Source organism: Acomys russatus, chromosome 14 (assembly GCF_903995435.1).
Source record: "Acomys russatus chromosome 14, mAcoRus1.1, whole genome shotgun sequence".
NCBI lineage: Eukaryota > Metazoa > Chordata > Mammalia > Rodentia > Muridae > Acomys > Acomys russatus.
The window spans coordinates 53,651,494-53,794,699 of NC_067150.1; the positions used below are offsets into that span (position 1 = coordinate 53,651,494).

A 143,206-nucleotide genomic window follows, 5' to 3' on the forward strand; every position below is an offset into this window, starting at 1 on the left:
GTGAACCCCTTTACTGCTTCCTTTTTTCACCGGGGAGCTTGTTTGTATCGCTTGTGCCAGGCAATGGGTGGTTTTGGGAATTTGTTCACCCTCTCCAGCAACTGGCATCATGGAAACCTCAGGTGTCTGACCAGGAAGGGACCCTAGGTGCTGTTCCCACCACTTATTGTACAGATAGGGGAAATATGCCTGGTGCAGAAAAGTGATGTGCAGGACTTCCCACCTTGGGGCCAGAACGGGATCCGAACCCTCACCATTCCCCGATGCTCCTCACCTAAGCCTGTGCTAATTCATCTGACTCCCTTAAGTAACCTGTGGCTTCCCCTTGGCACACTGACAACCCTCTTCTCAGACAGGCCTGGCTTGGTGAGGGAGTACTGGTGTCTACCATCTATGGTCTCATAATGGACTCCCAGCGTCCTCTGGGAGCAGGCTCCCCTCAGATCCTCTGTCCTTAGACCCAGAAACTCCTCATCACACTGGCTCAGTGACCTTGGGCCCATCACTGTCCACCAGCACAGTGCTATAACCTAGGGAGTCAGCTACACGGACCGGAACCTTGCAGACTGTGAAGTGCCATTCCAACATAAGATGCTAGTCTTCCCAGACCCTAACACAGGATTGGATCCGGAACAGACATGGTCTTATACAGCCTGGGCTGGCCTTGAATTCCCTATGTAGGCAAGGTTAAATTTGAACTTGTGATCTTCCTGTCCCCACTTCCGAAGTGCTAGGATTGCAAATATACGCTACATCCCTGGATCTGTCATGCTTGAGATCAGATTCGGAGTTTCTGTTCTAGGTAAGCACCCTGCCAGCTGAGGTATTCCCTTAGTGTGCCTCTCCTCCTTTTGAGACAGGGTTTTGCTGGGTATCCCAGGCCGGGCTGGAACTCTTGATAATCCTCCTGCTTCAGCATCTGAGCAATGGAATTATAAGTATGAGCCACTATACTTGGCCATAGCAAATATATATTTTTTTGTTTTTGTTTGTTTGTTTGTTTCTCTGTGTAGCCTTGGCTGTCCTAGACTCGCTTTGTAGACCAGGCTGGCCTCGAACTCACAGCGATCCACCAGCCTCTGCCTCCTGAGTGCTGGAATTAAAGGCATGTGTCACCATGCCCGGCACAAATATATCTTTTTAAAGAAATAATTTATTTATTTTATTTGCATTGATGTTTGGCCTGGAGGTATGTCTGTGAGAGGGTGTCAAATCCTCTGGAACTGGACTTTTAGACAGTTGTGAGCTGCCATGTGGTTGCCAGGAATTGAACTCAGGACCTCTGGAAGAGCAGTCAGTGCTCTTAACCACTGAGCCATCAAATATATCTTAAATACCTGTAAGAAGTAGTTCACTTTAAAAAATAAATGTAATATGGTGTTGGAGAGGCAGTTCAGCGGCTAGAGCACTGCCTGCTCTTGCAGAGGACCCAGTTTGGTTCCCAGCACCCACGTGGTGGCTCACAACCATCTGTAACTCCAGCACCAGGAGACCTGATGTCCCCTTCTGGCCACTCTTGGTACTGCACACACATAATAAAAAATTTTGTAATATTTGTGTGTGTGCATGCGCACGCGTGCGTGTGTGTGTAGGCCCTTGTACAACTGCACAAGAGTGCCATGTCAAATGTGTCAGTTCTCCCCTCCTATGCTCAGGTTGTCAAGTTTGGTGCTGGGGTGGGGAGTGGTGGTGTCACTGTTCCTGCTGAGCCATCTCACCAGCCCCAGAACACTAGTTCTAAATTGGGGATGACTCTGCTACCCCTAGAGACGTTGAGCAATATACGGACGCGTTTTTGCCTGTCAAAACTAGGTGGAGGTTGCTGTGACATCTGATACATTAGGCCAGGGACACTGACAAGTATACAGGGTGCAGGACAACTCCCACAGCAAAGCACTGTTAGCCTCATCATACCAAATGTGTCCGATGAGCCGAACATGGCAGGAGAGCTGTACAGAGGTGGCTGTCATTCCAGAAAGACAAAGGAGCTGTTGAGGGTGCAGTTGACAGCTGGGGCTCAATGACATGGCCGCGCCTTGGCCTGATAAGTTGAAAACATTTTATTTCAATTCTATCCTTGGGAGGCAGCATAAATAATCACAGAAGACCACAATGGTCAATGGAGAGAAAGAAAGCTCTAGAAGTGTGGAGGAGGAGATGAGAGCTGACAGTCTAGCTGTGGTGGTGCAGGAGGAGTGGCTTCAGCACGCTGGGAGCAGGGGGCCATCACTGGTTGGAGAGGAGACGCCCTGGGTCTGGGGAATCTCACCTCCCAGCCCACCCACCGCCCCCCAGGAGGGCCTCTGCACTTGGGAAGTTTTGTGGGGTGGGTCACAGGAAAGGCAGGCAAGAAGTGTCCTACACGCAGCAGATCCCAGCCAACGACAGAGATTCCCCCACGGCGGCTCTGCCCAAATGCCAGTGACACCAGTGCTTTTGAGCTCCATGTGGTAGGTGGGGAATGGAAAGAGGCAGAGAAGAGGGAATAAAGCAAGCGGTGTAGAAGACCAAAGGACATGTGGCATCTCAGAGCTCTGTGCCCGAGGGCCACTCCCCCGTTTCCTTCACTGTAGAGTAGGGCAGATGCAGGAGTGAGATCTGTGTGTGTGTGTGTGGGGGGGGGAACCGGGTAGACTTTAAAGTGTTGTGTGGATGGAGTGGCTGTGGTCATCCTGCGGTGTGTAAGGCTGACAGTGGCTGAGATAGCAGGGTTGGAAGTGGGAAGGGGAGAGTGGAAGGACACAGGCAGAACCTCCCTGGGAGCCATCAGATCCTTTGCTCTGACTGCCCTAGGGCGAAAAGCTCTACTCTTTCTCAGGAAGAGGTCTCATCTCAGATGGAGCCCCCCCTCCCACCCCCCGCAGTGGGAAGTGAGAGCAAGGACTGCAGGCCAGGAGGGTCCAGGGGCACGCTGAGTGTGAGAGCCTCACCCAGGCAGTATAACCTGTTGGCACTACTGGTGTTGGGCAGACAGTAGAAGTGGCTTCTGGGTCTCATTCTGAGGAAGTCCGCAGACCATTGGCATCTCACCACAGCCACAGCGGGAAAGGCGTTGGCTGTGGGGTCTGGATGCCAAGGGACGTGGGTGCTTGGTCTGCTGCTGACCCTCCGGGGGACTTTGTAAGTTGCTTCCTGATTGCAATCCTTTGACAAGTGGGGACACTAATCTCTACCCTGCCTGCTTCACAAATTAAACGGAAGGGGGTTGTAAAAGAGCTTTGAAGAGAACTGTGGGGAAGGCAAGGGGTAGTTATGGCCTTGGAGAGTGTCCTCTTCATTCCCTGAAGACAAGGGGGGGGGGTGTGGGGAGAGGTCAGAAGGAAAAGGGCGGGCTGCCAGGTGCTCCCTGTTGGGTGAGATGAGCTACGTTTGCAGGGCAGCTGGGAGCAGAAGGAGGCAAGAGGCGGGCAGGGCGCTCTAGCCTCAATCCAGCCCTCACTGTGCTTCAGAAGTGATGCTGGCACTGGGAGACAGGTCCTGGCAGTGCCTCTGCAAGGGACAAATTCAAGTTCTGAGCCAGGCTGTAATCCTGCTTTCCCTGTCCCTTGGAAGACACCTGCAAGGAGCCAAGGGGAACACTGGCTCCTGTGGCTGCGGGTGTGTATGTTGGGGAGGTGGGGGGGGGGGGGGGGGGGGGGAAGGGCTGCCAGTCAGGGGGGGGGTTCTCCAGGAGAGGCTGGGGGACTGACATTAGCGGGAAGTCAGGAGGTCAAAGGTCAGCTTCCAGTTCTTGAGGTGGTAGGTAAGGTCTACCAGCTGGTCCCCAACTCCAGTCCAGGCCCTGTCTCTGGGCTCAACAGATAAGGGGCAGTTTAGGGACCAGTAGAAACAACGGAGAGATTGGCTTGGAAAATAGCCCCCTCCCCCCCTCCCACCGGAAGGGGCTAACAGTTCTTGGGGTTGTTGCGCAGGTTTTTCAGTTCCAGCTGCAGCTGACGGAGTCGGATGTCCTTCTGTGCCAGCTCCTCCTTCAACCTGCGGATCTCATCCTGCTGCCTGAAGAACATCCTGAGGAGCTGGGGAGCAGTAAGGGGTGCAGGGGAGAGAGCAGTGAGGAGGATTTAGGAGGGGACCGGGTTCTCAGACACCCTACCCCACCCCACCCAGACCTGCCCTGCCTGATCACCTTTCCCAGGCCTCCAGTGCTCCCGGCACTGCCCTCCAGGCCGCCTACCTAGCTCTGAAGGGAGACTGGGAAGCCTGGGTGGCCCGGCTGACCTGCCGGAGGGAGGCCAGGTTCCAGTGTCCCAAGCTGGCCCCTTTATGGGGTTAAACTTAAAGGTAGGGTCTCACTCTGGCCTCAAATTCTGTTGTATAGCTGACACTAGCTTTGAACCCCTCTTTTCTGTCTTCTTTTTCCTCCCTCCTCTTCTACCATTCCTTTTCTTTTTGCCTGTAGCTCATGTTGGCTACCTTCATGCCAAGCTTGAAATCCAACACTCCTGCCTCTGCCTCTAGAGTGCTGGGATTATAGAGGTATGCCACCCAGCTCCTCATGACTTTTTTTTTTTTTTTTTAAACCATCCTATATAGAATTCTAAGACTTTTCTTTCTTTCTTTCTTTCTTTCTTTCTTTCTTTCTTTCTTTTTTCTTTTTTTTGGTTTTTCTTTAAAGATTTATTTATTTATTATTATGTATACAGTGCTCTGCCTTCATGTACACCTGCACACCAGAAGAGGGCACCAGATCACACTACAGATGGTTGTGAACCTTTTTTTTTTTTTTTGGTTTTTCGAGACAGGTTTTCTCTGTGTAGCTTTGGCTGTCCTGGACTCACTCTGTAGACTAGACTGGCCTTGAACTCACAGCGATCCACCTGCCTCTGCACCTGAGTAAGCCAGTAGGCCACATTCTTCCAGGGTCTCTGCTTCCGTTCCTGCCTCCAGGTTCCTGCCGTGAGTTTCTGCCCTGACTTCCCTCAGTGGTGGACTGTGATGTGGGAGAGTAAGTCAGAGAAACTCATTCATCTTCAACTTGCTTTTGCACACAGTAGCTTACCACAGCAATAGAAAGCCATCCGGGACACCCGCCATCACTGTGTTGTCAGGTCCCGGCACGATTACATTTGATATTGTACGTACGTTTATAACTTAATTACGGATAATATTCATTGATGAGAAGGGTACATAGAATTGGCCATTTTCATTTTTAAAAATGTAAGCAGAGATTGTTGCTAAAGGTGGTGCTTAAAACAGTTGTGGCAGAATCCCTTACGGGCAGTGTAACCATGGAGACTGGTTACAGTGGCCTTCCAACCACATGCACTTGTCAAAAGTCACAGGCCTGGGGCTGTGATACAGCTTACTTGCAGCCACCAAAGTCTGCTGAATGAACTGGGTCCAGGGCACAGGCCTGTAATCCAGTGCTGGCTGAGGCAGGAGGATGGAGGGTTTGAAGCTGACCTGACTTGTACAGGGAGATCCAGTTTCAACTCTCTTCTCTGAAGTACTGAATGAAGGCATGCATTTTAGGTTTCAAGCAAAAGTCAGTGGTTTAAAGAATGCCTCGTTTTTATGATTCCCTCCTTTCATTTTCTTTGTTCTAAAACTAATTAATTAATTAATTAGTGTTATTATTAGGGGTGTGTGTGTGCTGAGACCGGGTTCCATTATCTATAGCCGGGGATTTGAGCTGCTCCTGCCTAAACCTCTTGAGTGCTAGGGTTACAGGCTTGTAACCCAGGCAAGCTTTGAGTTCCTGGTGGTCCGACTGCCTCTGCTTCCCAGCTGCTGGTGTTACGTGCTTGCACCATTATGCCCACTTCAAAACATGGCTCTTTGAGGTCTAATCCACAGACCGTAGTATTCACACACTTTAAATGTATAATTCAGTGATTTTTTCAGTAAAGTTACTGAGATGTCCAACCATATAACTTCCCTCCCTTCCCCTCACTCCCTCCCCCTTCCTCCTCCCCCCTCTCTGTTTTTGTTGTTATTGTTTGGGTTTTGAGATACAGTCTTATTCTGTAGTCTACTCTGGCCTGAACTCACTATGTAACCCATAATGGCCTTAAACTTATGTCAATCCTCCTGCCTCAGCTTCTTGAGTGCTGCTGACTTGGGCAATCTCAGCAACCATATTTCTACCTCCAAAAGGACAGGGTACTTAAAAAGACATTTTACAAATGGAAAATGATAAATATAAACAAAAGTAGGAAAAATAGCACTGGGAGCTCCCTAGTGCCTGTCACCCAGCCTCACTCTGGTTCCAACTCTGTTGCCCCTGCCAGTGCTGCCCTCCTCCTGCGGTTATTTCTAAAAGAACCCTGTATATCACAAGATTCCATCCATTCTAGAAATGCAAACATCTTTATACAGTGGCACATAGCCCCACATCCCTTCCTCTCCCTCTCCCAGGTCTCTAGCTCAAGCTGGACTGACCTCAGGAGTGCGGAGATGGTGTCTACCACCATGCCCAGTTTATGTGGTACTGCCTATCCAACCCAGGTCCTTCAGTGGGTTAGACAAGTGTTTTGCCCACCGAACCACATCCCCTACCCACATAAACACATTTCATGCCAGTGACTAAGCTGCCTATCAAGTTCTCTTTTATGGCAGACCCCTGAGGTCAAGTGCAGTGAGTTTTACTAATGATGGTGACATTTGTGGACCAACAGCCTAGTCGAAGAAGATGGTACTTGCCATTCTCGCCCTAGGAGATGGGCCTGAACCTAACAGCTTGTGTCAAGCCCAGCAGGGGCGAGGATGCATCTTCAGCAGATTAGATTACAGAACTACGTTGGCTTCCATCTTGGACTGCTCTCTTGCTCTGTGGGAAGCCGGCTGCTGTGGTGACAGCTGCCATTTGGTGAAATCCATATGGCAAGGACAGTGAGGAATTGAGGCCTTTAGTCTGACAGCCACCATGTGAATGAATATCCAAGTGGGTCCTTCCTTCCTGAGGACCTGGGCTGTGACTGCGGCCCCAGCTGATATAACTGCAGCTTCATGAGTGACTTGAACCACAGGCACCCATAGATGCTGCAAGCTGATAAGCCTTTCTGAGGTGTTGTGCTTTGAGGGTAGGATGCCTTCCCAGAGGCTCATGTGTTTGAACACTTGGTTCCCAACTGGTGGTGCTGTATTGGAAGGCTGCGGAACCTTTAGGAAGCAATGCCCCCTAGACGATGTTTAGATATTTTGTAGCTCTGCCTCACCCCACTTCCTGTTCACTTTCTGCTTCCTGACTGTGGAGGCAATGCAACCAGACAAATGCCTCCCACTAATGCTGCCATGATTTTCCTACCATAAAGGACTGTATCCTTTCCAACTGTAAGCCCAACTAAATAAACCCTCTCTGCTTGCTCCTTCAGGTATTTTAGTCACAACAATGTGAAAATAATTAATATTTGGGGCAAAGTTAATATGCCCTGGGGAAAACACAGGAATAGAGATCTAACACCAACAACCTCTTGGAGCCTTTAGCATGAGCTGTGAAAGACTACTTGCACACCATCTCTTTAGTGTCATAGCAGTTGGAAAAGTCAGGAAACTCACTCAGTCCCAGCCAGGATAGCATAGACAATATTTGTACACAGATGAGCTCTTACAACCAATCATTCTTCCAGCTGCCTCAGGGCAAGGGCCTGGCACAGAGTAGGCATCCTGTGAAGGCCAGCTGAGCTGAGCTGTGTTGGCATGTGGGGTTGGGGGTACAGGCTGAAAGGAGATAATTTCAGAGGGAACGAACAAGAGCAGCTCAGCTCTGGTTGTCCCAGCACGAGCTTTCACTCCTTCTAGGTGGCACAAAGAACCTTTCATAGGCAGCCAGCCTCTTCCACTGAGGCCTTCAGGAAACATGGCAGACCATCAAGCAGGAAGGCAAGGTGGGCTGTGACAATGAGGCCAGACTGGATCCTGCTGGTAACTTACAATCTCTGTAACAGCACCAGACAGTAATACTCTGTGGTGGATTCATGAGGAGGTGCTCAACGCCTGTGTCAGTGAATCTGAGGTTGGAGTCAGGGCAGATCTCTCTGACATCCCAGCCTCCAGATTCATTGAGGTCAGAGGCAAAGGGAGACAACCATGAGCTACTTACACAATTTGTCTCTGAAAGAAAAATGTCCGAGAGGCTGGGCGTGGTGGCACACGCCATTAATCCCAGCACTCAGGAGGTAGAGGCAGGCAGATTGCTGTGAGTTGGAGGCCGGCCTGTTCTACAAAGTAACAGCCAAGGCTACACCAAGAAACCCTGGCTGGGGGGTGGGAGGGGGGAACCAAAAGAAAGAAAGAAAAGAAAAAGAAAAATGTCCCAAAATAGAGCTGACCTCCAAACCTGGAGCTCACAGTGTCATTATAAGAGGCTGGCCCTTCCTAACCTGTGGGAGAGACCCTGCAGCCTTACCTCGTTCTCTGTCCTGGGTGGGACATTTTCTAATAAGTCTATGCCGTTCACGACAACGCTCTTCTTTTCTCTGATGGGGGCCTTGAATACCACTTTTGAGGACTTTTTATAGCCTTCCTTCAAGGACACCAGCACAGGATCTAGGAAGGCAAAGGAGATAGTGTCATATAACAGGCTGGATTGCAGAGCGAGGCTGTCATTTTGCTGAGCTTGCTGGCTGTGTGGAAGGGAGGGGACATCTGGACCAGGGGATCGTGTGGAGGGAGCCAGCTGAACTACGGACTGGCAAAGCTTGCGGGCTCTTGAGCTCTTCTGCAGTGGCCTCATTCTGAAGTACCTCGGTTGATGCCTCCCAGCCATTCATCTGGGGTCAGTGCTGGCTCCGTGCCTGGTGTCATGGGGTAAATGTCTTCCTGGTAGGAATCTGACTGCATGGAGGAGGAAGAAGAGAAAAGGACATCTGGGAACCTCTGCGAAAGCCCTGGACATCTAGCCGAGCACACTTCTGCACCCCCACCTTTAAGTCATTGCCCTCCTGAGCCCCGCATCTAGAACTACCCCTTCCGACCATCCCCACCGAGTGTCCTCCACCTACCCCAGTGAAGCCCATGACACCTCCTTTATCTGAGTCCCTTTGGGTTTCTCTGGTTGGTAAGATTTACCATGGGGCCCTTTGCAGCCCAGCCTAACCCCCACTCACCCTCCGGGGCACAATCATGGAGATAGGTTCAATCAGGCCCTTGAGTGTCACCAGCTTGTAGAAGCGGAAGACCTCGCAGGCAGACACATCCAACCCATGCTTGGGCATGACACCTGTGAGAGACGTATGGCTTTATGGGGGATCTTTGGGGCCTTGCTCACTGCCTGATGTTCTCAGACAGAAGGCAGGCTGCAGTTTGGATGCAACGACCCACCCAGAGGACAGAGGGTAGCCATGATGTCTTGGCTCTAGACAGTCACTTTGGGGCGGGGCACGAGGAGGTCAAGGTCAAGGTCATGTATGCCAGGCTGGCCTCAAACTCAAGATACAGAGTTCTAGAAGGCTGCGGGGCTCAGCACATTCTGGCATGTGCCATCTTTCCTAAGCCTCTGTGTCTCCGTCTTCAGAGAACAAAGAGAAGGGCAAAGCCATTCCCCACTCACCCAGGGGTTTCAGTGCAGCCCAAGAGAAGGAGGGCTTCTGTTGTTTATCTTCTAGGACCAACAGTCCTTGCGTGTGTTGTCTGTGGTTCACTAGCCATAGTGCGCCTAGCAGCTTTGTCTCCTGAACAGAACAGTTACTCCAAGGCGGGACAGCATAGTGCTAAGGGCTTAGCCGAGAGCTCCATAACCTTAATCGCCACCAACTCTGAGCTTTTGATTCTTTGGGCAGAAATTGGCCCCATATGAGGCCACGGGAGAGTGGAGAACATACGGGAGTGGCACCTGCGTGGCACTGTGCCACGCACCGACAGAACAAGTGTCTTTCCTGTAGTGTGAGTGTGAGTGGGGGTTCTAGATCTCTCCCACTGGGATGGAAGCTGCTCTTCCAAACAGAATTCTAGAATGCTCTCCTTTCCACCTCTCTCTCCTCTCTCTCTCTTTCTCTATTGAGACAGGCTCTCACTGCATAGCCCCTGGGCTACACTCAAACTCACAGGCCTCTGCTTCCCTCTCTGAGTGCTGGGATCCGTGGACAATGGTGGAGCTTCTGCCTGCTCTCCTGGGCCAGGCCAGGCCAGCTCTGGGGACTGGAGTCCTGGCTTCAGAGCCATGGAACCACCACCTACCACGTGAGCCACACCATGGAGTGAGTCTCTCCGTCCACAGCTGAGGAAGAAGGCACAGCCTGTATCCTGCAGGCTGCTGCTAGGCAGAGATGGCCAAGCTAGTGCCATGAGTGGCAGGCTGGCTGCAGGGGCAGCTGACCTGCCAAAGGTAGCACCCGGGGGATCTGATGCCCATGTGCCCACTGACTGTGGCTTTGGAGTCTGACTACTGTGTAAAAGGGACTGATGTGCAAGCCAACACTGTCTCCTGTCTTGCACAGAGCAGCCCTGCAGCCTCTGGGTCCTTACCTAGGCCTTTCTGTGGGGCTGGGGAGCGGAACTCCATGAGGTAGCTCAGGTAGGGCTTCTCCGTGCTGATCTCATAGTAGCGGATGTTTCCGTCCCCCTGAGGATAGCAGAGAGGCAATGAGGATGGAGGGCAGAGTCCAGCAGACCCGGGCCCAGGGCACAGTAGAAAAGAGATGTTCTTGTGCCTCAGAGGTGGCCAGGAGACCAAGGAGACCTGTACTTTGGGCCTCGGTAGCTCTATCTATGAGGGGAGAGAATGGAGATGGTGTTTATGTGATATGTGTGTATGTGTGCTCGCGGTGTGTGTCTGTATGGTGTGTGAGACTTGTGTGATGTCTGTGCAGTGTGTCTGTGTGTGGCACGTATGCAGTGTGGTATGACTGAACAGTGTGTGTGTTCTGTGATGTATAATGTGTGATGTGTGGTGTGTGTGTGGTATATATGTGTGTGGTGTGTATTTTCTATGCATTGTGGGATACATGTTTAGTCTGTGATATGTATGTATGTATGTATGTATGTGTGCAATGTGGGATGTATGTACAGTTTGTGTGACATATATGCATAAAGTGGGATGTGGCATATACGTGTGGTGTCGTGTGTGGTATATATGCAATGTGGTATGTATGTATGGTCTATGTGTTGTGTATGTATGATCCACTCAGTATGTATGGCATGCACATATGTACATTATATGTGCAGTGGAGTGTTTGGTGTGATGTGTGGTGTGGTGGAGCTCTTAGTCACTGACACGTCAGTGAGAACGAGAGGTGTGGGTGGAAGTGGTGAGAGCCAGGGGCTGGGCTGGTTTGTGGGAAGCCACAGAGATTCGGTTGGCTTTCTTAGAATAAAGTTCTAATGGGAGCTGGGACCTCCCGGTAGCTGACAGTCCCTCCCTCACCCCACTACCTTTCCAGCCAGGTAGAGCATGTGGGTGTCGGCATCATAGAACGGGAACAGGAGGCCTGAGAGTCCATCGATTTCTTCCTCGATCATGGGCATGGACAGATCCTCCTGTGGGGAGGACGGTTGCGTCAGTCTGCAGCTAAGAGGAAGGCATGTCTCCCTCCTTCTCAAATCCGGCAGAGCCACCAGAGCTGTAACCCCCCCGCTTTCTGAAGAGTGCCCAGGATGTCGAAAAAGACACGGACTGGGGGGAAAGACTGACAGCATCTTGCAGATGGGCCAGACACTGTCTGGAAGATTTTCTGGTCCCAGGTTTCATCTCCTGAGGTCCCTGTTCGATCCTCACTGGTGATGCCATTAGAAGCTGGCTGTGCCAACAGGGACCTGGCTTTCTGAGGAAGTGCCTTCTTTAGCTCAACCCCAGCTGGCTGCTCCTGCTCCCCACCTTATAGCCTTCTGTCTGAGCCATCAGCAGCTCTCCTCAGAACACAGCCAGTATGCGGCTAGAAGGACCCAGCGAATGGTTTTCTGTCCTTTGTGTAGCTAAGGACAGAAACTAGGTTTGTCCTCAAGCCACATAAAGAAAGGGCTTGGCATTCACTTCAGCACTGGCAGATGACCTTGAGGGCCTGGCCTCTGGCCCACGCTGCTGCTCTGGCGGAGGAGGAGGAGGTGGGTGAGAGGACAGGGAAGGCGATTACCCCAGGGTGCCCACCACCCCACAGACCCATCAGGAGACCAGCCAGGCCTGCTGGAGGATGCAGCTGGAGTACAGGCATAGATACAAGCCAATGGGCAGGAGCTCGGGCAGTGGAGCCAAGCTGAGCTCCTGTTTGTAATGTGAAAATGAGACTCAGTTGCATGGGGGCCTTGGGAACCCTCCAGAGCTGGTACAAATTTAAATGTATGCCTATGTCCATGTGGGTTTGTGAGCACCACCTGAGGTGGCCCTGTCTGGTCCACTGTCCACACAAGATAAGACAGGCCTAGGGACCTTTGAAGGCATCACTTCTTGTCCCTCCCTCCAATATTACATGGGTCTTATTCCAGCACTTTCCTTTTCTAGTGTGTTCTCTCTCCCACTTGTGTGGAAGCCCCAGGCACCCAGACCACGGACCTCACTCTTCTCTTGCCTTATCTGTGAACCTCAGACCCCAGGAGCTCAGATCTAGGCAGCCTGCTCCTCCCTGCCCCGCTGTGGGCATCCCAGCGGCTGACCTGGTCCCAGAGGGCGATCTGTCTCGTGTTCCACCTGGAGACCCCTGTGGTGAGAAGCCGCTTCATGTTGCCCAGGAATACCACCCGGTTCACTCTGTGGTTTTTGCAGTTTGCCTCCTGGAGGGGACAGAAACCGTAGGTGAGCCAGGGCCCTCAACATGTGGTTCTGTAGAGAGTTGAATGAGACAGGGGTTCCCCAAGAAACCCATGTCCTAAGTAGAGGATGTTGTGAATGCCCCGATTTAGATTAAAAAAAAAAAAATCCTTGCATATGTAATTTGGCCAAGAATCCTGAGACAGAGAAACTACCATGATTTTCACAGGTGGACTCTAAAGGCCATCACCAGCGTCCTTGTAAGGGAGAGGCCAGGATATACACTGTGTGTAGGAGAAGTGTGACACAACCATGGAGGCAGAGACTGGAGTGGGGACAGCCACAGGCCAGGCAGCCAGCAGCCCCCAGCAGCTAGAAGAGGCAAGAACAAGCCTGGAATCTAGCATGTGGTGAGTTGTGGCAGGAGGATCCAGGCTAGCATAGACAATAGAGCTCCACAGTGAGACCCTCCTTCAAGAAAACAACGCAAGGATGGTTCTACTGATAAAGTGCTTGCTGTATAATCTTTGCAAAAGTATGTTTTTTGTTTGTTTGTTTGTCTATTTTCCTTTGTTTTTGTATTTATTTATTTAATGTATATGAGTGCTCTTTTTGCATGTACACCTATATGCCAGAAGAAGGCATCAGATCACATTATAGATGGCTGTGAGCCACCATATGGGTGCCAGGAATTGAACTCAGGACCTCTGGAAGAGCAACCAGTGCTCTTAACTGCTGAGCCATCACTCCAGGCCCTGCTTTGTTTTGTTTTTTAATGGCTCAGCTTGTAAAGGCACTTGTCTCAGAGCCTGAGTCAGATCTCGGGAACCTACATGGTAGGAGAAGAGAACCAATGTCCTTAAATTGTCCCCGAGCCTCCCCCAACACAGACACAATTGATAAGCGTAAAGTACTTCCAAAGGATAAGAAGGTGAATTGCAGGGCCTGTAATTCCAGCACTGGGAGACAGACACAAGGGAATCCTGGGGCTTGCCGGCCAGCTTTCTTAGGTGAGCCATAGAGGACCAGTTCAGTGAGAGACCCTGCCTCAGAAAATAAGGTGGAAAGCTGGGCGTGGTGGTGCACGGCTTTAATCCCAGGCAGAGGCAGGGGGAATCTCTGTGAATTTGAGGCCAGCCTAGTCTAAAAACAGAGTCCCAGGACAGCCAGAGCTATTACCCAGAGAAACTATGTCTCAAAAAGAAACAAACAAACAAAAACAAAACAAAAAACCACACACAATAAATAAATAATAAATAAATAAGGTGGAGAACAATTGAAGAAGTCAGCCTCTGGTATTCACAGGTACATGTACATGTAAATGCATGTGTGTGCACAAGTGTACACACACACACCAACAAGACTTGAATCTCCCTTAAAATCTCTGGACAGAGAGCAGCAGCCTGCAGACACATGCACTCAGGACAGATAGATCCTCCTGACCTAGAGGAACAAGTTTCCGTTGCTTACAGCCACTTAGCTTGTGGCCATTTGTTACAATAGCTGCCACTAACAGTTTGGGAATCAGGAAGCAAGGGCCCTGCACCCAGAGCAGCAGAAATAGCAAAGGGCTATGCTAACCTTCACTAACACCCTCTGGGGCCTGTGTCCAGGCCTGTCCTTGTGACATTTCTTTTAATCCACAAAGTATCTCCTGGAAAGAACCATCCTCCTTTTCCTGCCTCTATCCTCAAGTTCTGGGATTCCAGGCATGTGCCACCAGGCAGGGTTTCAGACAGTGCTGAGGATCAAATGCAAGGCTCTGTGGGTGGAAGGCGAGCTCTCCATTACCTGCTTCTTCTTAATTAAGTACCTCTCGGTCCCCTACCCTGCCCGTCCATATCTCCCATTCTCCCGAGCCTTATGGTTGCCTTGTAGTAAGAACTCAGGAACCATCGTTGGTTATTGGTTATTAATCCCTTTAATCTGAGACTCAGGGAGCAACCTCCCCAGTGTCCTACCCACATGGGGCCATCTGTGGACCTGGAGTCTGTGCCATTTGCCCCAGGCTCATCCTGTGCAGGTGGCTGGGCAGTGAGTCCAAAGTCTCCTCCCCCTGTACCCGTGATGGGACATGCTTAACACCACGGACTGTGAGGGACTGAAGGTTCATTGCAGCCAGTAAAAGAATCCCTTTAGAGGAGATGTCACTGTGGTAGGAAAGAGTCCTCTGGTCCCCTGGTTCCTTCCTGCCCATAGCAAGTCAGAGTTTCTACAGGCTGAGAGAGGCGCTGAGCGGACAGGCTGATCTGCAGGTGTGTGGCAGAGCCCCAGGACAGCCCTTTCCTCCAGGGGCCCCAGCACAACCCGTTTCCTCTACAGACTCCAACACCACCTCCCCCTCAACAAAACGTAGGGCTCCTCCACCTGTAGGACGCGGCCGGAGCGGGGTTCAATCACACGTAGCTTCTTGTCCTTGCAAGTGGTGGTGAGCAGGCTGCCGTCTGTATTGAAGGACATGCAGAGGATCACATCCGTGTGACAGTCAATCATTTTCACTGGCTCGCCTATGTCCAGGTTCCAGATGAGGACCTGTGAAGGCAGATGTGCAGGAGCTAAGGTGAGCGGCTGCTGCCGTCCTGGGTGTCTGTCCTCTGTCCACACCGACAGACCCTGGGCTGCAGGCACACAGCCCAGGGTTCTGCACAGAATGGCGGCTGGTGTTCCTGTTGACTATCGCCTTGACAGGAGCTAAAGTCACTTAGAAGGCAATGGTCTGGGCACGTCTGTGATGGAGGTTTTAGACTCTGATAAGTGAGGTGGGGAGACCCACCCCCTAAACGTGGGTGGCGACGCTCCGTGGGGTGTGGTTGGATTAAAAAGGAGAGAGCTGGCTGAGCACCAGTATTATTCTCTCTTCTTCCTGACCACAGATGCAGTGTGACCTGCTGTCCCAGGATCCTGCCATCATGGCAGACTATACCTTCCAACTGTGAGCCCCTCCCCCTCCAAAAAATAAAATCCCTTCTTTAAATGGCTTCTTGTCAGGTGTTTGGTCACCACAGCCAGGAAAGTAGCCAATACCCACATCCTTGGATAGCCTCTGACAGGGCCCAGCACCAGTCTTGACTTGGTTTCATCAAGAAATAAGGAGAAGCCCGGTGCGGTGGCGCACATCTTTAACCCCAGCACTCGGGAGGCAGGGGCAGCTGGATCAGTGTGAGTTCAAGGCCAGCCTGGTCTACAAAGTGAGTCCAGGACAACCAAAGCTACACAGAGAGACCCTGTCTCCAAAAAAGAAAAGAAAAGAAAAGAAAAGAAAAGAAAAGAAAAGAAAAAAAACCAAACCCCACCCCCTGTAAAAAATAAAAATATCCTATAACTAGTCCCAGATGGCTGGCATGATAGGTTTTGGGGGTGTAATTTCCCCTGTATCCCTGATACAGGCACTGTCTTCTGGTCCACAAAACCTCAGAGAAGACAGGAAAGATGCCTTAAGCCCCCCGGACCTCCAGGAAAAATCTGTGCTCAGGAGATGCTCAGTCTTATATAGAAAGCGAGTGAGTGACCCAATGAATGAAAGAGCCCGTGTCAGTCAACATGCTTAGACCACGCCCCGGTCTCCCTGATCCCGCCCCACCACCCCACACCTGGGCCTCACACCTTGTAGTCATAGCCCGCACTGAACAGAATGTTGTTGGTCGTGGGATGCCACTCAACGAGTCCCACGCGCCGGCTGTGTCCGTGGAGCTCCAGGAGAGCCTCCGTCATGTTCCGCTTCAGCCCGCCCTCCGGGATCTCCCAGATGCGCACCTGCGGAGGGAAGAGTCCGGACTTTTAGCTGGACAGGCACGGGGAGGGAGTGCCACAGATGGCCCTGTTCCTAGGCTGCATTGAGGGAGCTACTTTGCTGGTTCAGGACAACCGTCAGAGATCTGGGGGAGGCCTTTCTGTTAGAGAGCTTCTGCCTTTGGCCTCAGGTGTTCTCTGTCATGTATCCTGACCAAGAACATTGTTTTCAGTTCTTTGTTTTGTCTTGTATTTTCGCTTATTTGTTTTGCATAGGAACTACGGACCTCAGGTTGGTCTCACTGTGTATCTCAAGATAACCTGAAACTTCTGATCCTGCCTCTGCCTCGAGAGTGTTGAGTTTATAGGAGAGTCCCACCATATATAGTTTTAGTGCATCTGTCTTACGGGGTGGGTGCTGGGGACTGAACTCAGGCTTTTATGCATGCCAGATGACTCTACCAACTGAGTCACACCCCCTCAGCTCCCCAGCATGCTGTTCTCCCGCCAAGCTCATACTGTCATAGTGGCTTTTAGCAAGCACCAAATTAAAAATCTACCTTTCAGCTGGGTGGTGGAGGCACACGCCTTTAATCTCAGGCCTCAGGAGGCAGAGGCAGGCAGATCTCCATGAGTTCAAGGCCAGCCTGGTCTACAAAGTGAGCCCAGGAAAAGGCTACACAGAGAGACCCTGTCTCAAAACACACACACACACACACACACACACACACACACACACAGAGCTACCTTTGCTTTCTCCAAAAAACCTCCTAAGAAAATCTGTCCTTCATGGTGGGTCTCTTGGCTGTCCCTAATCTGGATGGAGCTCTGGGCAGAGGGAGGCTCTGATCTGTGCTAGAAGATAGTGGACTCAAGGGCAGAGCACTAGTCTAGAGGTCAGGCCTGAGCTGAGAGCCCACACAGAGCCTGGATGATGGTGCCGCTGTTTGCAGACTTGTAGATGCAAAGAAGCAGAAAAGGATGGTCTATGGAGAGAAGGACGGGCCAAGAATGGTCCAGGTGGAGAACTTCAGAGAAGAGCACAGCTCCAGAGAGAGGCTTTGAGCCCCAGAGAGACCTTGGTTACTCATTCTTGCCCTGCTGGGCCTGCATGGCTCCATCCAAGCTATGCCATTTGTAAGATAGTGTGTGTATGTGTCATGGGGGAGGTTGTTCTAACCCTACTGGGGTGGAGAATGAGATAGTGGTGACAACAGCCTATCAGCTATAAGGTGCTGTGTAGAGTTTCAGAATTATGATGAGATGTGGGACTCCCCCCGCCCCATGTGTGTGTGTGTGCGTGCGCGCGTCTCGAGGATATATTGAGGCCAAAGCTGAGGCATGGCCTCTGCCCAGTGCCCAACTCCACTCACTAGCTGAGTGACACTGCCCTCTGAGGTTCTGGCTCTTGGTCTAGAAAATAAAGTGACCCATGAGCCTGGCAGAGGCTTGTGGGTTAAATCCAGCTGGGCATAGAATCATGTGAATTGATTGTGAGAGCTGAGCTGGGCAGGGGACACAGGGAAGTGGGATCCCAGCTCTAGCCCCTGAGAAGGAACTAAGCTTGGGGCAGGGGTGGGGGACTGGGGGGGGGGAGAAGAGGAGAGAGAAACAGAGAGACAGAAACAAACACAGAGACAGAGAGAGAGAGAAAGAGACACAGAGAGAAAAAGAGAGACAGACAAACACAGAGACACAGACAGAGAAACAGAGACACAAGGAGAGAGAGACACACACACAGAGAGAAACAGACAGACAGACACACACATACACACACACACAGGGGGAGAGAGAGAGAGAGAGAGAGAGAGAGAGAGAGAGAGAGAGAGAGAGAGAGAGAGAAGTACAGGCAGATGCTAGTGATTGTTAGACGTAGGATCCCAAGCAGGGGTTTGAGGAACCTGGGAGAATAAATACCCTAAGGAGAGGTATCTCTTATTTGATACCTGGCAGTCCCCTCATGGGCCCAGCTTTCTCATCTATATCTTGAGGTAAATTAATCAGTCTCCTAAGCTTCTCTGGCATTGCTGAGTGGGAAGACACCACTCCCAGCTTGACCCACAGCAAAAAGGTGGCACCAGATTTTTAAAAGGGCTCCGAAGAGGAGCTGCAGTTCACAGTGGGCTTAAAACACCCAGGAGAGAACTCTGGTCCCTTAGAATGCATGGAATTTGCTGGAAACAAAGTGTATCTGGGATGTGGGAGGAGCACTGTGGTTCTGCACAGAGCGTGTGCTGGGAGCTTACTTCAATAACACAGGAAACCCAAGAATCTGCCAAGTAGGATTTGGGGAAGGAAGGGGTGGGGACCAGTGTGGAGAGTGCTTCTCCAGCAAGCCAGCTGTGCCCAGACAGGTCCTCTTCCAGCCTGGAGCCAGGGTTCTGTCACACTCAGTCACATTTAATCCGTTAGAAAAGGGGAAAGGGGGTGGGGTCCTGGCTTCCTGGAGCTCAGAGAGACATGCGCAGACAAATGAGGGCAAAATCATCGCATTAAGGATAGTATATAGAACCTCCAAGCCAGTGTCTGCATGGGTGGGGACAGGGCAGCTAGCCAACAAAGCTGAGTCTTGAGCTCTTACAAGCTCCCTGCAAACCCAGGCTCTGACCTCAGTCACTGTGAGCCTGTGGCCAAGTCTCTTAGATTTTCTGAACACATTTTCTCAGCTGAGGGGTAACTCTACCCATGTCACACAATTGCCACGAAGATTAAAGAAAAACTGAGTAAGTACCCTTCCAGGAAGATGACTGCTGGCTAGTTTTATGTCAGCCTGACACAGCTAGACTCATTCTGGAAGAGGGAACCACAGTTGAGAAAATGCCTCCACTAGATTGGCCCGTGGTACCTTTTCCTTGATTGATGATTGATGTGGGAGAGCACAACCCACTGTGGGTGGAGCCACTCCTGGGCTGCTGGTCCTGGGTGCTATAAGAAAGCAGGCTGAGCAAGCCATAGCGAGCAAGCCAGTAAGCAGCACCCCTCCATGGCCTCTGCCTCAGCTCCCACCTCTAGGTTCCTGCCCTGTTTGAGTTCCTGTCCTGACAGCCTTGAATGATGGACTATGATATGGAAGTATATTAGAAATAAACCCTTTCCTCCCCAAGTTTTTGTTTTTGTTTTTGTTTTTGTTTGTTTGTTTGTTTTTTGTCATGGTGATTCATCACAGCAATAGAAACCGTAAGTAAGATAATGACCTTGGAGTTACAATGCCTATTTGAGTAATGCTTATGTAAAGTTAAGGAGCACAGACAACTTTTCTATAGGCCAAACTTTAGATGTGACTCTTCCCCCACCCCCACCCCTCCACCCCAGACCTGGTTTCTCTGTGTAGCCTTGGCTGTCCTGGACTCACTTTGTAGACCAAGCTGGCCTCGAACTCACAGCGATTCACCTGCCTCTGACTACCTCCCTTCCTCCTTCCTCCCTTCCTTCCTTCCTTGTATTGGGGATTGAACCCCAAGACTTGAGTCTGTAAATTCTCTCCCCCTGTGCTCCCCAAGTGGGGTGTAATCTGTGGGTTGTAGAGAGCAGATGCAGTGGTGGAGCTTGACAGGAAGGTAAGAGAAAGATGCTGAGCTCGGCTCACCAGGCAGAGGGACTACCCTCCTGTCACCCTTCCTTTCTCCTAGGAATCTTCTCTCCTTTCCTTAAACATTGTCTGTCTGTCTGTCTGTCTGTCTGTCTGCCTGCCTGCCTGTCCCTGTCTCTGTGTCTCTGTCTGTCTGTCTCTCTTTCTCCCTCCCTCCTTTCCTCCCCCCTCTCATGTGCTCTCTCGCTCTCTCTCTCTCTCTCTCTCTCTCTCATCTCCCTGTGAATAAGGGGTGTACCCAGCAAAGGGCCAGGCACTCCAGCCTTGTAAAGAAGCCACACTGCCCTTCCCGCTGCCTGCCAGCCAGCTGCCCTCCCTAGCTGCAGCAGAAGCTATAAAAAGCACAGCCCTTCAACAATAGGTGACATCACCCAGCAGGCTGGCGGAAAGAACTGGATTCTGCCAGATGCCAGGCAGAGTTATGGTCCCTTCCCTCCCCCAGGATGAGGCCTCAGGGGGAGAGCTTGGGCAGGCTCCCTGAATCCTGCAGGCATGTAGGGGATAGGCTACAAAAGACTCTCTCATACCTCGAAGGCAAGGCAGGGGAATTGAGCTCATGGGACACAGCATCTTGACTGTGCTAAAGACTTCCCTGGGGCGAGGGATGGGGAGGAAATGCTGGAGTCTCCCTGTATCCCTTTAGCATCCTCTGGATATTTTGGGACCAGAGAACAATGGGGTTAGGAAGGGATGAGCACATACTTTCAGGAGAAAGGACCAGACCTGCAGCAAAGGCTTCTTTCTGCGGTCCTTCAGGATGGCGTTTCTAGCCCTGGCAGGGACCACTGTGTCTGGCAGACCTGTGGACCTCTTAGACCTGCCTCTGCATATATGATGCATGGTAAGTTGCCTCTGCATGGGTTGGCAGAGGAAGTCCAGGAGAACTCGGGGCAGGAAGGCCAGCCAGAGGAGCCTTACACACTGGCATCCAGGCCCAGGCGGGGAGGACTCTCTTGAGTGACTGAGTGTTCCATGCCCAGCACAGGACACACAGAGAGGACACAGATACAGAGTATGCAATGGGTCCAGACTGTCAGCCACAGTTCTGAGCCTCTGCTTTCTCCCCTGTAGAAAGAGCCTTGGTGAGGTAGCAGGACTGAAGTCTGTGGAGCTGCTTGGTATGAACTCCTGATAGAACCTCGCTTTCAGGTTCCGGTTCTCTAGGAGCGGCTGAGTGTCACCCTGGGGCCAGTGGGCACCAAGGCTAAGCACTGGATAGGTGTGGGCAGGAACCTGGGGGCTAAGGTGGGGCTCTGAGTCCAGCTTCTGGAGCAGCTGGCCTGGCAGCTGCTGGAAAGCTTAGGTTTACCCTGATCTCAGACTCAACCACCTGTCTAGATCAGCAGCTTGGGGGCAGGGGGTGGTTCTATTCTCTGCTGTGCCCAGCCTTTCCCCTCTCCTCCTTCCTCTTTAGGGCTGAAGTGCTCATGCGCACCCCCCCCTCTCCCTACCCCTCCCCTATGTGTTTGTGTGTGTGTGTGTGTGTGTGTGCCTTCTCCCTGCTCATCCACACAGTGTGCAGCCTTTATCCAGCTGGCTGGAGCCTCCTGTCCTCCAAAAAGCTGGCTGTGACCCCTTCAGGCTCCCCACCCCCCTTCCCCAGAGCCCAGAGGATACTCAGCTGGCTTGAGAAGCTCAGGCGGCAGAGCTAAGCTTCTCACCTTGCCTTTCATGCCTTATCCGGTGTCACAACCTCTCTTCACAGCCTTCTCACCTGCTCACTCCCCTAGTGACATTGCCCACAGCTCCAACCAGGCTTAGAGGCACCCTCCTTTGCTTAGGTGCCCTGTATGCTCCCACCAGGCCTTGGGTCTGAGCCAGGGCTCTTCTTGGGTTCCCTTTAACCCTTTCTCTCCTGGTCAAAGTGTAATCATATTGGCAAGAGTGAAGATATCTCAAAGAACTTGTGCCTTCCTTCTGGTTATTAGACTATTAGACGGCTGAGACAATGCCCCCAGTAAATGTAAGCTCCCGTAGGACTCTCATGCTGGGAGGAGCAAGAGGCTGAATCCTGGTACCAGCCAGATCAGGAAGCTTATCTCAAAGAAAGAGATTTTATATAATAATCTCGACAGCTTGTTTGACCACCTTGAAGAAGAGGCTGGAGACTCTCATTGATGAACAGGGCCATATGTCACCAGGAGTGCCTTCTGAATAAACAATTTACCAAATAAATCTCCTTTCTCTGCATTTCACTATTACATTGTCTGTTTAATTGGCCTATCAAAGATGGGTGGCCCAGGCTCTCACCCTAACAAACAAATCCCAAGTCTTCCAGCTCCAGCCCTCCCAAGTCCCCTCTTGCTGTATCTGGGTCATCATTAGCTCTTCTCTCTTGTCTGTGCCCACACATCTGTGGAACTTCAGTGTAGCCTGACTCATCCGCATTGTGCCTGCTTTTTTTCTAGCTGGTGGGCCCTGCCTCCCTGCTGGGGCTGTTGGCAGAGCAGAACTGAGACATCTGAGGCATCTGCGAGGCGCCAGGCACAGGGTTAGGCATGGAGCTTCTTCATAGCCTCATTGCTGTGCTGAGGAGTGTCCTGTCATTGCTACCTCTGACATGAGCAGAGCCATGGCCCAGAGAGGTGAAGCCATATGCCCTTGGCACCCAGCTAAGCAGTGGCACCGAGGTCTCATCCCAAGGCCACCACATTCCACGGTCGAATTCTCTTTGGACCTCAGCCATCAGGCCCAGCTTGTCAATCTGTGGGTACCAATCATTGATTTGGCTGAGCCTTGAGCTTGGCTACATCCAGGAATATGAAGCAGCAGCAGATGGAAGGAGATGCCGAGCTAGCACAGGCAGGTCCATCGGTGATGAAGGAAGTTGAGACCTGAGGGAGGCAGTAGTCCCAAAAGCTGGGGCCAGATCTGCTCCCCTCATACCAAGATAGGCTTGATTTTCCTTCCCGTGGCCTTTCCTGGCTCCACCACCTCCTGTCCACATGTCTGCACGGCTCTAGTCTTCCTGTGTCCTGGCCCCTGATAGCTGTCCCCTGGTCACTTGAGCCCTGAAGCTGCTAAAGAAAGTAACAAAACCGACAGATTTCCTTTGCTGCCTCCATTCATGGACCCCACAGGCACTTTATTCACAATCGCTATCCTCAGGGGTCTCTGCAGCCAGCCAAGCCCTTTCTGCGTCCTTACCCCTCTACCTCTCTACTCTGTGAATTCTGAGCCTGCTGATCTCACCCTCTACTCAATGAATTCATAGAGATGCTACTGTCATTATCTCCTTTTCCATCTTATTTTTCACTCATTTATTATCTATCTATCTATCTATCTATCTATCTATCTATCTATCTATCTATCATCATCATCCAAACATATATCCATCCACTCAACCATCTCTCTGTCAGTCCATGAATCATTCATCCAAGCATCCATCTACATGTTTGTTTTGGTTTTTTGATTTTTTTTTTTTTTTTTTTTTTTTAAAGGTACAAGGTCCTGTGTTTCATGCCGGGGATTCAGAGCCACATAGGCCACATTCCCTTTCCTCTGGGGCTCCCAGTCTAGCCGAGGAAAACAGGGACACAGCTCTGAAGTTGTTTCCAGGTCTAATACCCTGGGCTCATGGCCTGTCCTCAGACTATGCCAGTGAGCACTAGGTAGCCACAGCGGCCTGGCTGAAAAGCAGAGCCACCTTTGCTTGGGAACAGAGGGACTGCCATATCAGTTTGGCTGACACTTTGGATCCTACTCTGTCCTACTGCCCCTCTGAGGAAGCCACACTGAGGAAGAAGTGGACAGATACAAAGCTGTGTTGATGTCAGTGTCCCTGGATCTTTCCTCCCTTTTTACTTCTGTCTCTGGGGATTGAACTCAGGTCTTCATGCTTGTGCAGTGAGCGCTTTACCAACATGAGCTGCATTACCAGTTCTGTCTCTTCCCTTCTGTCATCTCTACCTGCTCTCCGCCCATCCCGTCTCCTCTCTCTCTCTCTCTCTCTCTCTTTCTTGTATTTATTCTCTCTTCCCACAAGGGCTAGGATGTAGAAAGTTGGAAGTCTATGCCCCCAGGGTGATTTTTGTCACCACTGTTCTTGAAGCCACAGCTCCCAGAGGAAAAACTACAGGATATTTACCACATGAGCCTGCAAGGCCCAGGAGCCCTCTTCCCCTTGCCTCTCCCCTTGCTTCCTTCTCCTCCCCACTTTCCTTCCCCTTCTGCCCAGCAGCATCACAGAGCACAGGTCCAGGCTGAATCACACTCTAAATCTTTTGGTTCCAGTTCTCACCTACAATTCAACACTTCCAATGTAGTCAAGCACTGAAGCACAGGATGTGTGTAGCAAAGGTTCTCTCCCTCAGTCCCTTCCCCACCCCTGTCCTCTCTCTTCCTGGACAGGCTGGAGAAAGAGGGAGAAGATGCGGAGAGGAGAGAGAGGGTAGTGTGTGGACAGAGGCTCTTTAGGGGACGTGGGAGGTGTATGCTCAGGGTCATCCCTGGGGAGCACCCGCTGCTCAGCTCACCGACGTGTCCTCGGAGCATGAGGCGATGATGTTCTCAATGAAGGGGCTCCATTTGATGTCCAGCACATTGCCTTGATGACCGCATACCTTGGGGTAGTTTGGCTCGATTCGGCCTGTCTGCAAGGAAGAGAAAAAAGCATTAGCTTGGTGTTCCCACTTAGAGCGGCTCTGAAAAAGGTGTCAAGGCTATTACCCAAAAGAGGGGAGTAAGAAACCCTACCTCCTCCAGCCCTGAGCCCAAACTCCTTAAACCCTCACACAGGCTTCACCCAACCCCCTCACTCAGGGGAGGTGGGCACTTCAAGGCCAGTTATAGTCCTCAGTAAGTCAACATGATCAATGTTTGAACCATGTCACTTGCAGTCTATTTTTTCTTAGAATCCTAGGTATCTGGGGGATATTTTGGGGGTGCTTTCTGGTGGGAATTATGCTATTTTTAAGCGTGTGTGTGTGTGTGGTCTCTCACTGTGACATGGGGCTCACCAACTGAGCTAGATCTGCAGGCTGACTACCTCCAGGGACCCTCTGATATCTTTTCCTAGCCTCTGAGGTCGTGAGCATGTGCTACTGTGCTACTGTCTTTCACGTGGGCTCTGGGGATTAAACTCAGGCTCTCAGGCTTGAGTCATCTCAATAGCCCCGTTAATGTCATCTTTTGTTTTAGCTTATTTTTATTTTATATGTGTGTCTGTATGCCACGTGTGTGCCCTGGGAAGCCGGAGGAGTGTGTCAGATCCCCCTGGAACTGGGGTTAGAGGCAATTGTGAACCACCACATAGGTGCTGGGAGTCGAACATGGGTCCTTTGGAAGAGCAGCCTGTGCTACTAACCATTGAGACATCTCTCCAGCACCTTTTGCTTTATCAAGGCATGCTCTCACTTTTTAACTCAAAAGAACTTATTCTGTAGCCCCAGATGGCCTAGAATTCCTGGAGCTCCTTCTAACAGTCTTCCAAGGGCTGGGATTATATCCAGTTTGTTTGGTACTAGGTGGGACCCAGTGCTTTGTGGCATTCATGCACTCTTCCAACTAATCTATGTGCCCCGCCCTTGTCTATAATTTTTAAGCTGAGCTATGTATAACCCCGGGATCTACTAAGGCTAGGCATTTCATCATTAGCTCTCACAACAAACTGTGAATTAAACACGAGGAAACCAAGGCCCGGAAAGGCTAATTAGTGACCCTCAAACCACGCAGCTGAAAGTGAGGCTGGGATTTCCCAGCAGTGTGATTCCTCAAGGCAAGCCCTTTGAACTTTGTTGCTTTCAGCTGGTGCCCCTTAACTTGGCAGCAGGATCTTGCGCCCTCAGCGTCCTCACTCTTTCTCCCATAGGCCCTCCTCACAGCTCATCTCAAAGCTAGAGTATTTGCTGAGCAAAGCTGTCTGCATTAAGTTTCTGGCACCCAGCCCAGCCCACTCTGAGAAGCACCAAGGCAGTTAGTCAGTAGCTGGCCAGTTAGTCAGTAGCTGGCCACCGGGAACGCAGAGTTAGGAGCCCGTGGGGGTGTGCTGGTCCTGGATGGAGAGGTATGCCACATCTCTGGGCCCTGTGTGGAATGAGAAGAGATGGGAGCCATGCTCTGGGGATGAAACAAGACTTTTACTTATTTTTTAAATGTGTGTGTGTGTGTGTGTGTGTGTGTGTGTGTGTGTGTGATTTTGGGTGTGCATCCCACAGTAGGCATATGGAGGTCAGGTCAGAGGACAATTATGTGGAGTTTTACTTCTATATGAATTCTGGGTCTAGACCTCAAATCATCAGGCTTCTGGTATGTGGCAAGCACCTTTACCTGCTGAGCCATTTTACTGATTTTTAAAAAGACTCGGTTGTCCTAAAGTCAGAATCTCACATAGCTCAGGCTGGCATCAAACTTGATACCTACGGCTAACCTTGAACTTCTGCTCTTTGTGCTTCCAGCTCCTGAGTCCTGGGATTACAGGTGTGCGCCACCACACATGGGTTTATACGGTGTGGTGGATGGGAACTAGGGCTGCGTGCATACCAGAAGAACACCCTACCGACTGAGCCACATCCTCAGGCCCAAAAGACTCATAGTAGGACACAGTTGGGCAGCTGTAAAGACACAAATGGCTTTGTATACATGGTGAAACAGTTAAGGTGTGATGAATTTTTAATACTCTGTACCTTGGCTTTTTTTTAAATAGTTTATTTAATTGTAAGTTAATGCGATTTAATTTTTAATAAAGGCTGCACTTAACAATTGGCTTTAAAAATTCCTAGAAACTTAGCCGTGGGCTCTTGTAGATGGCACACATCGACACAACACACCACCCCTGCTCATTTGCATCTTTGACATAAAGATGAAAAAACAAGTCAAATACCTTGACAGACATTCGGAAATCACACACACACACACACACACACACACACACACACACACACACACACACACACCCCACCTGGAAGACAGAGGCAGGAGGATCTAAGTTTGAGGCCAACCTGGGGATCTATAGATAGAATCTGCCCTATAAATAAATAAATGAATAAACAAACAAAGCCATCCATTCCCCAGAGGAGCTGTGAATACGGAGTAGACCCTCATCTGTCTGTCTCTGAGCCTGGCGACAGGCTGCAATCTGATTCCTTCTTCCAGTACTTAAGCCCGCAGCTCTCACAGTGCTCATCCTGACAGGAGTTTGGACGGATAGCACTAATATGCATTAATATAACCAAAGTTGGGTCTGGAAAGATGGCTTAACTGGCACAGTACTTTCAGACTGGAGGGCTTGAGCTTGGATCTGTGACACCCCCACCCCCACCCCAGGAAAAGCCGGGTACTGTGACATTCATCCGTAACCTCGGAAGTATAGAGACTGGTGATTCCTGGGGGTTGATGGCCAGCTAGTCTAGCTGAGGTTGGAAATCTCCAGGTTCAGTGAGAGATCTTCTCTCAAAAGCTCAAGGCCTACAAAGCGAGTCCAGGACAGCCAAGGTGACACAGAGAAACCTTGTATCTCGAAAAACCAAAAAAAGAAAAAAGAAAAACAACAACAACAACCACAACAAAACCCTCAAGGTGTAGCGTGGCTAAGGAAGACAATGCCAACCTCTGGCCTCTATCTGTACACTTGTAAGTGTGCGTGTGAGGGCACACACACACACACACACACACACACACACACACACACACACACTGAAAGGAAAAAGTGGCCAAGCTACTCTCTGTAGGGGCTATGAATAGAGCATCTCCTCAGCTGACTGTCTTCAATGCCACCTTCTCATACTTAATACAAGTCCCTCACCAATATTGCTCCTGACTCTCACCCAGGCTGCTACTATTAATATATCTTACACAAATATGATCAGGTTTAAACCTCACAACAGTTCTAATTTACAGCCGAGGAAACAAGTTTGGATTGCTCCTCAGTGTGGTCAGGGTTTTCCAGTGTGACACATCAGAGTGACTTGCAGGCTTGTATTTCCTGTGGCCTGTGAGCATCCCAGGAGAGTCATGAATGCATCTCAATGTATCTGTAGATATGATATTATATTGTAGTGTCAAAAGGTTGGACAGCCATAATAGACGGTCAGTGCACAGAACTGTCCCTATGGTAGGTTCCCTTGGGGGATGGAATGTAAGACGTCATCTGGTCCCCGAAAATCTGAGGGCTTTAGTCTCCGCAGAGCCAGGCAGGGACTTAGTGTAGGATGGATGGGAAGGGATTGTGGGGAGGGAAGGCGATAGACCAGGATTAGTTTGCGAGGCAATCCATTCTACCTGTCGCTATTTCAAGTCGGGGAGTGTCTTTCCTGGAGCTCCCCTGGGCAAGATCATTTCAATACTTGATATTCTTTTAAAAATTTAAGTTTGTTTGTTTGTTTGTTTACTGTGAGGAAGGGCATTCATATGCACACATGTGCATGTATGAGAGAGTAATCGTGCTGTGGTGTCCATGGGAAGGTCAGGGGAAAACTTGCAGGACTCAGTTCTAGCCTTCTATTACCTGGGTCCTGGGGTCAAACTCGGGTCAACAGGCTTGGCAGCAGGTGACTTTACCCTCTGAGCCATCTTACTGGCCCTGTATTTTATTTTCCAGACAGGGGCTCACGTAGTCTACTAGAACAGTCCCAAACTCGTTAAGTAGCTAACCTTGATTTCATCTTCCTGCCTGTGCCGCCTCCAGAGTTCTCGGTTTGCAGGCATGCGCCACCGTGCCTGACTCCTATGGTCCTGGGCTTGGAGCCTGGGGCTTTGTGCTTGTGGAGACAGCATGTGCACCCACTACTCTACCCAGTCTCCCTCACCACACTTTTAACAGGTTCACGGTCGTCGGTTAACAGTCCCACTCTGAGAATTTACTCCAGGGTAACCCACGTGAGGCATACCAAGCCATTACTGCTGAGTTATTTCTTCCCTGCAAAAGCCCTACATAGAGGGATCACAGCTTGTCAGTTTAACAGCAGCATACGCGAGAAACGCTTATCGGCATGAAGGTTGCAAAAGACTTAACCTTTAGCAAATCAGAGCTGTGTTCTACCACACAAGTGATCATTACTAGACACCATGCAATCTGTAAGGAAACACACTGTAATGTTTGTCATGAATATTCCTTCCTAGCCAGTTGAGTATTAGCAGTGACTTCTGGTTCTTTTTTAAATTGTGTTGGCTAGTTTTATTTATTTATTTATTTTTGTCTTTGTCAACTTGACACAAGCCAGAGTCATCAGAGAAGAGGGAATCTCAACAGAGAAAATGCCTCTACAAGATGGGGCTGTAAGCAACCCAGTAAGCCATTTTCTTAATTAGTGATTGACGTGGCTGGGGCCACCCCTGGGCTGGTAGTCCTGGGTTCTATAAGAAAACAGGCTGAGCAAAGTCATGGGAGCAGCCAGTAAGCAGCACCCCTCCATGGCCTCTGCATCTGCTCCTGCCTCCAGGTTCCTGCCCTCACTGCTTTTGATGATGAACTGTTATATGGAACCGTGAGTGAAACAGGCCCTCTTCCTGCCCCAAGTTGTTTTGGTCAGATGCTTCGCCACAGCAAGTAACCCTAACTAAGACAATAATAAACATTAAATTTAAAATCTTTTTAAAAAGGAGGGACCGGGGCTGGAGAGATGGCTCAGTAGTTAAGAGCGCCGCCTGCTCTTCCAGAGGTCCTGAGTTCAATTCCCAGCAACCACATGGTGGCTCACAACCATCTATAATGAGATCTAATGCCCTCTTCTGGCACGCAGGTGTACATGCAGGCAGAATACTGTATACATAATGAATAAATAAATCTTTTTTTGAAGGTGTATTTTTATGTATGTGGCTGTGTGAGTGTCTGACACATGTGTCAGAAGAAGGTCTCAGATCCCCGGGGAATGGGAGTAATAGATTGTGAAACATCCAGCTGAGCTCTGGGAATTAAACTGGAGGGACCAGTAAGAGCAGTAAGCTCTGGTAGCCACTGAGCCATCTTTCTATCCCTTACTTTAAAATTTTTTAAAAAACACTAAAAGTTAAAAAAAAAAAATGTTTTTAGTTTTAATGATAGACTCAAGGATGTGGCCATGTTGAGATAAGCTATACTCTTGACCCCAATATTTAACATTTTAATGTAAACGATACACCTGTTGTGTGTGTGTGTGTGTGTGTGTGTGTGTGTGTGTGTTTTCAGTTTTAAAATGTATTTTGATATGGTGCTGGAGATTGAACCCAGGACCTGGTGTATGTCAAGCAAGCTGAGCTACACCTCTAGCTCCATGGATATTGTTATTAAAAAAAACAAACAAACCAAACAAAACAAAACACCAAGGGCTGAAGAGAAGACGGCTCAGTAGTTATTTCAGAAAACCCGGGTTTGATTCCCAGCACCCACGTGGCAACACACAACAGTCTGTGACTTTTCATCAGATGCCCTCCTCTGGCCTCCTTGGGCACCAAACACACACGGTGCCCACACATAAATGCAGGCAAAACACCCACCCACATTTAAAAAGAAGGGGGAGGGGGTAACAAACAAACAAGCAAACACCACTGGGGGCTGGCATGTAACGAAGAGAGGATAACATTTGTTCAATCCTGACCTGACCTTGGGCTAAAACTGGGATCAGTCTGACCCTTGGGCGCGTGAACTACTTACAGAATTTGCTAATCTGCTTTGTTCTGCTTCTGCAACTGCAAGGCTTTCTGCTCCCCCATCAAACAGAAGTACCATGGTTACACACTGTGCCCTGCTCTTATTGAAAGTTCATATTATGTCTTGAATATGCTAACAGCCATCACAGCTACGTCAACAGGATGTTGTGGGCTTTGCCTTTGTAAACCCCCTGCTCACTCAGCTCAGGGCCACCTCTAGGCTTGTAGTCACAGGAGTATGTGCCCTGGCCAGGTCTATGTGGCTCAGTAAAAGCTTCAAATTCATAAAGAGCTCCTCCTGGTCTCCTTCTCTTGGGTGAGAACAGCCTGCGAGAAAGCCTAGCAGGCACAAGGTCCTGTGTTCCTCCACAGCACCACATAAACTGGGCATGGTTACATATACCTGTAATCCTAGCACTCAGAAGGTGGAGGCAGGAGGAATCAGAAGTTCAAAGTCATCCTTGGTATATAATGAATTTGAGGCCAAACTGGGCTACATGACACCCTGTGTAAAAAAAAGAAAGAAAGAAAGAAAGAAAGAAAGAACTAAAGCGGGGAAAGAGAAAAAGCAGAAAGAAAGAAAAGAAAGAAAGAAAGGCCCAAAGATTGACCGGTTTCATGCAAACAAGTCCTATGGAAATTGGGTAAAGTCTGGTATCACCTGATTTACATGTTTTTGGAGCACTGGTGTATTTGCTCACTTCCTTTTAATTCATTGGAAGAAAGGAAGAGCCTGTGAGTTGAATAAAATTGTGTAATTGACTGAAAATGGTGTGTGTGTGTCCATGTGTGCTTGTGTGCGTCTATGTATATGTCCATGTGTGTGCCCAAGTATGAGTGTGAATGTGTGTGTAGCGTGCACTGGCTGTCACAGCCAGGCTCTGGAAAGGTCTGAAACGCAGTGACTCTGGGGTGCAGTCATTCCACAAGCTGCAGGAAGTAAGGTGAGTGCCCTGGGCTGTGTCCAGAATTCCACTGAAGTGAATGAACAGACTTGGGGTGGGGTTGAAGGGGGTGTGGGGTGAAGTTCTTTCAAAACACCCTGCACCTCAGCCCTGGCGTCCTGGAACCCTCCATACTGCAGAGCTGAAGTTGGTCCAAAGAGCCAAAAATGCCTTCCTACCCAGAGAATCAGTTCATCCAGGCAAAAGTCCTGCGCTGAGCAGGCGGAGGTGGGGCTTCCCCGCAGGCTGCAGCCTTTATTGGCCAGGTGGCCTAGAACACAGCCCTCCCTCTGGGCTTACCAGACTGCTTAGCCCCAGGCTCCGGTCCTTTCTCATCTTCCTTGTGGCTATCCTTTCTACCAACAGGGAACAGGGTGCACTGACATCCCACGTCACCGCTTCCAGTGTTTGGGGACAGAACAACGTAGGCATCTCAAGTCTGATGTCGAAAAGACGATGGTAGAGCAGTCGTGTGCAGGCAAAAGAGGACAGGAATTGGGGCAAAGTGATTTATAGACATTATTTTATGTGGTCCTTGTAATAACCCTATGAGGGCCTTCTAGCCCTCCTGTAAGGACCTGCCTTAACATACATTTATTTATTTATTCATGGATACTTGTGTCTCATGGTGGACGTGTAGAGGTCGGAGGACAACTTGTGGGAGAAGTCAGTTGTGTCCTCCCACCATGTGGGTCCTGGGCATGGAACTTAGGTCACTAGGCTTGGTGGCAAGCACCTTTACCTGTTGAACCATTTCGCCAGAACCCTGGTTTAATTGTTTACTATGTTATTGTCGTTGTTGTTAGTAGTAGTATATCACACGCATGTGTGGCGGTCAGAGGACAAAAGCTGGCTCTCTCCTTCCACCTCTCTGCGGGTCCAAGGGATTGAACTCAAGTCGAAGTTAATCAGGCTTGCACAGAAAGTGTTTTAAGTGCTGAGCCATCTCCCCAACCCCACAGCCTGCTTTATGGATGAGAAACTGAACCCTAGAGGGACACTTGCCCCAGGTGAGGCAAACGGGAGGCTCTGTCACCTCACAGGCTCCTCTGCTGCACTGAATGCTGTTTATGCTGGCAGCAAGGAGGCATGGGGTGGGGACGGTGTCAAGCACCAGTACAACTCCCATTCTCTTCCTCCCTCACCTTGCATCCCCTCTTGCTTGTGCTTCTGAGCCCTTGCTACACTTTGGGATCCCCTGGGAAGTTTCCAGAAGCCCCATACTTAGCTACAGAGCATAATAATGCTATCACCACGTCTAAGAGAGAGACTGGACTTCTGTGTGCTTGAAAATTTTCCACTATTCCCATGGGCCGCCATGTTTGGCAAGCACCGCTGTGATACCCTGTGTCCTCTTGGGGCTCGGATTCCCCGTATAGGAAGGCATCTGAGACTTCCCTACAGAGAGACAGGGCTAATGCCACAGTCAGCCTTATCCATGAAGGTGGGGCGGGATGGGGATGGGCTAAGAGGTGGGGGTATGCAACCCCAAAGCATGGTGGAACATGAGCCTGTCTGAAATTCAATACCACACATGGGAAGACCAAACCCATGTCGGTGATGGGCCACATGAGGGTTGTCCCCTATGAGCTCTAAGCCTCGATTTGAGTGACAACTGTAGGCGCTGCCTTTTCCCCATCACCTCCCTCTTCTGTGTGTTGTCCCTTAGTCTCAAGGCACTGGATGGACTGTTTGTACTCTTTGCTCTCTCTCTCTCTCTCTCTCTCTCTCTCTCTCTCTCTCTCTCTCTCTCTCTCTCTCTCTTTCTCTCTCTCTCTCTCTTTCTCTCTCTCTCTCTCTCTGTGTGTGTGTGTGTATGTGTGTGTATGGGCTAGTATTAATGAGGTCATTATCACCTGGGGCCTGTCTTTCATCTCCCTAAAGCCTTCAGTGGAAGTCAGGTGCCCTGTGCAGTGAGAAAACTGGTTCCTAGCCCACCTGACAGTGACAGAGCTGGGATGAGTTGTGCAGGTTGAGAGCAGTAAGCACCACTGTGAAATGGGAGGCATCTCCACCTCATGCTCCTGTGCACAGGAGTCCTGCATCCCTGATGCCAGTTATAGCTCCTCCCCAGTTGGTCCAGTGTTAGCTGCAGAGGACACACACACACACACACACTTCTCCTGGCTCCTGGAAGGGGAGGTACTGGGGTCACCTCTGTCCTTGGTTCCTCGAAGTGTCTGTTCAGAGTCCTCAAAACAGACAAGAGGTTCCTGAGACAGGAAGTAGCAGACAGTGTGTGTGTGTGAGTATGTGTTGGGAGGAGGCTGTTGGCTCTCTGGGCCCAGGGATTCTGGCCGCTGCAAGTTTCAGACCACAAGCTTGCCTTTGCTCTGTGCTGGTTGCCCACCCTTTCCATGAAGCCCTGTGTTACAACCCAAAGACAACAGAAACTCTCCACACTGCACAAGCCTGACAGACCTGTGGACAAGGGGGCAACATGTTTTTTTTTGGGGGGGGGTAGAAAACCTGGCAGGAGGTCTGAGTGCCTTTACAAGCATTGGGAGCCTTGGATTGTCCTATGCAGGGGGAAACACCATGCTGGAGCACCCAGAAGTATAACATGATGCTACCCGTACTCTTGGGGAGCCCAGGGGTCTAAGGGAGGGCAGGGGGCAATGGCCCCAGGAGCAGGCCTTGCATAACACCAACACCTTCACATCCTGTGCTATCCAGCACTGTTGGGGCTCCCTCTCCCATCCCTTTAGGTAGTCATTTCGGCTGTTTCTTCTGCAGGAGTGGGCAGGTAGGTAGGTGAGCTCTTCAACAGGCCACGGACAACTTCTGTACACATCTTCCCAAGTCCCCCTTTTTCCCTGGAGAAATGAAGTCCCAGAAAAACTCTGAGGTGCATTTGATGTCGCCAAGCCAGCTCACCTGAAAGACCATCTCCCAATCTTTTTCTCTTCCTGCCCAACTGGGCAGAGCTGAGCTAGCCTTCAGGAAGGGTGCTCTGTCACCTGTTCTCCAGCAGGCCAGGTAGGAGGTTAATGCCTCCTCCCCCGTGTGACAGATGAGAGAAACCTGAGACTCAGGGCCAACAACTAACCACCTTGTTCGAGGCCATACAACACCACAGAGCAGCTGGCTCGGCTACTAGGCCCCGCCTTGGACTTGGTCTCTGGAGAATAAGCTGCACATGAAAAACCCATGCTCTGAGCTGACACAACCTTTCTTTTCTGGTATCCAAGGGCTTAAGTGTGATGATGGGGTGGGGAGATAGAGGAGGAAGGCAAGTTTCCAATGTTCTACCCTGGCACTGACTCTACACAGAGCAGACTGTGGTACACGGCACACTGCAGTGCTGGGAGTGTGTGAGAAGTGGCCGCAAACATCTGGATGCTACAGGCCTGGTGGCGAAGCCTTTGTATTATGTGATTTGCAGTGAGGAGAAAGGAGCTTCCTGGCTCAGGCAAGAGAAAGAGAAGGAATATGGGGCCCCAGCCCCGGGCTGTCATCACCAGCCACAGAGCTCGGCTTGACAGGAAAACACGGAGTGCTGGAGACGTGGCCCAGACCACCGTGGAGTGAGCCCCAGAGACCTCAGGGCCTTTTTGTTTCTTGCTCTGAACATCTGTCATCTGGCAAGAGGGAACTTCAGCTGAGAAAATGCCTCCACCAGTCTGATGTGGGAGGGCCCTGTCCTGTGGGAGAGCGCCAGGCCAGGCCATCATTGGGCAGGTGGTCCTGGGGTGCAGAAGAATGCAGGCTGAGCTGGGCGTGGTGGTGCATGTCTTTAATCCCAGCAGTCGGGAGGCAGAGGCTGGTGGATCAATGTGAGTTCAAGGCCAGCCTGATCTACATGAAAAACAAAAACAGAAACAAAAAACAAAACAACAACAACAACAAAAAAGAACGCAGGCTGAGCAAGCTAGGAGAAGTAATCACACCTCCATGGCTTCTTCTTCAGTTCCTGCCTTGTCTTCCCTCAGCGACAGAGTGTGACCTGAAAATTGTAAGATAAAATAAATCCTTTCCTTTCCAAGTTGTTCTTGGTCATGTTTTTGTTGTTGTTGTTGTTATTTTGTTGTTTTGTTTTAAAGATTTTTTAATTTATGTATGTGCTCTGCCTGCATTACCCCTGCAGGCCAGAAGAGGACATGATATCACATTGTGGATGGTTGTAAGCCACCGTTTGGTTGCTGGGAATTGAACTCAGGACCTCTGGAAGAGCAGACAGTGCTCTTAACCGCTGAGCCATCTCTCCAGGCCATGTTTTTGGGTTTGTTTTGTTTGTTTGTTTGTTTGCTTGCTTGCTTTTAATCACATCAATAGAAACCCTACATAAAGCACAGACCTCAGTCATTCTGGCTTTCCTCTGGACACTGTGCCTGCTCCAGAGGAAATCTTCCAGTAAGACAGAGCTAGACAGAGATGCAGTGCGATGACCCCAGGCAGGAGAACCAGAGAGCAACCCCCTAGGTCAGTCATGAGCGAGGCCTGGCATCTGTGGGACAGAGGCATCTCAGGGGGCCTGCTAGGTCTTCTGTGCCAACGTCAGTCTATAGGTCCCATCTTCCACAACCCATGGGAGCCAGGAAAAGGAGAGGAGAGGAGCTGGTGGCCAGAAGCCGCTCCTGTCACATGCCCCAGACTCGGGCCCTGAGGCGTGGTCAATGGCTAGCCCACTTGACGCTCAGGAGCATCACCAAAGCCACTGTCACAGCTCAGACAACAGCAGCAGCCGACAAGGATCTCGGCTTTCACCTCACTCCTGTGCCTCCATGGCTGTGTATCCCTGCCTGAATTTTTGCCTTTTTGGTCTCAGAGTGAAGAGTAAAGGGGGTTTAAAGAAAAGGCAGCCAGCCTGGGTGAAATTGCCAGCCTGGGCCCTCTGCCTCCCCAGGAGGCGTTCCTATTCGTTCATGGGCTCTTGACCAAGCCTAATGTCCAGAGAGCTGTGGGCGCAGGACCTACATGGGTGAATGAGACGGAGTCTCAGTATCAATCTGGTGGCATGGGGTCCAGACAGCGCTGAGAGCTGTTAGCTTCTAAGCCCCTCACTAAGCCCCACAGAGGCCTAACCACGCCCCCACCAGTGCCTTGCTGAGTTTATCCCCACCAAAGCTGAACACGCTCAAAAGAACTCCAGCTGGTGTGTGTATATAAATTACACACATATATATGCATATACATATGCATATAAACATTATAGTTAGTGAGCATAGGGTGTACATGTAGACATAAGGGAACAACTTTAAGGTGTCAGTTTTCTCCTTCCACCAAGCTGGTTCTGGGGATTGAACTCAGGTCTTCAGATTTGGCGGCAAGCACTCACTGAACCCGCCTCTTCAGTACTCCAACTGGCTTCTAAGCTGTCGGCATGGACCCCTTGTGGGACAGACCTTCTGTAATTGTGGCTTTCACCACGCACTACACCCAGCATCTTTTGTGCAATAAACAACCATCTTTATGATATGTGGGGATTCGGGAATCCCCTACTTCCAGATTAAGAGGATACTTTGACTCTTTAGCTGCCTTAACCCATGCCCCATGGCTCTGTGGCCACCTGGGGGTTCTATTACAGGTGTGTACCACACATCACGCTACGTGGTGCTAGGGAAGGTCCCAGGGCTTTGTGCCTATGAAGCAAGTCTTCTACCAACTGAAATGTTTCCATTCCCAAATAAGCTTCATCTCTTGAGGCAAATTCCTGGAGCCTTGGGATCAGGCTTCTGCATCTTTCTGGGAAGCCCCAGGGCCTTTGCTCCTGCTGAGGCCTAACTGCCTCTGCACTCTCTGTAGAATGAATGGCCGTGGGCTGGGTAACTTCTGAGGTTTGACATTCTCAGCTGGGAATCTCTGTTCATGGGGTGCAGGGCACCTCTGAGGGGCTCCTGGGGGTGAGAGGTGCTGTGCCTTCTGGAAAGGTAAGGGACATAAGGTAAACAACATCCATCCAGGGAGAGAGGATGCTATGGTAAAGATGTCATGGTTCTGCAGGTACAGATGTTTAACATCTGGAGCCACCTCCATGCCTACTGCCTGTGGGTCTCAGGGCAGGAGCATCTGAGGCCATCTCCAGGGTTCCTGTGGACTGACCTGCTCAGAGGCAGTCACAGGCATTGGGGTGTGCGATCCCAGTCCTGCCTCTGATGGGTGTGGTACAGGCAGTAAGAGAAGACTCAGCCGGAAGCTGGGTGCTGACTGAGGGTGTCCAGCCTGCAAGGCTCGTGCATGGCGCCTATCCCCGCTACTGGAGCGAATCCTTAGCCTCCTTCTTCAGAACTGCTTTCATCTGGTGTCCCTGGACTCAAGATGAAGGTGGAAAGGGAGTCGAGGAAAGGAAGGAGGAAGAGGAAGGAGGTCGGAGGGAAGTGGAGGACTGGTTCAGCTCTAACTTGGTTCCTCACTCTAGATGCTGAGACTATAGGAACATAGCAGCTGTGCTCCACTTGTAAGTCTGGGCCACTGTCAGCACACACGCACACGAGACTGGGTCAGAATGAGCGTCTAATTACAACTGCGCCAATCCTATTTCTTGAGCTCTAGGCTCCCACCCTCTCACACGTACCCACAGCTGACTGGCTGAGGATGAATATTTAACTCAAACTGAGCCAGTCAGGTTCCCGTCACCCTTTTCAAAATTTTAATTCCCTCCCCCACCCTGTACTTGTCCCTAATTTATTTCTCTCCTTGGCCTTATTTTCCTTCTCTCAGGCTCTGTGAGCGCCTTACTTCATTATCTGCTTCTCCTGTACAAATGTGGAACCCAGGAAGGCTGAGCCTTTTTTTTTTTTCTCAGTATTTTCGTTACTGCAGGCTTCAGTGGTGCCTTGGACATAGTAGTTGCTCATGGAGCATAGTGGAGAATTTTCTCTCTTCTGGGATATGCCATACCAGCTGGTATTCACGGAGCATGTAATGTGTGTTAGGATTTTCTGAGGGCTTCAAACTCCTAATCCGTTACTATCTATATTTTATTTATTTAACATACATATACATACATATATACACATCGTATAAATTATAAATATATATGTAATATAAATATATATAAAGTGTATGTGTGTGCGCATGTGCACACGTATGTGAGTGACGATGCCTACAGAGGCCAGAAAAGGGCATCAGATTCCCAAAGCTGGAATCACATGCATTTGTGAGTTGATGTGAGTGCTGAAAAGCAAACTCTATCCTTTACAAGAGCTTCACATGCTGTGAAGTGCTGAACTTTCTTTCTAGCTTCTTCTCTGTTTTATACACGACTTGCCCAAGGTCACAGGAGAGAACGCAGAATTCAAAGCCAAGGTGTTTGGGGGAGCAGGCCTATGCCTTACCTCACTAGCCATCTTGCACTTAAGGTGTGCAAACAAGGTTATACCCATTTTATTTCGGTCTCACCATTCCCTCCAGGAAGGTGTCATTTCCCTAACTTTAGGGATAGAGAAGTGGAAGCTCCAAAGGGTGAGGAGACCTGCTCAAGGTCCCACTGGAAGGAAATGATTGAGCTAAAACTAGATCAGGTGACTTCACTTCCTCCAAGTCCCCAGGTCCTTTCCAGATCCCGGGAAATCTTGCTAGGTCAGGAAGAAGCTTGAGGAAGTAAAAGGAGATCTAGTGACCTCCCCCAGGAAAGGCGAGGGGCTTGTTCAAGTCACCGAGGTCCAATCTAGAAACAATGCCGAGAGAAGAAAGTCAGTGCTTGCTGCAGGGGGAGGGAATCACACTCCCCAGGCCCCGGCAGACTAGCCTGAATGCCTGCCTTCTCCACATCACCTTCTGCTCTATTTCCCAATTACAGCACGGCTCAGGGAGCTGAGAGCAACCCAGCACTTCAGCCTGGGGTAGACCAGAATGAATGGGGGGGGGGGGAGTGGCTGGAAGGGGAGTGGGGGAGGGAATTGGCGGAGTGGCAGGATCGCCTCCTCTTGTAACCTTGTGCCTTGTAAAAAAGGACTCTAGTCAGCTGGCATGACCACTGAGATCCATTCCTTAAGCGCTTTGCCTTGCTGCTAAGGCGGGCACAGTAGGAGACTCGAGCTTGAGTGACCGTCTATACATGTCACAGTGGACACATGTCACAGTGGACGTGTGGAGGTCAGCGGTTTTTACCTTCCAGGTTGTTTGGGACAGGGACTCTTCTTTTTGTTGCTTTGCTTGTTGTTGTTTTGAGACAAAGTCTTACTATGTGTATCGGTTTCTATTGCGGTGATAAAACACCCTGGCCATGCAACTTATAAAAGAAAGCATTTAATTCCGCTTGCAGCTTTAGAAGGTTGGGGTCCATGAAGGTGGAGCAAAGGCACGGTGCCAGCCGCAGCTGAGAGCTCACATCTTCTGAGAGGCAAAGAGAGCTAACTCAAAATCACAGAAGTCAAGAGTCTTTTGAAACCTCCAAGGCAGCCGGGCATGGTAGCACAAGCTTTTAATCCCAGCACTAGGGAGGCAGAGGCAGGTAGATCTCTGTGAGTTCAAGGACAACCTGGTCTATAAAGAAACAGCTCTGGACAGCCAGGGCTATTATACAGAGAAATTCTGTCTTGAAAAACCAAAAAAGAAACCTCCAAGCCTGCCCCCAGTGACATACTCCCTCTAGCTATCTTTCTCAAACAGCCACCAACTGGAGACCAAATAATTTAAGTGCTTATTTTAAGTGGACTTTAAAATTTTTATTTTATTTTATTTTTTACACTTATTAGGGTCATGTCATTCAAACCAGCACACCACATACCTCTGGCTAGCCTGGAACTCACAGAGGTGCAGTTTCTTTAAGAGCATGTGCCACAATACCTGTGCTTTTTTGTTTGTTTTTAAGATTAATTTTTACTTGTGTGTCTGCGTGTACCTATCAGATGCCCTGGAGTTGGAGATATATTGGTTTTGAGTTGCCTGACGAGGGTGTTAGGAACCAAAATCAGATCCTTTGCAAAAGCAGAAAACACTCTTTTTTGTTTTGTTTTGAGACAGGGTTACTCTGTGTAGCCTTGGCTGTCCTGGACTCACATTGTAGACCAGGCTGGTCTCGAACTCACAGAGATCCACCTGCCTCTGCCTCCCGAGTGCTGGGATTACAGACATGTGCCAGCAGCAAGTACTCTTAACCATTGAGCTATCTCTCTAGTGTAGCCATTGAGGCATCTCTCCGGCCCCTTCAGTGTGAAAGCCAGGCTAGCCCATCTGCAAACTTCCAGGATTCTCCTGCCTGATGTAGCAGTGGTCCTGGGGCTATAGACACGTGCTGACCCCTCTAGTTTTACATGGATGCTGAGGAGCCAAACTTGGGGTCCTCATAGTTGCACAACAAGCACTGTACCCCCTGGGCCATCTCCATAGCCCTTCTCTCCCAGGCTGTCCTTGAACATGAGATTCTCTTGTTTCTGTCTCCTAAGTGCTGTTACAACTTCCCAGGTGGGGTACTAGCAGGTCTGATAGTCTACCCGAGGGGCAGGGCAGTGCCCTGATAGACAGACATTCAATACCTAGAGACAAGTGAATAGTGATGCCATTCCCCTTTCACAAGCCCAGGGGTCATTACCAGGAAGGGCCACAGCTGCGCTGTACTACTGCGATTTCACCAGCAGAGGGCAGTGGCTGCACTGTTCTAGGCTGCAGATGGGCTGGAAAGACAAACTCTCAGGCTTCTGCCTCAGTTCATAGCTCTCTTCCTAAGACTTTCTTGCTCCTACTGTTGCCTGCCTGGCACCTCTGTGTCAGAAGTTCCTGGAGGCCCCCCTCACCCACTCACCTCACACTTCCCCCCAGTTTCTACTATGTCATTGTGGTTATAGCAGATGTTTTCTTTCTTGTTTGTCTTTTGACTGGCTTGCTGAGATCCAGAAGGTCCTCTTGCTCTCTTGGAGTTCTCTGGCCTCTCCTCCCTGTCAGGCCCGTGTCTGCAGATGGACACTTGGAGTGGCAGATGGCCCAGACCCTTTCTCAGATGGGCCCTCATTGAGTGCCAGGATCTATGCTAGCTAGCTGGCTTGCGTCCACCTGTTCTATTTTGGCCTTGTCACTTTCCGGCTGGGTGACTTTGGTTAAGTGGCCCGCGTTGGCTGTGCCTCAGTTTTTTTACCTGTGACATAGGGTGGCTCTTGTTAGGGTTGTTGAGACTGTCTTGTGAGAGCTGTCTGGATTCCTACAGTCCTGGGCCCATGAGAATCCTCAACAGGTCACAGTGATCACCCTACTCCCCACCCCCACCCCCAAGCCCTTCGAGGTAGCAGGTTGGTTTTTTGGGTTTTTTTTTTGGTGTGTTTTTTTTTGGGGGGGGGGCTTCTGGTTTTGTAGACACAAGACAAACTAGCTGCATGCACTGGCTCGTGTCTGTAGCCCTGGCACTGAGGAGGCAGGGGCAGGAGAGTCAGAGCAAGCAAGGCTACAGAGTGACACTCAGTCTCAGACAGATGGGAGAGAAGAGACAGGGTGAGCGAGAGAAAGAGAGAGAGAGAGAGAGAGAGAGAGAAAGAGAGAGAGAGAGAGAGAGAGAGAGAGAGGTGGGGTGGGGGAAGGGAGTGGGGCTCGTCAGTGAAGTGCTTGCTGGCACTTGCAAGCATTATGATCTGAGTTCGATCCCCCTAGAACCAACATACAAGCCAAGCAGTCCTGACCTGTAAACCCCAGCTCTGAGGAGGTTGAGACAGGGATCCCTGGGACCTAATGGCCAGCCAGCCTCCCTGGACTGGGGAGCCTTACATTCACTAAATAAGGGGGACACACTAGACAGAGAGATGCCCATGTTTATGCAAGGACCGTTCAAGCCTCGCCCGACCCCAACATTTTGGCCCATTTAAAACATCCATTGTATATCATGGATTCTAGTCACTTTTGGATTTGGGGGATACGATATCAGCCCTGTATGCAGTTTGCCTTCTTGTTTACTTAATAAACCCTGGCCTTGCACTCCCAGATGACCTTGAACTTCTGATCCTCCTGCCTCACACTGAACTTGTATCTAGGTTGGCAGCCATCAAACCTTAGCAATCCCATCTCCAACCTCCAACGTGCTAGGGAAATATGTAGCCATGGCCATACTTGGTGTTTTATGTGGCTGCCGGGCATTCAAACTCAGGCCTTAATGCTTGCACAACAAGCTGTTTACCCAGAGTCATCTCCCCAGCATTATACTTTTTTAAGATAACTTTTTTGAATAATTTTACTGAAGGTAAATTGCAGTAGTGTATCAAGTGTGCCCAAACTAGACTCCCATGCAGCCAAGAATGACTCTGAATGCAGACATAAACCATAGACTTGCTTAAAACATTTTGAAAGTATCTTTTGTGATTATTTATTTATTTATTTATTTATTTATTTATTTATTTATTGAGACAAGGTTTAACTGTGTAGCCCTGTCTGTCCTGGAACTCCCTCTGTAGACCAGGTTGGCCTCAAATTCAAGTATCTGCCTGCTGCCTCTGCCTCCTGAGTGCTGGGATTAAAGGTGTGCATCACCACCACCCAGTGTGATTTTATTATTTTTTATGCAACTCAGCTGGGCAGCTGTTGAGTGTGTACTTTTTATATGACAACATGGTGTCTCAGTGTCAAGAGGTTAGAACAACTGTGAGGCCCCTTGTCCATCACAGGGGCTGGGAGAGGCACAACGCTTGTCTGTGTCTTCCTTGTCCACCAACACCCACACCCTTCACAAGCCTGCACCCCCTCACACAAGCCGTCCGGGAGGTCACTCAGGGAGGCTGGAAGGACCTTCTCAGGGCACTTCCCTGTCTTTGGGATTCTGCCAAGAGAATCAGCTGGGGAGGAGCAGGGGAAGGGGAGCAAGTGAAGGAAGGAAGTTCCCACCAGCTGCCAGGATTCCCCACCCCCACCCCACCAGCTGTGTAGATGCTCAGGACACTTCAAGGAGGGCGAAGGTTCCTTTTTCTCCCGCCCATTAAATAGTAATTCATTTCATCTTGTCCTAAATCCAGGCACCTCTCTACTTCTGACACGGCATGCTCTCCATCTTTGAAGCAAAGCACTGAGCTCCCCACAGTCTCACTTGATACCCACACATCTGAGTGTAGCCTGATGAGTTACTGTGTGCCAGGTCTTGTGTCCACCACAGGAAATATCCCCAAGAGAACTTTCTGTCTTTAAGACCCTACCTCTGGGAAGCTGAGATGACCTTCATCCATGGTGGTGGTGGTGATGCACACCTTTAATCCCAGCACTCAGGAGGCAGAGGCAGCAGGCAGATACTTGAATTTGAGGCCAACCTGGAGTCCTCTGACCTCCTCATGTGTACAGCAACACACCCATAAGCCCATGCAAGTAAATACATAAATGAAATAATAATAATAACAACTGAAAAAGACTCTACCTCACTCTGAACGCATCAACACCTAATGGTGTCACATATAGAAAGTTGTTTAAGTCAGAATTTAGATGGTGCTCGCTATAAAATCACTCAGACATTGCAGTATGCTTGAAACGTCGATGATAAAATGTTGGGTACAAATCTATCTTTCTCGCCCAGACTGCCTTACTCCATGCCTGCATCCCATTGTTCACCAGTGGGTAAATTATTACCGAAGGGTAAATAGTGTACTGTGATGAAAGTTAAGAACTGCCTATCGCCGTACTGCAAGACTTTGCTGGAGGTGCAATTAGAAAAGATGACAAAAAGTTAGAGAAGAGAAAAAAGGAGAAGTTGATACTTGCAGGTGCCAGTGTCCCTAGAAAACTCAAAGGAACCACAGAAAATTACTGTAAACAACTAGTAAATCCAGCAACATAATAACATTAATGTATTTCTACCCATGGCTTTTAAAGATGAAATCATACGTGAACAAATATAGTAGCGAAAGACAACAAAGTAGCCAATGCACATAACAAGGAATGGATACAACTTATAGAGAGTAGGGGAGATGGCTCAGTGGGCAATAAAATTTGCCAGATATAAAAAGTCAGATGTGGCCACACACTGGCCTGTAACTCCAGTTGGTGTGGGTGTACATGGAGACAAGAGGATGATGGGAAATTGCTAGCTACCAGTCTAGCTCCAAATTCAGGGAGAGATCCTGTCTCAAGAGACTAGCAGGAAGACTGGAAAAGCAGGGCACCCACATCCTCTTCTGGCTTCTATACTTGTATGGGGTGTGCACCCCCCCCCATGCATATACACACATACTAAATAAAAACTAATTTTCAAAAGAGATCTGTGGAGATATACTCCAAAAGGAAAAGAAATCAGCACGCCAAGTTGTTTCTAGAGACGTCATCGTATGGTAATCTTTCTCCTCCACGTAAATTCTGGAGCTCCCATAACCTCACAGTACCGTTACCCAGAGAACCAAGCACAGTGGGACACATCTGAGATCCCAGCAGAAGAAAGAGGCAAGAGGATCAAGATGTTCAAGGGTAGCCTCAGCTACACAGAGTGTGAGGCCAGCCTGGGCTGCCTGAGATCCTGTCTTAGAATAAAACAAGATAAAACCTCCAAACAAACAGATAAAGAAAAAAATTATTTTTTCAGAATGCTGGTGTGCAGCAGGAACTTGGGACCTTGATTTGCATTTTCCTGGTGAACAAGCATTGTCACAGCGCATAGATGGGTCACACATGGGAGAAACGAGCGGAGTTGAAACACACAGGAAGAGCTGTCCATCTCACACAGTATCAGCCCTGCGTGCAGCTCGCCTCCTTGCTTACCTATTAAACCCTGGCCTTGCACCCCTAGAAGATCTTGAAATTCTGATCCTCCTGCTTCCACCTTCCAAGTGCTTTGATTACAGGCAAAGGCACCACTCCCAGGGCTAGGATAGAAGCCAGGGCTTCCTGCATGCTGCACACAAACTGAGCCACGTCCCAACTCACCGCCTCTGTAGCTCTTCTGAGATGCAAACGGTTTACATTTTGATAAAGTTTCAACATGCCACTTGTTTTCGTGGTTACTGCTTTCTGTGGCTTGTTATGAAATCTTTCTTTGGCCAGGCGTGGTGGCACACATCTTTAATCCCAGCACATGGGAGGCAGAGGCAGGAGGATCGTTGTGAGTTCCAGGCCAACCTGGTCTATATAGTGAGCTCCAGGACAGCCAGGACTACACAGAGAAACCCTGTCTTGAAAAAAGAAAAAGAAATCTTTCTTTGTTTATGAGAGCACTAAAAATACATTGTTCTGTGTGTGTTTCCCAGGAGAAAGCACATATTCATGGCAATATCAACACAACCTACAAGATTTGGTCTCAGGTTGGAGAGACGGCTCGGCACTTCCAGAGGACCTAGGTTCGATTCCCAGCACCCACAAGGCAGCTCACAACTGTTTATAACTCAAGTTCCAGAGTACCCAACACCTTCTTCTGCCCTCAGCAAACACCAGGCATGACTCTGGTGCACAGACATCTGTGTAGAACATCTGAACATCTGTATGCCTAGTAAAAGGGGCATGTCCGCATTCTTCTCTGCCACACCATGATGGCGGAGGCTCAGAAATAATATGACCACCCATCGGTATGCAAATGTGGCTGCCACAGGGTACACTGTAGAAGAGGGCATCTCGAACTCACGTAAAACCGAAGGGGAAACTATTGATATTTAATGATGTATCATAGTTTAGAACAGAGAGACGCAGAGATAGCAAGGTGTCAGTGTAAAAAGGGCACACGTTCAAAATTCCAAACATGAGGAGAGATTCCACTGAGGGTATGAAGTAAAAAAAGAATTTTACTCCCCGCCCCCCACAATTTATTTGTTTGTTTACTTTGTGTGATGTGGGCATCCATGCCACAATGTGAGATCAGAGGACAGCTTTCAGGAAGCAGCTCTCTCTCCTCTCACTTTCAGGGGTCTCAGGGATTGAACTCAGGTTTGGGGGGCAAACTCCTTTACCTGCTGAGCCATCCTGCCAGCCCCCTCCTCTCTCTCTGTGGCTGTGTATATGTGTGTGTGTGTGAGTGTATGTATGTTTGCGTGCATGTGTGTGTGTGTGAGTGTGTGCGTGTGTGTGTGAATGTGTGTGTGTGAGTGTGTGTAAATCTTGGGGAAAATACTGGTCGTGCCGGTTGCCTCCCCATGGAGGCTCTGAAGAGCTCAGCTTTTGAGGTTTAAGGTGCATGAAGGTTCTGATGTCTGGAAACCAGGGCTTGCGGTGAATAGGCGGGTCCCAGGTGGAGCTGTTATAGTGTAGATCCCAGTGGGAAAGGGCAGTGCAAAGGCCCGCAAGATCCAGAAAGGGTAAAGGCACTCACAGCCGAGCCTGATGACATTAGTTAGATCCCTACACCCACAGAGTGGAGGGAAAGAATCAAATGCCACCAACTGCCCTCTGACCAAGTGACCTAACTGGACCTGGGATTGTGGGTCCTTTCCTCTCCAGAATTGTATGAGACCTTGGTAAGAAAGGGGAGGGGGACAGAGTAGGCATCCAAGAGCCAACAGACTGGCACTCCTGTCCTCCAGGCTGCAGTCTGGCCCCTGGCCTGGTCCACACCCCCACCGCCCTGCAGGGAAGCCAGGAAGGAGGCCCAGATGGCAGGCGTGGCCCAGGCCCCCAGCCAGGCTCACCCAGCTGTCGCTTTGGAGAGGCCTTTCTCTAGCCCTCCTCCACTCCCGTGAACAATGGGGAGGCAGCCAGCCTGGCCCCAGCTGTTCTTACCCAGCGGTCCAGGGTGCCTGCACATCCACGCTTCTGGGCTTTGTCTCTCAGAAGGAGAAATGCAGATTCCAGAATGTGAGAGATGACAAGACCTGGAGGACACCACAGCTCACATCCAGAAGGGATAAAGGACTCACCCAAGCCTTCAAAGAACCTGCCGGAAACGTCAGGCTTTCTGACCCCTAGTCAAGTTCTGCATCTTGGGACACTTGTCCCTAGGGTATGGGGGCACTCAGACCATTCATGCTGCCCTCCCTCCCACAATCTTATCTAGGGCAGCTCCGTCCGTCTTTGTGTCATCGAGTGATGTCCTATCTGAGATTCTGTTTTGGGACCTTTAACTGAGGTGGGTCAATAGACGCCTCATTGAGTCCCGTGAGTTTTTTGAGGAAAATCGAAGTTATGTTTTCTTAAGTATGGTCCTAAAGTCTCATGCAGTCTTTGTTTATAAATATAAGGAGCAAATCTTTGGGGATTAGTCTGTAACATTTTCATTAGTAGGCAGCATAAAAAATTCAGGACATATTCTGCTATGGCCTCAAAATACTGTTTATGCTACCTGCTAGTCTCTCTGTGTTTCTCTCTCTCTCTCTCTGTCTCTGTCTCTCTCTGTCTTTCTGTCTCTCTGTCTCTGTCTCTGTCTCTCTCTGTGTCTCTGTCTCTCTCTGTCTCTCTGCGTCTCTGTGTCTCTGTCTCTGTCTCTCTCTCTCCTCCCCTCCTCCCTCTCTCGTTGGCAATGTTAGAGACTGGACCCGATATCTCACAAACATCAGCCAAGCACTTTACCACCAAGCTATGCCCCTGCCTCTCACCGACAGTTTGAAATACTTTAGTGTACTATATAGTCACAGCCCTACCTTGCATCCTCACAGGGCTGGCACACATATAACGGCTGCTTTAATGGAGCCCGTTCCTTTCCTTCTGTTATTTTGGTTGATGCTCTTATCAACTTTGTTCTATGGGGAGATCTGTAACTCCTTCAGAATGCCAAAGGGTCTATGTCTGAGTCCCAGTGGACATGCCTCTTTCCTGTTGAGGTGGATGGCACTTTACGAGAAAGGTCCCTGGAATGCTGGTAACACCTGGGTGCCTCTTTTAGTAAAGGCCAGGGGCTGAGTTCATAAAACATAAGGACTCGAGTTCGAGACCCATTGCCCACGTGAGCACTAGAAGTGGTGGTGTGCACCTGTTACCCCAGAGCTGGAGAGCAGAAACAGGAGACTTCTGTGGCTTGCTAGATAGCCTGTCTAGCCTGAGCTGCAGGTTCAGTCAGAGACTGTCTCAAAAAAAAAAAGAAAGAAAGAAAAAAAAATTGAAGAAGATATCTGGTATCAACCTCTGGCCTTCACATACACACATAAACACACCCCTGCCCCCACATACACTTTAACTAGCTATGCCACCTTGACCAAATCTTGTGCCCTCTCAGGGTCTTGGTGTCTCCACACATACATAAATCCCAGCGTTTTAAACACTGCTTCCCCCTGTCTTCCTCCTCCTGTGTTCACCTGAAGACCCACTTGGAAATTTAGGCACATGTTGCTTAGCAACTAAAATCAAGGTCTTTGATGAGCACAACTGGGAGGGGGGCTGAGGAGAAGCAGGAGCTCACAGATCGGATGCTGCAGAGACAGGCGTTTATTTTGAGAGGCTGCGGATGCCTCGACCCGACTCCTCTCCCCCACAAGATGACTTTAAAAGCCTCTAGAAGGAAGTGGGGGCAGGGGCCTCCAGAGGGACATACAGAAATGGAAAGTGCCCAAGGGCTAGCCCAGGCCCAGGGGTTCTCAGGAGAGGCACACAGGCAGCCATTGTTTACTGACAGAGAAGGAACAGGGTACGAGTCTAGCTGAGGCCCTGGGATGATGCTCTGTCAGCCCCCTCCCGACTCTTGCACAGCCCATGTCACTTTTGCTCCCTGAAGCTCTGGGAGGTGGATGTGAATACGGTGACGGTGACGCTAGATGGAGTGGGTGGTGAGTGCGTGCGCATGCATCTCCCAGGGGCTTGGGGATGACTGCCCCACGTGACACATTTCACTGCATCTGGAATTTCATCAGCAACTCTTTTGGGGCTCCTTACCTTAACCTGGGGGAAGAAGCTGCTGTCATCTCTATCACCTTTGTGGAGGGACTTGGGACTCTGAGAAGTGACCAGGGGCAGAATTCCTGGAAAGGGGCCACAGCGTACCGAGGTATGCTGTGCATGCTTGGACACAATACATCTCTTGGGCATCAGAATTGGTCCCAGCTGTGGTGTCCTTAGGTAGGTGACCATAAGGTCCCCTCTGACTTTTATATCTGTCTCCACCTAGGACCGGGACTTTGTGAGGTGTACGAGGAGAACCCTGTGGTGTCAGGCCAGCTCAGAAGACAGGCTCTCCAACTCAGGTCAGATTCGGGAAGGGTTGGCCTCCATCTGGCACTAGCCAGGTTCAGAAAGGCCCTCCGCGCACCGCTTTTTTCTCACACCAACCTGGAGTTTATTTTACAGTGCAATGGAGCCTCTGGCCTGAGGACTGCACTTCCAGAGGCCGTGACAAAGCCGTGCTGTACCTTATCCCACATAAGCCAGGCAGCCAGACAGAGCCTCCTCAGAGAGGCCAGCAGGCTGACGCCGTAGGAACAGCATCAAGGTTCCTCACACCTTCGGTTTCCAGTACCCAGCCACCATCACAGCTGGACTCTGGAGCCCTCAACACTCTCCCTACAACTCCCCTTCAGACAAACACGTGGTCATGCTCATAGGCAGAGGTCCTAGGGGACTGTTCCAGGCAGGCCTCCCCCTTCGCTGGCTGCATGCTTCAAAGCTTAGTGGCATTGCTGGGAGACGGGGATGAGCAGCCCTATGCATCCCTGTAGCTCCTGGTTACTGAGCACACCCTTAGTGGCAAACTGTGTGTCAGGCATCTTATGTAACACCTTACTTCATCATCATAGCACCCCAAGAAACAAGGACCATCGGGGTTTTACACACAGGGAAACTGAGGCGAGTGGCTAGGGTTGTACAGCTACGGGTTGGGGCTACGATTCACAAATGGCTCAGAAAATGAGAAACAGCTCAGTTTAGCAAAGGGCTTCACAGTCCAGGCCTGATCCCTGGGCAGAGCGGGCATGCGCAGTCCGGATTCAGCTCTGCGGGTTCACAGTTCCTGGGACTAGGTGCTATTTCTTCTAGACTTAGTGGGGATTGGGAAGGCCCTTTTAGTGCAGAGGCTGGCTCAGCAGACGGATTCTCAGACCACCCCAGTACCCACCAGCCATGCGGCATCCCTGGCTTAGGGGCCCCTAGATCCAGAGAGCACCTCATTGCATGATTTTGAAATAAAATGAATGTGAGACACTTCCATCTCTGAGGAAAGGCTTGCCTTCACTCCTCTACCCCACCCCCCAAAAATAAGCAGCTATATTTCCAAAAAAGGGAAAAACACAAAGCAAGGCTGTCAATCTCAGGCCTCAGACAAATGGAGTGAAGTTGGGTCTCTCTCTCTCTCTCTCTCTCTCTCTCTCTCTCTCTCTCTCTCTCTCTCTCTCTCAGCCCTAGTCCCACCCCCCTTTCCCAAAGTCACCTACTGTACTCAACTGTACTCAGCCTGTCACAAGCTTTGAGATGCAAATTGCACCAAGCGGAAGGAAGGCAGCTTGAAGAACAAAGGACGACTGAGGAAAGATGGGGAAAAAAATGGATTTGGAGAGGCTCTCTGAATTCCCTGGGAGAAGCAGGGAGGGTGGGGTGGGTGGGTGGGCTGTCTAAATGGGACGTAGTTCAGAGCTGATTTTAGGGGATAGTGGGGGAGGCTACCAAGACCTAGAATAGAGAGAAGCCTTTGGGGCAGCATGAAGGCTGATCTCACTGCAGTCCTCGGCAGCAGGCTGGGGCATCTCAGCATGCTATGAGCCTTGGAGCCACCCAGCTCAATGCTATTTAGACTTGTCTCCCTAGTGAAGCCGACTGCTTGGTCAGCAGGCAGTCTGTAAGGGAAGGTGGGGACTTGTGCCTCTGGGACTGGCCTCAGGTCAGTCCAAGGTGCCAGGTGTGAACCCATGTGCAGCTGGTCTTTTGCCACTGCACAAACTAGGCAGGTCTTCACCACCAAGGCAGCTAGACTGTAAACTCCAGGTGGATAAGGACTTGGCCTTATTTACTCTCGTCCCTGGTATAAGAACTGGTTTTTTGTTTGTCTTTGTCAATGTCTTAATAATATGGAGTTGGCTGGCCGGAGCTCACTTTGAAGACCAGGCTGGCCTCAGACTCACAGAAATCTGCCTTCCTTCCTTCTGAATGCTGGAATTAAAGGCAGGTGCCACCATGCTTGGGCAGAAGCTGTGACTGAAATACAGTGGGTGCTAAGTAAGCATCTGTTTGAATGGATCTTAGATGAAGGGGTGGATGGGTGGGTGGGTGGATGAATGGATGGGTGGATGGATGGATGGATGGGTGGATGGATGGATGAGTGTGTGTGTGGGTGGGTGGATGGATAGATGGGTGGGTGAATGGATGGATGGATGGATGGATGGGTGGATGGACGGGTGGATGGATGGATGGATGAGTGGGTGGATGGATGGATAGGTGGGTAGATGGATGGGTGGGTGGATGGGTGGATGGATGGATGGATGGGTGGGTGGATGGATGGATGGATGGGTGGGTGAATGGATGGATGGATAGATGGGTGGATGGACGGGTGGATGGATGGATGGATGAGTGGGTGGATGGATGGATAGGTGGGTAGATGGATGGGTGGGTGGACGGGTGGATGGATGGATGGATAGATGGGTGGGTGGATGGATGGATGGATGGACGGGTGGATGGATGGGTGGATGGATGGACGGGTGGATGGATGGGTGGATGGATGGATGGATGAGTGGGTGGATGGATGGATAGGTGGGTAGATGGATGGGTGGATGGATGGATGGATAGATGGGTGGGTGGATGGATGGATGGATGGGTGGGTGGGTGGATAGGTGAATAAGTGGATGGTGGGTGAATAGGTGGGTGGGTGCTTTGGTGGATGAGTGCATAGGTAGATGGTATAACCATATGGTGAATGCCCTAGCTGGGGAGACATAGATTGCCCATACTGGGCATTGGGCTGACAAAGGTCTCACAGGGCTGGCATTTGAGATGAGTCTTAAGAGGGAGAAGCTGCCATCGTCTACTGTACAGCACCTACTTGCAACACTGGTGAGCACATGTTTGAGTAAGATGGGGTTAGCGAGTACCAGTGTAAGGGCTGCAATGCATTCTATAGCTCACGTGTCCAATGTTATAATTTTGTGGATAGGAAAACCAGGGCACAGGGAGCTTAAGTGATGCTGGAGGTCACATAGCACCTGAGTGGCATGAACTGCTCCCCGGCTCCAGAGCTCTGCTCTTCTCAGCCTGCCTGATGGACTGTGCTTCCTCTGGAGATCAAAGAAAAGGCAAGAGGCGGCCATGGAGCCAGGCTCAGTGTGCTATGTCTATAATCTCAGCACTTGGGAGATAGAGGCAGGAGCATCAGTTTACATAGTCTAAGCTGGCTTAGGCTAGTGAGACCCAGGCCATAGGTTATGGGGTGTATTTCCATGATACCCAACTTCTCAGCAGGTGGAGCCATGGCATGATGGACAGGAGGCAGTGAGGCTGTGGGGCTGGCCCCACCCAGAGATGAATAAGAGCTGAGAATATGTCAGCCAGAAGCTTCAGTGTATGGAGGGTGCTCATCCCACAGGATAGAGAGTGATACCTGGGGTCAGATGCATGACCCGTGCTAATGCCCACCCACCAGATCCACCTATGGGACACCTACAGGGCCTTTGGAAGACCAGACCTGGTGGCACGTTGATCCAAGATTCCAAGAATGGTGCTGAGGACCTAGTCCTTGCTCTGTGGCTGAGGGAATGAAGTCAACGTGTCTGGTTTCCTTTCCAGGACTCCTTCTCTGTCTCTCCTTGCCACTGATGCTTCATTCCCTGGCCTGGTCCCCTGGCCTCTGGTGGGCGCTGCCTAGAGTAACAGTGACATTTATAGTCTATAAGGCACATCTGAACCTCATAGTGCAGGGAGGAACCCACACACATGCACTATAAACAGCTCAGGAGGAATGCGAGACTCAGTGGCCTTGCATATTTGGAAATCCCTGATTTACAGAGAGACAATAATGAGGGAACTGAAGGAGAGAGACTTCCCCCATCCCCTAGACAGGGTTTCTCTGTGTAGCCTTGGGTGTCTTGGAATTCACTCTGTTGACTAGGCTGACCTCGAACTCACAGAGATCTGGCTGCCTCTGCCTCCCAGAGTGCTGGGATTCACCAGGCAGGACAGAGACTTAGAAGCAAGACAAACACCTGAAGAAAGAGGTTAGGAGAAAGACGCAGAGACAAGAATGAGGACCTGCCTAGAGGGACAGAAGTAAATTTTGGAATGGGTGACCGACCGCCTCTGTTCTGGTATAGACTATGCAAACTGGAGATGTAATGAAAAAGTGCATCCAGATGTCAGGGCCAGGGTCTTCTGGCTTTCCCAGCTGCTGGCTCTCGGGATAGATGGGGCAGTTTAAAGACTCAATTCTTGTTCCCGCTCAGTGGCTCTGTAGAGCCAGGCAGCATGGGCCTGCAAAAGTGCTCCTTTCTAACCCTCTGCGAGGTGACCGGGAGAGCTGGGGGTTTGAATTTGGGCTGTGCTATTTGTGTTCTGTGCAGCCTGGAGGAGTCGATTTCTTTGTGCCTCTGTCTCTCTCTTCCTCTGTAAAATGGGGAAACAACTGCATTTTCACAGCCTGTCACAACCTCAAAAAGTGCAGGTGACTACTGTACAATTCCTGCTTGGCTCTGGGAGGAAGCTAGGCACTTGGCATCTAGGCTTGGGTCCTTCCTTCCTGCCAGCTGCCACTTGGTGGCTGGAAGGGACCTGTGCTTTCATTCCTGATCTTCTTGGGGTTTGTTTCAGTCCTGGGGAGTGCAGCAAGAGATGGGTGGGGCACTGGGTGCCTGGTTAATGAGAAGCTGGGCACAGTGCCTGGGTTCTGCACTATTCATAAGGCCCCACCAGCTGTGCCAGGCAATCAGGGTGCTGACGGCCTGCCCATCTGCAGCTTCACTTTTCTGCTCCTGAGAGGTGGGAGCTGGGAGCTGCATGTTAACTAGGAAAGCATCAGGCACTGGCCACCACAGCAGAGGCTGAGCGAGAGCCCAGGAAGACTGGGCCCTCCCCCAGGCCCATCCAGAGCCAAAAGGACCCGCCCATCAGCACGACAGTCCTGCCAGGCATGGATGCAGGGCTGGTTTTGGTCAGTGCCTGCCCTGGCCCAGAAAAGCTGACCTCAGATCCAGCTCCTGTTGTCTCTGTAGCCTCAGTTCTCCCACATGGAAGATGAGAATGACCTCCCTGAGTTCTGAGAGGATGAACTAAGACTGGGTTTGTGCCTGTCTTTACAGCTCTCTGCAGTTTCTGTAGACAGGGCCTACCTTCCCTGGAGAACAGTACTTTGAGAGGGTCTCCTGTAGCCCAGGCTGGTCTCAAAGTTGCTGTACAGCAAAAGATGACCTTGAACTTCTCCATCTCCCAAGTGCTAGAATTAGAGACATGCAGCCGGGCATGGTGGCGCATGCCTTTAATCCCAGCACTCGAAAGGCAGAGGTAGGCGGATCTCTGTGAGTTTGAGGCCAGCCTGGTCTACAAAGCAAGTCCAGAACAGCCAAGGCTACACAGAGAAACCCTGTGTCAAAAAACAAAAACAAAAAATAAAACAATTTAGAGACCTACACTACCAGGGATGGACCAAGGCTTCTTGCATGCTAGGCAAACACTTCCCCAGCTGAGTTGTATTCTTTGCTTTTCATTTTTCTCCCCCATACAATGCTTTTTTTCTACCCAGAATACTTTGAATGTTCATTATAAAACAACAATGGAGAAAAAAAATTTCAAAAGGCAGAGCCAACCACCACTAATGTCCTTTTGTTTTGTTTTGTTTTTTTCTAGATACATAAGTGATTTTGTTTTTTGTTTTTGTGCTTTGTTTGTTTTTATTTTTGTTTTTCTGACACAGTTTTCTCTGTATAGCCCTAGCTGTCCTGGAACTCACTCTGTAGACCAGGCTGGCCTTGAACTCATAAGAGATCTGCTTACCTCTGTCTCCCAAGTTCTGGGATTAAGGTGTGCGCCACAATCACAAGGACATTGGTGTTTTTTGTTTGTTTGTTTGTTTGTTTGTTTTTCAAGACAGGGTTTCTCTGTGTACCCTTGGCTGTCTTGGACTCCCTTTGTAGACCAGGCTGGCCTCGAACTCACAGCAATCCACCAGCCTATGCCTCCTGGGTGCTGGGATTAAAGGCGTGCACCACCATGCCTGGCTGTTTGGTTGGTTTTTTAAAGACAGGCTTTCTCTGTGTAACACAGCCCTGGCTGTCCTGGACTTATTTTTAGACCAGGCTCACCTAGAACTCACAGAGATCCACCTACTTTTGCTTCCTGAGTGATGAGATTAAAGGCATATGCCACCATGCCTGGCCTTGGTGTTTGTTTTGTTTTTGTTTTTTTTCGAGACAGGGTTTCTCTGTGTAGCTCTGGCTGTCCTAGACTAATTTTGTAGACCAGGTTGGCCTCAAACTCACAGCAACCTGCCTGCCTCTGCCTCCCAAAGCTGGGATTAAAGGCATTCGCCACCACCACCTGGTGGTCTTGGTGTTTTTAATAGCACTAAGCATGCATTTTTTTCTTTCAAAATAGCACAGATAGTTTTCTTTCACTAGTGTCCTTCTGCACGGGTGATTTCCAAAATGAGATCTGAGGTCTTTTGGGGTCTTCAAGACCTTTCCAGGGACCAACTGGATATCTTAGTGGTCAGTGCATTTGCTACCAAACCTGAGTTTGATTTCTGGGCCCACATGTGTCAGGAGAGAACCAAGTGTAGGTTGTCCTTTGACCCTCACATGTGTGCGATGGCACTGGCAGGCCCCTCCCACATGTAAACAAAGTGGAAATAAAAACCAAGAACTTCTCAGCGAGTTTATGAGAGCAAAACTACTCAAACACCACACCCCTGTTTGTCCGATCTCTCGCGAGTCTGTGGTTCTGTTGCTGCAACTTCTCATGCAATACTGCCACAGGCTGAATGCAGCAGCAGATGCGAGGGCCCAGCTGTCTTCTGTCAAGCCAGAGGAATAGTAAAAGGGACTTTGAAACGTAGAAAACAACGCCATTCTTCCCATTCACTTTTTCTCCCAATGCTGGGAACCTACCAGGAGCCTTCTACACGCTAGGCACCCCAAGCCCTCATTAACTTTTTTGGCTTTAGAAAATACTAGATCTCATTAAAATATTATTTTTCATAAAAATATGGTTTTAGGAGTATTATTTTAGTCAACTGGCACATATCTTAAAGATTTTATTTTATTTTTATTTATTTTATCTTATTTTTTAAAATATTTTTATTTAATTTTAATTTATGTGCATTGGTGTGAGGGTGTCAGATCTTGGAGTTACAGACAGTTGTGAGCTGCCATGTGAGTGCTGGGAATTGAACCAGGGACCTTTGAAAGAGCAGACAGTGCTTTTAACCACTGAGCCAACTCTCCGGCCTAAAGATTTTATTTTATTTTATTTTATTTTTTAAATTAATTTTATTAATTTATTCATATTACATCTCGATTGTTAGCCCTTCCCCTGTTTCCTCCCATTCTTCCCTCCCTCCCACTTCTCCCCTTCTCCCCTCCCCTATGTCTGTGATTGAGGGAGACCTCCTCCCCCTATATATGCTCTTAGAATATCAAGTCTCTTTTTGGTAACTTGCTATCCTTCCTCTGAGTGCCACCAGGTCTCCCCATCCAGGAGACGTGGTCAGAAAAGGGGCACCAGAGTTCGTGTGAGAGTCAGATCTCACTCTCCACTCAATGGTGGAGAATATCCTGTTCGTCGGCTAGGTCTTGGTAGGGGTTCAAAGCTTACTGCCTATATTCTCCTTGGCTGGTGCCTTAGTTTGAGGAGGACCCCAGGATCCAGATCTGTCTGTCGGTGAGAGTAGCATGGAAGAATGGGGAAATAGTAGGACCCACAGGGTCCTGGAAACCTACAAGAAGAACTTAAAGATTTTATTTTTAAAGACAGGGTTTCATCTAGCCCAGGATAACCTCAAACTCAGGATGTAGCAGGGAATAACCTTGAACTTCTGATTCCCCAGCCTCCTGAGAACTGGGATTCCAAGCCTGCACCATGAGCCACCACACTTGGTCTATGCAGCACTGGGTACTGAACGAGACCAAGGCCTCATGCACGTTAGGCAAGCGCCCTACCAACTGAGCTACATCTCCAGTCCAAGATGATTTCATGTCTGTGATGAACACGCTAAGTGATGGTAGATATAGTCCATGCAAAGGAAAGCCCTTTACAATTCCTCATTGTCCAGAAGTGCGGAAAGTGATCTGGAGAGGATGCTGAACAGGGCCATGTCTGGAAGAGCACAGAACCCAGGAGAAGGGAGCAGTGCTCCCTCCATGATAGGCCTGCAGGGTACATGCAGATTTTCACTGTTACGTCATGCCTATGTTTCAGGGTACCCACCCCATGTGAGTGGGACTCCAGGAATGTGATCAGAGGAAGTTGAGTGTGTGAGTGTATGTGTGTGTGTGTGTGTGTGTGTGTGTGTGTGTGTACATGCACGCATGTGTATGTGTCTGTGCATATGTATCACTGTTTCCAGGGAGGGCAGAGTACAGAATTTAGAAGCGGTTAAGCAACTTGTGTGATTTGAATAAGAATGGCGCCCGAAGGCTCATATATTTGAATGCTTAATCCTCAGGGACTGGGACTCTTTGATAGGATTAGGAGGATTAGAAAGCGTGGCCTCGTTAAAGTAGGTGTGGCCTCATTAAAGCGGGCGTGGCCTTATTGGAGGAAGAATGAGGAAGGGTTTTGAGGGTTCAAAAGCCAAAGCCAGGTCCACTTCTCTCTCTCTCTCTCTCTCTCTCTCTCTCTCTCTCTCTCTCTCTCTCTCTCTCTCTCTCTCTCTCTCTCTCTGCTGGTGGATCAGGATGTAGCTCTCAGCCACTTCTCCAGCACCAGCCTGCCTGCTAACCATGCTCCCGGGCTGCCACGCTCTCTGTCCTCATGGTAATGGACTAAATCTCTGAAACTGTAAGCCAGCCCCAATGAAATGCTTTCTTTTATAAGAGCTGCCTTGATCCTCACGTCTCTTCCTAGCAATAGAACGGTGACTAAGACACAACTTGGCAGAGAAGATTTGTTTTTAAAACTTATGAAAATAACAACAACAACCATAATAATAAACCTGGAGGTTAAAAATGATGTAAACAAGCTGGGCATGGTGGCACACACCTTTAATTCTTGTACTCAGGAGGCAGAACAATGTGAGTTCAAGGTCTGCCTGGTCCACATAAAGAATTCTAGTCCAGCCAGAGCTATACATAATGAGACCCTGTTGCCAAAAAAAAAAAAAAAAAAAAAGTTTTTTAAAGCTGCAAACCATTTGAGTGTGTGTATCTTTTAGGGATGGGGCCCCTCTGTGTAGCTCAGGCAGGCCACAGATGTGATCTTCCTGCCTCAGACTCCTGAGCACTGGGATTCTACATGTGTGTTACCATGTCTGACATCTAATTGATTGATTGATCGATCGATCGATTGATGGATTGATTGAAGACAGGGCCTTGCTATGGTCCTGCTGGCCTGGAACTTGGTACGTAGCCCAAAGGCTACTGGGGACAATTCTGCTTTCTCAGTCGGGGATCATGGGCTTGTGCCCCCATACCCATGCTAATACTGTAAATATACCCGAGGCCCAGTTCAACAGATCCCGAGATGGAAAGCTGGCTATAGACTGTGTGAACAGGCGTCTCCTGGTTGCCTCACTCACGTTATCTCACCAAAGGACTTGCACGCCTGCTCTCACGTATCCCACAAGCCTCTGCGTTCTCTGTTAAATATTGTGTCCTCTGTAAATTCCTTAGGCAGGCCTTTTGTCCACTTTCCTTTTGTATTGATTTTTTTCTGTAACTTTCTATGTTCCAAAACACAACCTTCCATTTGTTCTGTACTGAAAATATTCTGCTCCAGCATGCGGTTTTTCTTTTAACTTTCTTTAGGTGCCTCATTGTAGTGGGGGAACTTAGCTGTTTAAAAATACATTCTATTGTAGCAGTCGTTTCCCTGATGGTTTGGGGAGATGCTTTGACGTATCAAGCCTTTCCACATGGCAGGCTTTTAAAAAGTTCTCCTGGTGCCGGTGAAATGGCTCAGCGGCTAAAGGTGCGTGCTGTTAACCTTTGGTGACATGATTCAATACCTGGGACCCATAGGGTAGAGGGAAGGAACTGGATTCTCAAAGCTGTCTTTCGACCCACACATGCACCATGGCACAAACTCTGCCACACACACATACCAATAACACACCACACATACATACACATATAAACGCCACACATGCACACACACACATACACACCACACACACACACACACATATACACACTGCACACACCACACACCACACACATACACACACTCTCACACATACACACACACATACATACACACAAAGTAGTAAATATAAATTTAAAATTAATATAAAAAAAGCTTTTAAAATGTTTTCCTTTCCCTGCCTGACATACTCGCACTTTTCTTTTTCTGGTCCCTCCTATCCTTTCTTTGATAAAAATCTCAGGTATGCACCTGCTTCAACTCCCAAGTTCTGGGATTATAGAAGTCTCTCGCCTGCTAGTCTCTCCCTCCTCCCCATTTCCCCAGCCCCGTCCTGATTTAAACATTTATATCTTGATTCCATCTAGAACTCAGGCTGCGCAGGAAGGCACCAAGTGTTGACTCTTGTGAGTTACGAACTAGAATATGGCACGGTGCAGGCAATGGGCATGTCTCACCCACCCCAGGAGTCCACAGACCTGCACAGCTGCCTGGGGCTGAGCTAGCCCCCATGGCAGAGACCTGAGGCGATCTGGTTTGGAAAGGGAAGTCAGCTGCATTTCAGAGGCCCATAAACAAAGCTGACAGCTTAGCCAAGGAACTAGCAATCCATCTCCACTGTGTGGCTCTCGGGAGCGGCACCTCTGCAGGGCTGCTCCTGGGCCATGTTCATGTCTGTTCCTACGTGAGGCCCAGGTGGCTAATGCAGGATGAGGAGGTAGGGGTCTGCTTTATCAATACAGGGAAACAAAGAGCAGAGCTGTAGACAAACACACACACACACACACACACACACACACACACACACTCACATACACGTAAGGTGATCTGGCTAGCAAGAGGGGAAGTCTGTACCAGCAGCCTCTAAGTCGCCACTCCCTCCTTAGACCTTTCTGAAATCTAGCTCTGTCCTCAGGGCCACTGTGGCTGGCCCTATGGTGAGAAAGAGGATCTGTCTTATGCAGTCCCTAAAGCTGTGCTCCCTCAGTGGGAGGAAAGCCTGGAGATTGCCCCCTCCGTCAGCTGACTGCATTTCTAACACTACGGATTCTTTCTTTCAGCACCTCCTCCCTGGAGCTGGGATGAGTCAGGCCAGGATTAACCCAGGCATAAACAAGTGAAACCGACAGAAAGCACTTTGCCCGAGGCGCGTGACCTCCCATGGGCCTCCAGGGACTCTGCCTGAATGGCCACAGCGACCAAATCGACAAAATCACAGCAGTAAGCTTTGTGGGTTTAACCTGCGGCAAAGCCTGCAGTCAGGAAGTGGGCACCAGGGCCTGGCAGATGGTGGGCAGCATCCCAGCAGAGGGCGGATCCCTAAGTGCACAGATCTCAAAGCACTACTCATAGCCGCCTCTCTCTGCTTTCCGCCAGCTCTATACTACAGTTGTTTATGGACTCTCAGATAGAATGCAGAGCCCAAGCTGACCCTGAGACAGGTGTGATCTGGTTCTCCCTGCAGGGACCCACCTAGGTGCACAGAAAAGAGATCCCCGGCCTCCCAGGTTTCCAGCCTTGTTCTCTGTCAGAGTCTCAGGGAAACCGGGGGCCACCTACCTGCTCCAGGGGGATGACGAGGAAGGAGCCACCTCCTGCGCTCTCAGTGACTATGGCCAGGAAGCGGGCGTTGACTGCGCAGAAGTGGTTGTCATGTACGTTCTTGGTGATGGGGATCCCGTCAAAGCAGTGCTCCCGGTTGGCCACCTTCCCGTACACGTTCCGAAACTTGGAACTGCGGTACTGCGGTCGCCAGGACATCTGTAAGGGACCAGCAGAAGAGAGCAGGGTTAGGCTGATCACTACTTCATGAAGGAGCTGACCAGGACGCACTGGGGAGTCAGTGATGCAGGGAGCAAGCGATCCCTCGGGCCCAGCCACCTTCATGCAGGGATGAGAAGTGATGGAGCCACCAAGAAAATGGAGCCCATAATGTGCTGGCTGCCTGCCTAGATAGGGGGGCTCTCTGACACAGAGCCTGGCATGAGGAAGTTCACAACAATTCCTGTGTATGGCCCATGTGCCCCACAATCTTCTAGAAAGAGCGTAGGGTCCCCTCACCGCCGGTGATAATGACACGTGATACAGCAAGCCAGCCACGCACGTGGTGGTGTCCTGACTGTCCAAACTCACTTCACTCAGCCCTGGAGGTTAAGGACGCCGGTGTCTACAATGACTGAGACCAATGCCAGTGGCACGGGCCAGGGCGTCGCCTCATGCTCAAGGAAGTAAGCCAGCACATTTCATCATCTCTTCCTCTGATTCTTTCTAGACTTTCTCCCCCGTGAGCAAGCCCTCAACAACCCCTTGCTTCTACAGCCCATCATTGCTACCATCACCACCATCATGTCCTCCTCGGGCACAGAAAGGTTAAACAACTGGTACAAGGCCACATGACTCATGATGCTCTAGGGGAAGGCACTGAGTGTTGGTCCTTTTGAGTCTGGGATGAAGTCCTCAAGTATGACCCAAAATCACCTATATCAGAATCACTGATGGTGGGGAGGTCTCTGAGTTCCTGTGTCATCTCTTGAAGATACGGTTCCTGGGCCCCAGTCCGGCCTTAGGGAATCCAGTGTAGTATTTTAGGAGTGTGCTCCAACACTCAGCAAGCTAAACCAGTTTTCTTACCTGCCCCTAAATGACACAGAAGCACCCTGAAGTTTGAGAGTCCCCATTCTAGAGAGTAGGGTAGGCTCTCCTCAGCCAACCTGCCCTCCGTCCACAGTCTAGGCTCCGACCCGTCAGCAGGTTCTACATTCGATGCTTATGGAGGATGAGTGGGGGACCCATGGTATCCTTCTGTGGGATGATGTCTCTTTCAGGGAAGCCTTACCACTACAGTAGCGAGCCCAGCCAGGGCCATGCATAGTAGGCACTCTGTAATGGCTCAGTGCAAGGACTACATGCCTGGCTCACAGCGTCTGCACTTGAGCTTAGCCAAAATGTTAAGAGAAATATTTTTTTTTCTTTTCTTTTCTTTTTTTTTTTTTTTTTTTTTTTGAGACAGGGTCTCAATGTGCAGTTTTGGCTGGCCTGGAAGTCACTATGTAGAATAGGCTAGCCTTGAATTTACAGATGTCTGCCAGCCTCTGCCTCCTGTGTGCTGGGATTAAAAGTGTGTGCCATGGCGCCTGACTAGAAGATGAAAATTTTAATTTCAGCACTGGTATGTTTATTTTAATTTACATTAGAAAAATAACACATATTCCAGACCCTTGATGTCTAAGATACAATTGCGAATGAGTAGTAATTAAAAAAAAAAAAAAAAATATATATATATATATATATATATATATATATATATATATATAGCACGGGTCTGTCACCTGCTTAGAGAGTCATCTGAGTGGGCAATTATAAAGGTCATGTGTCCCTGCCGGGTAGAACATTCTAGATCCCACAGTTCCATAGCGAAGGTGCTGTGCTTGCTCATTCCAGCTTCTGCTGATGCCATTCTGGTTGGCCATGATCTTTTTTTTTTTTTTTCTTCCCCTGCCCAGCCACTGCTCAACCTTAGGGCCAGCCTCAGAGGCGACCTCAGACCTCTTCCTGTTCCTGGTGTATCCTTTAGCCCATTAGGGCTGAGCTCCAGCCAGTTCCTGACCTCCCCTGCAGTCAGGAAGCCTCTTCAAGTCCCTGGCCTGATGGTGGTGGCGCAACCCCTCCCACATCCTCAAGGGAGCCCAACCCAGTAGAAGGCAGATAGCTTAGACAACCTCCCAGCACCAGTACCTCCAGTGGCTGGGTCCTGGGACTCGCTCAATTCCAGTGAAGACCACACTGTGAGGCCTCCTGGGGGTATCAGGGGAAGGGTGGCAAGCCTGGACTGGAATCTACACAGACCTGCATTCAAGTCCTATCCTTCTGGGGAGTGGCTGTGTGACTTGGGGCAAACATCTGGATGTCTCTTTGGCCCCTCAATCTGCTCTTATGGAAGGGAGGCTGGTCTCTCCCCCGACCTCCAAGGACATAGGCAGAGTGAGCCACAAGCTGCCCAGCTCATGCCCAGCACAAGGCATGCTGACCTCAGGCTCTCCTGAGCCTCCCATACCTACATTTACCCCAGATACTCCTGGGGAGCCCTCAGATACACTCTCAGCTGACATCACCACCACCGCTTACGCCTCCCCACTTCCCCTTTCTTTTTTCCTCTACTCTCTCCCACTCTCCCTTTCCTCTCTCTATTGCCCCAGCTCCCAGCTCTCAGGTACAGTGATAGATAAAGAAGCCCATGTGCCTGATGACTCTTGATCGCATTCTAGAACATGTAGCCCAGGTTGGTCTCAAATTTGATATGTAGCTCAGGTAACCTTGAACTCTTTGTCCTCCTGCCTATGACTCCCGGGTGCTGGGAGAGCATCCAGGGTAAGGGGTCCTTCCTCTCAAAGGATCAGAATCTCTCGGAGTCTCCAGGCCAAGATACAGCAAGGCTTCATGGTTTTGGTCATGCAGACTTAGGCAGGGGAACCTTCCAAATGATGGACGAGGGGTATGTGCATGCTAGGCAGGGGACATCTGTGCTTCCCAGGGGATAGAGGGGATGATGTCATCTCTCTATGGCCCTATGGTGCTACATTGGACCATACACTTTGGTCCCTGTAGCCAATTGGCCTTCAGACTGCTGCCACAAAGACCAAAGGCTTGGCTCCTTGTCACTTGGCAGTGGAAAAAAAAAGGGGGCCTTATAAGGTGTCTCTGGGGAACTTGGTGACAGGACTTGGCTGCTCCTTCTCCTCCTCAGGAGATGACCTCTCTGGATTACCACTAAGTTGGGGAAGAAGACTTGCTGGTGGGAGCTGTGATGTCTCTGTTGGAGAGAGGAAGCATACCTCAGCACCTCAAATAATTCCAACTCCTTAGCACTGTCAATCACAGGTAGGGAAGTAGGCGGGGTGTGTGTGTGTGTGTGTGTGTGTGTGTGTGTGTGTGTGTGTGTGTGTGTGTGTTGAGTCACAGTTCCTCCTAAGCCTTAGAAACCCTTCAAGGGGCCTCACCAGCTGAAGGCTTTGAAATTGGAGCAGCAACTTTCTGATTGAATTTCGTGTTGCTGAGAAAATAAAAGGGGCTTTGTGTGGTAACGCTGCGGTAACGCTTGGTGCCCTCTGCTTGGGCACTCACTGCCTTGCGGAAAGCATCTGAGTGGGTAAGGAAGGGGGGCATCCTCACGATCCTTGGCCAACAGTTCCTGGACCAGAGCCACAGCTCTCTCAACTCACAATGGACACAAACTTGTCCTAGGTGACTGTGTTGTGTTCTACATGGTCTTTCGGCTCACAGTGCTACTCAGAGAGAGAGTGACTCTGGGTATGGCGGGCTAGCCTGCTGCTCCTCTTGAAGGACAGAAGTGAAGGCACATTGATCCCGGGGCTGGCAGCAGAGAGAGAAGATGCAGCTAACGGAAGAGGGTGGAGGATAGAGGGGAGAGGAATGCAAAGAGGAACTGACTTTGCATCTTTGTGCTTGCATCTTTGTATGAGTGCTTTATGGATGTGTGGAGGCCGGAGGTAAACCTCTGGTATCATTCCTCAGGAGCCACCCAACGTTGCCTTTTAATGTGTGTGTGTATACATATATTCCATTTTTGTGTGTATATGTGTGCGTGTATATGCACGTGTGAGTGCATGTCTCGGTGTGTGCAAGTGTATAGGTGTGCGTGTCTGTGTGTGATTTTACCATGGAGGCCCAAGGTAAAATCATCCTCCACAGTCTTTCACCTTATTCGATGAAGCAGGGTCTCTAAAGCAAACAGAGAGGTCACCAATTTGCCTAGCCAGTTGCTCTGAGGATTCCCTGTTTCTGCCTTTCAAGTCTGGAATTATAGGAGGTAAGCCCCAAATCCACCTGGTATTAATATGGGTACTGGGAGCCTAAACTCTGGTCCTCACACATCCCCACTGATGGCGGCACCATCCCCTAAGCAGGTGGTCCCGAGCTGTGTAAGAAAACTAGCTAAACGAGAGCCTGAGTGAGCCAGAGAGGCGCGTCTTCCTTCTGCTGTACTCTGGTGGGAAGTGAATTCCTCTGTCGGAGGTAATGCTGGGTGGAATAGCAAGCAGGCCGGGCTTCGAGCTCCTCCTGCCCTTTCTTCCTCAGGGATGGACTGTAACCCATTCGCTGAAGCAAGCCCTTTTCTCTTCTAAGCTGCTTTTGGTCACAGTGTTTTTCCCAGGAAGAGAATGAAAGGAGAGCACTGCTTTCCCAAGAAACTGGTGTTCACTTATGCAGAGCAGGGTGGGACTGTTAGAGCAGTTCACTCCCAGCTCTGACAGGCAGCTGGGAGCCTGCAGCAATGCAACAGCTCCCAGAGCCGGGTTTACTGCAGGAAGTCTTGGCTACCTTGGCCTCTGCAAGGGGGCAACAGAGAAGCCATCCTAGTTCAGAGACGCCCTGATCACACCCAGAGGAGTGAAAAGCCACCTCTGGCTGACTGCGATTGCCAGGCAAGAAGAAAAAGAGGCTGGAAGCAGGTGCCTTGATTTCTAGCACTTTGGACCAGCGTCTCACAGTTTAGCATGCTGTGTGAGTTGGAGGAGGTGTGAGGGCACAGGAGACTCTGGGACTTCCTGGTTGGGGTCTGGAGGGAAAGACGACACTTTGGAGCAGCTGGCAGAGGCTTACGTCCGTGGTTCTCAACCTTCCCAATGCTGTGACCCTTTAATACAAATTCTCATGGCAACCCCACCCAACCATAAGATTATTTTCATTGCTACTTCATAATTGTATTTTTTCTATGCTTATGAACTGTAATGTAAATATCTGTGTTTTTTGATGGTCCCAAAGGGGTCGAGACCCACTGGTTGAGAACTACTTGGCTTAGGTAAACCAAGATGGCTAGGGGGTACAGCCAGGGAAGCCTAGCACACACCCTTTGGCATATACCTCTGATGAAGGTAGAGGTCTAAGAGCCACAGGCCACTAGGAAGATGTTATGTGAGGGGACAGGGCAGTGACATTAGAGGCCATGAGGAACTCACCTGGATCTGGGCAAGGTGGTCATTGAGATTAGGACCCATTGAGGCTAGCAAAGCCCCTGCTGAGAAAGATATCTTGCTAACAGAACCAGGAGGAAAATGAAACCGGACTTAGTCAACGGCAGATGCCAAAAGAATGCTCAAGATAGGACAAACTGGTTACATTACTGGTCTCCTGCCAGGACATGTTAAGGGTGGTACAGAGCCGGAGACTGTCTCCGCCCTGCCCTTTGCAGACATCCAAGCAGAAGCCACATCACCCCCAAAAGGCTGGACCCTTCATAAGGCAATGTGGACTCAGGCTGGCTCCACTCATGGCGTGTGTATTGATCCCGGTCACAGAGTTGGGAGGGATCGATCATATGGGGCATGAAAACTGCACACTACTTAAAGGGACAGTGTGAATGGTATCCCTGGAGTCGTGAAGAAGGGGCCCCAGAGGCGGGAGGGCAGGGCACAGCAATCATTGTTACCTCAGAGGTTCAGCTGAGCCAACAAGATTACCAGGAAGTTCTATGTACTTGCTGGCTTTGCATCAGAGGCCCCGCTCAGAGGCATAAGGGCTGGCCAGCAGCCACTCCAACTACTCCTGACTGGAGGTGGGCACAGTGTGTTTCTAGCAAACTTCAGGGGTACTGAGGGATGACCACTGCAACACCAGCCATTCCCAGCCACTCCAGCAGCCTGCCCACATTGGACTAGCAGAGGCAGCTTATTCCTGGAAACTCCGGTGAGGCCTCTGCCTCCCAAGGGTGCTGGAACCTTGTCTGGTTGGTGGTTCGTAAACTGGCCTCACTTGGGCTGTGCATCCAGTCCCCGCAATGCATGTGGCCTGCAACCTGTCTGGCACACCGTATGCGCCATGAGGTCTGGCTAAGCTCTGGGGTTGATAGAACTTAACTTCTTTATAGAACCATCCATTGGCACCTGTCAGCATCCAGGCTGTGCAGAGATGTTAAAGTCAGGCATAGTTGCTCCAAACCCCAGAACTGCCTTACAGACCTTGTACTCTTTCATTAACTTTTGGGGCTATGGTCTCATCTGTGAAAATGGGGTACATGGGGCCCAAGAAGATGATTTAGTCAGTACAGTGCTGGCCAGACAAGCATGAGGATCTATGCTCAATCTTTAGAACCAATGTAAAAAAACATCTGGGTATGGTGGTGTGTGCTTCTAATTCTAGTGCTAGGGAGGTGGAGACAGGTGGGTTTATGGGGTATAGAGGCCAGTCTAGTTGGTGAACTCCAAGTTCTAGTGAGAAAGCTTGTCTCAAATAACAAGGCAGACAGCTCCTGAGGAGTAATTCCTGAGTACACCTGCATACACATGCAAGCATACACTTATGCACACATGCAGGTATACACATATACACCTGTACACACACACCTGCACACACACACTTGCACACACACACATATACCTGCCCACACACCTACATACCCACACATGCACACACACGCACACACATCTGTATACCTACAGTTGCACACCTCTGCACATATACCTACATACACACAACTGAACACATACATGCACATATACACACAAACACCTGAATAGACATGCAGGTGCACATGCGCATGAACACGTACCTGCATACACACATATTTGCACACACATGTGTACACACCTGCATACACATGCACACACATGTACATGCATACACACACGCACATCTGCATACACATGAACACACACACACAGAGGAAATCTGTTGGGGTGGGGGTGCTTCTGGGAAAGATCTTCTTTTATTAACAAAAGAAAAGAGGCAGACAAGAAAAGTCTTTTCTGAGTACCCTATCTAAGGCACTGCTTCCTGTCTTTGTTTGCATTTGACTGGAGCTGGGGCAGCCATGGGGAGAGCAAGAGGTAACAACTATGGACCAAAAAGCAAGCACAAGGATAAGGCAGACCAAAGGAATTTAAAACAAAAAGAAAAGAAAAATAAAAAGCCAAGCAGGTGTTTCCCCTGCTGGTGGCACAGGAAACCCAGGGCCTCTCCGGGACCACGTTCCTCCCACCCCTCTGAAGAGGCCCTTGGAGTGGTGACGCAACAGCTTGTGCCTGGCACACACATTACATAGCACAGAGGTCAGAACCATGGTGGTTGAGGAAAAACAATAGGTGACCTTCCCCTTGCTACTCCTTTCCCCACAGGGCCTTCCCATGGAACCCTGTCCACACCAACCCTTAGGAAGCCGTTCCTCTCTCCTCTTCACCCTGCCGGTGCTCTCTAACTACGGAAGCCTGGAGGAGGAAAGGCAAGGTTGAACACAGCCTGGTGACTGACATGCCTGCCTATGGGTACCTCTAACCCTCATGGGGCTGCGGCTCTGGCAGTGGCTCCTCCAGGCTCTTTGGGTTCTGGTCCTTTTCCTTACGGATATGTCTGACCTTCTGACATTGCTATGAGAGGCTGCCACTTACAAAGTTACAAAAAGAAAAATAAAATCATAAAACATCTCGTGACATTTCAGGCAACTCTGGGGTTTGTGTTGGGTTGCATTCACAGCTGCTCTGGGCCTCAGGAGATCCGTGAGCTGCAGGTTAGGCACTCCCTCAAGATGCAAGGCCACCACAGATGTGTGCGTCCGTCTTTCCTCAGTGCCACTTCTGCTGTGCCCTTTCTGCAGTTCTGTCTCCACATTCCACAGGAAAACAGGGTCTCCTTGGATGCAACAACCTCCAGATAAGACTGGGGAACAATGGAGAGATGGGGTTCCCAAGAGTGGAGAAGTGTAACCCTTGGCAGTGGACACAGAGGCCAGGAGAGACACCCTTGTGTGCCACTCGCCACTGTTGGCATAGAAGCACTTGCTTTGCTGTTCTTGGTGGGTGCTTGGCAGGGAGGGCCCTGGGTGTGTGATTCTCATGCTAGTAGTTGTTATTACAAACCGTCATAGAACACTAAAACACTTCGCAGAAAATGAAACCTGCCTCTCTATTTCTCCCTCCTCTAGCTTTGACCATACAGGTTGTCTGTGGGAGTGAGAAAGCCTTCACCCTCCTTAGAAGCTTCTTCCAGGGCAGGTGAGATGACTCAACAGGCAAGAGCCTGCTGCCAAGCATGATGACCCAAGCTCAACCTCTGGTTTGGGGTTTTTGTATTGTATTGTCTCGTTTTTATTTATTTATTTTGCTTCTTAAAAGTGTTGGAAGATTGAGCCTTTTGGCGTCTGACCTAGCCAACATGGAACAATCTAATCTATGTGTGAGTCAGACAAACCACATTTCTGGCTAGATGGTGTTGTTCAGGTGAAAGCTGGCTTTGAGAAGATAAGTTATGGCTTATCCATGTTCCAACATGGCTGAGCAATGCAGACCCAAGTTGCCGATCCCCACCAGCTCCGGGATAAGCCCCAGGCACACTCCACTGAGCTAGGTGAGCAGAGCCACGAACCGCAAGCCGAACAATTTCATTACTGGGTTACCCTGGTGAAGCCCGAACTATGAAGACAGCACAGGTGAGCCTTGGCAGGTGTGGGAGGTAGGAGAGCTGACCACAGGGTGGAGGGCATCCCCAAGGGTGGGGCGGGGGGAGACATTTTCTATCCTAAGAATGATGGTTTCATAGCTTTGTGCACTTGTGACAAGCGTAGCATGGGGTCCTGATGGGGTGGGGAACCCTTAATGGAATGGCTCTGACTTTATGTAAATCACATCTTAATAAACCTGACTTAAAAAACTACCTGGGGGCCAGCCGGTGGTAGCACACGCCTATAATCCCAGCACTTGGGGAGGCAGAGGCAGGAGGATTCCTGTGAGTTCGAAGCCAGCCTGGTCTACCAAGTGAGTCCAGGACAGTCAAGACTATACAGAGAAACCCTGTCTCGAAAAAAACAAACTAAAAACCAAACCAAACCAAACCAAACCAACCAACCAACAAACAACAACAAAAAAACTACCTGGGGCACACCTTTAATCCCAGTACTTGGAAGGCAAAGGTAGGCAGATCTCTGAGTTTAAGGCCAGCCTGCTCTACAGAGTGAGTTCCTGGAGAGCCAAGGCTACGCAGAGAAACCCTGTCTTGAAAAAAAAAGAAATGAAATGAAACAAAATTTAAAAAACCTATTTGGTTCTGCATGTAGATAGTGGAAAAGGACTGGCCTAGCATGTGCAAAGCCCTGGGTTTAAGGCTTGGAACTGCATGGGCTCACCCATGCCCACTTCCCATGTGGCACTCATCTTGAAAAGTGCCACAAGGCAGCAGAAGCCTGAGGCAGCTGGTGAGGCATGCTGCAGCCACACCCAGGACGTAGAGAGACATGAGTGCTGGTGCTCAGCTTCATTTCTCCTTCTTATGTAGTCCAGGATCCTACCGCATCCGTGTGGCACACATAGTTAGGGTGGGTCTTCCCACCTCAGTTAGCCTAGAACCCCCTCACAGGTGTGCCCAGAGGCTTTTCTCCTTGGTGTTTCTGGACCCTCATAAGTTGACAATAGTAACTATGGCACGGGGTCTTCTGGGACCTGGGATTCAGCATGCAGTGCCCTCTAGTTAGCCTGCCCACTGCCATTCCCAGGAGACCAGGCTGGACATGGCGATGAAGCTCCCAGCAGGGTTTCCAGACAGACTGGAAGGGTTCCCTGGGCTTTTTCTTAGAACCTACCCCACTGGCCCGAGCTGCCTCCTGGTCCTCTTGACTGGCCTCAGTTCACATGGTGGGTGGGTGGGAGAGCTGATCTCATCCGTTGCTGTCCCCTAGGATGGGTTGGGTGGGGTGAGGAGTGGATAGAGCATAGCCGTGGGTAGGGTGAACTAGAGGTCACACATGTCAAGTTTTCTCACACGTGCCCACTGCCAGGATTCCTGTATGGCCTCTGGGTGGGGGGAGGGGTGGTGAGAAATACACAAAACCCAGGGCTGGTAGCAGGCCTGACTTCTACTTAGCTGACCTAGCAAGTCTAGATGTCCTGAACACAGGGAGGGGAGTAAGAGAGCAGGTCTCACGGTGGTGTCCTAAGCAAGCACCCATCCAAGCTTCCTTCTCTATCTGAAAATCAGAGAGTGAAAGCCAGATGTGGTGGCACATTCCTACAGTCCCAGATGTGGGGAAGATAAGGAAGGAGAACCATGAGTGTGAGGTCAGCCTACCTACCCAGTAAGACTCTACAAACTAGATTAATAACTTAAAGTAAAGTAGAGGAGCCGAGAAGATGTTGGTGGTACAGCTGGTAAGGTACTTGCCGTGTTCAAATACATGAGTTGGGATACCCAGTGCCTGTGTGCAAACCAGGTCTGGCAGCATGCCGATGAAACTCCTCTAGGCAGAGCGTAGGCCTGCCTTTCCCTCTGCGGTACCCTGGAATTTGGACAGGCGCTGCCCACGGAGATGCTTCCAACACGTCCGTGAGTGAGTGGTGTAGGCTGTCTCTCCTGACACTCCCTGGGCTGAGCTCTGCTAGTCTCTGATGGAGTTGATGGTGTCCAGTGGTGGGAAGGGCTGAGTTGGGAAAGGTGAATGCCTCATCATTGAGGACATTAAAGAAATGGGGGGGGGGCGGGCAGAGCTGAGGAGAAGGCTTAGGGAGGAAAGTGTGTGGCATGCAAGCACGAGGAACTGATTCCCAGCACCGGAGTAAAAATCTAGGTGTGGTGGTACATGCTGTAATCCCTGTGCTGGGGAGTGGAGACAGGGGGATGTGTGGAGCTCACTGGCCAGTCAGCCCAGACCTGGTAAGTTTCAGGTTCCACAGGAAACCTAGCTTCAAGAAATGGGTGGAGGTCCACTGAGGAAGGCACCCAACATGAAGATGTATAAAATACACACACACACACACACACACACACACACATACACACACATACACACACATACACACACACATACACTCACATACACACACGTACACACACACACGAAGGTGTGTAACACACAGACACATGGAAACGTATAGCACACACACATGAAAATGTATAACACAAGCCTAAAGATGTATAAACATGCTGGGCAGTGGTGGTGCACGCCTTTAATCTCAGCACTTGGGAGGCAGAGGCAGGTGGATACCCATGAGTTTGAGGCCAGCCTGGCCTACAGAGCAAGTTGCAGGACAGCCAGAGCAGTTACACTACACAGAGAAATCCTGTCTCGAAAACAAACAAACAAACAAACAAAGAGAAACAAGCACACGTGATGTGTAACACACATAAGAAAAAGAAAAAAAGAGACACTGAGACACCCTTGTTGAAGGTGTTAGGGCTGGAACTCTTTTTAAAAAGTAATTTATTTATTTTTATTTTATGTGCATTGGTGTTTTGCCTGCATGTTTGTCTGTGTGAGAGTGGCAGAGCTCAGAGTTGTAGCTCTAAGACAGCTGTAAGCTGCCATGTGGGTGCTGAGAATTGAACCTGGGTCCTCTGGAAGAGCAGTCAGTGCTCTTAACCGCTGAGCCACCTCTCCAGCCCCAGAGTTGAGGACTTTTTACAACAGGTTCTTGTTGAAGTGGCGGGATAGCAAGAGACCTTTCTGACTCACAGTGAATCACAGGCTCAACCCACTTTACGTCCCAGCCATTGGCACACCAGGCCTTCTCAGACACACCTGGCGCCCAGCAGTTCACACTCAAGTGAAGGTCACCTTTCTGCATCCTGTGTCCCGTACCCTATCCAGAAAGAACAGCATCTGAGTACATCTCCATACACACTCCATACTGTCCCCACAGCCACCCAGTGGCCATCATTGTCATCATTAATCTCCTGAGCACTTGAGGTCAGCCAGGCTTTGGGTTTTGTCCTCTGCCATCTCTTGTCATTCTTGCTCGTAAGAGGACAGGACCACTGTCCCCATGTAAAGATTCAAGCCGGGAGATCTCTAAACTCAGGTTGTAGAGTGAGGTTGGAGGGGAAGCCCTGCTTCACCCTTATGGCTTAAAGCAACCGGCAAGACTCACAAACATGTGATCTGTCCTTTACCCCTAACAGACAGTTGGTCATCCATCCAACAAGGGATAGAATGGAGTTAGAATTTCTCAAATGCCATTGTGTAAATGGAATAGCTATCAACCCTCGCCATTCCTATCAACCATTCAAATAACATTTTGTTTGGACACTGGTGTGTGTGTGTGTGTGTGTGTGTGTGTGTGTGTGTCTGTCTGTCTGTCTGTCTGTCTTTGTGTATATAGGCCAGAGGCCAACTTCCAATATCTTTCTCAGTTGCTATTCACCTTGAGATAAGGTCTCTCACCGGAGCTCACTGTGTGCCTGGGCTGCCTGGCCATTGAGCCCTAGAGATTCTCTTGTCTCCATCTCCCCAATGCTGGGTTCACAAAGGAATGCCACCACATCCAGATTTTCCCCTTGGGATCTGGGTCTTGAATCGCACTTGCGTGGTAAACACTTTGCTCTCTGAGCTATCTTCCCAGCCCCCACGTGCCCAAGTCATGTTTATTTCAGCATCTTTGTTTGTTTTTATGCAAATGGTTGGATGTGTTGGGAAAGTGCTCTGCACTGTAGCTCCAGCTCTTGGATCTTTCTTTAAATTGTCTTGCTCTGAACCTCAAGCATCTGCCTGAGCCTCCTTTTACGCAAGTTTAGACTTGATATCACTGATAGAGATTAAATAAATACAGGGTAGTTAAATCAGAGCATATTCATGGGCCTCTGAATCCATCTCTCTGGGCATCAGTGGTCTCTGGTAATTCCTCAAGAAACAAGGAAAACGAGGACCCTTCAAGAGAAACACCACAGATGGGCGGTGGTGGCGCACGCCTTTAATCCCAGCACTCGGGAGGCAAGTGGATAGCTGTGAGTTTGAGGCCAGCCTGGTCTACAAAGTTAGTCCAGGACAGGCAAGGATACACAGAGAAACCCTATCTTGGAAAAAAAAAAAAAAAAAAAAAACCAAAAAACCCACAACAAAACAAAACAAACTTCTCCCCCCCCCCAAAAAAAAAGAAAAAGAAAAAGAAAAAAAGAAGGACTACATCTGTTTAATCCCCAGAAGTTGACCCTCCTTCCAGGCATTTCTCTGGAGGTGTGGGTGTGGGTGTGGGATTTCTGTTACTTTCATGCGGTTTAGAAAAAGCCTACTCCCCATTTTTGTTGTTGTTGCAGGGTTGTAGTTGAGACAGGGTTTCTCTGTGTAGCCCTGGCTGTCCTGGAACTCACTCTGTAGGCCTTGAACTCAGAGACCCACCTGCCTCCGCCTCCCAGGTGCCAGGCTTATATAAAGTCGCCTTGTAAGGCACTGTGCTGAAATGACATATTACAGCAGCGTGAAAAGGGAAATGATTAAATCAAGGCCCCAGGATGGTGAGGGCAGAGAACTGAGGCAAAGCAGAATGAGCCCATAAAGGGATTAAAGCTCTCAGCTGCTCCCTGGAACAGCATCACAGATCGGGCTCTGAGCTTCTCAGCAGTCAAAGCGAAAAGGGAAACATGAATTGCTTTCCTTTTATTCCCATCAGCATGTGACATAGGAACAATGCCCCCACTTATGCCCTAAAACAATGGTTCTCAACCGGTAGGTTGTGATCCCCTTCTGGGGAGGTCACATATAAGACACCCTGCATTTCAGATACTTACATTATGATTCATAACAGTAGTAAAATTACAGTTACGAAATAGAAATGAAATAATTTATGGTTGGGGTCACCACAACATGAGGAGCTGTATTAATGGGTCACGGCATGGGGAAAGTTGAGAACACTGCAAAGTAAAGATGGCTGACGGTCTCTGAGGCCGTTGCCCTGGTAGCAAGATGATAAGAGGCCCTGATCCCCAGACAGGGACCCTCCCTTCGCTGACCCCATCTTCTGTATATATCTGATGTCCCCTCAAAGAAAACTTTAATCAAGCTATTTCTCTTTCTCAAAAAAACCAAAACCAAAACCAAACAATGTCCTCCTCCTACCAAGAGAGTGACACTGAAAATCCACAGCATGTATTCCAACTTTTCTTTGAACTAACCCCAAAATGCCTGGATTCAAATTCCGCTCTACCGCTATGCCCCTGGGCAGGACACACAACTCTTCTGAGTCTTCATATCTTTATTCCCTATCACAAAGATGCAAAGAGGCCTCATGGCCAGGGCTGACCGAGCCTCAGTCCGTGTGTGTGTGCGCTAGGAGTGTCCATGTGCACCTCCACCAATCCCTGCGCATCCAGCTCCTCCTCGCCGGCTTCTGCAGCCTATGTTCCTGTTCCTGTCTGGCCGCAGCCTCCCTCTCTGCTTACTGAATTCCCAGCACACTTCTGGACCAGGTTCAAGTGCCACTTGAACTGGGATCGCCTCTGATTTCTCAATCAAAACAGCCCATTCCTTGCTCCCTTTTCCCAGAGTATAGAATTAAACGTAAGGCAGTCCACCAGTGCAGGAAATACTGGCTGTTCTCTCATACTGGAGGCCCGCCCCCTGCTAGCAGCTTGTCAAACCAGAAACGTGCCTTTTGGACAGTTTTGTTTTTTTTTTTTTAAAGCGCATTTAAAAAATTTTAATTACAATTTATTTTATGTGAACACACATACCAAACCCGGGTAGTCAGGCTTAGCAGCCAGTGCCTTTATCTGATGAGCCATCTTGACAGGCCAGTAGGGTTATTTTGCTTTTCATTTTAATTTTTGTGTTTTTGTTTTAGTGATGCAGAGTAGAAGCATAGCAAATACTAGTGTGCACAACACAGCTTTTGGTTTATTTTTTGTATATATAACATACATTACTTCTTCCCTTCTTCCTTCCTATTATTTTATTTTATTTTATTCTGTGTGTATGTGATGCTATGGTTGAGCTCACAGCCAGGACCGTGTTAGTAACTGCTGTACCAACTGAACTCCACTCCCGGTCCACAAAGTAATTTTCTTACTGGGACAGTTTACAAGTCTGAACGGTACAACACTCATCCTGGGCTCCTGGAGGGTGAGGACTCGCAGAGACACATGTCGGCTGTTCAGTCAATACTTCTCTAAGTGAGCTGGAGACTTCGGTAATCCTGAGGAAGCCATTTGAGAGCGCAGGGCAGGCGTGCCTGCCATGGGATCAACCCTGCGTTCTGTCACAGCTGCTCAGGGCCCCTCCAGACACAGTTGGGGTGGCAAGCCTTCCATGGGGACTTGAGATTGAGGCTACTGGACGTGAGTAAGGCAATGTGCCTTAGTCCCTGCTTGCCTAAGACAGAACGTGAGGAACCCACTTTCATCGCTTAGAAAGCGGGAGTCACCAGGACAGCACAGTGGGGGAACACAGCAAGCAAAAGGCCTGTTGTTAGTCTGGCACAGCTCTCCTTGCTGAGCTGCTAACGTAAATCCGCACTCACACGTTCTCCTGATGGACACTTGTGCTCACGTCACTCTTCATATCATAGATGGGAATACAGAGGCCCAACGTGGAACTGAGGCCCAGGACAGACTGAGCAGTGAGCTGAAGCAGCCGTAAGTCTCTCGAGGGACTAGAGAGCAAATTAGATCGTAAATGGAGGAGGGCCAGGAAAGCAGGTCAGGTCCCTCTGAGAAGGAGTCGGGAGTCAGCGGCTAGCTCCAGGGTCTGCCCGTATGAAGGGAAGGACAGTGGCTGGCATATCCATGCCCCTCCATTTGTCTCTGGGCTCCAGGGTCCCCTAGCGGCAACGCTCCAGTGCCGCCATACCAAATTGGCTCTCCGTGGGACTGCAGAGCCATGCAATGAAAGGTGAGGGCTGAGAGCCAGATGGGCCTCAGGGTGCAACTGTGCCCTGACAATCCCTCAACCATTTTGTAGGTCTCAGAGCCTGGTGGCCCTTCTGGCAGTTAGATTGCGACTTGCCTCCTCTTGGCTTTGACTAGGAGGATTGAATGAGGCAAGTTAAACACCTAGGGAGCACTCATAATGTGAGCCCTTACTGCCTCCCCCACCCCCTTGCCCTTCAAAAATCCTTTCCTTCCACCTCAGAGATTTCTCAGAGATAAATGTATATATAACGCCTCCGACTGCTTGCGGACATCTGCAATGTCCAAACTCCCCCCAATCTTTTGTAAGGTGGGTGTCATAATTTCATTTCAGCAAGCTTCTTGTCCAGCCAAGTCCCTTGTCACTTCAGATTGGGGCTGGCTGAGAACACGTGCACGTGGACACACATGGACACTCATGCCCTCTCTTCAGCCATGGCTCCCACACATCATTCTCGCTCCAAATCCCTTCTCGGCTTTGCACAGTTGGGAGGGTCTGGCTGTGTGCGTTATGCACAGAGTGTACCAATTCTTGTCTGTCTCCCAGTGGGGCTGTCTGCCTCCCGCATATGATGATGAAATGAGTGCTCCACAGGCAAGAGCCAGCTCCCTGCTCTCGGTGGGCCGGGCCTTAGGTACACACATGCTGTGGACAGCTATGGCCAGAATCAGCAGAGCATGCTGTGTTCCACAGGCTGGCACAGCATACTCGTGGCCTGTCACATGAGTGGACCTTACCCACAAGACTCTGATGATGGCTCACAGCATCCAGGAGGATCTTTAAATCTGGGTCCCTTAGACAGCTTCCTGGTTGGGGGAGTGCTACGAGACAAAGACAGCTAGGCCAGGCAACGAGGGACCAGGGGCTGGATGACCTTGAGTGAGGCCTTTCTCTTCAGCGGGAGGCACGGTAAAAATCTGAAGTCTATAAATATGGCTTTAAAAAAGCTAACTATCTGTCTGAAAAGAAAACTAGGACAAGAGGAGCTTTTTCAAGCGATGTACATCCTGCTTCAGATTTTTCTTCCTTTTTTCTTTCTCTTCTTCTTCTTCTTCTTTTTTTTTTTTCTTTCTAACAATTGAACCCAGGGACCCACCACTTGCTAGGTATCTACTATACTGCAGTGAAACCCAGCCCCTGAGAGATTTATTTCTCCCTGCCCCCATTACTACACACAGTAAGCCTGGAGGCAGAGAAGGGGCAAAGGTCATGGTTTACACAGGAACCTGAGGTCATTGTGATTAGAGGCCCCAGCAGTGACCCACTTACGCCTCTCATTATGCTGTCTATAGCATAGCTATAGACCAGGCCATGGAAAGTCATCTCGCCAACCTCAGCAAGGATGGTCAGTCAGGACAGGAGATGTCAAGTGGACAGGGCCACTTGAAGAGGGCACAAACCTCACACTTAAACTGCCCTGCATCGCATGGCCCATGCCAGTTCCCTCATGACAACTTCCTCCACTCTCTCTGGGGAAGAGTACATCTTCCATCCAGCAGTTGGCACGTAGCAGTGGGGCTCCAGAGTCTCTCAGAGCTGATTCTGGTTGTTCTAGATAGGGTAGCTTATATATACGTAATGGGGGGCAGGTCTAAGGTCAAGGTGCCAACAGTCTTGGTATCTGGGGAGGGCCCACTCTCTGGTGCGTAGATGGAAACTTCTAGCTGTATTCTCACATGGTGGAAAGGGTTTATTTATTTAATTACATTTTTGAGACAGGCTCTCATATGTTCCCAGCTGCCCTTAAACTCTATGCATGGCCAAGGATGATGACCTTGAACTTCTGATCCTCCTGCCTCCACTTCCTAAGTGCCGAGATTGCATGTGTGCACCATCATGACCCATTTATGCCAGGCTGGGTATGGAAACCAGGGCCCCACACATGCTAGGCAGGCACTCTACCAACCAACCATTCACACAAGGGCTCTGCCCCTGTGATGTAAAAACCACCACCTAAAGGCCCTGCCTCCTAATATCACGACTTGGGGAAAGAAAATTTCAACATAAGACATTTAGGAGAGGCAGGCATGGCAGGATAAGCCTGTCATCATAGATACTTAAGCAACTGAGAGAGGAAGATTGCAAGTTCTGAGTCCAACCTGGGCTATCTAGTATATTTAGGGGCAGCCTAGGCAACTTGAGAAATAGCTCAGTTGACAGAGCATTTTCTTTTTAAAAATTTATTTATTTATTTATACAATGTCCTGCCTGCATGTAACACCTGCAGGCCAGAAGAGGGTACCAGATCTCATTATAGATGGTTGTGAGCCATCATGTGGTTGCTGGGAATTGAACTCATGACCTTTGAAAGAGCAGACAGTGCTCTTAACCTTTGAGCCATCTCTCCAGCCCGATAGAGCATTTTCTTAGCATACGCAAGGGCCCAAGTTCAGTTCCTGGTACCACACGGCGACAACGACAACAGCAATAGTAATGTTCAGGGGAGAATGCAAACGCCCACAATACAGCACACCTGCCTTCCGAAGCCGTGGACACACAGCTGCTGGACAGAAACTTCTACACAGGCCACACTCACTCTGGGGACACCCTGTGGCAGGCTCTGATTAGGTGCTGAGAGAGCAGCAAGCCCTGGCTAACCACTCAAGAGGCTCCTTGACCGGGGAATGGTGAGGCTTGTTCTGATGGAGGGACCTCCCTGGGTCTTCTCTCTTGGGTGCCCAAGGCCCTCGGGACACACTGTAGGCATTTCGGGGAATGGACAGATGACGGAGGTTAACGACCAAGAAAGCCTGGGTGTCCTAGGAAGCAGAGGGACACCTTCTCTGACAACTCTTTTGTCAACCAGCAAGTTCTACAGCCATGCTGAGACTCTGCTTGCCTCTCTCCTCTCAGGGACCCCACTGAGAAGCCTGTTTTTAACACTCAGTACTCCATGCTGCCCTCTCTCCTCCCAGTGCCTGGTAAACAGGGCTGTGGGGCAGGGAGGGGGTGTGGAGGAGTGGGGAGGCTGCCTTCACCACCGCCAGCTCCCACACACTGCAACTTTGTTTCAGCCATTACTGCATAATACATGGGCACAGGCCTGGACCAGCCTCAGGCGCATCTTGGACAACGGGCCTGTCACTAAGAGGCTGTGAGGGGCATAGTCAGGCCACAATGATTTCTAGTCACAGCTGAAAACCGGACAAAGGGCCCCTCCCCCAGAGCACAGAGTGGAGATGGAGAAAACAGCCAGTCTCCCAAGGACCCTGCAGAGTCCTGAAATCCTTCCAGCGACCCACCAGTCACATCCCTGACCTCAAGGACCAACTGCTCTTCCCTGTAGCTGGGGGGGAGGGTGAAGAGGGGAGTGATAGGCACTCCTTCTGCCCCCCCCCCACGTATGCTCCTTCTTTGGGGTGTTTTTAAAAAAGCAGGTGTTACTGCCTCATCAGGAACTGGGGTGCTCCTTACAGTCTTAGGATGCAGTTTCTCATTTTGTTTGGCGCACAGTTTCTTCAGGCTTCTCTCCTCCACCCGCGCCCACACATACGTGGGAAAACCACACAGGGACAAAGAACAAGAGCGATGTCACGCATCAGCCACTACGTGCTTCCTAAAAAAAAAATTTTTTTTAAGAAGCCGTGCACATTTTTGCATGATGACAGCCTTTCTGTCGGTGGATATTTAAGTAGAATGAAATCACAGGCGGCCTGTCGCTCTGTGAGGGGAGTGGGTGTCGCACACTCAGTTGCTGTAGCAGGAGGGGTCTGCCGCACTTGCTTTTGAACCATTCTGCCAGTATGATTTCAGGGGTTCTCCCAAGCACAAAGACACTTATTCCTGGCCCAACCGGCTGGAGTTTGTGACTCAGGAGGTCAGGATGGGAGCTTGAGAGTCCACACTTTAATCAGCACCCCAGAGAACCCAATGTAGGCAGTCACTGACCACACATTTAGCACACGGAGGTTAGTGAGGAAGTGATACAGGCTCCAAACGGGCCATACTCTGGAGAGTAACTAGACAGACTACAGGAACTAAATCTGTAAACTTGAAGCTGAACACACAGCACCCTGTGATTGACCAGGAGGAATGGGGGTGACTGGACTCTCGAGCCACCTCAAGATGGCATGGGGGCAAAGGGTCCTCGCCGAGAACCTCGGCAGCTGTAGTCATCAACACAAGTACATACAGAGAAGCTTTGCCCAGGGGCCAGGACAGAGGCAGATATCTTAGTAGATTCCAGGTCCCAGACCCCAAAACCTCTAGGGTTGTTCTAATCAAAGGTATAAATGCCATGGTCTGAGAACCCGTGTTAAGCGAGGAGGGTGGTTTCGTTGTATAATAAGAACAGAAATGTATGGAATTGTGTGTGTCGGTCTTAAGGGTGGGACGCAGCTCGGTCTGTAGAGCTCTTGTTCAGCATGCACAAGCTCTTGGGTTCCCAGCACCACACAAACCAGGCACGACAGCACCTGTCTGCAGTCAAATCTCTCCAGGGAGGTGGAGGGAGGAGGGGCAGAAGGCCAAGGTCATCTTCAGCTTCCCAGAGAGTTTGAGACCATACTGCTTGACAGTTGAACCTGCCTCAAAAAGGAAAACAAATAAATAAAAGGCCTTGCTACCTGCCAGTGAATGGAAGATTGGTCCTTCAAGGTTCGCCTCACAAACATGAAAAGAGGTTGAGCTGTCTAAAATGGGGAAGGATCTATTCTGACACACATGTCGGTTGGCTAAGCCATGTTAATGAACGGCTGCAATCACCACACAGATGTTTGAAGTCCCAAAGCACTGAGCTTGCAGATTTGGTTTTTTTGCTGAGATGGCTCATTTCCCTCCAATATCTGTCCTGGTCTCTCCTAATTATAGTCTTAGGTTTTAGCTGGGCATGAAAGGACATTTCCCAAGAACCTTTGCAATTTAGCACGTGGTCACATGATAAAGCTCTGGCCAATCAGATACTTGCCACTAGCAGCCCCTGTTAATCTGAGGAGGAGGGAGAGCCAGTTGTTTCTATTGCCTACCCACAAAGTGTGGCCATGCTGGGAGCCATTTTAGATGACAGAGCAATGAGAGAGAGGGAACCTGGGCTCCTACAACTTTGAAAAGCAGAGTCACCTGCATGCCCCACACACTCCTAGATTGTGATATGACAGAGAAACCGACTTGTGTTTTGGTCATGCTACTTTGAGTCTATTTGAGCGTCTGGAATTATGTCTTTGCCCCAAGCACCGTGTTTAGCCCCTCTAAGCCTTCACCACACTGCATGGGTGCTGGGCATGGACCAACCGGTTTTGAGAATGCCAGCTAAGGTAGAAAGGATACAGCTGCAACTCCAGGCCTGCAGCCCAATTCACTCAAACCTAGCAACCTAGCAGCTGGAGTCTCTCAAGACCTAGCAGTAGCCACTCTCTCTGCTTTCCTCTGCAGCCCATCCAATGGCCCTGGTGTAAGGGGTTCGCAGAAGCTGTTTCAGGCCGACAGTGGCAAATGAGCCATAGAGAAGCAGTGCAGCAGGGAGCAGCTAAGAGTCAAGGTAGGAGCCAAACACCATCCAATCCCACTTTCTGGTTTACAGAGGGTAAAATGAAGGTGTGAAGACCTGGAGTCACATTCAAAGCTGTTGGGAGAGCAAGCAATCAGCCGACCTGGGCTTGAACCCAGATGGCTCCATCCTGCCTAGTTCGGGATATTTTCTAGACTCTCTCAACTGCTGGAATAATAGGCCAGCCCAGAGGGTCTTGGGAGTATGCAAATCTTTTTTGTTTGTTTGTTTCTCTGTGTAGCCTTGGCTATCCTAGACTTGCTTTATAGACTAGGCTGGCCTCGAACTCACAGCGATCTGCCTGCCTCTGCCTCCTGAGTGCTGGGATTAAAGGCATGTGCCACCACGCAAATTTTACCAAACACCCGTTTTCACCCCAACAGCTCTTGACTCTCCAGCTCCACCCCAGACCCCAGGGCCCTCTGAGCTTATTACCCATCATAATAGTGTAGGGGCAAATTTAATGCCATATTCTATGTTTAATTTAGATTCTACAATTAATGCCATGGTCTGTGAGAAAGTTGTCCTCCGGGTGATTCCACCACTTCCTGCATTCTGGAAAAGACCATGCACTGCCATAAACTAAGCCTGCCAGCACTCTCCAGAAGATACAATTAACACCCAATGATGCCTGGAGATTCAGCCTCCTGGACCCAACCTGCTGGAAGGTCTGCATTCCTAAGACTCACAACTTTCCTTGGAGACCAGGTCCCCACCCAGCCTGCCTAAAGGACTGCATTCCTGAGACTCACGACCCCCCCGCCACGCCACCCCCACCCCCCCGCTTATGGTTTTTGTCCTTGCTTTCCTGTGATTCCCCACCCGTAATTGGAGTTTTTCCTTATAAAACTATTGCCCTTGAAGCTCTGGTATCACTCTCCTATCCTGCTGCGTCAGGAAGGATTGTGATCCGAAGCTCTGAGGCCATAATACAGGACCCTGTGTTTGTTGCATCGGTATCGAGTCCTGGTGGTCTTTTTTGGGGGTCTCGAGATCTGGGTGATCTTGGCATAACATCAGGAGTGTGTCTATATCGAGAGCTGTTCCCACGAGCCGTGCTCAGCATCAGGACCCAGTGCCTGTGCGGCCGAGTCATCCAGAGCATGGACCATTTCCCAGTCGCTTGTGAAGACAATTACAGCATTGTCCAAAGCCCTTCTTTTCTTCCCACTCTCCTCAGCTGCTTCTATGGTGTGAAAGGGAAGGTGCCACCTGTGCCTGTTGGCTGTTAGCTAATGTGTCTTTACTCTAGGGTCAAGGGCAGGGTGGAGTAGCAGGTCCATTTCTGCTCTGACATGGCCCTGATGCTGTACTGTCCTCTTCCCCAAAACCTACACTTCATGGAATCTGAATTTCTTCAGCGGGACCTCAGAGAATTTTATTCTGCAGGGTGACAAGCCAGTTTGATAAACAGGTTAACTCCTTGGGGGACCAGCCTCACTACATAGCCTTGCCTAGGATGAATCATAACAAAGACCAATAGACCAGGCAGGCCTCAATGTCACAGAGACCCACCTGCCTCTGCCCCGTGGGTGCTGGAATCAAAGGTGTGCAACACCACGCCGTGCAGCTTCTTGCAGATATTTTGGACCTAACGTCCTGAATCTGAACTGTGGACCCCTCAATCTACTCGGCCTGTCGTTGAGACTGCAGGTACATGGGAGAGTCACCACCCCACCCCCACCCCCACACCCCCACCTATCAGGAGATGCAGTCCACTTTCCTTTTGCATCCCAGTCTCAGAGCGTCTCTAACCCCTGATGGACTTCTGCACAGCTGTCATCATGACCCACATAAAACCTCATATCCCACCGTTTCCACTTAAGATTTAGATTTGAAAATTGTTTATGATCGTGTGCATCTATGGCATAGGTGTGGGCACGCTGGCCACAGCACACATGTGGAGATCAGCAGAGAACAGAGGTGATCCCCTCCTTTCAATGTCACATGGGTTGCAGAGGTTGCACTCAGGTGCCCTTACCCACGGACCACCTCACTGGTCCCTACCATTGCTTCCGCTTAGCACGAACATTTCCCATACTGTTGTAACAGTATTTCAATGTTATCGTTGTGTGTGTGTGCAAGTACATTCACAGGTGTGCACGTACATACATGTGTGAGTGTGTGTGCCATGTGTATGTGGAGGCCAGAGCTGTCATTTCTCAGACACCATCTACCTTGTTTTTTGAGATAGCGCCTCTCACTGTTCTGGAACATGCCAAGTAGGCTGTGCTGGCCACAGAACCCCAGAGATCCTCCTGTTTCTTCCTTCGCAGGCCTTAGAGTACAAAGCGCCATCAAGCCTGGTGTGTGTGTGTGTGTGTGTATGTTAGTGAGGTCTGAGGTTTGGTCCTCATCCCTGATGCTTGTGCAGCACACACTTTACCAACTAAGCTACATCTCCAGCCCCTGGTATTATAATTTTTAGCAGCTGCAGACTGTTCCATCAGATGTCTGCTACTGAATGCACTTAGCCAGTCTCCTGTTGTCAGGCCCTTTTTTCCACTTTAGAGCTGTATAAACAGTCCTGTGATGAGCATCTTGATGCTCCGAGCCTTTCTCTGTGTTGGATTACTTCCTCTGGACACAGTCCCAGGAGTGGGATTACTGGGTCACAGGATGTGGACATTTTTATGGCTTGTGGGACATGTTGCCAAATGGCTCTCCAAAAGGCAGACACCTCTTTATTTTGTGTGCCTTTAGTAATGGTTTCTACAGTTTTGGACCACATCGCCCCAGGATCCAGGATGAAGCTGGGCAGCTGGGAGTTTGGACTTTTTCTCTCTTTTGAGACCATCTTCAAAGTTGTGCCCTACTCCCCTGACTATCAAGATAATAAATGCATGGTATAGAATGCAGTCAGAAAGGCAGTAGCCAGACAGAACAAAAGCACCGTGGGCCCTCCTTTCTCTCTTTGGATTCTCAGAAGGTGGGAATTTCCGGTATTGGAATCCTAGGCTGAAAATTTGGGCTGAATTCACCAGGAAGTGAGGAGGTCGTTGTTAATCACGGTTTATGAATAGGAAGGGCCTGGTCCTGCCAGAGTTCCCAGCTAGACGTGTACAGTGTAGCCACATAGACATATCATCGCCTTTCTTTCACAGTGTGAAATCTCACGAAGAACAGGCAAGGCTCCCTCGGGGGGATGTCATCTGAGCAGGCCTCTTTGCCTTCCCCAGCCTGGTTCCTCTTCTTGGGCATGATGTAGACTCACTCAGACACAAGCTTGATCCATTCATAGTAGGGAGATGCTTTGAGGCTGGGCAGGCCACAAAGAGCCACACCTAGGTCCTAATCTTAGAGGCTAATGTTGAACAGAGAACACAAGACATTCCAAGTGATGCTGGGGCCCCTGTCACGGGTGCTCGGGAGTGGCGAGCTTGAGCAGACATAGTAAGGGTAGGAAGAGATAGCTCATGTGTGCAGAGTGCTCACCAAGGACCGGGCTCCGGGTCAGGTGCTTTGAACATGTAAAACGCACACTCATAGCACTTCTGCCTATGAGAGGCCACTATTGCTCTCCCCACTTGCTGATGAGGAAACTGAGGGTTTAAAAGCTTGTCCAGGACCTCAGAGCAGAAGGGTAGAGAGGGACACAATTGGAACCTGAACCTCTCACCCTACAGCCTGGCTCTCCCTCTGAAGCTAGGATGAGGCCAGCTATCCCGAATTCTGGGACATCATGTCCGCTGCCCCCCTATTCTGGCCACCTTGACCGCCCATTCTAGGCCGGTATCCTCACACCGCGAAGTCCAAGATCAAGGCCCCGTGTTACATCCTCAAGTGACCTTTCCTCTCCTCTGTGCCTCCTCTCTGATGACACCAGTCCTGCCGAAGGCCTTAGCTCCCTGGATGTTCTCAACTTTATCTGCTCTCAGAAGCTAAGCAGTGTCAGGCCTGGTTAGTGCTTGGATGGGAGGACACCAGACCCCCTGGGTTAGGTCTCCAGCTTGTCCCATCACTCAGCCCTAATTACCTCATCAAATGCACCATCTCCAAGTGCAATGGGAGTTAGGCCCTCAATATGTGGACCAACCAGCTCATTCTGTCCAGTTCAGCCAACAGTACCTTAACTCTGTCCCCAGCAACCCTACACTCCCAGACATCTGCGCATGACCTTGTGCTGAGACAAAGGCGGTGAGAATGGCTCAGTCAGCAGAGTGCTCGACCAGATCTGCATCTCCAGAACGCAACATTAAAGCTGCCAGGCATGACTACACGATTACACGAGCTTGTAAGGCCAGCAGTAGGGAGCCAGAGATGGTACATACTCCTGGAGCTTGCTGGACAGCACCCTGGCCTAACTGAGGAGCTCCAGACCAGTGAGAAAACCTGTCTCAAAGGAGGCTGACTGTGTTCCCCTGAGATTGGCCTCTGGCCTCCACATGCACACGCGCACACACAGGTGCATGTATGGCACCCCACATGCACACCCATTCACACACAAACAAAGACACCACATTTAAAAAAAAAAAAAAAAAGAAAAGGCTGCCTGTCCTACCATGGTGCCTCACATCAGCGCTGTCCACAAGCATGCCTCTTTCATTCTCACTAGATGGTGGTTATTCGGAGGTTGCAAGCCACTTTCACTCACCTGCTTACACTAAGTTTCCTCTTTACCCATTCGCTTCACTTGCTCATTCATTTGCTCAGACTTTCAGCCTAGCAACTGTTTCCTGAGCGTCTTCTGTCCCAGCCTCGCAGGTAAACAAGACATAGCATTCTAATGAAGCCCTGCCCACCGCGGTTACTCTCGGACCTCCCAGGGGCCTCCCCAGTGCACAGAGGGCTCTCAGACACTTTCTTGCTTCAAGTGGGGCAGGCCTGTTGACTCAAGGTGGTTCCCCATTTCTAGACAAAGGATTGCAAATCACCCAGAAGATAAAAGGACACAGGTGCTGCGAAGATACAGGCTTAGTGTGTGCTAGGGACACTCAGTACAGAGAGCCCTCAGGGCCTGAGAAATAGGTGTGCTTCTGTGAAATGTGGCCACTAGGATACTGACAAACACAGTGACTCTTGGTGATCTCTCACGGGGGACCTATGGTATGAGCTTTGTTCTGCTCATGGTTACTCCTACCCTGCCTGTCATCCCTGTACCTGCCATGCCTACCTACCTCAGGGGAGCCAGAAAAGAAGGGGAGATCCTCACAGTAGGCAAAGCCAACCGGGGCTCCCACCAGCCAAGCTAAGAGCCCTGGGAACACCTCGTCATAAGTCTCCTTTTCTTCCACAGCACTGACCAGACAGTGCTTGGGGCCAGCCTAGAACTTGAGCCCTTCCTGCCTCAGACACTCAATGCTGGGATTACAGGCCTGTGGCACCATGTTAGGTTGGTTCTGTGTTTTCATCGTTAACACATTTATACTTTAGGCAGAATCTTTCTAAATATAAACCTGGAGTCAGCCACGGCACACATACCTGTCTTTGTATCATCTGGCAGGGCAGGCTGAGGTAGGAGGATTACACGTTCCGAGTCAGTTGCGCTACGTTAGTGAGACTCTGTCTTAGAAAAACAAAACGAAACCAACCCCCAAAGTCAGGTGTGACTCCCTGTGGAGGGCCACTAAGCAGTTCCCCAAGGTTCCTACAAGTAGGACTGTAAGGGTTCTCACAGGCCTGAGCCTTGACAAAACACAGCACGGCGCTGGCGGCGCTCAGTTTTTCTGCTTCAGAGCCCTTTTCTTCTCCTCAGGACCTTTGCACATGAGGCTATTTCCTCGGCCTCTGTCAACTGGTCACTGCCTTCTTTCTTCTCTTTGGAAAGCTTTCCATCAGTGTCACTACATGAAGCAAACTTCCTTTCCTCTGCTGCCCCGCCCCACCCTATCCACCTCCCCCTTTCTTCCCAGCATTCCTCACTGCAGCATGTGGTGGCTGCCTGGTTGTCCCAGCAGCCTCACTCCCACACAGCCTTTGACTGTAACTTTGCTGCTCCCCCCACCTCGCATTTATGCTTTATCTCCAGCTATTTACAAAAGGCAACCCTTAGGTGATGCTGATGGATGGGGTCCAGGGCAGGTTCCCAATCTGTTGAGTTCCCACCACATGCCAACCCACTTGCCAACAGCCCTGAGGCCAGGGCAGCAGCCTTGCTTTCAATGCAGCCAGGGCTGATGCAGGCTTGGCAAAGGTGCTGAGTGGATGCTGAGGAGTGGTGGAGCCCTAAGGTGGTGAGAGTGCAGATCCGAAGACACCTCGCTTCTCCCCAAAGACTTTCTGACTGTTCTGCTGCCTAGCCGCCCCCACACCTGCATGCCACTTTGCTCTTCCTCATGGAGGCACAACCCCCAGGAATGTCACTGCCCCAAAGGGTAGCTGGGGGGTGTCCAGTCTCTTTTAATTAAAAACCCAGCCAGCTAGCTTCCTCCCTATTTATTGCTCTCCCTCTCTTTCTAGAAACCCACACTCAGCAGGGCAGTGAGAGGGGTGGGGGGAGTGGTGGCAACTGAGAAATTGCTGGCTCTGCATCTGTCCTTCCTCCCTCACAGCTTACACCGTGCTGCCACCAGACCGAGGAGCTCAAGGGCTATGGGTCTGGGAGCCCCGCAGGATAGAGGTCACTGGGGCTTCCTTTAGTCTTCCTTCCTTCTCCAAAGTCCTAGTTTTAGGCCATCTTTTCCTCTGGGGACTGTCATGACTGCCATGAGAGGCAGCAGGGTCTGTGGCGTCCCCAGGAACCACATCAACAGACATGGCTGCAGGCTTAGGGAAAGGGGTTCCTGATAAGGCCTTTCCCCAGCTGAACGAACCCTCAGAGGGAGAGAGACCCTCATGGAAGGACCTGTCACCCTATGGCAAAGAAGTAATGTGTCCTTTGTGAGGTGCAAGCCTGGGACTGGGCTGCAAGAAGACCCTGGGGTGCGAATTAGCCAAGTATTATCCTAGAAGTAGGAGAGGCAGCCACTCCAAAGGGCCTTCCTGGGGAGGTGCCCAAGAGCCAAAGAACTACACTTGTGTTAGGAAAAAAGCTGCTAAAAAAAAAAAAAAAATAGTACTTAAGCCCTTAGAATTTAGAGTGGTATATGTGCCTATGTGTGCAGACACACGCATATGTGTGTGCATGCCTGCATATGTGTGTGAACACGTGTATTATATATGTAAGTGCAAATATGTATGTGCATGCATGCACACATGTATGTATGTGTGTCTTGAGGTGAAGCCCTGGGACTGAGCTGCAAGAAGGCCCTATCCTGGAAGTAGGAGAGGCAGCCACCCCAAGGGGGATTTATAGGCATGTGTATTTGTGCATTTTAGATGAAGAGGTGTTTGTTTGTTTGTTTGCTTGCTTGTTTGTAGATTGAAGAAATCCTTGGGAGTAGCTATCAGATTCTTCCTTCTCGGCAGCACAAAGATGTACCATGGGCCACTTGCAGTTTCTCTTTGCGTCCTATACCCAGCTTTGTGTCTCTTCTCGAGGAGCCCTATCTCAGAAGCAGGGATAGCAAAAGCAGTTCACACAAAGAGACAGGCAAGGGACCCTCACCCTCCCCAGGCAGTCTCCAAGGACATAGTTCAGTGGGATGCATCCTCTGTTGCCATGGAGACCTGCCCCCCCCCCCCAGCCTGGCTAATAGTCTATGAATTCACTCAGGCCTGGAGCACAATTAGACAAGATGGATTTTTGAATTGTGGCATAATGAGACCCGGATGTCCGGAAGGCATATGGCAGTCTCCCAGGGGAGGGCTGGGCCTAAGAGGGCATACTGTTGTCACCAGTCACACAGGGTCACCAGGGCCCGCCTCTCTAGGATGGGAGAACTGACTTGTCCTGGGAAGCACTTCGCCTTTAGAATTGCTCCAGGGTAGCCATGCCTCAGTCTGGGCAAGAAGGGAGTGAAGAATAAGACCCCTTTTATTCTAGATACTTCTCTTCCTGGGATAGGGTAGAGGCTGGAGTCTGTACCCTCTAGAAAATGTGCCAGTCAAAGTGTCCCAAGCGACTGAAGCTTTGCTGCACACAGAGCACATGATCTTACTTTCATGAGGAAATACAAGTGTATCAGGCAATAGTCTCAAATTTAGTGGTTCTCATCTGCTGGGTCAAGAAGACCACTTTAGGAGTCTTTTTCACAGGGTTGCCTGAGACCACCAGAAAACACAGATATTTACATTACGGTTCACAACAGTAGCCAAATTAGTTATGAAGAAGAAGCAAGGAAAATAATTTCATGGTTGGGGGCAGGCACCACGGCATGAGGAACTGTACCGAAGGGTCACAGCATTCGGAAGGCCGAGAACCACTGCTCCAGTTGACTGTGTACAGTGCCGGGGCTAGCGGGCACATGCCCGTGGCATCCTTCACTCCCTGCCTCAGGCCTCTGGCCTCAGGGCTTACTCTGTGGCAGCCAAGGTGAGACGCCTTATGATACAATCACCTCATCCTGCCAGGGGCGTGAGGCCAGAGCTCAAAGAAGAAGCAATCAGAGGGCTCTTCTGGGAGGCAGAGGCAGGAGGATCAATGTGAGTTCGAGGCCAGCCTGGTCTACAGAGTGAGTCTGGGACAGCTAAGGCTACACAGAGAAACCCTATCTTGGAGGGGGTAGGGGGAACGAGATTGTAGAAAGAGAGCAGAGATGGTCAGGCTGAGCTTGGGGCTGGCAAGCAGAGCAGTGACTGATCTAAATAGAAGTTAAGGAGGTGTGCAATGGCCAGACGTGGAAGGTATCCAGTGTCCCCATGAGCAGTTTGGGCAGAAAGATGCTGGCAGGCAGGTTCCTTCTCTGCTTCCTTCTCTCTTCCAGCCAGGCCCTTCCTGGTGAACCTACGACATGGCTACCCTGACTTACTTCAGCTCACTCCAGCTTCTCTGGTCCCAGCGAACCCCCACAGGAAGATGATTCCCTCTCTATAAATGCTCCTCTTGGGTCTCACTCATCTCCACACAGACCTGTTTGCTTCCCCTGGGAGCACCCAGCAATGAGCCCAGCAGAGAGAGAAGAGAAAGGGAGAAACGTCAGCTCGGGTCACATGTGAAGACTGGGCACAGGGATGGGGACAGACCCACAGCTGGACTTTTGCCTGAGCCCTCTTCTTTCTGTCCCTGGTTTACCACAGTCACTCTGGTGACACCTCTGAGCTCCGTAGCATCAGGAGGGTTTCTTAGAGTTTTCTCCTTTGTTTCCTTTTGTGATGGGAGGACAGCGTGTGACAGAATCCCAAGCTACCTCAGTCGGCTCTGTGACCTTGGCTGTGGCACCTACCCTCTATGAGCCTCAGTGTGCCCTCTCTCTAAGAGAGGTACAGTGTTCACAGGCTGTGTGGACAGGATGCTGGGAGACCCGGGTAGAAGGCTCCATGTAGGCCGGGTTAGAAAATGAAACCCCAGGACTCTCACTCCACCCCTGGCTCTCCAGACAGATTTAAATCTCACAGAATCTCCATCATCTGGGTCCCCAAACCAGGTCAGCCCAGAAAAGCTGTGCCCCAAAGCCAGGCAAGCAGCAACCCATTTCCTCCTGTCACTCCTCCTTGACCGAGAAGTCTGTGACTTAATTGCTCTTTGCTATTGCTCAATTTGAACCAACCAGAGCTCTAATTCCCCATAGGGAGAGAGGACGAGAGAGGGAAGGGAGAGGGAGGGAGAGAGAGAGGAAGAGGGAGAGAGGAAGAAAGAACTTCAGCTTAAAAATATGAGTGAGTAAAGGTTACCCTAAGGTGTCTTTCCTGAGCCAACCTGAGCGCAAGTGGCTGAGCAGGAACTTATGGCCCAGGCTGAAGAATCCTTAGGAGAGAAGTGACAGGAGAAGCTACTGACTGGCTCCACTGGGCTACAGGTCAGCAAATCTGGGCCCAAATGTTTGGGAGATACCCTGCATGTCACTTGGTAGCGTTCTTAGTCCCACGCAGCCCCCAACGTCCTTGCATCTCTTGATAGCATCCCTTTCCACAGCTCTCTGGCCAGGCTTGGATGCTCGAAGCTTGCCATGGGTGCTGAGCTCAGGCCTCCAGCCTTATCTTCTTCCCCACAGCTCTCAGTCAGTCAGAAACTAGAGGCAGGGAGCTTGTCCTCCTAGGCTTCCCTTTCTGGCCCATGCTTCTGGTACTGCCCCCCCCGGGGGGGGGACAGTGCTGTGTCTACGGCAAGCAGGCTCTTCCCAGCCTTTCCAGCTGGCCACATTCAGCCCAACTCTTCAGAATTCCCATGGTCCCACCCTTCTTCTCATTCCACTCCTACCAAGAAGGCTGCCCCATCATCACTCTGGCCACTGCCCGCCTGTGTATTTCTTAATGTCATTTCCTTCCAACCGATGGGATGTTTATTTGTGCTCTGTACAGCCTCCCCACCCTCCTGGGCCTGTCCTAAGGGCAGGGACCTTTTCTGTTTTGATCACAGGGTAGATGGGTCCCATTTTTTCTAGAGCATTTGCCGATCCAACACACCCTCAGTGAGAAATGCACTGTGAGACTCCACTGGACTGCTTGATTGCATCTTTTTTTTTTTTTTTTTTTTTTTCCTTTCCTACTGTGGACCGGCGCACAGCTGGATGGGCCACTACCTCCGACCTGGTCTCTTCCAGCCTTCCATCTTCCCAGCCACAGGGTTCCCCCCACAGGTATTCTGGCTCAGGACCGTGCCTGCCCCTCCCCCAGGGCCTGAGCAGGCTTGGGGGTGGGGGGGTGCCTAGTGATCAGGATTCTCCATCCGGTCCTCATTCACACACCTCCCGAGTCCGTCTGCCTGCCCACTGCCCAGAGTTCTGCTTCCTTAAAAGCCGGACAACTCTGTTCCCTCCCTGTCCTCTGAGCCAGAGCGATGCCTGGCATACAGCAGGTGCTTGCTGGGTGCAGATTTGGTGTATAGCCTTGATCGCTCTAAGGCTGTATGCCAGGTTCACTGTACCAGGTACAAATCCACCCCGGGACCAGGGGAAGTAGGCCAGTCATTGGAATGAGAATAGAACCTCAGCCCATGAGGGTCCCAGAGACGCCTCATGCAGCCCCAGGACAGACAGAGGCAGCCCTGGGCCCCTCTTGTGAGCTGACTCTGCTGTATAACCTGGCATGGAGCCCCAGGCTTCCACCTCTGAAGACTCGCCCACCCCTCTCTGTTGGAAGGCATTGCTACCTTGCTCCTTGGTGCCTGCAACTCCCTCCCGGGAGATGTAAACCGGACACTGAATCTCCTTCCTGGGAGGAAATCCTGCCAGCGTTCTCAGAGACAAGAGACATTGAGGCCCAGCTAAAGAAGGAAGGGGCCCTTTGTCCCAGCCACTGAGGAACAGAAGCACTTGGATCAAGTGGGCACACCCTCTGCCCTGACGCCACAGGCTCACCTGGGCTGTGGACTTCCCGTTTGGCAATTTCTCTGGCTTCAAACCTTACACGTGGTACCTTGGCACAGGGCAACAATTCTTCCATGTACTTGGCCACACCAGAATCCTCTGACCCTCTGAACACTCTCAAGGAGCAGGCAGGACTGGACTGATGACTCCTTCCTTTTTAGAAATTGGAAATAAAGGCTCAGAGAGGTTAAGTAAGTTGCCCATGGCCACACAGCATAATAGAGGCCGAGCTCAGAATAGAAGGCAGGCTGAGAGTCCAGTTACTGTTTGAAGTTACCAGGAAGGGCTTTCTGGAGCCTGAATGGAGTTCACGAAGGAGGAGAGGACACGCTGGTCTTAGAATTCTCACTCCTCTTCCTTCCAAATGCTCTGGCTTTGCCTGGCTTAAAACCCAGACCAATCCCACTATTGCTCACTGAGACACCGGAAGCCGCCGTTCCCTGTGGCTTCTGCCCTGGAGGATATGTTCAGTAAACACAGTTACTTTCTCATCTTCCGGCAGGCAAACATTTCAGGCAACACAAACAAACAGACCTGCTTTTGATCTGCCACTGCTAACTCAGAATCAGGGTGTCTCTCCCACGCAGAACTCCCCACCCCCAGCACTGCAGAGACCCCAGAGCAGTGGGGGTGGGGGGGGGAACAAGGGACGGCAGGAAACCGCTCTTCCTGCCAAGGATGCTCAAAGGGGTATAACCTAGTGAACCAGAGTCCAGAGTTCTGTCCCTGTCAGAAGCCTTCCTCCCCATCGCGCCCACCCAGGAGGACGTAGTCTGTGTCTGCTGTTCTTGGGAGCATTTCAGTCACTGCTGCCCAAGACCACCCTGCAGGGATGCCAGGCTCCCCCACAGAAAAGTACCACCCACAGGAGAGTCTCAGAGCCTGCAGGAGCAGGCCCTATCTGGAACCCTGAGCTATGTGGAAAGCCAAACTCCCCAAGAATGCACCCACCCCCACCAGCCCCCTTTTTTGTTTATTCCAATGTTTGTGGAATGCATTATTCTTGGACCTGGAGTAGTCGGCCGGCTCCTGTTGCCAATGGGGTTCCGATTTTCAGATGGTTATTTCCGGTGCTGCTGTCCAGCCCCACCCTGCATCCCAACCACAGGGCTGGCTCTCCTCTCCACACTCCCCAGGAAGCCTTAGATGCCCCCTTTTCTCCTTGCCCACCAGTTCAGAAGTGCCACTGTCACCCCCAGCAAGCCTTCCTTGATCTCCATCCTGTAGTGCCTTGCCCCTCTCCCCTCCTTCCCGTGTCTCTTGGCCACCCCCCTCTGGGAACCACTCCTATGGCCTTCCTCTACATCTCATAGTCCCTAGAGAGCCAACTGCAGCGCCTGTGTTACCAGCTGTCTAAGTGCCAGCGCTAGACCTAGCTGTTCCGGAAAGGATCTCTAAGAAACACACTGCCACCCTAATCCCCCCACCCCCCCCGCCCCAGCTCCCTGAGATCCTCAGCTCTCCCTATTAATGACAAGAGACAGGGAGGGACCAACTACTGAACAGTTTGCGAAGCTCGGAACAACTTCGAGACTGTCACGTCATGGAAGAACAGAGAATGAAGGCGCACGCAGGGTGCAGGTCCACAAGCCGGCACCAGAGACAAGAGGTCACACCCTGCCAGGGGAGCCCCAGCTGGGGTTGTACTTCCAAGGTCCCAGGTCTGCCCCCCGACTCCCATATCTGGGCTGCCTGGAACACAAAGCAACATCCTAGAGTGGGTAAGTTTATGAAAGCCAGAGAGTATCTTTTCTTCTGTCTATGCCTTTACATATATGTAAAATATATGTAGCATGCCCTAGTGCCCAAAGCAAGGGTGTGCAGAGCAGTGGAATGGTAAATGTTTTTGCACATGTTCACTCATGTAACCACTGTCACTCCAGAGGGCTCTTATTATGACCTCCAACTCCAACTTGGGAGGCAGAGGCAGGTGGATCGCTGTGAGTTCGAGGCCAATCTGGTCTCCAAAGCGAGTCCAGGACAGCCAAGGCTACACAGAGAAACCCTGTCTCGAAAAAACAAAAACAAAAAACCACCTCCCACTCCGGGGTATCACTGAAAACGGGATAGACTCCCACCAGAGAAGAGCTCTGTTGCTGAAGGAAGGAGGCAGAAGAAAGCAGCCAGGCAAGTCCCTGTCTGGAAAGTTTCCCCTCCCCATGTGTCATGGGCACCAGGGCACCTAAAATGCAGCAATAAGCCCGGTGCCCAAGACAAACGGGTGGATGACAGGACTTGAACCCTGCCCCTGAAATCTCCTGACATCCTCCCAAATGAGGAAGGATGAGGGGTGTGCATGTTAGAGGTCATGCTCAGGGGTTAGGAACTCCAGGAGGGTAAGCAAAGGCCACAGTGGGACAGCAGCAGGGCTCAAGTCACTCCGGAACCCAGCCGCACCAGGGGATATTATCCTGAGACTTTGAGGAAACTGAGTCTTGGCAGGAGGGACCAACCCAAGGTCACATAGGAAGGGAGTGAGGGCAGCATTCATGCAGGAGCCTCTGGGGTCCCATGTGGCCTTGTCTCTGTGCTCTAGTGATGTCTTCCTGGAAGGAGACGCACCTCACCCAGCTTCCCCTGCATTCAACATCCTAAAGTCCGGGACAAAGGGCAGGGTAGTGTCATGGAGTGGCAGGTGCTGGGAATGTCTGCTTATTTTCTGTCTCCAGGGCAACACAGGTGGAGGCAGGCCCTCCAAAATGCAAACAGGGTCATGGCTTACGACACTGAAACTGTCTGTATGGCTCAGTATGCAGAGTCCCATGGCCCCTCCCTGCCTCTCTGCCATGGCTCAACCCCCTTGCACATCTCCCCCCAGTCTAGTAGCTCCCAGCTCTTGTCTGGCCCACAGTGGACTAAATCTGTACCCTTCCCACACTGTAGCTCACATCCCTCCATCTGGAACGGCTTTCTTGCCCCTCACCTGTCCTCACCTGAGCATCCTTGAAGACAGAGCCAGGTTTCCTGCTCCGGATTCCATCCCAACTCCTTAGCCCACTCCTACGAGAACCATAATTCTGAGCAGGTCCTTCTGTCACTGTCCTCTGAGCCCTGCCTGGCACCACCCTCTTCCCCAGTACCCCTGCATCCATGTTCTTCTGAGTGGCCTGGTCTCTCTGCAGAGACGCAAACCTGTATGTATCTCCAGGGCAACCAGGGGTTGGGGGTGGGGTGGGGTGGGGAGCTAGCTCACAAATCTCTGCAATTGTGTTCTGAGTGACTCCGAGGCCTCCCTGTGTTTGCCCAGGGGCAGGGGTAGGAAGGTGCTTAGTGTAGAGCTGGTTGTGTCCCTTCTCTTCAGAACTGCTTAAACATGGACACTAGAGCTCATCCTGCCTAACTTTCCCTTCAAGACCCCTCTCCTGACTTTTCAGTACTCTGGGGCCCTCGTTCTGAAGGCCAGGCCCAGAAAATGACAACTTTTAAAAGGTTACCCACCCCTCCAAGGGACTTACAACATCTAATGGCTCAAAGGGGCCTGGGGCTGTAGTTCAGTTGATAGAGTGCCTTGCCCAGCATGACCAAGGCTCTGGGGTTGAGCCTGGCACTGCACTTACACAATACCGACAACATAAAAACAGCATGGTGGTGCATACCTACAGTCCCAGGGCAGGGGATGGGAACTCAGAAGGATTAGGAGTTCAAGTTTACCCTAGGGATATATAGTAGATTCAAGGCTAGCCTGGGCTACATGAAACTCTGCCTTAAAACAAGAACAAAAACTAAATGTCTGAAAGAGGCTGAAGAGACATATCAAGGAAAAAAAAGGGGGGGGGCAGGGTACCATTCACTATCTACCATCCCCAGCTAGGCCATGGTCCTCAAAGCTTCCGCAGATACCTGAGACCAGGCAACAGCATCCCAGAGCCAGGGCTTCTCTGCTTTGAGAGCCAGAGTATTCACAGTTTTGGGAATTTTCCTAAAGACTCAGTTTCCCCAACTGAAAAATGTGGGTCACAAAAGAGTTTTGAGGTGCATGAGATAGGTGCATGTCGTGCACAGCAAAGGGACAGGCCTTTGAGAACCTTCCTTCCCACTCTTTCACCTTAAGCCAAGGCCCACACAATCCCAGGTCCAGGCTGCTCCAGGACGATGCTCCTCCCTGGCCCCACAGGGGTAGCTTTGTTTACTGCTCTTGAGTACCAGTTCCTCCCCCACCCCCCATGGCTCTTTCTCTCCCTCAAGCCAGAGCCTCAGCTATAACTTGGCTGAGAACCTCAGCCTGGTGACAGGGGCTGGCCAGAGGAAAGCTCTTAGCAACCCAGCCTCCCAACCCAGGGCCTCAATGATAAAAGGAGAGAGGGCTGGCCAAAGCTCAGCGTGCCAGGAAGAGGCATCCAGCAGGGTCTGCAGAGGCCACAGTGGCAGCCTGGCAGACCTCTGTAATCCCAAGCTGCTGGTGGAGAAGAGCTCAGGGGATGCTCTCCCTCTCTCTGCCACCACCAGAAGAAAGAGGCCTCAAAACAGGGCACTCTTGCACTCTTGGCTGGTCCCCCTGGGGAACCAACCCTCTCCATTCAGGGGCCCCTCCGTCTAATTCAGGCTGAGTTCTCAAAGTCTTTTCAAGATTCTGAAACTTTCCACCCTCAACCATTAGGTCAATCCTTGAACAGTTAGTATCAGGCAAGTACAAGAAGCTGAGAAAGCCCCTTTCAAAGGCAACTCACTAACTTGGGGGACAGGGACCCTCCCCAGGCCCTCTCAGCCCCAGTCTGGCAAACAGGGGCTATGGGGGTGGAGTACATCCCTATACCTCTCTGGCTCCTGCAGGCCCTGGGACCTGAGCCCCAGCAGCAGCAGCTTGGGTATCTTGGGCTCCAGAGGTCTGCATATGCCCTTGCTAAAGTGCATGGGCCCTTGAACAGATGTGGGAGGGAAAAGCCTAGAGCCCCAGCAGGCTCACTGTTAAGTCAAGGAGCCAGAGAGCATCCTCAGAAACCATCAGGATGCAGCTAGGGATGCAGGCCAGTGGGTAGAGTACCTGCCTAGCAACCATGAAGATTTGGGTTCAGTTCTCAGCACTGTGTAAACCAGGAGTGGGAGGGGATGCCCATAGTCCTGACACTCAAAAGGTAGAGGCAGAAGAGGCAAGAGTCCAAAGTCATCCCTAGCTACATACTGGGTTTGAGGATAACCTTGAAACCATGTCTTAAAAAAAAAAAAAATCAGTAGCACACACAACACCTGTGTTGGGCTCTACCTGCTGATGGGATGCTGGCGTCTGGGTATCTCAGAGCTCCAAGGACTGAGAAACTAATGCACCCCAGGGTCCTGAAAGAAAGGGCCAGCTCAGGCCTCAAAGTAACCTCAACCCATAATAACCTGTTCCCAGAGACCATTATGGCAGGAAGGTAGACACAGGATCTTTAGAAGACAGATGGATGACAACAAAGTTATCAGATGACCCCCTCAAGTGGGATCTCTGCAAAGGGTGGTCAGCACAGCAACATGAACAGAGCACTCAGGAGTGTCAGTGCGTGCGTGCGTGCGTGCGTGCGTGTGTGTGTGTGTGTGTGTATGTGTGTGTGTATGTGTGTATGTGTGTGGTATGTGGTGTGTGTGTATGAGTGTGTATGTGTGTGTGAGTGTGTGTGTGTGAGTGTGTATGTGTGGTGTGTGTGTGAGTGTGTGGTGTGTGTATGAGTGTGTATGTGTGTGTGTGAGTGTGTATGTGTGGTGTGGTATGTGAATGAATGTGTATGAGTGTGTGGTGTATGAGTGTGTGAGTGTGTGTGTGTGTGTGTGTGTATGAGTGCGTATGTGTGGTGTGAGTGTGTATGTGTGGTGTGTGTGTGAGTGTGTGGTGTGTGTGTATGTGTGTGTGTGAGTGTGTATGTGTGGTGTGGTATGTGAATGAATGTGTATGAGTGTGTGAGTGTGTGTGTGTGTGTGTGTGTGTGTGTGTGTGTGTGTGTGTGTCCTTCTGTCCCTTTCTTTCCCAAAAGCTATCCATGTCCTGGAAATTTCACCGGCTTCCAGATCCCAAAGCCATGAGTTCAGAAAGTCAAGGCATTTAAGTGGCTCGTTGCTGAGGCTTCAAGTTAGCAAGGGTATTCCTTCTCAGGAACCCCAAGGCAAGGCAGGCCAATGCCCCTCCCTGGGGTGGGGGGTGGGGGTGGGGGACAGTGTCAGGGTGTAGCCACAGCCAGGGTCCTGCTCATCTGATGTTGACCTGCGGTGATGGGCAGGAACAGGCTGTGGGACCTTCTGGAACCTTCTGTGGGGTACTCAGCTGCCTGGAAGTAAGATGCCACAGCAGGAGTTCGGGGGCTTTACCTGGTTAATTTTTAAAAATTAAAAATTAAAAAAATGAATGAGTGTGTGTGTGTGCGCGCGCACGTGTGCGTGCGCGTCAAGAGTCTTCCTCAGTCACTCTCTACGTTCGGTTTTGAGATAGCCTCTCCCCAAACCTGAAACTCACCAATTAGGCTGGACTGGCTGGCTGGCAAGCTCCAGGTGCCCCTGGCCCCATCTGTCCAGCCCTGGGATCACAGCACACGTAGCCACATCTGACTTATCTGCGTGCTGGGGGGGGGGGGGTGTCCCAACTCAGGTTCTCCCGCTTATGCAACCACTTTACCGACGGAGCCATCTCTCCACAGGCCCAGAACGCAGGGGGTTTTGCAGGCATATTGTGTGTCCCAAGCATATTGCAACAGCACGAATCGACCAAACCAGGAGAAAGAACATCAACTTCTCATCTATCTGGGACAGGAACACGGCCTGCTTGGAAGAGCTTCCTCCCCGCCCACAGATTATGAATCAGTTTTGGTCAGGACTGCAGTAGGGGAGCAGTGAGCTAACCACTGAGAGACACTGCCTAGCTCTACAGACAGTGAGATGCTGGCATGGGGGTGGGGGACACACAAAGGAAACAGTGCCATAGATCATCTCCTCCTATGGCATCTGCAGAGCACCCAACCTGTATGTGACTTACACGCTAAGCGGGAGTGGACACTGTAAGGGAACAGGTTCTCAGAACGCTGGGGCCCCGCCCGACACCGCACGGTGAAACTCAGAACGCTGGGGCCCCGCCCAACACCACACGGTGAAGAACAAAAGCAAAGGCAAGGCCTGTGTCTTCTGTCCGAAGCTCTCTAGCTCTGGCCGCGGTCTGGGCTTGTTGCCTTGTCTGACAGCAGTGAGACAAACGGCCCTGGAGTCAGGCTGAGCCAGGATTTGCTGTGTGTCTTTATCCATCTCTCCTCTTCACTGGCCTCATCTTCTGCGACTACAGGAAGAGGATTAGTAACAGCACAGACCATGGAGGTCTCCATAAAGATTAATAGGCTAATGATATAAACTAATTTTTTTTTTTTTTTTTTTTTTTTTTTTTTTTTGCAGTGCTAGGGGTAGAAGCCAGGCCTCATCAATGATGGGCAAGTGCTCTATCAGTGAGCCACACCCTCGGGCCCTCTTATAATACTTACAGTGGGGGTGGGGGTGATAATTCAGCCTGTAGGATGATTGTTTTGTAAGCATGACAACTTGGATTGGATCTCGGTGTGGTGAGGGCAACACTGCAATCCCAGGGCTTGGGAGGCAGTCCGGGAGGGTCACTGGGCCCTGCTGGCCAGCCAAGTCATTGAATCAGTCTCTCTCTCTCTCTCTCTCTCTCTCTCTCTCTCTCTCTCTCTCTCTCTCACACACACACACACACACACACACACACACACACGACATACCCTAAGCACTTTGGGGATAGTAGCTACCTCTTCTTCTGTGGCTGCCCTCTCTATGAATCCCTTGAAAACAGGAATCTACACCCAGTCAAAGGCTGAGGGCTGCTTCTACTTACAAGCAAATGGAAGAGACCAACAGGACCATTCCCAACCCTCAAACAGTGCTGTGGGGCCCACAGGTTCAGGGAGCTTGACCCTACGACCGTATGTTTTTGGGCAGTTAACCCTGAGCGTGGGGTCCCTGGCAACCTCCTCAGTGGGAATGTCTTTTTGTTTTTGTCTCTGTGTGGCTGGAGCGCCTGGGCTGGGAGCCCTTGTCCTCACAGGCCCCAGTGCATTTAAATCTGTGGCATGAGTGGCGTGTTTAGCTCAAGCCTGTGGTATGTGTGCCACGTTTGTTTAGCTTGTACCTTCTTGATGCTTCAGCTCTGCTGATGTCCAGTTCAGAGTAGTAGCCTTCCGACACCTCCATATAGTTCCCTACAGGACCGCTTTAAAGGCCAAGGCCCAATCTAGAGAATAAGAAAAGCTGAAAGAACACAAAGTGTCGTAACCGAGCTCCCTGGAGATGGAAGGCAGGGAGCTCTTTGCCAGAGCCAACTTGCCCTTTTTTCCAGAGCTCATCTGGAAACAAATGACCTCACTCTGTAGCCTGGGGCCAGGGTGACCACTACCCTCCTTGAAAGCTCTGGAGACAGAGCCAGGATGACTGACCATGCCATGTCTACATCCCTTAGCCAGGTTGAATTCTCTTGTTGTCGACTCTTGGGTCAAGGAGAGGAAAGGAAGGTCCACATCTGGGTCAGCCTCCTCTCTGCCTGACTGCTCTACCTTCTGCAGGTCACTTGGCTTTTGAGTGATGGATTCTTCATCCGTAAAGTGGTGATAAGAAAAGCATCCTGCAGCAGGGCATCCTTTGCCTCCAGTGAGAAGATGCCCGTACTCCACTCTCCTCCCTGTGGTGCCCAGGCAAAGGCACCGTGGGCATCAGAGCTCGGCTCCAGACATTTGCCCATCTTGCCCTCTCACTGTGCCTCACACCCACACCTAGGTGACCCCTGTTTCATCTGCCACCCCCTCCTCTTCATTCTTCTTAACACAGCTCAAGTCACTCCCCGAACCTTTGTGGATCAGCTACTACTAGAAGCATCAAGGCAGAATCAAGGCTGGTCCAGGCCTCCAGGACTGCTGATTTCACAGCCCCGGGATGCTAGTCCGTTTTCTTCCTTCCTGATGTATTAAAACTCACTGCCAGGCGTGTGGTGAGTGCTTCACTGGGACAGACTCCCCCGGAGTTAGTAATAATCCCGCAAAGTGTTCCTGTCATCCATCCTAGCTGCTAGATGGGGAAGCACGTTCCGAGAGGTTAGACAGTTTGCCAGAGAACACGGAGCAAGTAAATGAGAGAGGGTTACCTATCTGACTCAAAACCTGCCTTCCTCAATGCCGTTGACTCCCTCTCCTCACCAGAAACTGTCTGGAAGGGAAGGCTGCTTCTGGATGGGGCTGCAAGTCTGGACCAAAGTCTTCCATCCTCAGTGTGCTGGACAAGGTGTCCTCTGTTGTCCTTAGACCAGACAAGACACTTCCCAGTTCTGCCAGGTGCATCTGTTCACATGTGCCCAGGACACATACTTACTACCACTGTGATGACCACAATGATCTTGAAGGATGAGGACTAGGAAATGGAGATTGGAAAGGCTGTGCTTCCCGAGTCAGAACTTGGGCTTGCATCCACCTCTGACCCACATAAGCTCCGTGATGTGGGTGTGGTGACCTCTCCACCCTCAAGGCTCTGTTTACTCATCCTTAAACTGAGGGGACTCTCCCCCGTGCAGCTGGCCTAAGGCCTCAGATCTATGGTTCATGCAGACACTCTGTAAACCGGAGTCCCCAGTAGACCACACAGCCCCTCAGTGCTCCTTTAATTAATTAGAAGGAAGGACCCGGCCAGAAACTGATTACAAAGTCCCTCCAGGGGCCTCTGTAGGGGGGGGAGGAAGAAGGGTTAGTGGTAGCCCCCTCCCCCACTCTTTCACGCCCCCCAAGCAGCTGGTGCCACTCCAGGCCCACAAAGGGAGGCTCTTTCTAAACAGCTCCTTCTCACATGGCAGCCACTGGCTTTGCATCTGCCCTGCCCTGCCCTGGCAGGGTCTGCCTGCCCTGTGCCAGCTGCTCCCAGCTGCCTTGGCTGCAGGCTGCTCTGGAGCTCGGGCCTTGGGCCCCCAGGGGCCATCTAGTAAGCACAGAGTAGTCCACGTAGCTACTCTAGAGAGGTGGGAAGGGGCAGGGATGTGCACACAGGGACTCCACACATTCCCTCATCTTCTGGACAGCCTACCAGCTCTCGCTGGCTGCTCTGGTGCCAGGAGCCGAAACTTTGCTGGCATTGGGGGCTGCAGTGGTGCTGGCTAAGGCTGTGTCTGCTCCAGTTTGCCGGGCCTGTCCAAGAGCAGTGGAAAAACTCACTCCATCCATGAGTCTCCAGGCCTGATGCAGCCAGGCCAGGGGCCCTGCCAGCAGCTGTGCTTCTAACTGGCAAGCGCACGTCTGCACGGGCTTCACGGTCCTTCCCAGACGACTCCTAAGAGTGACCACAGGTGCCAAGGGGTGAGGTCTCCCACTAGAGAACACAGGGCCTCTGAGCCTAGCAAGGACAAAAGGACTTACTGTCTTTTCTAGGGAATGGGTTTTACTACCCAGTGGCAGAGAAGATGGAAGGAAGATGGAAGGAAGAAATGGAGAGATGGAGGGATGAAGGAACCTGCATCTATTGAGTGCTTACAGCACGCAGGCAGGACAGACTGCTCCTGACTGCCACCCAGGCCACCCTGAGACCTAACCTGCGACCCTGTCTCATCCCATCCATTTGCTGTTCCTCTGAAGTCCTGGAGGGCAGGGTCTGTGTGGCTTGTGTGTTCTGTGTCCCTGGCAACTAGCCATTGACTGGTCCAGGTGGGTATTCTGAAGATGAGAGCTTGGGGAAGGCTGAATGACTGAGCCACACACCTTCCTGCCTGGGAGTACCAGACTCCTGGAAGGGGGACAAGAGGCAGGAGGAGGCAGGAGGGGCTGTGGGATGGATGGAAAGCTGGGTCTTCCCTGGCACTTTAGGGTCATTGGACCAGGCTTGTGACCTGTAGACTAACCAGTCAGAGGTGGAGGAGAGAGAGGAACTAGGGATGGGCTGTTGGGACCCAGGCTGGACTGTGGGTTTGGACTCCTCTGCCATCCTGACAGTGAGACTCCATCATTATTTTGGCCTTTGTACATGCACATTCGGACGCGGACACACACACACACACACACACACACACACACACACACACACTTTGAATAAGGAGATGGTCCAGCAGAGGGGAGTCCAGATCCCAGCATCGCAGACAGGGAAAGGCGAGGGTGGACAGTTACTAGACTCCCAGCTGACCACTACTATCCAGGCTGCCCGCGGTCCCTTTGAAGGGTAACCACACAAGGAAAGAGGCCGTTCAGAGTCTGAAAGACCAGCTTTCAGCCCTCTAGCCCCAGGCTGGCCAATGGCTAGGGCGGGTCATGACCTGTGCTCCCAGGATCTTGGGGGTGGGGGTGGGGGGGGCCGCAGCCTCCTTTTCCAAGGAAAAGCGTAGGATGTTTGACATTGCTAACGGTTTCCTCCCACTGGTGGCTCCGCAGATCCCCAGGAGGCATCTGGTCTTTGCTAAACCCTGTTTCCTAGGCAGGGTAATGCCTTCCTCGGCCCCTTCACTTTCAGTGGAAGCCAGGGCCTCCTGTAAGTAGGCAGATTACTGTGATTAAGGCAGGAGGAAGAAGGCTGGTTTACAAAGAAGATGTGGTGACAATGTATCCCCTTTCCTGGAGACACTCACTGTTCAGGTAGGAGGTGGCTGCCTTAGATCCTGATCATGTACAGCTGGCTCCTGCCACGCAGGGTGCATTGTGATCTCCACGTTAGCCTCAGAGCCTGAGCCGCTTACCAGCTCACTCAGCGCTTCTCAACCTTTCTAACGCTGCGACTCTTTAACACAGTTCCTCACGTTGCGATGACCCCCCAAGCATACAATTATATTCCTTGCTACTTCATAACCGTAGTTTACCACTGTTAGGAATCGAAGTGGAACTATCTGATATGCACCCTCAAAGGCGTCTCCACCCACAGGTTGAGAACCACTGCTTTAACTCAACGCAGCACGTAGAAGGATAGAGAAGCCCAGTCAGTGTAAGAGACCTCTACCTCCAGTCAGATCTCAATAGAGACCAGCACGACGCCTACATACAGCCCACAGGCTTTTCTTCCGGCCCATGAGCTTGTACTTTGCACACAGTTCTGATGTTTTTTATGCTCTGATCTTTCGACAGTGGGTCAGATGTTGCGAGGTTGCGGGTGCCAGGGAATGGATCTAGACAGGACACTAGGAAGAGAAGGCATGAGATGTGAGCACGGCTGTGGCCTGGAGGGCCTGCCACCAGGAAGCAGTCTCTGGGCTCTCCCAGTGGGCTAGCTTTGTAGAGTCACAAGGTGTGGCCATGACCAGGTGCCTACAGGGTGGGAAGGGGCACCTGGCCCTTCCCTTGTCTGTATTTCTTCTTTGTCCCCCTCCCCTAACCAATTTCATAAAGAAATTAGGGTAACTTGCCAAAGCACATTCAATAGAGTTGAACATCATAAGAAAGGTGCCCTAACATGCTACTAGGCTAGAAGGCCACAGCATGGCTGTGCCACTACTGGCACTTAGGGCAGATACCAAAGTCCCTCCACAGATACTGAGGCTTTTGATGCAGAGGCTCCGCATGAGGAAGGGCTTGGGAAACATTGAGCGACAAAGTAGAAAGTGGGAGAGCGAGGCTTAGCTCCGTAAGGAAGTGCCACTCAGTCCAGCAACTTCCTTCCTCCTTTTGTCCTCTCTACCTTGCCAAGTCCTTCTGAGAGCCCAGTGTCTGTGGCTTCCACCAAGCACTAGCCCCAGAGGACTCTGTCAGAGGACAGAGCGGGACACCATGACTCTTCACCTGGAGCAGGATGATGGTCATCATGGGTCCCTCTTCCTCATAGTGATTCCATCGCCCACATTCCTTGCTGGGTTCTCCTTTTCAGTCTGTGAGGAACTGGACCAACCCCAGACACCAAACAGTCTCAAGTCTACCTTATCAGAGCGGAAGATGCGGCTCACTAAAACCAGCTCCTGCCCGAGGATGGGTGTGTGTGTGAGAGAGAGAGAGAGAGAGAGAGAGAGAGAGAGAGAGAGAGAGAGAGAGAGAGAGAGAAACAACTGGTCCAAGGTCATATGGCCAGTTAGTGGCCAACCTTGAACTAGAGGCCATGCATTCTAACTCTCAGGGCAATGGAAGAGCCTTGTTCAGCGGGCCTCCCTGTGCCTTACAGGAATGGGGTTGTTCCGTGCAGGGCTGGTGCAGAGAGAGAAGACAGGGTTAAAGTGGGGATTTTACTTAATCCTCTGATCTGGCTTAAGCCAAAGCCACATTGGTTTGAGCAGGAACCAAGAGACACAGGGAAGGAGGGTTTGTTGGGGGGCTGGGCAGGGAGGCGTCAAAGGGTGTTAGGCAAGACTCCTGTGTACCTTAAAGGCAAGTGGGCTAAGTGGGCCCCACTTGGATGATCTCCCTGTCCTGTGCCTTCCCAGGCCTCCAGACAGTGTCTCTGTGCCATGGAAGTTTCACAGTCAATAGTACAGAGCAATGGGGCACGGTCTCCAGCTGGAGTCTGAGGCAGACTAGAGGGTAAATCCTCATCTTGCCATATATGTGTGACCTTAGGCGAGTCACTGCACCTCTCTAAGCCTCCATTTCTTCCTCGGTTAAATAGTTTTACATTCAAGGGAGAAAAGTTGTCTGAACCTGTGTACATAGACAGGAGAGGTTTCTGAGTCAATTCTCTGGCGTCATAATCACCAGCCTTAGTGCTTATTTCCCCCACCCCCACCCCCACCCACTGGGCCTGTGAATTACTTTTCTGCCCCCTCCTGCTCGGAAGCTTTGGCATTTACAACCTCAGTAACAACCATCCCTCGGCCTAATGGTATTTGTGCTCATTTGAAAACACTAAGCACCCTGCCATTTGACATAGCAAGCTTGACAGAGTACCCTAAGCCCAGGTACGTACACACCCAGGCCTCCAGTTCACACTCTCAGAACTCTCCCAAGTCCCAAAGCTGATGGCGATGACAAAGTCTGAAGTGGAGTCGAAGCCGGTGTGAGTGTGTCACTGGGGTATGGAGCTTATTAGAAGGATCTAGAATGGACACCCTCGCCTTTCCCGTCTAGCTCTGACCACAGCAGGCTGCCTATCCTGCCTGGCTTCCACTGAGCCAGCTGTGAGAGCCAGCTGAGCAGCTGGGCAAGGTGGAGTTTTGCCGAGGTGTATGGATGGCTAAATCCATGGTCAATGCCAAAGCCAAGCCTAAAGCCAAGGATGTTAGATCTGGAACCGACATAACCTGGGAAGAGTATAGTTCACAGTCTTCTCTAGTTTTCCCACCAAGGCCCATCTTATCACTCTTTCATGGCACAAAAGGAAACTGGAGCCCAAAGCAGGCCTAGCCCTCCACAGCCTTAGCACCGAGCTCATCCCACCGGACCCGTCGGGCTCTCCTCTTAACTCTATCCTTCCTTCCGAAGGCAGAGAAGATATCCCAAAAAAGTTCTTCAACAAACCCGGGCTGCTGTGACAAGCCCAAGAACCTCCTCCAATCTGGGGCCTGGCAGGATGCCCCCCTTCTCTTCCCTGCCACACTCCTGCCCACCCCATCCCAATTCAGTAGAGCCGAAGTCATTGGCAGCTGCTCATGGATCCGGGTAGCGCCTCCACGAGATAGCTTTGGAGTGGGGCCGGGGCTTCTGGGGTACACAGCAGAGGCAGGCAGGTGGGGTGCAGTTGCCCTCGTGAGCCCGGCCAGTATGGCCAGCCTGTCCCTGAATCATCAGCATGCGGGCCCTCAGTCCTCACGGCGCGTGACACTGAGGGACAGACACCCAGTGCGCCCGCCATCCTAAAGCAGCTCTCCGGGAGTTAAAACTGCAGCGTCTTCCATAAGGGTTAAAAATGCAGTCCCGGGGCGCGTGGGGATGTGGTCCACACTGTCCAGAACAGCTGCGAAGCGCATTCCCTCCCGGCATCCCGCAGTTCCCCGGGGGCCGAGCGACTCCTGGGAGCTGGAGCGCGCGCGCGCGCGCGCGCCAGATTCCTTCCTGCGCCCCTCGGCCCCCGACCCGGGGGGCTGCAGCACCCGCGGGTCCCCAGCGCGGCGACGATCTGCTCTGCTTACCTTTGTGACAGTCATGCAGAAAGCGGGCGGCGGGGCTGGGCGCAGGCGGCAGCGGGAGGCTGGGCCGGGCTGGGGACCGCACGCTCGGGAGGCCGCTGGCTGATGTCAGCCGCGGCCGAGCATCTATAATAGATGAGGCCGCCGCGCCGCAGGAAGGCGAGGCAGGAAGAAAGGCGGGCGGCGGGCCGGGCGGGGGGCGGGGAGGACCGACCGGGGACTCGCTACAAAGAAGAGGCGGAGGCAGAGGCGGGAGCGTAGTCCGGGCGCCTGGCGGTCCCCAGCCCCGCGGGTCCAGGCGCGGCCCCCTCAGGCTCCTGGCACCTGCGGCCGGGGCCGTGGGCGGGGACCCGGCCTTCAGTGCCGCGTTGGCTCCGGGCGCTGGGTGAAGTCACACGCTGGACGGGCGCGGCGCGCGGCCGGAGATGCCTTCCCAGGTCCGGTCGCCCCCTGGAGGTTCTCAAAGTCCACCCTGCAGCTGCCACACCAGTTCAGTGTGGTCAGGAGGGCCCCTGGAAGCACTCCTTTGCATCTAAGTACTCAGAGATGTGCTCGCCCAAGGCCAACGTGGTCCGTGTTACTTAGGAAGCGACAGGACAGGAGTGGAAAGTGACTTGGACAACGGCATAGGGCCCAGTTGGTCCTTGGCTCGCCAGACTCACTGGAGGCCCTCCGTTTGGTGGGAAGCTTCTTAGAAGCCCCCTTTGCAGACCCTGCGTCCTATAGTTATAGGAACATATAAGGAGCTTTCTGTAGAAGAGGCAGGACCACCCCTCCTCAAGACAGTCTGCATCACTGTTTGGGGAGATGACAGGTGCCAGTGTTCTGCACGAATCCTGCCCAGGTCACCTGCACCCTGAAACAGCTACAGGAATTTGAAGTACGATTGCTTGAACATGGCCACCAAGTACCTGGGCAGAACCGGTTTGGACAGCCACAGAGGAGGGAGGAGGGAGGAGGGAGCAAGGTATTAGGGGCACCTCACTCTCTCCTGGGGTTCTGAAGAGTGCCACCCGCTCTGGAGAAAAGTGCAGGAACAGGGAGGTAGGACACCTGTCCCATGCCCCAGCTGTATTTCAACATCAGTGCTACAACCACAGCGACCACATCTGTGAAGGGCTTTGTTATTATTTGCGATATTGTTATTTACAGGTTTTTGTTTTTATTTCCGGCAGCAGCCCAAAGAGTAAGCAGATGTGGGAGGGACATGCCTGGGATGACACAGTGATAGAGCCAGGAGCTACAGGGCTCCTCTACAGCTGCTGCCATCTTTGAACCTCTTATGCGTCTCCTCTCGCCTTGCAGCAACTTCCTAGGTCTCTATTGAGAGCAGGTGTAGGCTCAGGCCTCAGGCATTGGCTCTGTACCAGACCCCTCCTAGGTGTAGTCATGGCAGACCTCAAGTTTTCCCTGCCCCACCCCTGCCCCAGGAATGCCCACCTCATCCTCTGCACCTGACCCACTGTACCCCATTTCTGGAACCCCACCCTTACCTGACACTCCAACCACTAGTACACTTAGTTTCAGAGTATCTGAGGTTTCCCCACATACTGTGGCAGTATAGAAGGGTGTTAGCTGGCCTCTGGGTATGAGTTCTCTTCCTCTGTGATCCTGTCTTACCAATACCAAATATAAAGGCAAAGAATGTTTGTGAGTGATAGCCAATGTTGACTTCCGGCCATCACAAACATGTACACAACACAACACACACACTCACTCACTCGATCACTCACTCACTCACTCGCTCAAAGATAGGGTGTATTTCAATGATATGCTTGCCTAGTATGCATAAGGCTCCAGAAAATATTTAATGTCACCAGGAACAAACCAACGATGATGTATAGGAGCATAGTCAGTAAAGTGCTTGCCATGCAAGCATGAGGATCTGAGTTCAAATCCTAGCTAAGTATTGCAGGGCATGCCTGTACTCCCAGTGTGGGACAGGTGAGGATACGAAGATCTTTGGAGCTTGAAGGCCAGCTAGTCTAGCTAACCAATGAGCTTTTGGCAGTGAGAGACAGTGAGAGATCCCATTTCAATAACAACAAAAATAAATGTAGTGAGAATTTTGGTTTTTAAAAAAAAAACACAGACATATTATGGGAATATGTTTTCATTTTAATCCCAGCTGTGGGCTCTGGGGCTGCTTCGGACTGTCCACAGAAGCTGACTATGATTTGCCTCATGCTCTAGCAGGGCCATGATTTTGCCAGCTGCAGTTTCTGAGAGTGTGTGATGTTTGGAATTCTGGGAGCTTTTCAGAGGTTTTATAAATGCCAGGGCCTCTGAGAGGTGGGGTAGGTCCTTGGTTGGTTGCTGTTGGCCACAGTTTGTTAAGTAGTTGTGCACAAAGAAGAAACAACAACAGCAAGAAATTAGATATATCCTGACGGCGAGGATCAAACTTGCCCCCAAGGAACAAGACACTCCCTAATCAACAGAAAGTAGTCTATTGATAATGTCACCCCCTTTCCACTCTATCCCCTTTTCTCTCCTATCTAGTGTTAGGGGGTTGAAAGGGTGGAGAAGAGTGGAAGAAAGAAGCAAAGTAACAAAAAACTGGTTACAAGTAAAGGTAGAGAGAGATTGAGAAAGATGCGTAGTATTGACTTCTGGTCATCACAAACATGTGCATATATATACAAAGTTAGGGGGTATCTCAAGGATAGAATGCTTGCCTACTATGCACAAGGCTCCAGGTTCCATTACCAGCAACACACACACACACACACATACACACACACACACACACACACACACACAGAGGCAGGCACACACACAGCACAATTTAAGCAAAATAAGCATTCTACCAGCAGAAGAAATGTAAACTAGACTCATAAAAACATTTTCCATCAGCCAGTTGGCTACTACCAATGGGATTTGGATCCATGTTGGGACAGGTGGTCTCAAGTAGCTGAGCCTTAAGACAGGAGGGGGGATTCATCCTTGCCAGGCTACTCCAGCCCTGTGACCCTACTAGAAAGCACTGACAGACCAGCCAAGAACACCAGCAAGCAACACCCATCACCCATCTCACTTCCCATCCCAGATTGTCATCCTCAGTTACCCAGCATGCCTCTTGGCATCTTCCCCACTGTCTGCTGTTGTTGTGGGCTCTGGGAACAAGACAAATACTTAGTGTCATCTTGAGCCAAGTGTAATTAGGAGCATCAATCTGCCATCCCCAGGACCCACGTGACAGGCTCCCAAGACAGAGAAGAGACCCTCTGGATCCCCCACACACTGCTGGCTCACTTCTTCTGTCTCTGTCACATTTCCATCTCCACAGACAGAAAGAAAGGGAATCTGGATAAACAAAGTGCCCAGTGAGACGACCAGTCCTCTGATGCCGTGTCTAGGATCAACCCGAGGAAGGGACTCAGAGCTGTGAGCCTCTCCATGGCACACGGCCAGCAGCAGCGGGCCTGTGCTTCAGACACAGCGCCTATCCAGGTTTGGTCCACTTGGATCCAAGCTTAGGAACACAAGTGGAATCAGGCGGTTTAACTGGAAAGAGACCCGAGGAATGGAAGAAGACATACAGTGGCCCCTGAGGCTGGCAAAATGTGTTTTCAAGGGCACTGCTGGGGTGCCGTTGGAGGAGGGTGAAGTCACCCGGCTGCTGTCAGTCATGGAGGGTACAGAGCTTAACCACACTCTTTTCCTCAGTGCCGTGCTTTTGGGCTGAGAGTCTAGAACCTTCCGCTTCCAGGCACATCCTAGACAGAAGTGGGGGGAATCCCTAGCTCTTACCTGTAGCTGTACCGTGTAGCTCCAGTCTGAGCTCCTTGCATCATGCATGGAGCTACATGTAAAACCAAACATAGGTTAACCTGGGTTGTAGGTTACAAATCTTGGGGTGAAGAAGGGTTCCTATCATCAGCTACAGTGTCTTTTAGAGGCATTCACACCCGATGCGTTCCCGCACTCTTTCCTCAACCTCCAATGCCTTTCTCCCTTGTTCTTAGCATGACAAAACTCATATCCGTCCTCCAAAACCCAGCTCAAATGGCGTCTCTATGTAGCTCTCCCGATGCTGCCCTAGTCACACTTCTTTTTCCTTGTCACTTTGTATGAGCTGTGGCTACCTCGCCCCCTTTTCTCCAAGACAGACACCTAGGAGATTCTGGGTAGCTTCCAGCTGCCACGAGAAGGCCTCCATGGGCATCTGATGCAGGTCCCTCTCCACGCAGCAAGGTATCAGGCCCTCCAGACACGAGGCTTCTTCACTGGCCTTAGATACTCACTTGCCAGCCTTGGCATAGTCATGTATCCGGTGCCTTTGTGCAGAATGGAGGAAGCTTGTTCCTGGCCTGCAGGAGGCTCTAGTTTTCCAGGAAGTAGGCATCCCCTGGGTACCAAAGACAGATGCTGTCCTACAGCAAGGAGCGGGGGGGGGGGGGGGAGGGGGGACGTGAGTTTTGCCACCTTCTAGCCACCCTCGGCTACTTAGCCTTCCTGTTCTGCCCGTCTCACTGGCCCCATGGCAGCAGCCCAGCCTTTCCCCGCCCCCTTTCCATCTTCCCTCCAGCTCAGCATTTTTCCTTTCCTTTTCTTTTCTTTTTTCTTTTTGCTTCAGTAGGCCTTGGCCGCCTGCCTCCAGTGCTCACCATCTGTTCTCTAGCGAGAGGTTCCTGTACTTCTGCTCAAACACATGGGTATGCGTTCTGTAAGAGCTTTCAGAGGCTCTCTGCTGTTCCTCAGGCAGAGGCCAGAACAGAGTCCTGGGGACCCGCCTCCAGCCCTTGTCTCTCTGGGTCTACTGTCTCACCTTAACCCTTGCCATTCCCTGGTCTGCAGCTCTAGGTGCTGCTTTTTTTCATTGCTTCCTCCATCTATCTCTGCTTCCTCCAGGAAGCCCTCTGGGATGCACCCAAGGAGGGTTTAATACCCAGCCTGAGCCCACTATGTGTGCTTAATCAGGGTTTCACTTTTCCTTTGTCTCTGTCTCTCGTGTGTGTGTGTGTGTGTGTGTGTGTGTGTGTGTGTGTGTGTGTGTGTGTTCCTATGAGAATGAACTGAGTGAGCTCCAGGATTCCAGGCCTTGCTCTTCTACCTGGCAAGGCCTGGAGATGGCAGCTCCCCGCTTCCCTGTTTATGATTCTCAAGGCAGCATTTCTCCTTCTTTTTCTCTTTGCCTTACAGCCTCTCCCTCCTGACCCTGCAGCCCAGCCAGTTTCCTTTCTACAGATCTAATCTCCAGGCCCCCTGTGCCTTTCGCATGGAGAGCCCCACCTGTGGCTCACCTGCTGCCACAGACTCACCTCCCGCACCGCGCCCTGCCTCTCAGCTTATGGTACTTTGTCCCCCTCACGCCTGCGTCAGCCTCTGTCACCCTGTGACTGTGGCTTCATTTTCCTCATCTGCAAATGAGTGCAGGTGCCCAGCAGAAACCAGAGGGGACAGATAGGGCCTCCTGGAGCCGAAATTACAGGAGATGGTGAGCCACCCAGTGTGAGTGCTGGGAATACAAGTGGGGTCCTTGAAAGAGTACAGGTGCTTACCCACTGAGCCACCTCTCCAGGCCTGTGCTCCTCATCTTTTCTCATTCCCCTCAGCTTTTCTCCACTGCTGACATATAGATTCTCATCGTACTGACTTGAGTGGGGGAGATTTGGGCAGGCAGGACCTTCCTTCCCCTCGGTATCTGTGGGGTCAAAAGTGATGGGCCACCTGACAGCAGGCAGACCTGCCTCCACTGAGCTGCAGGCTCTTGGTCCCTCACCTTCTCTGTAAGGATGAGAGAGTGTGTGTGTGTGGGGGGGGGACTCTGCTCTTGTATGTGTACAAGCGTGTGTATGAGGTTGGGTAGTTGGGGGAGGGAGGAGCCACAGAACTAGGGTCCTCAGGGGTCCTCCAAGGCTTTGTTTTCCCAAGCATGGTTAGGATGGGAGAACAGACAGCTGGCCCCGCAGGGCTCCTCCTCCGCACTGTATGGGCAGCCAGAGGCTGAGGGCATCCAAAATCCTGCCCCGTATTTACAGAGTACAGTGTGGTCTGAAGCCCAGCTCCAGAGGCCTGGGTTCAAATCCCACCTTCCCCACATCTCAACCGTGGGGGAGGGCGGTAGATAGTTATTTAACTTTCCACACCGCACGCTCCTGTCCAGCACAGTGGCCTTGGTCTTAGATATCTACTACTGGGGGTTAGGGAGGTGGCTCAGCAAGTAAAGGTGCCTGCTGCTAAGATGATTCCCAGGGGCGGGGCATAGTGTGCACACCTTTAGTCCTAGCACCCAGGAGGCAGAGGCAGGAGGATTGCTGTGACTTCAAGGCCAGCCTGGCCTAAAAAGTGAGTCTAGGACAGCCAAGGCTACACAGAGAAACCCTATCTTGAAAAACCAACCAACAAATAAACAAACTAACTAACTAACAACAACAACAACAAAAAAGAATGATTTCCAGACCCCACATGATGGAAGAAGTGACTCCAGTAAGTGCTCCTCCAACCCCTACCTGTATGCTGTGGCATATGCATAACCCACAGTTCAATCAATCAATCAATGTAAAAAGATTTGCTACTAGACACCACTGAGAGAAAGCAGAGGGCTCTGGTACCACCCCTTACTGCTGCTATACACAGCTGAAAGGCTGCAGGAATCTTGGAGTGACAGTACAATAGACAACTATTGTCATCTCCACTTCTCAGAGAATAAAATAAATGCACTGTGGCCACCTGGCTTCTCACTTAGGCCCACAGTACCAAAGAAGGCTGAGGGCCCAGGCACAGCTCCACTTTGGCTGTGCCTCAGACGCTTAGCTTTAGCAGGTGACCTGCTTTTCCAGGACTGAATCTCATCTTGGTGACACCCACTTCCCCTGTGCTCTGCTTCCTGCGGACATGCAGGGTCCATTAAGGATCAGGGCAAAGGGCAGGGAATCAAGGGCTCTGTTAGACTCAGGTCATCAGAGTCTATTCCTGGAAGCCCAGCTGAGAGTCAGAGTCCAGAGTCGATGCAAAAATCAAAGGAATTTTATTGAGCCGACACGTCGGGGTCCATCAATCTCAGAAGAGTTGAGGACCCCGTCCTGCAAAAACGAGGGTTTAAATACCCTTTAGAGAAGCAGAATTCAGCAACAATGGTTAGTTAACAACTGATCGGCTAACAAAGGTGACCTTTTGGGAGTTGGGGGCAGTTGATTCTGGCAGATGTTTGAGGTAAGATATATGGATGCCACATATCTTCTCGGAGGCCGGTAAGTTCCAAGCAGAGTAAATTCCAAGCCAGCAGGGTGAGGTGGGGGGCTCTTGCTCGGCTAGCAATGTTAACATGTTCTGTTTGTTCTTGCTATCAGCCTATGATGCTATTGTTAAGGTGGCTGAGCTCAGGCCAACTGGACTCTTACAGCTCCAGTTCCAGGCCTGGGAGCACGGGGCTTACAAAACTCCCACAGCCCACCCAGCCCTAGTTCCTATCCGCAGACTGCGATTCAGAGACGCACACACATCTTAACTATCCGAGGGGGAAGGGAGCTTCAACAACGCAACTTGTGAAGTAAACCGGAAAGCAACAGGAGACAGTGACAGGTTCATTATCACGCACGAGGTGTCTTGGGAACCCGAAGGCTCAGAGACCCTCCTCAGTGGCAGAGGGAGATGGCTGCTGTGTGACAGCCTCATCCTGCCTAATTATATTTTGAGATGGAGTCGTTTGGACCCGGAGCTCAGGAGTTTGTCTAGACTGGCTGGCAGGCAAGCCCCTGGGACTCACCTGTCTCTGCTTTCCCAGTTATAGGCACACTGCTGCACCCAGCTTCGTATGTACGTGCTCAGGATTCGAACTCAGGTCCTTATGCTTACGCAGCAAGGGCTTCATCACCTGATCCAAACCTTAGATGTCTTTTTTTTTTTTTTTTAAGTAAAAAGGGCAGCTTTTCTGAGTTATTCTGGTGTCTGCAATGCCCCTGAATGACCATTATAAAACATGCCCAAGAAGTGTATTCAAGATGAGATATGCAATCTAGCCTCCCCCCCCCTCTAAGATTTCTTTTTTTATTATTATGCAAACAGTGTTCTGCCTGCATATGTACACCCACAGGCCAGAAGAGGGTGCCAGATCTCATTACAGATGGTTGTGAGCCACCATGTGGTTGCTGGGAATTGAATTCAGGACCTCTGAAAGAGCAGCCAGTGCTCTTAACCTCTGAGCCATCTCTCCAGCACCGCAATCCAGTCTCTTGATCCTAGCCATTCACATCTCTCTGCAACTGCCACTGTTCCTGGAGTGCTGTCTTAGAGGGCTCAGCAGAGAGTCTCTCATTAAGATAGGCCCCTCCTACCATGCGCTGGATGTTAGCGGTACACGTTAGAGAAAGGCCTGCTGCCCTGACAATCACCAACAGAGGGCGCCAGTAACCCTGGTGTAAACTGGGGTGGAATGCTATGAGTGCCACCCTGGGAATGTGTTAGAAATGCAGATTCCCAATCCCGACCCCCAGGACTGCGGATCAGAAACTTCTGGGGCGTGGAGTGGGCTCCGGGGCCTTCCCACACCACCTCAGGCTGCAAAGCACTGTTTCAGGCACTGTGAGCACCCTGTCAGAGAAGGCACACAGACGCCATCATTGCCCACCTCCTGAGTCACACAGGTGGACTCTAGTCTTCGCTTCACTACCTGAGTCAGAGGCTTTTCTAGCCTTGCGCTGAAGACAAGGGGCTCCACAAGGATGACAGAGTGCAGAGGTAAGGTGAGGGTCAGGAGGCTGAGGTGGACAGGAGCTTTGACAGTTCCTCCTTCTTGTCCGTAAGGTGCCTCTGGTGATGGAAAGAGCAGATCCCAAATGCCTCATGGGAGAAGCCTCCTCTATTTGGAGAACAAGAATGTGGCCTCAGAGGCTGGGAGGAAGACTTTGAACTCCACGCAAAGGCCAGACACCCCTTCCCAGATGTCTCCTCTTCTAGAACAGTGTCTCCAGCCCTGCTCACTTCCGTCCCTCTCAGCCTAGTCCCACAATGAGCAATTTTCTCCCAGTCTTGGTGGAGGGCATTGTCATGAGAAGGAATCTCCTCCCTCTCCCCCAGCTGCACTGTCCTCTCCCACCACGGAACTCCTCAGACTTGGCACCTCCTCAAGATGAAGCTCCAAGCCTGATGACCCGAGTTCTGCTCCTGCAGCCCACAGGGCAGGCGAGAACCGATTCTCACACGCCCTCTCACTTCACCGTGTGTGCTGTGACATGTGCACACCTGCACACGTATGCAACACGTAAATAACAAAAGGCTTTTGAAATGCAGATTCTTTGCAAGGTCCAAGAACCATCTGCTCCTGTTCAGGCCCGGAAACCACCTCTCCTGTGTTCTATTGTCAACGTGGCTTTCTTGATTAGCTTCTTATCCCCACCGGAAGGACAAGGTGAGGATGTCAATCTTAATCATAGCAGCTCTTGAGGTCCTGGCTGCACTGAAGCCACATGACTCTTCCCTTGCCTCTGCTTTTTACTTTTTGGGACTCAGCATACCACCCAAAAATATGACTTTAGGAAACCAGAATATGCCACCCTGAAATACACTTCCTTGATGTATTTTGAGGCAGCTATTCTGAGGAACTGAAGGCATAGGAATGCTGCAAAGCTGTACTTCCGAGAAATCAACATCCACACTGGTAAATTATATCAGAATGATGCTGCCCCCGACAGCTTCTATCACCTAGGAGATGTTCTCTGCAAAAGAAGCCCGTTGTTAACCCCGCCCCCTTCCCATGACTTGTCTCCAACACGCTCAGAAGCCCCAAGTCCCCAAGACTCCATTCTGTATTACGCTACGTAGATGACAATTATCTGACCCATCTTTGGGTCTCCTGTGGGACTCCCCAACACACCAACATAATTAAATACGGTTTTGCCCCAGATTATCTTATGTCAATTTAATTCATCGCCCAAAACATGTGCCTCCTTTCTCTCTGGCTGGGATATTGTAATCAGCCTTGGGCACGGGGGCTAGCGCCTCTGTTCTCTCCTAGGAGATGTATCCCTTACTTTCAAGTAACAGAAATGTCATAGGTGATGCTCACTATTAAGGAACAAGGGTTCCAGGGATACGTGAAGGTCACGGGATGCTCTGGGGTTGTAAATCAGAGTAAAGATGATTTGGCATTAGCATCTTAACCCCTCAATAGGCCAAGGGTCAGGCGTGAAGATCGCAAGTTCAAGAACCATCTGATCTACAGGATGAGTTCTACACCAACCTGGGCCAAGTAGTGAGATCCTATTTCAGAAAAAGCAAAAAACATCGGTGTAGGGCGAGTGGGGGGCTTTAGAGCCAGTCAACTTGACTGTAAATCCTGCCTCCCTGGTCCTAGCTCTGTGACCTTAATTAAATTACTTAGACCATCTGGCCCCCAACTTCTTCCTTTGTCAAAAGTGGGCAATGACACTGCCCACCTCATGGGTACAGGTCTGTCTATAGCCTGGTACAGGGACTTCCAGAACAAGGACTCAAAATACAGTAGCTGTGTCTCACATACGAGGGAAGGTTTGGAAAGCCAAGGAAACAGCTATGAATAAATTGCTTGGTGAGTGCACACGAGGGCCTGTGTTTGATCCCCAGAACCCATATTTTTAAAAAGCTGGGATGGTAGTGCATCCCTGTAATTCCATCTCTGAGTGTGCAGAGATGAGTGGACCCCCAGGGCTCGCCAGACAGAGACCCCAGACTACATGCTGAGCGCTAGGCCAGCGGGAGACCCTGTCTCAAAAAAAAAAAAAAAAAATTCCCAAGTTAGCTGGTGTCTAAAGGACAACACCTGAGGTTGACCTTTGACTTATACACACATGAACATGCATACACACATATACACACACATACGTGCATAATAGACATGCATGCGTGCATACATACAAGTATATACATGTATGCATTCATCATACAACAGGAATTTTAATCAGGCTTCCCATGTACTTATGGGTCCATGAGTAAGACATGTTGAAAGCACTTCAGAGGGCCCTGGCTCTATTTTAAACCTCACACACATCCTAGATCTCCCTCCTCTTCTCACCCAGCAGGGCACCTCAGGCAGCCAAGGGGCTGCTTGGTTTTCAGTGCACAGAGAACAATGCCAAAGTGCTGTTGTCAGCAGCTTCCTGCCGCAGCAGAGGGAGAGAAGCACGAGGGGCTGCGAGAATTCATTAGCGCCAATTAACACGGGGAGACATCTTCCTTCTCACCCAGACACAGAAGACAGGGGATATAGGGGACGTCAGCCAAGGCTACACATCCCAGCAGGGCCCAAGCAATTTGCTGCTAGCTTGGCTGGAAGGTTCCAGAAAGAGAGAACAGCCATGGGGCACCTGTCAGGCCAGATTCCCCAGGGCTCTAGACAAACACCTTTCTGAATCAACGGTCTGAAGAGAGCATCAGATCCCCAAGAGTTGAGCTGCCTCCTTCCCCACAAAGGGTCCTGGAGTAGGGTCACTGGTCCCCAACAGTGCTAACCTAACCACTCATGCCTTATTGAAAGAAACAGTCCCAACGAGTGTGGTGGGGAGGCAGGGGGTGGGAGGATCTTTGAGTTCGAGGCCAGCCTGGTCTATATGGCGAGCAAGTTCTTAGGAAGCAAGGACTACATAGACCCTGCCTCAAACGGAAACAGCAAAACAAACAAGCTAACCAAAACCAAAATATAAAAATTGAAAGTAAAAGTTCAGAAAGAAAGGGCTGGGAAGATGGCTCAGAGGGTGGTGTGCTCTCCGCCCAAGTGTGAGGGCCAGAGTTCAGTTCCCCAGCACCCATGTAAAACTGAGTACAAACAGCAGCTGACCTATGGTGCTAGTGCACTGGAGGTAGAGATGGGAGCCGGAGCAGGCAGGGACAGCCAAAGCCACAGCCCTGCATTCAGTGAGAGCAGCGAGCACGCACCTCTTCCTTACACAAACGCCGGTTCTGTGGGTCTCAAAGAAGCAGCTTCGGGTGACTTGCTTTCCTCTGACGTTTTTCCGGTCTGTTTTGTTTATCTCTATTCTAATTTGTGTCATTCCTGTCCCTTCTGTTCTGAGTTAGGTTTGTGCCTCACATTCCAGTACCTTAGGGTTTAGAGAGAGGCCACAGTTCCTCTCATCCAGTGCAGCCACGGCTCACTGTAAATGTCCCTCTAAGGACAGTTCCCATGGGATCCTGGGAGTTTTAATATGTGGTGCTTTTGCTCTTTCTCCAAGAATTTTACTCCCCCCACCCACCCACCCATTTCTCTGCTGATTTTTTTTTTCTTTTCATTAACACATTGGTTCTGTGAGAAGGCATTGTTTAAAGTTCTGTGCATTTGTGAATCCTCCAGCTTTTCTTCTGTTGTCATTTCTAGTTGTGGTCCACTGTGGTTAAAGATTGTGCTTCTGGGTGATTTCAGTTTTTAATATGTACCAAGCTTTGGTGACTGCCCGTCATGGTCTGGGAAGAAGCTGGTGTTGGGTGATGCTTCTCTGTCATAGTCTGGTTGCTTTTGCTATGGCAGAACACTACAGACAGGGCGGCTTACAGACCAAAGCGGTTTACCTGGCTCCGAGTTTAGAGCACTGAGAAGGTCAGAGCCCAGGACCTGGCAAGGGCCCCACCTGTCACAAAGCACTATAGGATGTCACCCAGCGAGAGGACATTCCTGTCCTAACTCAGGCGCTGTTCCTCTTTTTATACAGCCATGTTCCCATGGGACCGAGTCCCAGCTGTGTGACCCCACCAACCTTCTCACTGCCCACAGGGCCTGCCTCCAAAAGTCAGTCACATGGTTTTGTCTCCTCTCTGTCTCCCTCTGTCTCACAGAGGGAATTAAACTTCAGTGAACACTGACAGGAATGAGCAGGCCACATGGTCTACTTGCTTGTGAGTGTTGTTTAGGTCCCCATCTCTGTACTGACCTTAAATCTGCCAGTTCTAGGCCTTACTGAAGGTAAGATATCAAAATTTCTAACTATTGTAGAGTTTGTCTTAGGTTTTTGTCAATATTTGCTTTGTATGTTTGGGGACTCTGTCATTGGGCATTTATATACTTACAGTTATTAAATCTTCTGATAGATTGATCTTTTATCCAGATATGATATCCTTTTTTGTCTCTAATAATTTTTTGTTTGTTTGTTTGTTTTTTGAGACAGGGTTTCTCTATATAGCCTTAGCTGTCCTAGACTCACTTTGTAGACCAGGCTGGCCTCAAACTTGCAGCAATCCGCCTACCTCTGCCTCCCGAGTGCTGAGATTAAAGGTGTGTGCCTCTGTAACAATTTTTAATTCAATGCCATTTACAAATATAGATTATTATTTATGAGAAGTATTTTTACTTTTCTTTTCATTTTATCCTCTTTGTGTCCTGTGGTAGACTTTAATATACACTTACCAGATTTAGCAAATAAAAGCAAAGGCTGTTTGGTTATATTTGAATTTTTAAAAAAGTGAATAATTGTTTTAGTACAATTACTTTCTGTAAAACACGAGGGGCTTATTTGTGTTAGAATTTTTACAATCTGAAATCCAAATTCGGATCTAAGAACACTATACCAATGAGAATGTAGAGTCAATTAATTTATTTGTGTGTGTGTGTGTGTGTGTGTGTGTGTGTGTGTGTGTGTGTGCGCGCGCGCGCGTGCATTTACTGTATACATGCAGTCTCTTCAGTGGCCAAAAGAGAGCACTGGAACACACTGAAGCTAGCAGTACAAGTGGCTGTGAACAACTTGATGTGGGGTCTGAGAACCAAACTCGGGTTCTCAGGAAGAGTGGCTTGTGCTCTGAACCACTGAGCTCCCTCTGTCTCTCTGTCTCTGTCTCTCTCTTCCCCCTTCCCCCACCCCTTTCCTTTTTATCCAAGACAGGGTTTTTCTTGTAGCCCTCCCTGACTGTCCTCGAACTCACTCTGTAGACCAGGCCAGCCTCTGCCTCACAGAGACCCACCTGCCTCTGCCCACCATGTGCTGGGATTCAAGGCGAGCACCACCACCTGGCTAGGTACTGCATTCTTTAAGGGGATAAAGACTCATTCAAGGGGAGACTTCAAATCCTTGCACTGGGAACCCCGAACTCAAGAGAAAGGGGTTGAGAAAGGGCAGCTCAGTCTTGCCATGGGAGCAAGAGGAGTGAACCAGGCCTTTGCCCAGGGCTCTCGGTCCTTCCTGGGTCCATCAGGTCCCCCCACTCCTACTCCATAATCCACTTAGCGCCCAACATCAGCAGCCTCCCTTTGCGTAGTCTGGGGTATCAGCTGGCCACTCTCCCTCAGATTCTCCTGCTGGTCGTGGGGCATGGGAAAGGGTAGGCAGAAGAGAAAACCATTTCAGCCTTTCTCCTGGACCCTAGGAACCTAGTTAGTGCTGTCTTTGTGGTTGAGGAGGGGGCACGGGCCTGTGAGGCACATATGACCCCAAGTTCCCCACCCACTCACATTCATAGGCATGTACACACGCTGGTGTTCATGCCTGGACATCTTACTAGACAGACATCCCCATGTACAAACACGGGCCTATCAGATGCACCCATGGGTGGATACCATTTCCTACCCTCAAGCCCACTGAAGCCCACTCCAATCACAGATGCATGGCCCCTCACACATGTCTACACAGGGGAGACCATCTGGGGCCTGGGAGATTGGGACTGTAGGCATCGCCCAAGTATTCCAAACGGCAGATGGGCATTATGGTGCCTGAGAAGAACAGGACAGGGACACACCGTGTGGCATATGCAGCCCTCCAGGTAGCACTCCCTGTTAGGATTCTGTTTCAGTCCACCTACCTGTGATGTCATTGCCTAACCTGCCATGGGGGCATGGCCCTGCCCAGGGCCATATAAAAGACAGAGCCTCTATGTTCTCTCTCTCTCTCCCCCTCTCCCCTCCCTCCCTCCCACAAACATACACCTGCTCTTCCTCCTTCTTCTCTCCCCCCCCTGGGGTACCCCTCCCCCCTTCCTTCTCCCCTCATGCTCATTTAATAAACTCTGTATAACATAATATCTGCTGTTTAGTACTTTACTATATCTTGGTACCTTCAATCTACCACTGCTTTGATAATTTAAATTTAATAATTTAATAATTATTAAATAAAACACTCTCCTTCCCTCCATCTTCCCCGTCCCCCCCTCCCCCACCCCGCCCAAGTCCTTCCTTGCCTACCCCTACCTTATCTTCCTGGATTCTCTCAGGTCAGCTTGGTTCTGAAACAGCTCTCTCAAGTGCTCTATCCTGAGACCCAGTTAGTGGTGGGAGGTGGGCCTGTGCAGAGAGAGGAAGGGGAGGGAGGGAGGGAGGGAGGGAGGGAGGGAGAGAGAGAGAGAGAGAGAGAGAGAGAGAGAGAGAGAGAGAGAGAGAGAGAGAGAGAGACTCCTTAATGATCACAGGACTTTGTGGTTCTTTTGAGGTAAATGATCTCTGGTCCCACTGTGGACACGATTCCTGAGGGCTGGGGCGGAGTCGTGCCCTACAGTGCCACTGGGAACCCAGAAGATCCACTTCCATGTGTTACCAAGGTGCTTCAGAGCCTCAGGGTGTGGGCTCTTCCTTCCCAGAGTTCCTGGGAGTGCCCTGCCCTCCAACTGAACCTACCAGAGAGAGGTTAAAGATGGGCTTGCGGGGGTGGGGGGGGCGGGGGGTGGGGGGTGGGCTTCGCTTTCTCGCTTTGCTATCTCCATTTAATAAAGACCTGAGGCTAGTGCTGGGGCCGACAGGGCCCTCTGTCTCTTGCCTTTGGTCTCTCTTTTGGGACTCCCCAGAAGATAACTTGGCACCTGAGCAGCCTGGTGGTTTGGAAGGCAGACAGATCTAGAGAGAGGCAGGAGCTTCGACTTTCTCAGAGTGAGGCTGACCGTAGATAGCACTCTGCATTCCTAACTCCGGATCAACATCTCAGCTGGCACCCCAACCTCCACAGTCCTCAGAGTTTTGTGAGCTCTTGAGTGGGACGGGTGCTGCAGAATCGACAAGAGTGTGGTCGGTGTGCCCTCTGGTGGACACTCCTAGGAACTACATCTCCAGAGTTGAAGGCCTTGCACAGAGCACGGAGAGGAGCCCTCAAATTGCTGTCCCCTACGACACCCTGAAAGTCACTGCAGGGCCTTAGGAGTATCTTACTACTGCCAAGGGTGGCCCCTCTGTCCCTTCAGCTCCACTTGAGTTGAGGCCCTGGCTGGTGCTGCACACCCTGCCCTTCTGCGTCTTTACCCACACGAGCTTGTGGGGATTTAGTAGGTCAGCAACTGGCCTGCTGACACTCTGCAAATCACCTGGTATGTTCATCCAAGTCTCTTACAGTACTGTGAGAAACCTCTAGAACCTTCAAAGCAAAAACCTTCAAGGTTTCTAAATCTGGAACCAGGCTGCGGCTCTTCCTGTACCAGGTAAATCTGCTGTGGGGATTTTTTTTACCCCCTTAAGCAGGCACTCTGGGCAAAGCCCGCTAGGTTAGTGTTTATCTAGTAAAACTGAAGGTGACAGGGACGGGAAGAAGTACATGTTCCTAAGTGGAGCCAGGGGTCATGTCCTCATGGGTCATCTCAGTGACAGAGGTCCAGGCATGGGGCTGCAAGGTGAGGTCTGCCTCTCCTAATGCTCACCTGACTTTATCATAAATGGGCAGGTTTCCCTCCGTTGAGTGTACTCCTTCTCTGGACCCCTCTGTTTGCTCATGTGTAAAAATCTAACTGGCTCTAGAACCTTCTCTGGCCCCATTAGGGGGTAGCTGCAGGGGACAAGGTATCAGGTGGCCTCTATCAGCACCCCCATTGCTCAGCCACTTGGGCAGAAGGTTTGATGACAACTTCCCCCTAGGCCCCCCCCCCCACCTCCTGCAGCCTGGGAGAGGAGAACACAGGCCTGAAGTCACCAGGTGTGAAAGTCACCTGTGTCTGCCCTGTGTCTGTGTGCCAGGTCCCGTAGTCAGAGCCGACAGTCTGTTCTGTCGCTAGCTGCCTTTTCCACAGTGCTCTCTGGTTGTTCTGACAACCAAGGAGGGCACAGGGCTGGCCACAGGCCCCACTGTCACTGACACGGACTGAGGGCTGAGAACCAGGCAGATGGCCCAGGGTGATTGGGCTGTGCTGTGGAGCAGAAGCCAAAGGGCAGGGCCTGGAACCCCCCGAAGGAGGGCAGCGGAGCTCCTCTGGTGCATCCACGGCTCTGCCCTGGTGCTCTCAACAGTGTCGCCGACCTTCTGGAGACAAAGTCTTTAGAGATGGTGAGGTTGGGCCTCAGGCCCCGGGAGTGAGTGGACTCCCTTGCAGAGAAAGGGCTCTGGACAGCCCAGTGTGGAAGGCACTGCTGGCTCAGGTCCTCCGTCCACCATCAGGGTAGGCCTGGAGGTCCCCGCTGGACACTCCACTCCTGTCACAGTGGGTGCTCCCTCAGGCTGGGGGTTGTAGTTTGAAGTCAGGCCCTAGATTCGAGTCCTGGTCCCGCCATTTACTGGATGGCATCTGATTTCAAAGTGGATATTTTGGTTAACCAAATATTTTTTCTACATGTTGAAGTAGTGTCTGCTTATTGCAGAAAATGTGGTAAGTTTCAGAAAACCACAAAGAACAACAGCAAACAAACAAACAACAGTATCACTCCCTGTGGCCAAGCACCCAAACACATGAGTATTGGAGGCCAAGCCTATTCAAACCACCACACAGGGTCCCACTAGGTAACCCTAGTTAGCCTAGAACCCACTGTGTAGACCAGGCTGCCTGCCTACTCACAACGGTCCACCTGCCCCCTCCTCTGCTGGGGTTAAAGGTGCATGCCCTCACACCTGGCAGGAGTATTTCTTAGGGTATAGATTTTTAAGTCCCTCTCCAGTTTACCAGTTTATACCCCAGTGTTTCACAGATGTACCCCCATAGTTGGACATGAGGATGTTTGCAGCTAACTGTCACTTCTTGGACTTTCCATGCAGCTAAGACTCTTTTTTCCCACCTGGGTTCTGGTCATTCCCAGACCGCACAGTCACCCCCTACTCTCTCAGTACTGAGCAACTAGTAGATGGAGGCCAACAAATCCATAGTGTCTCCATCCTCAGAGCAGGGTGGATTCTGCTTATGTGTTTAAAATAAATTGGAATTGAGGGGGCTGGAGAGATAGCTCAGAGGTTAAGAGCACTGACTGCTCTTCCAGAGGTCCTGAGTTCAATTCCCAGCAACCACAAGGTGACTCACAACCATCTGTAACGAGATCTGGTGCCCTCTTCTGGCATGCAGATGTACATGCAGGTGAGCACTGTATAAATAATGAATAAATAATCAATTAATCTTTAAAAAATAAACTGGAATTGAGGTGTTGAGTAACACAGCTGTTCACTAGGACTCACAGGGTCTCGTTCCAGAGGTCTGTGTCTAGAACATTCTTCTTGCTGGGACCACAGTGTGTGTGTGTGTGTGTGTGTGTGTGTGTGTGTGTGGTTGTTGTGTGTGTGTGTGTGTGTGGCTGGGACCCCGGCAGCCACAGGTTCTCTGGGGAGCATCCTCTATCTAATTCCCAGTAAATATTTCCCACCTCCTGGGGGTTTTGCTCAGGGACACTGGGTTCCTTCCTACAGTCACCCCATGCTTCAGGCTCTCTACCATTCCACCTGCTCCCCAAATATAGCCAATAGCACCACCTATTGGCAAGACGAAGAGCCCCAAGTTGCTGCTCTTTGTCTTCCCTGCAGAAGGAAGGAGCCAGCCCTCAGCTCACCCCAGACTAGCTCGCCCACTCCATCCCATTGCTGCCGATTCTCACAGCCCACCTGGACTAGACTGCTTCCACAGTCCTTTCTGCTGAGCCAGGGGCCTCCCCAGTATTGCTGTGTGACTCAGCCACCTCTGCCTATGACCTTCAGTGGCTCCCTGGGACACCTGGTGTGATTTGGCCACTGCCCCATCGCTGTCAGCTTCTTCCTTCCTTCCCTGCCTAGCCCTCGCTGCCTCACTACAGCACAGTGGTACCAGAGGCAGTCTTGTCCTGGCCTTTGTCCAAGTGGCTTTCTCTGCCCCCGTGAGGGACTCATTCCACATTCTTTGGAGTTGTACTAGACATCACCTTCTCCAGGAAATCATCCAGCCCCCGCTAGTTTCCGGTGGCCACTCTGTCAAATGGTCACATACTTCATGCTTTGAAATGAGACCAACACGTTCTCTCACCGCTCTGGAGGGCAGAAGGCCAAAGCAGATGGCTGCATGGATGCCTCGCTTTGCAGCTCTTCCTGACAGCGCTCCTCTTTCTTGCTTCCACCATCACATCTCTCTCTGTCTCTCTCTCATTTTCTTTCTTTCTTAGAAGACCCAAGACTACTACACCCAGGGCCACCAAGATGATCTGGGTAACTCCCCATCACACAGTCCCTAACTTAGTCAGAGCTGCATGTTCCCTTTGCCTCAGTGGGTACTACGCAAGGTTCTGGAGAGGAGAGCACGGCATCTTGGGAGTGTGTTACTCAGCTCACCTCTCCTCCCTTCTTCCCTCAGATATGGAGGCAGCACATTCACTATCCACTTGTCTCATTCCCCGCTCATCACTGCTTGGCGCTGTGTAGCCCTGCTTGCCTCTCTATGCTCTGGGGCCTGGCAGAGTGCTTGCAGGGTAAGCACCATAGGCTGCATGTTTGCTGAGTGAACGGGTGCTCAGACAGGAATCCAGAGGCGAGCTGACAGCCTGGACACCCAAAGCATGTGATTCTGTGAAGGAGGATGGTGCAGATGTCAGGAGATGAGGTGGAAAAGGGTCTTAACCTTGCTTGGGGGCCTTCCATATGCGCAGGAGGCCATGTGAAATGGGGGAGGGGGACCCAGCCAGCTGGTGCTACCAAGACTGGAGCTCATAGGCACACTCTGAATACAGCCTCCCTCTGATGGGACTGTCACCGAGGCAACAGAAGAAGTTGGTTGCTCAGCAACAATGCCCTGCCACCCAATCCCTTCTATGGCCATTTCTTTCCCCTGGGAGCTTTGCACCCTCTCTCAGTTATGTCCATGTTTAACAAAAATGGATGTCCTTGGTCCAAATTCCAGCTGCAGAAGATGTCGGGGTTGTTTCACGTGACTGTGGTGGTTGGGATCACGGGTGAAGCATCTGAACGGAAGAGAAGGGGGTGGCCTAGGTGGGGAGAAGGGAGACAGAAAACACTTGGGCCCATTTTTTTCCTGAGGACTTTTTTCTTTCCCATTTGAACCAAGAGAAGCTGGAAAGCCATCATTGGGGAGACAGACGACCTCTGCTTCCTCCAGCCCCAGAGACTAGCCAGAGATAGCAGCCATGAGGAGCCTGCTCATCAGCCCTGTGGGGACTTAGAGGCTGAAGATCCCAGAGATGAAAGGGAGCTGCCAGTAGCACCAAGCTGTGCCTTGAGCCTACAGGGGAGCCCTCAATGGGGAGGTCACATCTCAAGCCGAGTCCCTAAGAGTTGGGGTCTGGCATCTGAGTGGTATGATTGTTCATGGGTTTGGGGAGGGGGGATTGCACAGAATGAGTCCCAGAGAGCATCTGAACTCTTGTCCTGCGAGCAGCTGCTTTGGGGTCTTACCTTGGTCTCTCCCCTACTTCATCTCTCCCTGCCTGCCTCTTAACTGGGAAAGAGGCTGGACAAAACTGCATTCAGGGTCACCATACTGGCTAGTTTTATGTCATCTGAGAGGAAAGATCCTCGATTAAGAAAATGCCTCCATAAGATCCAGTTGCAGGCAAGCGTGTAGGACTTTTTTTTTTTTTTTTTAAATTAGTGACTGACAGGGGAGGGCCCAGCCCATTGTGAGTGGTGCCATCCCTGGGCTGGTGGTCCTGGGGTCTATAAGAAAGCAGACTGAGCGATGCTGAGCAAGCCAGTGAGCAGCACTGTTCCACTGCCTCCGCATCAGCTCCTGCCTTTGGGTTTCCGCCCTTGCATGAGTTCCTTTTACTTCAGTGCTTTCGATGATGAACAGTTATATGGAACTGTGTGTAGAAATAAACCCTTTCCTCCCCAAGCTGTTTCGGGTCATGTTTTGTCACAACAGGAGTAACCCTAAGACAGTCACCAAGGGGCTGGCAGTCTGGGCTCCTCTCTCCATCCAGACCCAGGTCTATTGCTCTGGGAAGAAGGTCATCTTGACCTCACAGCGTAGCTGTGTTCACTGGGTATGCCGCGCCATCCTGAGGTGGGAAGCCTGAAGAAGGAAGGCTAAGGACATGAATGCCATCTAAAACTTCTCGTCAGCTGTGCTTCCCTGGAAATCTACCACAAAACCCACGCCATGGAAAACCTGCCTGGAGAAACAGGTGGAAAGATTTGTTCTGAGACAGCACCACCTGCTGGCATGTCTGGGTATGACATCTAGTCCTTAGGCGATGGAGAAACAACTGGACAGTAATATAGTTGTTACAGTGTTATGCGTGCTCATTTTGCACCTGGGCCATTTTGCTGAAAAAAAAAAAACCCAACAAGCTATATGGTATAAGCACTATGATATTCCGATTTTATAGATGATGATACTGAACTTCAGCATGTAAGGGTCTTGGATTTGAAGGGAAAACTGAGGCAGCCTCCTTTAGTAAGAGATTTATTAGGGCATTTTAATGACACGGACAGTCATTATGCGTTCTGAAGAGAGTTCAGGCCCATGAGGCTAAGTGTGGGAGGTCCTCTCTTATAGGTTTCAGCGATGGGGGAGGAGGTCCTATTAATGGATATAACCAGAGTCTCTGAGTCAGTCTGATTCTCAGGCAGCGCCGGGAGGGGGGAGGGGAGATCCAGACCCGTAGTTACTGTATGTTCATCGAGTGGGATGAGCTACCTGCAGCCCCCAGTGGCTCAGGGTCTGATAACGTATAAGACGGTTGTGTGGATTCAGCTAGGGACGTCAAATGGAGGAGGAGGCCCATGGGAGCCCTTTCCCTTCCTCGGGGACATTAGCATTGGAGAGTGACCACAGCCAGCCAGAGAATGTCTTCTAAGTCACAACTGCACACAAAAGCTGAATTTACCTACCACCCGCATCTGCCTGAGTGGGAGGTGAGTAGTGAGACTGTAAACTTTGCTCTCATACAAACTTGATGCCTAATGGGCCACGCCATGTGCCTTTCCCACATCAGTAAAAATAAAAACAAAAATGAGCTGGTGAGAAACTCCAGGTAAAAAGTTAAGGAGGGAAGGAAAAAGGCCAGAGGCAGGCACTTCTGAGGAGGAGAGTCATCCTGGCACACAATCAGCAAGTGGTTCCATGCCAGTAGGTGGGGGTGCAACTCTGTTGTAAAAATATTTAAGAGTTATTAATGTTTACTATTAATAGCCTTACTATTATTGTGGTGGTTAGTGTTAACCTGATACCATATCAATGAAAGACACTATATATATATATATATATATTTATATATAAAATATTTATACATATAAACATGTATTTTTATATGTACATATATAGTTGTTTTTCATGACAGCATTTCTCTGTGTAGCTATATTTTTAATATGCCTACTTCACCTGGGGCTGGGCAGATATTAACCCCTAAACTACCTCCTCATCTCCCAGTCCCACATCCCATGCCGTTTGCTCTAGTCATTCCTATCTGGGCTACTTCCCATCCAAAATAATATGAATACTTGCACGTGCTTTCCATCCGGGCTGCTTCTCTCCAGCCGCGCGGATCCTCAGAGTAAATTCCTCCCGTGGTGCCACGTGGTTCTTCTTCACGATAACCCATGGTGGTCTCCACTTCCTTCTTTGCCCTCCTACCTGTCTCTCCCCTCCTGTGATTCTTCTGTCCTCCAGGCCAGAGACCCTTAGCTCCGCCTCTCACTTCTGCCCTGCCCAGGTGTATAGGCCTTTTATGTAGCCAGTCGGGGATTTTTGGAGGCAAGGTTACACAGCAATATTTGGGGTACGCGATAGTCTGCTCTTAAAAGAAGGCAAGCAGACCTCAGGAAGCAAAACAATTAACAATTAACACGAAGCATCAGATCATTGTGGTAACACAACCTGGCAGGAACAGAGCTGTTGTAAAGAGCCATGTGTGCCCTCCTTTTGGTTATGAAACTGCAGAGAGACAGTGGTCCCCATAGAACTAGCATTTCCCTGGGAACCTAGCGGTGGGAGAAGGAAACGCCTGCTGACAGCCAGGAGGGAGATTCCACGGAGTCTGACCATCTGTTTGACCACCTCGCAGGGGAGCCTGGAGCCCAGACAGCAGTGGACACCATGACCACAACCTGATGGTTTAATGATGCTACCCACCGCTTTCTCTTTAAAACTAAACCCATGTCAGGTATCAGGGGCCTGGAGATGAACCTGGGAAGGGGCGGGGTCACTGGGCCTCTGTCGGGGGAACCCTGCTGCTAAGGCCACAGTCTGACTGGAATGCCCTGAGCTTGGTGGGAAATGGAGGACTCCCTTTGTCGGTGAGGCTTCCTCTTCTCTGCCTGGGAACCCAGACCCCTCCCCCACCCCGCCCCCACACCCTCTACCTGAGGGCTGTGGCGGAGTCCTTAGGGAAATTACAGACCCAACTCCCTTCCTCCCAACAGAACCTATTCAGCAAGCATCTGGGCTTCCTGGGATGCCTCTGCACGCAAACGAGGCACCTCATTTAGCCCTTCTGTCAATGATCTTTACCCACCCTGGAAATCCCTACCCTGTCCCCAAATTTCTATATAACCCACTTTCACCCCGAATAAAATTGATCTGCCTCCCTGAAGCTGGCCCCAAGGACAGAGTGTGTAAGCCGCCAAGATGCCGACCCCATGCGCATGCGCATCTGTAAGAAGGCGCCTTTCCTATCCAGGTAGTAGCCTCCCTCTGCCAGGTACCAGAGGCATGCTACTGAGAACGCCACTGCCTAGCTACCAGCCTTCCAGGCCAGGATCTCTCACCTGGAAAGTGAGCTTCCATCAAAGGGAGAATTGGCCGGCCACACATCCTGCTCCCCACCCCCTTCCCCGCTTCCTGCGTGGGAATCAGAGAATCTGGATCTTTCTGTGAAACCTTCCCTATCCTGCCGCAGGGCATTCGTCTCTTCAGAGACACCACCGTACTGTCTTCGCTAGTATTGTGGCCTGAACTCTCTTCAGAGCCCCAGGCATGCTGTTGCCTCTCTGTCTGTCCAGGATGTTAATAACTTTTCTAACAAATTCATTACTCTCCAGTAATCTGTCTCATTGTCCCTCCTGAACTCCCCTGACCCTGCAAACCTTTCAGGGGTCACCATAGAGAAGACTAGTAAAGCTCCGGTCCGGGCATGCATATTCACCGATCGGTGAATAAGTTCTTTTCTGTCTCAGTTAGACGATAAAGCTATTGGCCAATAACTCATATACAAATGACAAGATAAAATGAATCACCATGCTGCCCAAGACCGTAGAGATCCGTCTTGGCTCTTGTCCTTAACAATTAGGTTTTATTAGGAATTTATCAGTCAAAGGTATCTTCCTTACAACCCGACTACTTTAAGCAAGAGGGAAAGGAGGTTCGAGAGAACGGTCACAAACCTTCCAGGTATCAGTTCCGCGGGGCGAATTCCTTAGCGTTTCTGGGCCTGTACGTATCTCTCCCGGATCGAAGCAATCCGCTGGTGGCCCCATCTCAGTCTTGTCTCTCCACTCTCCGCAGCTCTCCTAGTCGGCCAGCAACCCCCTGAGCTCTCCTCCGGTTCCCTCCTCCCCTCGATGGTCGGTTTACAACATAATCGCTGGGTTGTAGTCTCTGGTTCTTTTCCTCAGTTCCAGCCCCAGGATGGCTCCTCTCAGTTCATTACCAGGTCCATGTCAGCGGGGGTATCCGCGGGTGTTTCCAAGGGCCAAAGCCCGCTAAGACTGCCTTCACCTGAGGCAACGCCCCGCCAAGATTGCCCTCACCTGAGCCAAAACCCGCCAACCTTCCACAGATATCTCCTCCACCGTCGTGTAGGCAGTACGTGATCGTGATCACACAGCAGTCATCTGACGTTCCTCCAGTCCATGGAAGTCACCAGAGCCAGCCAGAGGCAGGAGGACTAGAGGCCTTGGTGAGTCCTGTGTACTCTGGGACGACCAAGTTCAGGGACCGGACACTTCAGTGGAGCTTGAGGGGTTTGGCACTAAAGAGGTGTGCTGAGTTGTCCCCTCCAAAATAAATGACGGCTGCTGCCCCAGCACAAGCCCTGTGAAGAAAGCTAGGCCCTGCCAGACCTCTTGATATTCTGGAGGTGACATGGTCCACAAGTAGGCTTGTGGCCTGCCCACATCCCGGGTCCCTGAGAAGACTGAATGGAGCAAGACCCAGGGAGGAGCACATCCCTATAGGGGCCAGGTACGCACTGTTCTAGCTTAAATGTAAAATCCCCCTTAGGCTCAAGCATTGGCGTGATTGGTCCTCAGCTGATGGCACTATCCAGGGAGGTCCCTACCTCACAGAGTATAGGATGGGGCTGGTGTGAACCCCTGTTCATGCTTTATGGATACAGGTTGGTGTGTCCATGTCCTGCAGTGTCTAAACATCAGCCTGCCCATTTCCCTCCCTTGCTGAAAGGAGCCTCCTTGAGGGCACGCGTGGAGTTTGAGGGTCTGTGCTCCAATGGTAGCTCAGAGCCTGGCAATGTGCACTGAGCCTCAGTACATTCATAGATGGAGGAATTCAGTGAGGAGCCCCCCTCTACCACCAACCCCCCCACATTGGGTATTGTTATATCTTACCTCGCACTTACTTCTCTCAGTAAACTTTGGAGGAAGGACCGCTCAGTGTTCTATGAATGGGAGAGTCAGGTCGCAGTGACTAAAGCCACTTGTGAGCCGTGGAGAGGGCTCAGTGGGCAAAGTTCTTGTCACATGACCTGTGAGGACCTGAGTTTGAAGGTTAAGAAGCCATGTACAGCCAGCCAGGCACGGTAGACTATCTTCCTGAACCCAGTGCTCTAAGGTATGTGGGCGGGGGTTGTGGAGACAGGGGAATCCCCTGCAAGTCCTTGGTTGTGCACAGCAGTGAGCAAGAGAGCCTGTCTCAAGCAAAGCAGACCTGAGGACTGACACCCACTGTTACCCTCTGACTCCACATTGCACCCACAGCATGCATAGGCTTATACTCACACAGATACACACACACACACACACACACACTCACACATATAGGAGAGAGAGGAGAAACAGAGACAGAGACAGACAGACTTTTTAGGAGAGGTAGAGATGTGGCGGGAATTCTGCAGGGGCTATCAGCATGTATATTCTTAATCACTATTTTCAAATATGAAAAATAAGATATGAAATATGCACCACACGACAGATATAATATGGAGAGGTTTATTGTTTGAGCATGGGGGGTATGAAGGAGATGGGGAGCACCCCAGAAGAGAGACAGCAAAAGATGAAGACAAGAACAAGAGAGAGAGACACACACACACACACACACACACACACACAGGATTTGTCCCTTTATGTACTCCTGGGCAGGGACATGGCCAGGGGCAGGTAGGTAGTGACGTCATAGGTTGCTAGGCAGACTGGGGCAGAATGCTAACAATTACATAATATGGTTGTGTGGCTACAGAGCCAGAGGAAAGGGGTGAGGTAGGCTGTGGTGCCTGAGATGCCCCTTGGACAGTCAAAGGAAGGGAAGAAAATATTCTGTGTGGGAGAGCACACTTTTGAGGGAGAACATTTTGTGGCTAGGATAGGTTAGTGAAAGCTGGAACAAGGATGGGTGAGCCCCAGCTGCAAAGCCCTAGTTGGTAAGATGGGTAAGAAGTGAAGAGGGGACCAGGGCAAGAGGAACAGGAGGGAAATGTCAGCCCTCCTTTTTAGGAGCCAGGGGCCAGAAGCGGCTGGTTAATTCAGGAGTCTTGATGTGGGATGGTCCCTGGGAAGGGGGCCGAGGGGCTTCATGGGAACCCTGGACTCTGCCTTGAGAAATTGCCCTCACTGGCCTTCTACTTGTGTTTTTAAGTCATTCCCACAGGCCCCTGGGGTGAAGGGAGGGAGGACAGGAAATATAGGGTAAAGGAAGCACCAGCCCGCCCGCCCCGCCTGTGTCTGCAGTGTCAGGAATGAATGCAGACACTAAGACAAACAATGCTCTGACCCTGGTGCAGTCAGAGAAGGATGCTGGTAGCAACTGTGACTCAGCCACAGGCTCTGGTCCAGGATGCAGAGACATTGCCCAGCCAAAAGGAATAGAAGGAGCCAACCGCTGTTCTGGAAATTTCCACTCGCATCATCCATCTTTCCAAGTGAACATGCTGAAGGCCACACTGGGGGGGGGGGGCAGTGGGGGGCACTTAATTCAAGGTCACATAGTCAGAGAGTGGGAACAGTGCTGGGCGCCTGCAGCATCTGACTAAGCTGGCTGGATGCTATGTGGGGGTTTCTGGCTTGTAGAATCTTTTTATGTGTTGTCTCCACTCATCAAGCTGACCCTGTTTGTATCTGCATTGCTCTGACAGTGAGTGCTTTTTTGTTATACCATAGACTATGACATCCCAGAAGAGGCCTGGGCTGGGAGATGTCTGGTTGGTCACGTGCCATCCATGACTATCACCAGGGAGCAGAGATAGCAAAGAAAATGTTCCTAACCTTTAGGCAGCTGTTAGGGTCAATAAGAAAGATGGCTGCTTGGGAGGCAGGAGAAGAGGTTGTAGCTCAGTTGATAGGATGCTTTCCTAGCAGGCATGAAGCCCAGGCGTGGCGTTCCGGCTTCATAATCCCAGTACTCCAAGGTGGAGGCAGGAGAGTAAGAAAATCAAGGTCGTTGTGTTGGATAATTTTATGTCGACTCGACACAAGCTAAAGTTATCTGAGAGGAAAGCTCTTCAATTAATAAAATGCCTTTGTGAGATCAGGCTGTAGGCAAGCCTGCAGGGAATTTTCTTAATTAGTGATTGATGGGGGAGGGCCCAGCCCCTTGTGGGTGGTGCCACCCCTGGGCTGGTGGTCCTGAGGTCTATAAGAAAGCAGGCTGAGTCTGGCGATGGTGGCACACGCCTTTCATCCCAGCACTTGGAAGGCAGAGGCAGGCGGATCCGGATCGCTGTGAGTTCTAGGCCAGCCTGGTCTACAAAGCGACTCCAGGACAGCCAAGGCTAACACAGAGAGAGCCTGTCTCGAAAAACAAAACAAACAAGAAAGAAAGAAAGAAAGAAAACATTCTGAGCAAACCATGGGAAGCAAGCCAGTAAGCAGCACCCCTTCATGGCCTCTGCATCAGCTCCTGCCTCCAGGTAGGAACCTGCTTGACTTCCTGTCCTGACTTCCTTCAATGATGAACAGCTATACGAAAGTGTAAGCCAAACAGACCCTTTCCTCCCTGTGCTGTTCTTTGGTTGTGGGGTTTCTACACAGCAATGGAAACCCTAAAACAGTTGTCTTTGGCTACTAGTGCTGGTTAGTGTTGTCAGTTTGGCACAGGCTAGGGTCATCTGGGAAGAGGGAACCTCAGCTGAGGAAATGCCTCCATCAGATTGGCCCACGGGAGCATCTGTGAGGAATTTTCTTATTGCTGACTGATGCGGGAGGGTCCAGCACATTGTGGGCAGTGGCGCGCCTGAGAATGTGGCCCTGTGTTGTCGTATAAGAAAGCAAGCTGAGTGAGCCTTGAAGAGCAAGCCTGCAAACATCGCTCCTCCATGGGTACCTGAAAAGTCATAGATGTTTTTGTAAAACACCGAAGACATTATTCCCCCCGCCCCCTTTTTTTTTTTTTGCTTTATAGATACAAAGGTGAGGAACACAGCTGGTGACTTAGCATGCAAGGGGCAGTGCCACCAGCTGTGCTGGCTGGTAATCTTGACAATGTTTTTGACCATTAACCTGTGCAACTGCCCAGTTCTACTTACAAATGTCCCACAAAAACAGTAAAAGGACTCAGTTTTTAAAACTGACCGTTGCTGGGTGGAGTGGCGCACATCTTTAATCCTAACACTTGAGAGGCAGAAGCAGGCAGATCGCTGTGAGTTCGAGGCCAGCCTAGTCTACAGAGTGAGTTTCAGGACATCCAAAGCTATGCAGAGAGACCCTGTCTCAAATCCCCTCCCCATTTGACTGTCAGTTAAATGGATGTTAAATATTTTGACCCATTGGAACAACATGGCAGAAAAGCATCAACAATTCTGTGTGTGTGCGCGCACACACACACACACACACACACACACACACAGAGAGAGACCGAGACAGAGACAGACAGACAGACAGAGAGAGTCAAGTAATCCAGGCTGCCTTCAGACTTGCTGTGTAACTAAGGATGAGTGGAATTCCGCCCCCCAACCTCCACCACCACCCCCCTCCCATCCCGCCTCCACCGATTGAATGCTGGGATTTGAGAAGGGCTCCCACAAGTTCTTGTCTGAATGCCTAGTCCCCAGTTGGTGGAACTATCAGAAAATGATTCAGGCATGGCCTTTGCCGAGGGTGTGTCACTGGGTCAGGCGTTGGGGTTCAAAAGCCCATGCCATTCCCAGTGCTTGCTTGCTTCACTTCTTGCTTAGTGATCAGACGTGGGCTCTCGGCTGTTCCTGCCGCTGCCGCCATGCCTTTGTTTGCTCCATCACCAGGGACCCCCGCCCTCTGAAACTTAAGCCCAACCAAGTGCTTTCTTTTATAAGCCATCTTGGTCATGGTGTTTTGTCAACAGTAGTAGAAACCCTGATACTTGGTTTCTGAGGTGCTGAGAAACAAACCCAGGGCTTCGTGCATGGTAGGCAAAGACTTTTCCAGCATAGCTACACCCCCAGCCCACACCCACCAGCCATGCTCTATACAGGGCGTCATAGTTGACTGCTGAAAAACAAGAGCCTCATATGGACTGTTGGACTGTGAGCTAAGCTAGACATTTTGTTCTTTTATGGAATCCTGTCTTACTGGAAAGGCAAAGTATAGTTATTCTGAGTTGGGTATTTTGGCAGATACTATCTTGAAAATAAATTCAATGAGCCTATACTCCAAAGAAAATAACTGACAACATTTTTGCCAACTGCAAAACTCAGTATTTCAAGGACAAACTGGAATTTGGGGAAAGTTTATATTTGCCACTATGAGACTGACAGCTTCCTAATAATTTGTGATGGGTTGTGAGGTCAAGGAATTAAAAACAATTCTGTAGTGAAGTGGGTCAACATTTGGAAGGTCTACACAACTTGGCGAATCAGCATTTTCCAAATGATCAATATGTAAAGTTTGGAGATCACAAACAGGCAAAGATCCATGTAAAGTGTGAAGTTGACAAACAGATTTTAGTGTAGCTGTTTGGAAGGCATCCTACCAGACTCTACATTACCGCTAATGTATAAGATCCTCTCCTGTTGAGCTTTGGCACACAAAAAGTATAGTTGTCTTTATTTTCTTTTCTTTTATTTTGGTTTTTCGAGACAGGGTTTCTCTGTGTAGCCTTGGCTGTCCTGGACTCACTTTGTAGGCCAGGCTGGCCTTGAACTCACAGCGATCCACCTGCCTCTGCCTCCTGAGTGCTGGGATTAAAGGTGTGTGCCACCACCCAGCATGTATACTTGTCTTTAAAGGCTTCTAAAATAAGGGCTGGAGAGATAGCTCAATGGGGAAAGTGCTTGACTTGCAATCATGAGGACCTGGGTTCAAGTCTCTAGTACATATGGCTGTCATGTGTTGAGTGATGGAGACAAGTGGGTAGATTAGACTGGCCAAAGGACTTGGCTAGGATGGTGAGCTCCAGGTTCCATGAGAGATCCTGTCTTAAAAAAAGAAAAAAGAAAAGGCACTCAATGGAATATGATACAGAGAAGATTACCATAGCCTGTGAGCAAGGACAACATGCAAACTTGTGAGCTGTTCCATATTTTTGAGTACCGGGAGAAAGAATTGAAATAAGTGTGGGGGGGGGGGCTTGGGGGTCACCTCATGGGGAAGCTAGAAACCTAGGACAATGGAAACTCCCATGAATCTATGAAGGTGACCCTAATTAAGACTCCTAGTGATGGGGGATATGGAGCCAGAAATGGCCATCTATGTTACCAGAAAAGACTTCCAATGGAGGGACTGGGACACCAACCCAGCCACAAAACCTTCAGCCTACAATTCGTCCTGCCTACAGTATATGTAGGGGTAAAGATGGAGCAGAGATTGAAGAAGTGGTCAGCCAGTGACTGGCCCAGCTTGAGACCCATGCCATGAGAGAGAGCCCACCCCTGACACTGATAACGATACTCTGTTATCCTTGCAGACAGCAGCCTAGCATAACCGTCATCTGACAGGCTTCACCCAGCAACTGATGGAAATAGATGCTGAGACCCACAGGCAAACATTAAGTGGAACTTGTGGAATTCTGTGGAAGAGAGGGATAAAGGATTGAAGGAGCCAGAGGGTCAAGGACCCCACAAGAAAACCTACAGAATCAACTATCCAGTGCCTGTAGGGGCCCACAGAGGCTGAACCTCTGAACAGAGAGCATGCATTGGTGGGACCTACGCCCCTCTGCACATGTGTAACAGTTGTGCGGCTTGCTCTTCATGTGTGACTCCTAACAGCAGGACAGGGGCTGTCTCTGACTCTGTTGCCTGCCTTTGGATCCCTTTCCCCTAACTGGGCTGCCTTGTCTAGCCTCAATAGAAGATGTGCCTAGTCCTACTACAACTTGGTATGCCAAGGTGGATTGATATCCATGAGAGGTCTCCCCTTTTCTGAGGAGAATGGGAAGAGTGAAGGGTGAGGGGGAGGTGAGGTGAGAGGGAGGGACTGAGAGGGGAAGAAGGAGGGGAAACTGTGATAGGGATGTAAAGTAAATTAACTAAAAAATGGAGAGAGATAAGAAAAAATACTCATCACTGACTTTGACCTCTACACATGGGCACCGTGCACAGGTAAATACACTTGCACACATGCATGTACCACATGAGCACACGCGTGCGCGCGCGCACGCACACACATACACACACACACACACACACATTAAATCTAGCTGAGTAGCGCACACCTTTAATCCCAGCACTCTGGAGGCAGAGGCAGGCTGACCTCTGAGTTTGAGGGTAGCCTATCTACAGAGTGAGTTGCAGGACAGCCATGATTTTACCTCATTTGGGAAACTCAGTTGTTCTTATAAAAATATGTTACAGGGCTCAGCAGCTAAGAACATTGGCTGCTCTTTCAGGGGACCTGGGTTCAATTCCTAGCACTCACCAAGTGGCTCACAGCTGTCTATAATTCCAGTTCCAGGCATCTGACATCCTCTCTTTGCCTCTGTGGTCACTGCACACACAAGGTGCACATATGTACATGCAGATAAACCATTCATGCACATAAAATAATAATTACTACTAATAAGTTACAGTCATCAACTCACGGTGGTCTGACTCATGATAGTTTGACCGTATGGTGGCACAATAGGAACTGTACTTCAGGCTTTGAATTTTGCTCTTTGCTTGGGCCATGGAGATCAAACTCTCTTGCCCTGCTGGCCAGCAGCAGCTTGCTACAGCTCTCAGTCAGCTGTGTGCAAACAGGGAAACATGAGCACTCAACAGTTGCTGGCAAGTTCTGGAAACGGTAAATCCCTGGAGGTGTCCCACACTTTGAGGCTTTGTGGGAGATGCTGCTGCCCACCTCATCAAGCTGTAAGCCTGCTCACCATGCATGGAGCAATGAGCAATGAGGAGCCCTGGCTGCTCTTCTTCCTCCATCAGAGAACATGAGACCCGGGACTGGGAGAGCCACTGGGATGTTAGGATGACAGCTAACCCACTCACAAGGGGACCTGTAGTTCTGCCCAGAGCATGAACAAAGCTGATCTCTATAATATTCACGAACCCAAGGGGTTTATCTATATATGTAAAGGCCCATCATGGGGGGGGGGAACCCAAAGACTTTACCAAGGAACCTGGTGTGGGTGAACCAGCTGGGACAAAACGGAGCCTTTGCAGAGTGAAAGAAAGAGTTCACAGCCCCAGGTTTTAGCAGTGGACACCAGGACACCCAGGACCTCTGCGTAGTCACCTGTCCAGGGAGCCTCCACACCCCTCCCACCCCTGCTCTCATGACTATATATTTTTACCTAATGAAATCAAACATAGCTTAGAGAAAATAAATTATTATTTGCTTATTGTTCACTTCTCAAATTAGCGTTGTTACTTATACATAATGATGGGTTATGACATTTGCATACACGCAAATGATGTATTTTGATCCTTTCATCATTGCCCACTCTTGTTGCTTTCCATTCCTGCTGATCTCTTCCTCTTCCCAGCTGCTCCCCCTTCTTCTTTCTTTCTTTCTATCATGACCCAGTGAGTTTAATTAAGTTTTTTTTTCAGGAGCATGGACATCTAGTCAGTGACTACACCCCAGAAGAAAATGCCCCTTCCTTCTCAGGCACTGCAGACTTCCTGTAGACCTTCAGTGAGGTGTAGGGCCCGTGAGCTCTCACTCTTTCACAACAGAGTGCTGCTGGGCCCACAAGAAGATAAATTATTTTATGCAGTTAAAAGTTATCATGGACTGAGCATGAGATTACTTTCCCCATCTCCTGTCCCCATCCTGTCTATCTATAGCTAGATAGACAAGGAAGAGGGAGGGAGGAAAGGCAGAGAGAGGGGGGGCGAGAGATTAAACTATGGGGTTTCTTGCTTTTGTTATTCATTGCATACTGTTTGAAGAGATCAAGAGAAAAATGAGATAAAATTACATATTTATCAGACTATAGTAGAGCAATGTAAGCAAATGTGTGCCATCATACTTCGATATACTTTCTTGTTCTACCCCATGGCACCTCCTCTACACACCAAACTCTCTTCTCCCCATACCAGACAGCTGATATCCAATCCCAAGTTCTGAGCATGTACTCTATAGCAGGTCCCAAGGTGCTGGGGCCTGCAAACTCTTTTTTTCTGGACAAACCCAGAATATAAAGACTTTAGGCTTTACCACCACTTATACTTTACTAGCAGCTGCCCAACTTTACTGTTACCGGCTTACAAGGTGTAAGATCCTTAGGTAAATAGCTGTGTCCAAGTAAAACTTGATTTGCACAGACAAGCAGTTTGTCTGTGAGTTAGAATCAACCATATGTCAATCAACTATGTCAAAAGGCCTAACAGTCAGAGTCTGCTGTGCCATCCACATGACCCTGTGCTTCTCATGTAAGTGCCCCTCCTGGGCAAAGTGAATTCAAAGCCACACTGAGGGAATTGTGGAAAATGTAGTTTTTGGTTTCTTCCATACTAGAGGGGAGAAGCTGTGCTAGATTGACAATAGATAGCGTGGCACACTGACACATGTGGATCACATAAGATTCATCAGCCATGATGCCGGGATGACTGGGCCCAAGTCTTCAGAACTGGTAACTGTTCTTGGATTTCAACAGAAGACTAGGCTTCCCTGTGAGCAGCACAAGATCCAAACTAAAAGGCCTTGCCTGAGGGCACTCAAGTCTTGCCTGTCATGTGGATTGCGTCGACCTTCCATGGTGTCAGAAGCTCAGGCTTTTTGATTTTGATGTTCCATCATCTGTGGCTTTTCTGCTATGCCATTTTCAGTGGCTGCATATCACCACCAACAAGGTGTCTTAGCCACCATTCTACTGCCATGAAGAGACATCAGGACCACAGTTTCAGAGGTTTAGTCCATTATCATCAAGGTGAGGAGTATGGCAGCAGGCAGGCAGGTGA

The 143,206-nt window shown here is 50.5% G+C and overlaps 1 protein-coding gene and 1 non-coding gene across 2 annotated transcripts; one reads left to right on the forward strand and one right to left on the reverse strand.

Moving 5' to 3' along the window:
* Nucleotides 1-3,868: 3,868 nt before the first annotated feature.
* On the reverse strand, nt 3,869-109,067 carry Coro2b (coronin 2B). Its single transcript, XM_051156623.1, has 12 exons — nt 108,736-109,067; nt 60,950-61,150; nt 24,413-24,529; nt 16,223-16,372; nt 14,987-15,151; nt 12,526-12,642; nt 11,311-11,415; nt 10,405-10,501; nt 9,048-9,160; nt 8,685-8,775; nt 8,348-8,487; nt 3,869-4,016 (listed from the first exon to the last, which is right to left on the reverse strand). The coding sequence occupies exons 1-12, from the start codon at nt 108,748-108,750 to the stop codon at nt 3,885-3,887; spliced, it is 1,443 nt and encodes a 480-aa protein (XP_051012580.1). The 5' UTR covers nt 108,751-109,067; the 3' UTR covers nt 3,869-3,884.
* Nucleotides 109,068-139,280: 30,213 nt separating this feature from the next.
* On the forward strand, nt 139,281-139,391 carry LOC127198872 (U6 spliceosomal RNA). The gene has a single exon (XR_007831903.1). It is a non-coding gene; the product is annotated as a U6 spliceosomal RNA (small nuclear RNA).
* Nucleotides 139,392-143,206: the final 3,815 nt, after the last annotated feature.

Bases quoted from the DNA above. Each gene is read 5' to 3' on its own strand.
- Coro2b (XM_051156623.1), bottom strand. The intron at 15,152-16,222 runs GTGTGAGGCCCA...CTGCCTTCACAG, and splicing joins GTGCGGGCTATGACTACAAG to GTCCTCATCTGGAACCTGGA. The intron at 10,502-11,310 runs GTAGTGGGGTGA...TGCTATCCTCAG, and splicing joins TGCTCTACCTGGCTGGAAAG to GGGGACGGAAACATCCGCTA.